The following is a 144,179-nucleotide window of genomic DNA, read 5'->3' as shown; positions in this document are numbered from 1 at the left end:
ACTGCCGTATCTATTTCTTCATCTTCTCCAGATACTCAAATGTTTCTGAACTCAATAAATACTTGATTTGAATTAACCCTAAATAAGCTTTTCTGAAGTGATGGTTTAAAGAACAAATTTAAACACTGTTATTCTTCCCTTTAAAATGGAAAGCCTTGGGGCAGGAGTAGCGACTCATCAGTTAAAAGCAATTGGTGCCATTTCAGAGGACCAGTGTTCAGTATCCAACAAGCACATGATGTCCCATAACCATCTGTAACTCAATCTCCAGGGTATCTGAAACCATTTTCTGGACTCCCAAGGCAACAGTCATGCATATGGTACATATATGGTGCAGGTAAAATATTCATACACACAAACAGGTTTTTTTTTTTTTAAATAAAAAAGATGGCTCTCAGACATAAACAACACTTTGGGTTTTAAATATTCTATCATCCAGGACAGGTATACTAGGAGCAAAGAGTGTAGGGACATTTAAATGAGGCCAGAGACAGGACAGCAGCCCCTGTGTGAGACACTGACTGAAAAAAATCTGCACTGAAAAGGACAATGGGGGGAATTGGTTTAGACATTAGACTTTCAGGACATTCTGTGATTGGCTTTAAATTCTTGCTCAATGTTTAGTGTGTCTGAGTAAAGCCACCATTCTCTGGACCTGTTTCCTCACCCAGCACACATAGGTTATAAGTTTTTATAGCTGTCCTCCTATTAAAAATAAAAACCTGTCTTAAATGCTTATCATATTACCTAGTGTATATTGAAAACTAAATAAATAGAGATTTTTGATGCTGCCTTAAATTGAGACATCTTAGCAGTTGGCTTATCTTATATTTCCCCATTGAACGTTGCCAGACCTTTGCCCTTCCAGCATTGTGTTTGGATCAGAAAAGAAAATATCAGACAAAGGCCATTTATCTTACATTGTTGAGCCAATGCAGAAGAGAAGAGTTAAGAAAATGACCTAAGGAAACCTCTCCACAGGAGATTCCCAACACAGTTTGAGGGTCTTGTGGATGTTCAGAACACACCTCAAAGTTTAAGTTGTGAAGATTTGCCTTCCTTGAATCAAAGCCACATTCTGAAACTGTTTAGCATTCAGAAACCAGCTCCAGCTGTTTCCTCTTGGAGCAAGTTATTCACCTTCTCCTTCTGTTATCATGGTGCCCTTTGGCCCTCTTTGAAGGTGTATCTATGAGCCTGGGTCATGGCTCCCTTGCATTCTCCACAATGCCTGAAAGATTTTAAATGCAATTCATTAAAAGTTGCAGCAATAGTGATTCCAGTTATTTGAAATAGCTAAAAGTTTGAATAACCTTATTTAACTTTCATTTAGTATTTAGTAAAGAAATAGTGCACATTCATTTATTAATTCTTCATTTATTGCAATGGATCTCAAATGGAACAATGATTCCTTACAATATCATGGCTTGACATAACTGGAGATTGAAACTAGTGCATATTCATCCATTCACTCATTCACTCACTCACTCCTTCGTTTATTCATGAGCCTCAGATAGAACCAAGCTCCCTGATATTTGTACAGCATAGCAGATTTTCACAAATGCTTCATAGATGTAAACTAAAGTCACTGACCACAGTTCTTCCTCATATTCCCAACTGTGCCCAGCACTGATGGGGGAATTTCTTTTTGTATACTGTGAAAATATGTTGTTCTGATTGGTTGATAAATAAAGCTGTTTGGCAAATGGTGAGCCAGAATATGGTTAGGTGTGACATTCTAACTAGAGAGGAGGAAGGAGAAAGGCAGAACTGAGAGGAAGCTGCCAGCAGCCACCATGAGAAGCAAGTTGTAAAGATACAGGTAAGCCACAAGCTACGTGGCAAAGTATGGAATTATAGAAATGGGTTACTATAAGATGTAAGGTCTAGCTAGTGAGAAGCCTGAGCCATTAGACCATAGAGTTTGTAATTAATATGAGCCTCTGTGTGTTCATTTGGGTCTGAGTGACTGCAGGACTGCAAGGCCACAGGAACCGGGTAGACACAGGAAATCTTTCAGCTACACAGCACACAGTAAATGTTTCTTATACATCTGTCAACTAACAGTGGAAAAATCATGTAAACTCTCTAGACTATATTTTTTATGGCTATAATATGAAAATAATGGCAACATCAAATTCTCAAAATAATTTTGATGATTCAATGAGAAGTTACTGGATGTTCTAAGAACTGTGAGTTACTTACAATCAAATTTTAACCTGACCACCCAAACTGAAATGGAAACATTGAATGGAGGTTAAGTAATTTATTAATATATTAGTCATTAAGTAGATAATTTATCTGAACTGGAAAATGCTCAGGTACCTTAAAAATATGAAGTTATTCTGATTAAGTTCAGTACTCCACAGGAAAGTAGAAATCTAACTACAGAAAGGACACTTAAAAAGTAGGTTGGAAGTATCCTCAAGTGGAAGTACAGAGCAGTCATTAGACTTATTCTGCCTTATAAAGAACATTCATATCCTAAAAATATCAACTATCTGTTTCTGATTTCTGAAGTATTCCTATTCTGGAGATGGTCAAGTCAAGGTCTATTAACTTGAAGTAATACGTGTTTCTGTGGTAGAAACTCACTTGACTTGTTCCTGGACTTGTTCCTATCCTGTCCTGGTCAGGCATGCCTTCTGCTCATTTATCTTTCCACAGAACTGGTCTAGGCTGACATAAAACTCAGTCTACATTGACTTTATACTTTTGGGTATAAATTACCACAGTGTTCTGGTTCCATTACCCAATCTTTTGTGAACTTCCTTAGTATGAATTTGGTAAACTCACAAACATTTTTAAACAATTGATATATAAGACAATCAGTCAGTACAAGGTCAGTCTTGGCCTTAGATCAAGCAAGATAGTCATACCCAAGGAGAGGATGGAAATAACTGAACTTTGCCCACTAAACTCTTCCTGTGGTTTAGTTTTAAACACCACAGCACCAATATCTTCTTTATAGTTACTTCTATTTTATGTGTATGGATGTTTTCCCCAAATATACGTGTATATACCACATATGTGCTGTAATCACAGAGCACAGAAGGGAGTATTGAACCCTTAGAACTAGAATGATAGATAATTATGAGCTGCCATATGTATGTCAACTATGAAACCTAGGTCCTCTAGAAAGGCAGCCAGTGCCCTTGACCATTGTGATATCTTTCCAGCTGAACATACATATTTTCTATGGCTATATTATATTGTCCTGTCACTTTGCACATTAATTCAATAAAAATAAAATCATTAGAGCTAGAGAGTTTTCTCTGAAAAGGAAATACAAGAAACATGGCTAGCTTTCAGGGATTCAGAAGTAGAAGAAAAAGGTCATGAACATGCTACACTTTTCCTTGATTGAATTTTAAGATATGGAGATGTCAGATTACTTATAAAAGGGAAGAAATAATAAAATTTATGTCCATCTACTATTGTTATTTTTTCCATTGTTATCCAATGTAGCATAAAATGAAAGAGTAAATACAATTACAAAATAAAAAGAAGCTGAACTCAGATCTTGACCCAAATAACCTTAAGTTCTACTTGCTATTTTTTCAATGTGTTCAGTGAAGCATTTCTGTTGAGGCCACAGATTTCATTTCATCACATGGAATGACCATAGACATATGATGTACTTATTTACATAGACATTCTCAGAGTTGGAAAAAAATAGCCAGTAGAAACAAGTATGTGAAATTTACAAGATTCAGGATAAAACTAATAATATAAATTTTATAAAATAGCTACAAAAAGGAAATTAAAATAAACAATTACAATTTAAAAATAAGAATTTTATAAAATTAATAAGAGAAAATTAAAGAACAGATTAACTGCCGGACGGTGGTGGCGCACGCCTTTAATCCCAGCACTCGGGAGGCAGAGCCAGGCGGATCTCTGTGAGTTCGAGGCCAGCCTGGGCTACCAAGTGAGTTCCAGGACAGGCGCAAAGCTACACAGAGAAACCCTGTCTCAAAAAACCAAAAAAAAAAAAAAAAAAAAAAAAAAGAACAGATTAACTAAATGAAATCTTCAGAACGGAGGTTCCTGCCTGTCATCTTTCAGGGTTTAAAGAGTCAACTTTTACTGTTATTTTTTCTTTTGAGACATTTGATTTTTTTCCTCCTCAACACTCTTCTTGGATTTGTTTCATGTCTATGAATGAAGTCCATTCCTCTCCTTGTGTTACATGGCCTTTCGGTTCCAGTGCCAGCTGCCAAGATTGAGTCCCTTTACCCCATATCAGTGAATATGTACCCCATACCAGATGTCTTCATGATTTTTATGAGTTAGCTCCTTATGTTGGTCAGTTTTATTACAACTGTCTCTAAGTACTGTGCCTAAGAGGAAAGGTTCATTTCGATTCACATCTTTTGTGATTTCAGTGCTCTGTCCTTGGCTCCAGCAATTCCCATCCCATGGTGATGCAGAATACCATGACGGTACGTGAGTTTGAAGAAGAAACTGTTCACTTCATGGCAGAAAAGAAGAATAGATATAAGGGAGGAAATATGTAGACAGATAGAGATAGAAAGATAGATAGATAGATAGATAGATAGATAGATAGATAGATACATATGTACATACGTACATACATACATGCATACATACATTCATAGATGATTGATAGATACAGAGATAGATAGATAGATAGATAAATAGATAGATAGATGATAGATAGACAGACAGATAGATAGATAGATAGAGTGATAGATAGAGTGATAGATAAAGTGGTGGATAGAGAGACAGCAGACAGAACACAAACATATCAGGTGTAGAATTCTTAATGCATACATATTTCTACGTATATATAGAACTTACTTCCTAAAAGTTCACAAATGTAACGAAGTAGCATCACCAACTAGAAACCAGTTGTTGAATGTGTGTCTCTTGGGAAGTTTGGATACTCAAACATTGACATTTCCTTTCCTGGAACACAATTATCTCTATTTCTTCCTTCTATAATCCTTTACTTGTTGGATAAAATCTCCCTTTAGCAGTTCAGGCTACACAACTGTCTCGTGGAAGGCCTTGCCTTGGAGGAGGTGGCAATAGGGGGTAGGTTGGAGGGAGGGCTGGGGGGCAGGAGGAGGGAGGAGAAGGCAATCCGTGGTTGGTATGTAAAATGAATAGAAAATTTCTTAATAACAAAAAAAATTAAAAAAGAGGAGATGTTATCCCCATCCTTTAAGAAAATATAATCTTCCTTATGTACAGGATCTTTTTGAACTTTGACCTTGGTTCAAGGACTATAATTGTGTTAGCAATTTTTTGGTCACTTTACTGCAAGGGACTGGAATTTATGGGGAAAATGATTTGTGAAATAAGAATATAGCTATTTTAATTGTACCTCATTAGAAGCAAGGCAGTGAGACTGACTTCAATGCCATCAACTCACATATGTGCTGGACTCTTTCATACCTATTGTTTCTGGTTTTAATCTTTCACTGTCCCATTGTGTCTCAGTTCAGCCTCTCTTGTGTAACTCTCCTTGGGTCAATCATTTTAAGGTATCTGAGAGGAAATCCAAGTTGTTCACTTTATCTTTGGTTTTCCTGTTGTTTTTGAACAAATCTTCAATGGGAATGTATGTCTTATAGTATTATAGCTTGTAAGTACATCATTTTCATTTTAATTTTCATAGTGACTCACAGCTAAATTGGTTTTAGTCTCGAAGAGAATTTTTGACATAAACATTTGAACTAAACAATTGTAGAGCAAAACTATAATTAAAACTTAGGGATATATTAAATGCACGTTTCAACATGAGATCATAATAGGCTTCTGGAGACCAGAAACAGAAAGTTATAGCTTATATCTCAGATACTGTTCAAAGTCCTATATGTTACACACTAAGTTTTCATGTTGTGTATTTGAGAGGTAGAGGAAACTTTAAGAAATGAGAAGTGGTAGAAATTTCTCTTTTCACTGGGACCATGTTCTTGAAAGGATAGTGAGATCATACCCTAATGTTAATTCCCAGGCCCTTCCTCTCTCAGGTTGTGCATCACAGTGTTAAGGATGTGGAAGATTTTGCTCTGCCATGGCCTTCTGCCATGATGGACTATACCTCCAACCACCTAAAGTAGGAATCTAAGAACAATTGATTTCCTCAATCATAGTGTGATTCTTCTAAACTATGAAACAAAAATAGCCTTTTTCTCCTTTTTAATTGATTTCAAGAAATTTCTATATAAGTAGAAAACTGACTAATAAAAAAAATGCCAAAACTTAAAGCTGAAGACCTGGTATCTCCAGATGAGGTCATGAGAAATAATATATTTTGAGGTTGGTCAGTATAACTCTGATACATCATGAGAGTATGTACATATTTCCATAATAGAACTAAAACCTTTAATTCCATTCTCATCTTTCTGCCCTATATGATTGACAGCTTAAATGCATTAATCAATTTTCTTTGTGATTATGCATCCACTTAGCCAACTTCTTTGTTCTGTAATTAAACAGACTTCCATCATCTCATTGTCTAAAGAAACAAACTTCTAAACTCTGTCTATGTCTCTCTATTAACAATTATATGTACACATCTCATGTAAAATGCTCATTTCAGATGGTTAAAAAGAGCTCAGAGTCAACCTGTATGGTTACACCTCTTCTCTTTACCAGGTCTGAGCACAAAGACAGCCAACAGCATGAAATCAATTTCCATCAGACAAAGATAAACGCTTTTTCATGTTGTCATGTATAATTACTATTTGGAATGTTTTTATCAGTAAAATTGTACAAATTACATCTGGCTAAATGGATTTTATTTGTGTTTTCTCTCTACACATCAGTTTTTACTGAGCCAACAAATTATTTTTCCTATGCTATAAGAATTTTAAAAAATCATAAGATATACAGCCAAACTGTACCCAATGAGTTGCATTGCACAGTTTTGAGATTAATGTAATATTTTACACCAAAGTTGAACATGTATCAGTGACTTACCTTCTGCCTGAAGATATTTCTGTTATTCTTAAGAATAAGCTAATGGGAATACATAAAAAGGAAGCATAAAGACTACATGTACCTTAGTAACTTTGAATGCATAAACTCTAATAATACCTATAAAATGCTTAGAGCTGCATAAATTATTAAAAGGGTTAATATGTACCTGTCTATTCTTCCAACATAACTCTAGAGAGAAGACATACAAAGTTATCACTTTTCTTAGTAAAAGTTCCCAGTATCAATTTTATTGTAGCTCCAATAATAACAATATCCTTGGATTACTAAAATCTGTCCTTGAATATATCTTGCCATTATACATCTTTTCATTTGTATTTTAGAATACTTTTTAACATACCCTTGTCACATCTAGTTATTGGTATTCTCATTTTTATTATAGTCATCTTAATAATTTGAGCGTGGACTACGATAGTATATGTGTTAGTCACATTCACATGTCACATTTTTGTCTTAAAGTTTTTTTCCTAGAAATCACAATTGTTTTTTCTTAATTCACTGTAAATAGCAGTGCTACCCCAGAGCCTTTCATAGTCTTTCAAAGCCACATGGCTATATTATATCAACTACTGCATGAATTTTCAAAATCTATTCACATGTTGGTCTTCAACATACATAATTTTAACATACATAATTACCACACCCACTAAACTATGAGGCGCTTTTAAAAGTTTATTTTATTAAAGCTTCTATGCAGGCCTGGATGAATAATGTCAAACACTTTATTTTAAAAAGGTATAGTGGTTATTCAAATTATGGTCTAATAGCTAATCCAGGAAAAAATAGGGAAGAGGGATGAGATGAACTTAAACATCCCAGAAGTCCAGAAAGTTTTTGTAGTTCTTGAAAAAATCATAAAATGTCTTTAAACTAAAATTCAGTCATGTCAATAGCTGTTCACGGTTTACAAAAAAACAAATAAGCTTTCTAGTAAGTTAAAATAAAAAGGAACCACACAAATATGATAAAGAAAAAGCACCTCCAGAAACTCCTCAATGAACCTCATAAACAGTAATAAAAGTCTGAGTGCTTTTTCTTTGAAGCACACTCTTACCAGCAGAGCATTGAAAGCTCCCAATACTGAGCTTTTTTAGTACCAATGAGGCCCAGAGAAGAAGTGAAAGGCATGCACATTTGAAAGGAAAACAATCCTTATTTGCAGAAGGCTATGTAAGTTGGAGAGTTAATGGAGTACATACATCTCCAGGAACTAAAATTCCCCAAGCAAAGTCACACGATGGATACAAATAAATCACAATAAGTCTTATTTGTATACACTAACAGTGAACTGATGCAAAGAATTAAAAACACAGTATTTACCTAGGGTTACCAAATCTGTATGTGTTTATATTGAGATACAGCTATTCAACTGGCATTGTACTCATAATCTGTCTGCAAAATCTATAAAGTATCAATGAAAGATATTAGAGAAACCAAAATGAATAGTAATGCATACTATCTCTACAGATTGAATTGAAATACAAAATAATATGATATTTTTTGAATTTATAATCAACTTCTTATTTCTAATTTAATATAATTATCACCAAAATCTCAACAAGTATTTTGGTAAGCATTGAAGAATTTATATAAAATTTTAAATGTAAATTTAAAAAGATGCTTCAAAGGATATGTTCTCCACCTGATTTTAGGAACCAACACACAGCTATAATAATCACAATAGCAAATTTTTTTTTTTTTTTTGGTTTTTTCGAGACAGGGTTTCTCCGTGTAGCATTGCGCCTTTCCTGGTTCTCGTTCTGTAGACCAGGCTGGCCTCGAACTCACAAAGACCCGCCTGGCTCTACCTCCTGAGTGTTGGGATTAAAGGTGTGCACCACCACTGCGCGGCAACATAATATTTTTATTAAGAAATTTTTTTAATGGTAACCATTTCATCCTAAGGGAAACTGAATAGTGAGTCATGACTTCCCACTTCAGCAGACCCAAGTCCATGCACATATATGATGGAAACACAACCTCAATGCACACTTCATCTTTACCCATCCACTTGTGCTGCCCAACAGAAAAAGAGGGGTCAGCATTCCTGGACACCATTACTGATAAGTTCCTGTAGCATCAAGGAGCTGTGTCTCATTGTGTGGCTGGTGCCTCAGTTTCTCCATCTGTATAATAGCAATTTGTTGGTTAATTTTTGTCAACTTGATACGAACTAGAGGTACCTGGGAAGAAACAACCTCAAGTGAGGAATTGCCTCCAACATATTGACTTGTAAACGTGTGTCTGATGGACATTTTCTTGTGTAATCATTGATATAGGAGGGCCCTGCCCAATATAGGTAGTGCCGCCCCTGGGCAGGTAGGGTTGAGTTGTAAAAGAGAGAAGATTAGCAGAGCAAGGCATGGGGAACAGGCCACTCAGCAGTGTCCTCCATGGTCTCTGCTTCAGTTCCTGCCTTGAGTTCTTGCCCTGACTTCCAGCAATGAACTGTAACCTGTGAGCCAAATAAACCCATAGGGGCACATCAAAGGCTGCAAGAGCCAGCTCAGAGTAGCCATAGCCACAGTCTGTCTGAACCTCAAAATAAAAGGCAGCATCAATGGATTATAATCTACCAAATAACATAGGATGCTACACGTCCATTCTGATGTAAGTATACAAACAATAGAGCCAGCTCCTCCTTCCAGTAAATGCCAATAAATGTGAATGATAGAGTCAAAGGATGTTTTGCAGGCACCACGGTCATAACGGATTTAGGAAAAAAGCATCAATGAAAGTTAAAACAGTGGGTAAAAGTCTGATGAAGAACAAAATATTCATTTACTTAAAAAAAAAAATTCCTCACATGGCATTTACTAAGATCAGAGAGGACAAGAATTGCTGATGGTGAAGGAGTCCTAAGAATTTTGTTATTCATTTTACATACCAATCACAGATCTCCCTCTTCCCTCCTCCTGTCCCTCCAGCCTTCCCCCCAACCTACCCACCATTCCCTCCTACAAGAAGGTAAGACCTCCCATAGAGAGTCAGCAGAGCCTGTTACATTCAGGAGAGGCACGTCCACCCCCGCCCATGCCTCAAGGATGTGTGAGGTGTTCCACCACAGGCAGTAGGCTCAAAAAAGCCAGATCATAAAGCAGGGGTGGATCCTGATTCTAGTGCCAGGGGGCCCCTTAAGGAGATCAAGCTACACAATTGTCTCACTTATGTAGAGGGCCTAGTCTAGTCCCATGGAGGGTCCACAGATGTTGGCCTTAATTTCCTGAGTTTCCACTGGTTTGGGATGGTTGTCTCTGTAGGTTTCCCCATCATGATCTTGGTGCTCCTTGCTCATAGAATCCCTCTTCTTTCTCTTCGGATGGACTCTTGGAGCTCGGCCTGGTGTTTGACTGTTGATCTCTGCATCTGCTTCCATCAGTTACTGGAGAAAGGCTCTATGATGACAGTTAGGATATTCACCGATCTGATTACTGGGATAAGCCAGTTCAGGCACCCTCTTCACTATTGCTAGTAGTCTAAGCTGGGGTCATCCTTGTGGATTCCTGTGAACTTTCCTAGCATCTGGTTTCTCCCTATCCCCATGATGTCTCCTGTCATGGTATCTCTTTCATTGCTCTCCCACTTCATTCCTGTTCTAGCTTGACCACCCTATTTCCTTATGTTCTCATGCCCCATCCCCTACCCTCCATTGCCCTCCCATCCCCAGTTTACTCATGGAAATCTCGTCTATTTCCTCTTCGCAGTGTGATCCATCATCCCTCTTTGGGTCTTCCTTGTTAGCTATCTTCTCTGGAGCTGTGGGTTGTAGTCTGGTTATCTTTTGCTTTACATAAGTATCCACTTATGAAGGAGTACATACTATGTTTTTCCTTCTGAGTTTGGGTTACCTCATTCAGGATGATATTTTCTACTTTCCTCCATTTGTCTACAAATTTCATTATGTCATTGTTTTGCTGAGTAATACTCCATTGTGTATATGTATCACATTTTCTCAATCCATTCTTTGGTTGAAGGCAATCTAGATTGTTTCCAGGTTCTGGCTATTATGAATAATGCTGCTATGAACATAGTTGAGCAAGTGTCCTTATGGAATGATTGAGCATTCCTTGGGTATATGCCCAAAAGTTGTATATCTGGGTCTTGAGGTACATTGATTCCCAATTTTCTGAGAAACTGCCATACTGATTTCCAAAGTAGCTGTACAAGTTTGCACTCCCACAAACAATGGAGTAGTATTCCCCTTTCTACATACCCAAACTTATGAGATACTATGAAAGTAGTGCTAATAGAAAAAAATCATAGCACTAAATGCCCACATAAAGAAGTTGGAGAAAGCTCACACTAGTGACCGCCAACTAAGTTCACTTAAATTTCCAACATAGTATTTCATTTGACTGTCTTTTCTCTGGGCCTCAGATGGACAGATATGGCAATAGATTTGTGGACAGAAATAAAGTAAATAGAGCTGAGGAAGATTTGTATTGGCACTAAGAGGAACAGGATATTCCATTAGTTAAATATGGTTGGAAATAAACTGGTTAGGTTATTCAATGTGATTAAAATATCTAGAAAATAATTTGTTTGTATTTTATTCAGTGAGTCTATAGTTTGGTTTATTCTTAGTGGCAAAAGGAAGGAAATCTTGCTAATCTAATTAAAATAGAATTATGGGAAATTTATCAAGATGCCATGAATATCTGGATGTCCAGGATGATATAGCCTGTGGTAGATTGCTAGCAAAAACATACTACCAGGTTTACTCTCAGGAATAGGATGGTGTGACTGTTTGGTGTGTAATTCCTGGGTTTCAGGTTTCCCTACCATACTGAAGTCATGTTCTCAAGTGCAGATACAGAAGAGAGAATTCTATGATTTTGGGTTCTATACTCACAGATCCTTTTATGGGTGTGGAGAAAGTGCACCTATCCTGTTTAGTTTATGTGAAAGAAGGTAGTCTTCCTGGAATACTCTCTAAAGTCATTTTCTATTGTTATATAACAATTAAAATTACTTCATGATCAACAATGAGAACATATACTTATTAGCTATGTTGGTCAGAGTTCTCAACAAGCTTATTTGGATATTCTACTTAAAGTTTCCAAAGGCCAAAATCAGACTTTGCCTTCATTGAACTATCATCTGGAATCTCTGGGCAAGAACTTCTTCCCAACTCATCAGATTGTTTACAAAGTCCTGATCTTGAAACTCAGCAGTCTGAGCTCACCATTTTCTGGGTGGCTTTGACTCAGGGGTCACTTTATGCTCCTGGAGAATCTGTACTTCTTATATTTTAGCTTTACAATTTGTAGGCACAACCTTTCAATACCACACTCATGGTCAGTCTCTGTGACTTTTTTTTTCCACTAGCAATTAAGAGAGGAGCTTTTAAAAATCACTGTATGTTCAAGGTACAAAGTGTGGATTTCATAAGGACATTTATTCTCAAGTGCATTCTGAGCTTTGATCATATTTGCTCCACATCATGCTGTCATACACATCCTCTCCTCTCACTGTTAAATTCTCTTACCAAACAACTATTTTATGTCATATGTATGAGCATATAAAACTATGTTCCACATGAGAGAAGTCATAAGGCTTAATGTTATGACTTCCAATTGTATTCTTTTTTTTTTTTTTTTTTTACAAATGATCTATTCCAGTCTACTTTTGGTTGAATATAGTTCCATTGTTTCTACACATGACATTTCCTTCCTTCATTGGGATGCTGAAGAACATACAGGCTGATATTATAACTTGACTGTGGTGAGTAGCACCAAAGTAAATATGGTTGAGTACTTGTCCCTGTGGTATGACAGCTTAAATTCCTTTTGATGTATTCCCAGTAATCAGACAGCTGGATACTACCCTGTTTCTATTTTCAGATTTTTGAGGAAAACTCTCCCACTGCTTTCAAGAATTGACATACCTGTTTATTTTTCAACTATCAAAATAAACATAATCTTTTTCCTCTACATCCTTAAAAATTATTTGTGTGTATGTTTGTGTGTGTGTGTGTGTTTGTGTGTGTGTGTGCATACATGCATATGTGTGCATGCACATGTACATGCATGAGCACGCTTATTCATAATCACTGTCATTGGCAGGAGTGAAATTTAATATCAGTATACTCTCAGCTTTCATTTTCCTGAAGATTGAAGATGCTGAGCATATTTTATGTACCCTATCTCCACATGGTTTTTCCAGAAGTTTCTTTATATTATACTTTCCTTTTATTAATAGCATTTTTCTTATGCCTTTAATTTTTGGTTAATTTTAGACTATAAATAGAAATGTGTTCTGTCTGTATCTGGCAAAGATTTTCTATTCTGTGTGCTCTCACTTTAGTGTTGATTATTTCCTTTCTGCTACAGAATTTGTCCAAGTTAATGTGGTCCAATTTGCCAAAACTTCTTTTCTGAGCTATTGGAGTCCTTCACAAACTCCATACCCATGTGAATTGTTCTACTTTCCTTTCCTAATATGATAAACCACTTTCATCAAACCAACTTGTGGAAGAAAAGGTTTATTTGGCTTATACTCTAAGGTCACAGTCCATCACTGAAGGAGGTCAGAGCTGGAACCCAAGTAGGAATTTGAAGTAGAAGAAGAATCATGAAGAAATGCTTTTGGCTGTCTCCCTTACAGACTCACTCTAAGCTAGCTTTCTTATTCTCCTCAAGTCCATCTGCCCAGTAGGTTCTGTCATCTAACAGTAGTTTGCAATCAAGACAAGCCCAAGGATCAAATGTGATCTGGTCAATCCTTCAACTGAGATTCCATTTTCAAATAATGAAGTTATGTCAAATTGACAATGCTAGCTATATCACAACGTATTTTGAAATAATGTCAAAATGTAGCTTTTTAAGGACTGGTATAGTTGAAATAACTCGAAGTACATAATGTACCTGACTCAAACCAGTGTATTAATTCCTTAATTATATCTGCAAAAACCTCACCACCATGTAAGTTCTATATATCTTCAGGAAGCCATTTAGAATTCTGCCTAAAATATTCTCTACAACAAAGAAATATGGTGATGAAGAAATAATGATATCAAAGAATATAGAGGTCTTAGGGGTAGGCTCCTTAACACCACAAACAAAGTTCTTTAGAACATCTCAAGTGTATAAATCTTATTTTTAAAAATGACAATACATGCTTGACATAAATATATACATGCAGACATTGATTTTATAATACTAACAATAAAATATTTATAACTAATATTTTCAGTTATACTCATCCTTGTGGATATGAAGCTCCAGGGACTCTGAGGTGATGTAATGAAACACTGAATGTGTTGGAAGGTCAAAACTCAATTATCTGCTTCAACACAATGTACTTAAATCATCTTGAATAAATCATTGACTTTCTCTAGGTCTCAGTTTCTTGAGTTGTAAAATAAGTGAGTTGAGCCTGGCTGTGAAATATTTTTTATAGTGAATCCTAAACTATAAAATCATTGTAGTAAACTACTAGAAATATCCTTTTTGTTTATAACCAAATAAAAGGGTTAACTACTTATATTCTTCATTTTCTAAACCATGTGCATAGTATAGATTTTTTATGATAGAGTTATAGGAAAATGTTGTCAATGAATATCTTCTAAAAGTATAGGGTTGAATAACATATAAAATATTAAAAATGAATTTATTTTTGTTATATGTTTTCACAAAATTTCTGATCTACATAGATAAGAAGTTTTTATTGGTCCTCAGAAATTATGTCTAACTAAAACAATAAATCTCTTCTAGCAGCTATTTTCTGTCATTCACCCACCCTCACTAGAACAAGCTAGAAAAAAACAATCATTATAAGTTAAGCATTCTAAGATAATATCTGTTTCTTATAGATGAATGGAGACACAAATTTACCTAATTAGTACCTTACATCTTTAAAGGAAGTTTTTCTGGTAACAATTTAAGATCTTATCTTCATTCATGTCCACAGCTGTCACTCAGTTTCTGCCATGGACAGATGGTCCCTTAAATAAACATACTATGGTACCTGTTTCTACTCGCCTCCTTCCAATTATAGGTCTTAAACACCAAAGTTCTTTCAATATGCACCTATATCCTGACTACATAAGTAGGACTGCTTTATTTATTTAAAAAATAAATTGTTTATTTTTTCCATATTACAGACTGTTACTAGTATGGTATTACCAGATCATCAGATTTAGGGTCTAGACTTCAGATATAAAGGTAAATAGAATAAATTAAGTAACATCTGCCAAGACTACAAGGTTAATAGGAGTATGAGTTAGTTTGTTTGAAAAATGTCCACAAGTTGCTTTTGGTTATTTATTTTATGACAGCAACAATAAGCAATTAATACAGAGGAAGGTAAAAAGTAGCCAAGAGTCCAGTGCTGGGAATGAAACCAAGGAAAGAAAGGAATAGAGAGCTTAGGCTAACACATTGCTTTGGTGGTACCCTCTTAATAGCTGACACTTCTGATGAGCAATATATAGCAAATATATATGAGAGAGAGAGAGAGAGAGAGAGAGAGAGAGAGAGAGAGAGAGAGAGAGAGAGAGACTGTTAAGAGAACTCAAAACAGGTGAATGAGTCCATTGAAGTAAAGTACAGAACCCTGGGAAGTAAATTCTCTGCAAATACCCCCAAAAACATATAAACACCTCAAATGTTAGTACATCTGAATTCCAGTAATTTTCATGACTAAACACAATCACCCACTAAATACTTGTATCCCAAATTCATTCTCCAGCAAACAAAACCTACCAGATTGAAAATTTATTGGCACCTGTTGTGTTGTGATTATGGCTTTTAAATTGATTCATATATGACATGTAAAATGCACAAATATATTTCACTATTGCAGCATGCATAGCATTTTAGTCATATATAATGACAGATTTTTATCTAACATGAGATGCTGCCTTTTTTATTACTCCCTACAGAGAAAATGCTTGGAATGTTATTATTGGTTTAATATAATAATAAAATGAAATTGCACCCAACACGGAAGCCAGAAGGACATTCATGTTGAAGAAAGCAGATTAATTGATTTCTCTGAGGACATAAACTGTCTTTGTAAAGTTAAGAATAAGGGTTGTTTGAATAATTGTGTTTTTAGGTGTCTATTCTCCAAATGCAGTTTCTGATGTAAATGAAAAATATTTTACTCAACAAATGGAAAGGTTTTATGTGTTTATGTGAACCCCTGTGATTTCCAAGGTGACCCACTCTTAGTAGATGAGGCTGTAAAAACTGTGAATTGAAAATTCTCAGAGAATAGTCTTGGATTACACTAATATTTGAGTTTCATAAAGACTGATTCCCATTTGTTCATCAGCAAATAAATCAATAGAAGATGTGAATCTGTAGTGATTTAGATTACTCAGTGCTTTGTGTCTCTCTTAGAAGATTATAACTGAAGGATACAATGAGTTTCACTGAAATAAAATAATAATATGTTTTTTATGAAATTCAAATGAATAAGAAATGAAGGAAGAGATCCAAGTGGTATTACAACACATCTCAAGCTTTCAGTAAATGATTGATACATGGATGAATGAATCACTGAATGTGTGTTTACCATTTGGTAAGAACAAAGTGAGGATTTACATTGGTGCACCCACAAGACAGATATTTTAATCCTGAAATAATGTACCAAGATAGCATAATGACATTATGTATAGTTTATGCATGAACATGGAAGAATAGAAATCACCATTTCTTCAGCACATTAAGTCTCTACCTGTAGACAGGATATTTAACCTTACTATGCTTCTCCTCTTTTACTGAAAAAGAGTGATAGAGATTAATAATAGCTACTGTCTACACTGTGTTGGTGATTATGAGTCAGTATACCTTAGGTACTGTGACTGTCAATACATAATAAGTAAGATTCTGGCCAACTATATATATATTATTTTTATATAAAATCATTGCAATATAACCTGAGTTTTGATATGTTTCTTAATTCTCTTTCTTCTGTCCCATCATCTGAACATAATAAGACACATTAAGTAACTACTCAAATTATTCCTGAAAATTCCAATATATGGGGATTTGAAATGGGGATTTTACATAGAGGTATAGAGAGGATGCATGGAATTTTCCATTTAAATGACTTTCAAAATTCTAAGCATCAGTAATAAATTTTAGAGGCTCTAAAGAGAAACTAACATCTTAAATATAAACCTGAACTTCTCAACTTTAAAAAGAAACAAAGCACTAAAGATTCCACTTTAGTTTCAACTTTGTTTCTTTGAATAATCCCAGGTATCTTTCACAGAAATTTCTATTAAAAAAGTACAGAAACATAATGAATCCCTCCAGTTAGGAACTGAATGTAAAAATGATATCTTTCACCAGAGCAAGAACTATAAAACAAAAATGCTGTGGGATAATGCTTTTGTACACTGGTTTAATAAAATGCTGATTAGCCAGTAGCCAGACAGGAAGTATAGGTGGGATAAACAGACTATGAGAATTCTGAGAAGAGGAAAGCTGAGTCAGGAAATGCTACCCTGTCATCCAGGGAGCAGCATGTAATGACACACAGGTAAAGTCACACAAAATGTGGCGACATATAGATTAACAAAAATGGGCTGAGTTTAAGTTTAAGAGCTAGTCAGTAGGAAGTCTGAGCCATTGCCTAAGCAGTTTTAATTGACATAAGCCTCTGTGTGTTTACTTGCTGGACTGTCAGGTGAGACAGATTTGTCCTGACTGCAGGCCAAGCAGGACACAAGAAAACTTTCAGCTACATAAAAACATTATATATATATATATATATATATATATATATATATATATATATATATATATATATATATATATAAACTTGACAATTCAACTCCATTGGACCTATATTTCAAATGTCAATGATGTTCATTTTATTTTAAATAGTGGTTTATTTCAGGAATCAGAATTTTTTATGGTTTTTCGAGACAGGGTTTCTCTGTGTAGTTTTGTGCCTTTCCTGGAACTCCAGGCTGGCCTCGAACTCACAGAGATCCGCCTGCCTCTGCCTCCCAAGTGCTGGGATTAAAGGCGTGTGCCACCAATGCCTGGCAGGAATCAGCAATATTTTTTCCCTAGACACAGGGCTTCTCTATGTAGCTTTAGCTGGCATGAAACTCACAATGTACAGAAGCTTCGTCTTGAACTCATAGAGATCCATCTACCTCTGCCTCCTAAGTACAGGTTTAAAAGAGAGCACAACCATGCATGGGCAGCACTAGAAATATTCTTAGTGATGAATTTCTTCCTGGGTTTATGGAAATACTATGTTTATATAAAAAGAAAAAAAAAAACCTGAGACCTAGTACAACTGTGTACTGTAAGGTGATTTTGTTAGCAAAAAAGACTGCAACATATTTTAAAATATTTACTGAAAGTATTATTAATAAATTTACCTTAAAGAAATGATACATGTTTTAGGAGATAGATTCATTTAACCTCATATAAGCATTATATGATATATGTGTACATGTAGAGAAGTATCATGTTTGTATTATATGCATAATTATATTTTTAAAGATACAATTAAAATTTTCAAAAGAATAATAAAAAATGAAAAAGAAATAATAAATAAAGACAGACCTAGTGACTTGTGACTGAGTTATCATAGTATCTTCTTAAAGAACTAGCACCCTGTCTGTCTCTTGTAAGTTCCCATGCCTCCTGTGACCAAAACTCCAGGTCTTTGTGGATTTTATTATCTGCTATTTTGTCACAACACTCTAGAGTGCATGGTCAGTTCTGTGGATTTTCCCTATTTGAGATCCCTTTCCTGTGCTCTGTTGACATGTGGGACCCCCTCCAGTGGATATAGAATTAGACTTGTGTTTGTCAGGAAAGTAACATATTTTGTTCATGTCCCTCCTAGACATTTCTTTCAGCAGACAGATTGTCTTCTGGATGTTCTGTAGAGCTAGGTTTATTCTTCCTTTGACAGTCTTCAACATCCCAAGGTCAGAATATTTTCTCTGCTGAGTCTATATATTCTAGCCATACATATATCATGGACCAAGTTACATCTGAGGTGTTACAAGATGATACAAGCAGCGACCATGTCCTGAGTATTTCCTTATTGTCTTTTACACAACAAAGCTCATTCAATAGTTTACCCATGAGTTTGATTACATATTATACATTGGTTAGTTATCTTGCTGAGTTCATAGGGTGTCACTCCTGAATCACTGTTTTCTTTCCCATCACTAGAACAGCCTAAGTGAACTCAGGAAAACACAATCATATTTACACACACACAGACACAGACACATACACAAACACACAGACACACAGACAGACAGACAGACAGACACACACACACACACACACACACACACACACACACACACACTTAAATAAGATATACTGTGCATTTTACCTCTACTAAGTTCAGGAATTTATAGAATGAAGACAGCAGAGGACTCCCGACACTTATAGACTGAACAAAATGGCTTCATTGCACCTCACTGTGGCTCAATTAGCACTATAGTGCTTATTATGTGCTTTCAGTCTGTGATGCCATCATTTGCTGAGAAGGTGTGATGTCCCAAGAGAACAGCAAGAGTTTCTGTCAACACTGTCCAAATAAAGCATCATATAAAAGAAAAACACAATCCCTAACTCTCATACTTTTAGTCCATTTCAATTAAAAAGTTCAGAGTGAAGACAGTTCCAAATTATCAGCTATGAACTGTTACAACTATGCTGTTCACCCATCATTATTGTTTATGGAGACCTAAAGGGTACTGAAGAGCAGAATGGTTCAGGCTAGGACACTGAAGCTGACATCTAATCCTTTGACTTTCTACTTAATGTTGTCTTTTCAAAGTCAATATATGAATATTTGCATGCTTTCAGTATCTTGAAACTTATGATTGCATGTACTGTAATTGGGACACATAATGAAGGATAAAGGGGTCATTTCATCCCTATGAGGCTCATAATGTATGAAGTCCATAAGTGATTCCTCTGTGGCCAGTATCTATGGAAGCCTTTCAAACATGGAAGTAGACACCACTATTTGAGGTTTTTACAAGGCCAGAATTAAGAGGTATCATCAACTCTACTATAGTACATTTCAATTTAACAAGTACCATAGGTAGAAATATATGTCTCTCTAAAAGGCATACTTGATTTTCGGTGTTAGCCTCATGATTACAATGATGTATTTCATTGCATGATTACATTCTACATTGCAAGTTCCATGCTTTTGTAAGAGACTGAGTTTTTCTCATTCATCAATATACCACATCTGTCTAACAAAGTATATGATATAAAATAAAATATGAATAAATTTTACTTGTCCTAGTAAAATTACTGAAATTACTGAAAGCATAATGAAGATATTTTCTTGGGAAGCATGACCTAAGAATCAGTAAGTAAATGACATGAACAGAAAAGCAAATAATAATGATCTCTACTTTTCAATTCATATATAAACTTGAGGTATCAGTTTGAGAAAACTATATATCAATAATCATAAAGGGAAACTTTTATTTATGTATGGGTCACCAATGAAACAAAAATTATAATTTGATGATTTCATGGAACATTATTTGTTCATTCATGTACTTAAAAGACAAGTTCAGACTGAAGTTTAGAGCCTGGAGAGATAGGTCAGAAGTTACGGGTACTTGCTCCTCTTGCAGAAGTCTGACACATGTATGTTCATAACTATCTATATCTTTACTTTTAAGTAATCCAATGCTCTCATTGGCTTCCATGGGCACAAAACGTGCATGTGTTACACAGACATTCATGCAGATACATATATATATAATAAAAATAAATCTTTAAAAATATCCAATATTCTTATATTCTTAATTTTAAATTCATAATGTTTTATTAATATTATAAATATTTCAGAGCCATATTACAGTGACATGATTTAAAAGACTAAACCTGAATATAAATAATATAGGACTTGTAAATGATGTAATATTTAGATACAAATGAAAAAAACTAACAGAAAATTATACATTAGATAAATAATTTTGTCAGAAGTACCATAAATCAGTGTGATGCATAGGTTATATCTGTACACAAGACTGAAGAAAATAGATAGTTGATTAATTAACTGAGAACAGCTATTAGTATATTCTCTTAAAACATGTTTAGAACACCACTGGATTATTACACTAACCCTGGGGATCCCATTTATAATGGAAATGTATCCAAGTACAGTATGTTCGTCTAGGGTAAAAAGACCACCATTGAGAAAGAATGACTTGTCTATAAAGAATAAAAAGGTTTATCATGAGGTATAGTGGGCACAGCTGGAATGGTTTGGTCACACCCTTACAATGACTGGTGAGACATTGTGAGAATGTAATACAATACAACTTTATTCAATCTTAAGAATAATATGTTGACTAATATTTTAAATTGAGAAGAATCTTCAAAATGGGGGTTTTATTTAAAATAGGATACTGCCATGAATATGTGGTCTATGCTATCTTGGATATATATAGAGGGATCACCAAATATGAGGCATGCCCTGTCAGCTCGGTAAAGGTATCTGTTAACAGTCTCAGTATTTTCCATGATGCCCACTAAGAATTTGTGAGTACAGAACAGCAAGAATCCATTTCTAGTAGATCACAGTTGGCATGAGTAGTGACAGCATTGTTCTGCTCACTGTAAATGTGGATGTCACAAAACAGATTCCATAGCTTCATTGCACAATAAAATCAGCTCTTGAATTTCAGAACCATTCAAATATCCAGATTTCCAGACATCAACCAAGGTCTACTGAAAAATACCTTAGTCCAGAAATCTCTTTATGAAAACTTAGCTCAAATGACTCAATATGGCCAAGTTAATACAGACTTGAAGCTACTATTTATCAGCAAATGACCCACTATAAATATTTGCATCTGTGACTTTAGAAAGCTAGATGATTAGGAATAAACATGCATATACGCCCTTGAATATATGGGCTCATTTTGCTTTTGTTTATGTATGCATGTTTATCCATGCATGCAACAGTCATGAGTGCCACATGAGTGAAATTATCTGTGCATCTCATCCCACTGTGCAGATTTATGTATGTTTCAGACTCCTGACTTGTATGGACTGGATGAATCATGCTACCTGTTAGAGTATGAAAGAGCAAACATTAGTAAAACTGATAATACGCCTTGTGGTGGTAACTCAACCAAAGCCAGCACATCTGTCACAGAGAAGCAACCTGCCAGCTTTTCACCAGGGGAAATGCAATTGAATGATAATGTACCATACATAAAGACACTTCAATAATGCTTTCCACCTATTGAAATTCTCCTGGTTGGAAACATGCGCACAGATGGGACAAATGCAAAGTCACATAATATAAACAGGCCTAAAAGCAAGTGTCAGGCATAGAATTCAGAACTAAGGGGACAAGATTGAATACAACATAGTCCCTACACTCTTGGTCTTCCCAGTACAGTAGGAAACATATGGAGTGTTGTATTTGGAAGTGTGTTGGTCTGAATAAAAATATCCTCCAAAGACCCATAGGGAATGACACTATCAGGAGGTGTTCCCTTGCTGGAGTAGGTGTGGACTTGTTGGAGTAAGTGTGTGACTGGGGATTGATTTTAAGGTTTCAGAAGCTCAAGCTAGATCTAGTTGTTCTCTGTCACTTCCTGCTGCCTGTGGATCCAGATGTAGAACTCTCAGCTACCTCTCCAGTACCATGTCTGCCTGCATGCAACCATGCTTCCTGCCATAGTGATAATGGACTAAATCTTGAAACCATGAGCCAGCTCCAATTAAGTTTTCTCCTTTATAAATGTTTCCATGGTCATGATGTCTCTTCATAACAATAGAAACCCTAAGGCAGGAAATAACAAATGAAGCTGAAGCAGAAACAGAGCTAACTTCATAGAGTCTTCTCCAATGAGATATATTAAGAAGTTTAACCTTTACATGGCAATTGGGAGGAGTGGCGAGTGTAGAAACTTTTCAGAACAATTAGTGTAGTTTGCATCTTACACAGAACACTTGAAGTGCAAAGGATATAGCCTGTATTGCACAGACAAAGTCCTGGGTTTAATCCTTTGCCCTGCATAAACTGAATTTCTTGAGCACTGTAAAGGGAAGTTTCTGTCCTGCCTGGTCCTGTAGCCGTTCAGTCCCAAATAAACACACAGAGACTTATATTAATTATATAAACTGTTTGGCCTGTTGCTAAGGTTTATGACTAACTAACTCTTATGCTTAAATTAACCCATAATTCTTGTCTATGTTTAGCCACATGGCTTGATACATTTTCTCAGTCCAGCATTCACATCTTACTTCCTCTGTTTCTAACTGGTGACTCCATCTCTGCCTTTCCTCTTCCCAGTCTTCTCCCAGTCTTGTCACCCTGCCCACACTTCCTGCCTGGCTACTGGACAACCAGTGTTTTATTAAACCAATAGGAATGACAAATCTTTACAGTGTAAAGAGTATTACCCCACAGCAGAGCACACTTGTAACACCAGCACTCTAAAAAGAAGGAGACTTGGAAGTTCAAGATCATTTTAGACTAAGCTATATTATGAGAAACACCTATATTTAAAAAGAAAGATAAGAAAACATCTTAACAACAAGAGAAAATGCACTGGGCTATGCTTTAGAAACAGAAGACCAGCCATGATGTATGAAATAACATGATTAAGAAATAGATGTCTTTGTTCCCTTGACTACATGGGCTATGTTTATGTGTCATCTATGCATACTATAGATATGTTCCCAAGTAAAGATGGTGCATTAGGCCACTTCTGGATTAACAGATAGTATCTCACCATTTATATTCAATCTGAATTCAGTGACTTCACCTTGGTGATTTAAAATTTGTGTGTCACAAGATATTTGCCAATGCTACAGAATCTGCTTCAAAAAGATACAGGATAAAGTCTTATCTGCATACTTATTGATGTCAAATATATTTTTGTGCTTCCCATAGTATAAAATAAAACACTTACAAAAGCCTAACTCCAAGGACTAATTCATTGGGAAAGGATATCTCATGAAGAAAGAGCTTTACTGATCAAAACCATTATTGTTCATAAATATATTTGCTTACAAAATAATTTCATATTGTTCTTCTATTTACATTTCTTCTTTTGTAAAAGAAATATAATTATGTTTTAGAGACAAAGAAGGAAAGTTTAGCAGAGAAATTGAAATTTTGAGAAAAGTGAATGAGACATCCATATAAGACATTACATAAAATATCAGGAAACCCTGTCCTGAAAAACCAAAACCAAAGGGAAAAAAAAAAAGGTCAAGTTACATAGTAAGTACCAATAAAATTTAGCTATTATTAAAAAAATATTTTATTGTGAAAACTCTTCTGTACTCAGGTCTAAGAGGCTTAACTGTATTTCCTGGGTAATGGATACTGAGCTCAAAAAGCTGAAAGGAAGTGACTGAGCCCTGGCACAAATGATAGGATACTGATTAACAGATAGAATTGGTTTTTACTTCTCTCCCAAGAGATGTCCACATTGCATGCTCAAGCTTACTATTTATTAATACATCTGGAAATATATACAGTACACCCGATACTGGTTCTGAAATGGAGAAACAAAAGCAAAACAATTACCTTTGTTTCCATGAGAAAATATGAAAGTAAACCATTAAGTACATAATAAGTTTAGGTGACTATAAGAGCTGTCAAGTAGAAAATATCTATCTGAAATAAGGACTGACAAGGGTGCTGTTGTCTTAGGTAAGATGTTCCTCAGAGGCTTTTCAACCGTCTCAAGGAAGAGTGAGTGTATTGGAGAGAACACTCTGAAAAAAGAAGACAGTTACTGCAAAGGTTCTGAGCTACCAGATGATTTAGTATCTTAAAAAAATTTATGGAAAGCACAGTAAGTGCAGTAAAATGAGCATGGGTGAATGAGTGGACAAAGGAAAAAAACCAGAAAGCACATGTCAGAAGCTAGATTACAGAAGCATAATCAGGTCAAGTTGTAGCATCCACTATTGAAATGTGTGCACGGCAGTAATAAGCATGGACTGATTTGAGTAATGGGGGGTTCTCCTCTAACGTTGTCAATGTTTTCCTGGTAAGCTAATAGAATTTTTCCACTACAATTCAGAGGTTGGTTAATCTACATGACTTACATTAATCTCTCAGTTCTGTTTTGTATTGAGTGTATGTGTGTGTGTGTGTGTGTGTGTGTGTGTGTGTGTGTGTGTGTGTAGGTCTATGTGTGAAGATGTCTTTCTGTATGCTGTGAATGTGTTTCTCTGACTGATTGATAAATAAAATGCTGATTGGTCAGTAGCTGGGCAGGAAGTATAGTATAGGCAGGATAAGCAGAGAGGAGAATACTGGGAAGTGGAAGGCTGAGTTGAAAGACATTGCCAGCCACCACCATGAGAAGCTTGATGTACAGATACCCATAAGCCATGAGCCACGTGGCAAGATAAAGATTTATAGAAAAGTGTTAATTTAAGATGTAAGTCTAGCTAGCAAGAAACCTGCCATGGCCATACAGTTTATAAGTACTATAAGTCTCTGTGTGTTTACTTGGATCTGAGTGGCTGTGGGCCCAAGCAGGACTGGAGAAAACTCCAGCAACAGAACTTCCATGCATATATGCTATCATGTTTTTTTTTTTTTTTTTTTTTTTTTTTTTTTTTTTTTTTTTTTTTTTTTTTTTTGTGGAGGTCAAAGAATAACTTTCAGGAGTTGGTTATCTCCTACCAATGGGTTCTGAGGATTGAACTCAGGTTATCAAGATAGTGACAGTGCCTTTATTACATCTTACTGGCTGGAGTAAACAGTTTTAGCTAATGAATTAACTTTTATTTAGAATGTTACTACTATGTTCAAGTCATTGGGTTAAACTCTGAAAGAAATCAGTGATCTAGACAAGAAAAATTGATGTTTTGAGGCACTGACAACTCAATAGTAAATGCATGTATTATCATAAAAATACAGTCCAGAGTGAAAAGTGCTATATGTACAAAACATTCAGAGAACACTTGCATGATTCTGTGGCCATTCTTGCTCATAACTACCCTGGTGCTGGCCATTTTAAAATGCAGTTCTGTGGTACACAGGGTGACAGACATCTGTGAGTGAATACAGAATGCAGCATTTTTTATTTTGCCAAGTCTGGAGAAAATAGCAATAAAGACAGGAAAACATTATTTTGTTGTTGTCTTTAACTAAACTCAATAATTTGAATAATATTCCCCTAAATGAGGCTGGGGAACTTCCTCTGAGAAGTCTAAAGCCCTTTGCTGATGCTTTTCCATTAATTCTCCCTGTATCTGGAACTTGGCACCTGAAGCACAATGCATTATGCATAACCAAAGTACACTTTGCACAGAGAAAGAATTGCGTTTCAATGTCTCCCTAGTGCTTAACTTCAAAATACCAGCAGGTCTGACATCAGGACTGTGCCTTTACCCATGCTCTTGATATTGAAGTCATCCTAAGTGGCACATATAATCAAGATTTTTTATATGCAATATAAATATAAATACAGGCACACTTACAAAGAGAGAGAACAAGACAGAGATAGACAGATGGAAACAAGATTTTACTTGGCACCCATGGGCAAAAGATTATATCTCCAATCTTATATTACATTAAAGGATAGAACTGTAGGCAGTATCTAACCTAACAGCACTGTTTGTGAAGTTCTGTGAAAACCCTGAGTGCTTAAAAGCTAAGTTTATATCTGAGATGACTCTGTTTACAAAACAAGCATGAGGATCTGAGTTCAGATCCCATCCACATAAAAAACCTTCAGTTTCATGTTTGTAATCCCATTACTGGGAGAAGGGAGCCAGGAAGATTCTAGTAGATTACAAGTCGGACAGTCTGAATTAGTTGATAAGCTCTGCATTCAATGAGACTTTCTTTCACAAAGTAAGATTGAGAGTGATTGAGAAAGACACCCAATATCAACCTCTTGCCTGAATAGTAAACATACATGTCTATGTGTGCATGTCAACTATGTACACAGACATGTATACAAGCACAGGAACATATATACACACAATTATACCACACATATACACAAAAAGCATAGGGATGGAATATATGAGCAAGTAAATTTTGATACAAATATCATGTGCTTAGATAGTTGATATTTTAAAGACCGAAAATAAGATTAAGAGAAGCTGTATATTTCAAATTAGAAGAAATAAATGCTTTTCAAAATGGAAGTACTTCACAATGTAAAATAGAAAAGGCTAGAATGGATGATTTAGTCTCTAAGTGCTTCTTGGAATTCAAAGACAGTAGAGATCAATGTCATCTGAAACGATGAGAAGATATTTATGATGAACAATAGATTTGAACTGATCTTTGAAGATTGCAAAAGGTTCAAAGGGGCTGTTGCAATACCTTTCCAGGGAGAGAGATGTTGTCTGAAATGTAGACAATCTTAAATCTGAGAGTAGTCATAAGACATCCATTCTCTGTGATGATAGAGGACGATTCAACAACATGCAAATTATTTCCTGTTCCTAAGAAGTCCCTAAACAGTGGTGTCAGTTCACTGATCTTGTAGGCTCCTTGCCTACTTCTCATGTACACTCCTTTTTGGTACTTTTTCTTCCCACATTGAATTTTCTTTGTCCCATATATGGTGGTATTTTTTTTTTTTGTACTGAAATGTGATTTTAATTGTATGTTAATAAATAAAGTTGCCGGGGGTCAGAGCTATTAGAGCCATAGCAAGAGCATGGCGGTGGTGGTGCACACCTTTAATCCCAGCACTTGGTAGGCAGAGCTAGGTAGATCTCTGTGTGTTCAGGGATACAGCCAGCATTGGAGACACACGCCTTTAATCTCAATACCAACTATAGAAGACCTGGAAGTCTCTACAGACAAGCAGTGACGAGACAGTCATGTGTTTGGGTTTACCACTAATGAGAAGGCAGAACAGAAAGACTATGTAAAGACAAACATATAGGAAGTAGCTCTCTTTCAGAGATGTCTCTTGGCTGAAGAGGCTAGCTGTAGGGTAAGGCTCTTAGCTCTGATCTCTTGGCTTTCTTCTTTGCATTGGTTCTGTTTTTCTTATTTAATAAGATGGTTGGTTACATCTACACCCATACTTCTTCACACACACTCTGCCCCTTTTGTCATCATACCTGTGTCTTCTTCCTGTTTCTTCACCTTAATGATTCACTTAAGTCCACAGATACATGATGTAATCTTCAGTGCTTCACTTCCCAAACACCTGTAGCCTCTATTCCTCATACTGTGTTGCCTTACCCAGCCTTAATATAAGGCTGTAGCAGCGTCCTTGCTGTTGTTCCCTTTGGGGGTGGAGGCCAAGTAGATGCAGAGTCAAACCACACAGACACCGGGAGAATGTGGAAACAACAAGCTCAGTTTATTCAGGAAGAGGCAAGCCTTATATAGCCTCCACCCCACCCTGGGGGGAGGTCTGATGAATATGCATCAGCTGGTGTGACATGGCTGCCTCTCATTGGTCCAGGTCATCTCCAGATCGTGTTTCAGCAGCTGTTGCTAAGACCATCAGGCAGACCCAGACTGGCTCTCAGAAAAGTATCTTTTATACTGGTTTGAGCGTCTGGCCCTCAAGCCCGTTAGGGATGAGTCATCCCACACAAGGCAAGGTGCAAAGCCTTACACAATTCAATATGCCATATTTTGTCAAAGGGAGTCATGTCAATGTCAATGTCCATGGGGGCGTGCCCTATTCTGAATAGAAATGGAGGAAGAGTGGATGGGAGGGAGTAGGATGGAAAGAGGTTCAGTTAACTTGGATTGGGATGTAAAATAAATACAATTTTTTAAAAAGACATAATAAAAACAAATTTCTTGCAAACTGAAACAAAAAGTATTATATATATATGTATGAATATAGTATAAGAAACCATCACAACTTAAGACAATGAGCATCTCATTTCCTAGCCCCTCCACAAGCGTGTCTTATTATATACTTTCAATTCACTGTTAGACAAAATACTTAAGGCTGCATGTCAGTAACTTCACATTAGTGTTGTGAGAACGTGAGCAGTTCCATCTCATGTAAGACAGAAAAAAACAATACTTATACATGGAATTATTCTAGGGACTGAACAGTTTGTATAAAGCACCAATGCTTAGGCAGTTTCGAGACTATCTAATAAGTATTAGCTATGAACATTATAATGACTCCCTGCAAGCGAATAGTACTTAATATGTATATGTGTGTATGTTTATTTCCCAAGAGACCAAAGAGGAACATGTAATCTGTTATTTGAAGACTCATAAGAATTAGGCTTCCTGTATGTTATTCCCTCTTGTTATGTGATATTCATCCCTCCTTTTGACAGTATTTCCTATTATCCGTTTAAGAATCTTCCAAAGGGAAGAGATTGTGTCCCTAAAATCAGCTATCTTCTTTAAGTATAATTTTTTCCCTTACAAGAGTTGTGAAGAATCATATAATCATAGAAAAACTAGAGATCTGAAATGGTCCTTAGGGATTCATAGAGACCAACTGCTTCATTTTTCAGATGAAACTGATACTCAAAACATAAATACAAGTTTTCAAGATTACTTTCCCAATTAATATCAAACAAAATTGATGCTCTGATTTCTTCCGTCTCTCTTCATATATCTATATATCTTCCTGGGGATGCATCACTGTCAAACTCTTTTCATGAATGAAAATACATCTGCTCAATTTGAAAACAAAGCAGGTTATATTCAAACTATGATCAATCCAAACATTTGATTATTTTTTAATTTTTGAAGACCACCAATCAAATTCACCTTAATCTTTCCCTTATCTTAAATTTAGACAAGTTTTCCCCTGACTATAAAGTCTTGACTTTACTTTTCTTAGAACGTTAATTTGGAGGAGTTATAACTTTAAATTATTTCCCTGATCCTTTGAAAAACAAACTTCTTGGAGAATCTGAGAGCACGTGATCATTAAAATATATCCCATTCCCATCTCTCATTTTTTGTGGGAGGATAGGAGTCCTTATTAAGGAAAAATTAGCAAATACAGATGGCCTCACTTTGACCCAACTCCCCACCAATTTTCTGAAGCAATTTTCCACTCTCTTTTTACAATGTTAAAGAAAGACCAAGCCTTTAATTTTTTCTTCAGTAGAGCTGACCTTAATTTCCTGAAGATCTCTTTCTTCTGTCACAGTAGCCTGAGCAAGAACAACAAAATATGTATTGCCATTTTTAACAAGTGGCCATGCAATTTTATTTTGAAACCACATAGTTTAGGACAAAAGGTTGCTCTAGTATAGTTTGCCCTGTCTTTTGGGAAAGTGTATGCAAGTTAACTGGAAGCAGACCAAATATTGCCAATTCATTTGCATTTAAATTGTCCAAATGGCATTTGGTAGGAGCTATTTGATGTCCAAAGAGGCTTTGGAGGCTTTTAAACTTCAAAACAGAAGGTCAGAATTGATTAGCAGGAAAAGAGCCTCTGTACTCAGTGCAGAGTTGATTCCAAGCTCCTGAGCTCAGGGGCTAGGATCAGACTGAGCCCTCCAGAGAGGTGACTCACAGCAGCTCACTCCAGGAAGCAAAGCCATGCAGGATTGGAGAAGGAGGGTGGGCACTGTCTTGAACTATTACTTTTTCAGATGCCTTGCTGTAGCTACCCCTCCTTTTCCATGATTTCCTGAGGACATAGTGGAAAGGGATTAGCATACAGCTAATACTCCACTTTCCTCTTACGCAATATTTACATATGCTGAAACATCATTTTTAAACCCACTGACATGTCCAATATCCATGAAAACTGGAATTAAAAACAGTCATGCAACTGTGGTAACCCTTTCTTGTTAAAGTATCCTGCATTTAAAGTTGCAGTTCACCATGTTCTGATAGTTTTCTGAGCTCTGCATAATATGGAGGATTCCCTTTGCAACATGACTCCCTACCCACAGCTTATTTGGATAGTGTCTCTAGGCCTGGATGCCTGACCTCATTAGGAAGCTGTCCCTGAGCTTGGATGTCTAACATATCTGAAGTGTGACTCTGACACAATTCCTTGCAAATGCTCTCCCCCTGGTGCCCATATGATAATTTGCCAAACATAACTTAGGTGATGTGCCCGCTGCTGTCCCTATCCTACATATTTCCCTTACCGTGAAATAAAGTTGAGTTATTTCACTGAAGCTAACTCCTGGAAGGCTGTTTCTGCCATACTCACAGGCTGTACAAAGCCCTGCATGCTGCCTCTGTTCCCTTTGTCCTGGAGAACTGGAGGCCAATGGACTACAAGAAAAAAGGAGACCCCACACCTTCTTATAATTCCATTATTTGTGAGGCTAAAGGAAGGAGAATTGCTAGGAAAATGTCAATCTAGGTTATGTAACAAGGTCAAGGCTAGTCTGGGCTACAAACAACACTAGAAAGCATGCCTGATGTACTGTAGCTCAAATTACAGAATTAAAAAATGCTACATTAAGGAGAGTGAGAAATCTGAAAATGTTAGAGGAAATAGGAAATGGATAACATATTTATGCTTCATGTTTGGTAAGTGATATGTTACAGATGAAAAGCATGACAAAAGTGTGGGGATAGGAGATTATCAAACAGAACTCAGACATAAGGATACTGTTCTTGGGGGCATCAACATTAGCAACCATGGCAATAGGTAAGAAAGGATGCATAAAGTAGAATTTGTAAGTCAGACATTATGGGATTCTCTTCATACCAGATTAAAAACAGGACAGAGTCACACCTTGCTTTCTCAAACACGTTATCCAAATGACCACCACAGGCAGAGGAGGAGAGGCCAAATACACAGGTTCAAACTTAACCTTCCCATCATCAAAATCCTCTAAATTTCTTTAAGGTAGGGTGTATTTACCTGCTACCTACCCAGGTGTATGCATTTACTTTATCTGATCTTGCTTTATAGGCCAACAGTGATAAAATGGGTCTTGGGAATAATCTTGTTCAATTTCTTTGTTTTACTACTAAACACAATTTTGTTTAAAGATGAAAAATGAAGAGGTTTACCAATGTCACACAGCTATCTAATGACAAATATGGAATAGAATTAGGATTAAGACCTTTTAAGAAAGGGAATTAAGAACATGCTGAAATTAAGTACACTACATTTTAGAAAAGTGCTTTAACTTTCTTAATTAAATCATGAGTCAAAAATTGTAAATGCACATTATTAAAGGATTTTTTCCAAGATGCATTCAAGAGGTGCAAATAAATTGAATATAGACATCATTATTTACATTAACTCATCTAAAAGCCATAATGGGAGAAGAAATTTAAGAAGCAAATACACTAATATAAAATAAATAACATCTCCTTAAGTGAATAGTTTTTTCACTCCAGTGACTAGGAAGGAACATCAATATCTTATAAATAAATAGTACAGTGATAGTAGAAATGACATGAACAAAACATAGAATAGGAAAGAACTGGGCAAGGGGGAAGAGCACAGGTGGTAGAAGCAAGGATGAAGACACTTGTAAATGTTGCAGTTCATTGCAAATGACTCTATTTCATTCCCTTGTTTCATCATCTGGGTTGCTGGATTCAAACCCAACACAAACTCACCATTTGTGACACCACTCCTGACTGGCTGGTGTCACAGGAAATGAATGAACTATTTGGATTATCTGACTTCTTCAATAGTACCACAAAACACAAAGGAAAGATGAATCTGGAAAGAAATTATCATAACTCTTCATATGAGGACACACGCTCAATCTTCTTCCTACTCCTGTATCTCTTTCTTTCTACAGACACACAGACACACTCACACACTCACACACACACCACATCTCTTTGTACTTAGAGATATCATTTAGAGCATGTGGAAGAGAAAACATTTTCTTGGGTTTAGTCAGGGTACAGGTATAATAATCAAGTTATATACATGCAAACGAAGATGCCGAAAGATGGTAGAAGGTAGCATCAAACTTTGTGAATTATTATTAAAAACTAAAAATGGTGATAGAGGAAGTTAGGCTTGAGCTTCCACTCTATGTTGTTTTTTGTTTATATTAATTTATTCACTCAGGAAATTAAATCTAGAATCTTCACTTCATATCATTGAATTCTGTTCTACTGCTTCTTTGAGCAATACTAAATCAGCAATGGAAAGCATTATTTTGTCCAGAGATTAGACAAAGCACGTACTTAAGACAAACTTATAACAGGACTGAAGAATTGCTCTGTGGTTAAGGACACTTGCTGCTCTTTCAGAGGAAGACTCAAATTTTAGCATCCATGAAGAGATGCTCCCAACTGTCTATAGCTGCAGCTCCAAGGAATTCAGCTCTTCATGCACTCAAGTGCTTATACCCACATGGAAGCACATAAGCCTATCCTTAAATAAAAATATTATTTTTTAAAAAAATCATATATATTCTATAATAGATAAACAATGTCAAAAGAAATATTGTCGATTTTGCTCTAGGTAGGTCTTCTTGCTTCGTGTTTTAACAGAATTTTTTGAGTGTGTGTTTGTGCATGTCTATGTCTGTATGTAGGCCTCTGTATGTATTTTTTGGCTGTTGTGAGTTGCTGATGTGGGTAATGGGAACCAAAGTCAGGTACTCTATAACAGCAACACATTTGCAACTTTTGAGGCATCTCTTTTGCCCTCTTGGACATATTTTACAGAAAAAACAAACAAACAAACAAATGGAAACTCTGAGGAAGGTAAGCAAATTGCACAGCATATACTAGTACCTCATAAATAAAGGACTTGGAACTGAATTTGTCTATATCCCAAGTTTATTTGTTGATGTGTGCCTATTTCCAACATTAAACACCTTAAGTTATTGAAATACCCTTTGCTGTTGTTTACGGTTTCCATTATGCTTGAAGTATTTTCCCTCATACCCACAACCTATTACCTATTCTAAATTCAAAACTATCCTTTGAGACTTCTTCCTATGTCTGTTTTAGCTGTAAAACTTTATCTGAATCTATATAAAGTGGAATACTATTTTTTCTCTTATTCCTTTTCTTTCTTTCTTTTTCTTTCTTTCTTCTTTCCTTCCTTCTTCCTTCCTTCCTTCTTTTCTTTTTTTCCTCCCTTTCCTTCCTTCCTTCCTTCTGTCTTTCCTTCCTTCATTCCTTCCTTCCTTCTGTCTTTCCTTCTTTCCTTGTTTCCTTCCTTCCTTCCTTCCTTCCTCCCTTCCTTCCTTTCTTCCTTCCTTTCTCTTTCCCTCTTCCTTTCATTTTTTGTTTATGAGCCAGTCTAATTATGTAGCCCTAACAGGCCTGGAACTCACTATGGATATCAGTCTATCAGGCTGTCCTTGAGCTCCCAGAGATCCACCTGCCTCTGCCTCTGTCTCCAAAGTACTAGATTTAAATGAGTGGACCACCTTGCCCAGACTAGGAAAAGTGTTTCTTGCCTTTGGAACTTTATAGTATTTTATATCTACATTTCTTATCTTATCTCATATTAAACCCAATACCATAACTCTTTACATAATTATACAATTCATATAATTTCAGGCTTCCTTTCAGACTGAGAACACTTACTTTTCTCCACTACAATATATTCTGAAATTTATATAAAGTAGCACTTGTTTAGACTATAGATAAAGCCTATGGGTTAGGTGCCATAGGCACTGTAAATTCCACTTCTATTACCTATGTGAAATCAACTGATGTGCTTCACTTTCTTAATACTTATAACAAGATATACAAATTTGACTTTTCTGGTCTTGGTTAGGCAGTCATATTTTTTGTGGTATAATGTGTATAAGACATTGGAAGGGTACAAGTGATTAAAGGAAGGGGAATGGTATGATTATATTTAAATTAGAAATTTCTAATTTAAAAAAGGTAGAGAAGGGTTTTCATCCCATTATCTGCTTGAGAATCAATTCAGTTGAATGGGGAAAACATATTTTATAACATATTAAGTGAGTGAGTAAAACAAATATTTGGTGTTAAGGAAGATACTCCAAAATAAAAAAGTTCCAATATAAATGAAGGTTTATTATCTTACACAAAACATTATCAAGAAAGTATTTCTTGTTGGGTGTTTTATCTCTAGTAAATGAAGTCATATAGGAATATGGGTTTCTCTGGCTTGTTTCTTCTTTCCTGTTCATTTTTTCCCTTTTAAATTGGTTCTTAGAATCAAACATGTTTCTGCTAGCAGGAAGAAGAAAATGTATAGTCAAGATTCACTGCTTTCGTCTAAGAGAGATGATGCCCCAGGCACATGCAGAATTTCTTCTAATTTCAGTGAAAATAATTTTTTTTTGTTTTTGTTTTTTGTTTTTGTTTTTCGAGACAGGGTTTCTCTGTGTAGCTTTGCGCCTTTTCCTGGAACTCACTTGGTAGCCCAGGCTGGACTCGAACTCATAGAGATCCGCCAGGCTCTGCCTCCCAAGTGCTGGGATTAAAGGTGTGCACCACCACCGCCTGGCTGGTGAAAATAATTTAATCTCCTCATTCAAACTCATATATGATGTTCTAAAAAAAAGAGAGCTAACAGTAGGAGGGCCAAGAGTCAACTTAAACTCTAGTACTGTAAAGAAAGAGTTAATGAATCTTCATGAAAAATGTGTAATTTCTAAGCATCAGTAACCACTAAGGCATGAAAACTCAGAGTACATCTGATAGATAGGTTTTGTGTAGGCAGAATGATCTAGATCAGTGCAGCTCAATAAGCATAATGAGGTTAATTGGCTTGGAGAAATGATAGGGTTATTTGTATATGCTAATTGTGGGTATCAGTGAATTTATGTATGATTTTGAGAGCAAGTGCAGCTGGAGAATACTGTACCATCAAAGCAGGTGATGTCATGCTCCTTTAATAGCAACTTCAAAAAATTCTTTCAGTCATCTACAGTAGAAAGGCTCATTGTTTATTGGTTTGTATTTCCTCTCTTAGCTGCATGGTACCTGATAACACAGGTTATTAATAGATTGGTTATTCACATGACACTTATTTTGAGGGAGGTGGGAGAAAGATTAAGAATGCTTGGGTTAAGTACTAATGAGAGGTCCCTTATTAAGGAGTGGTAAGTGATACTAACACTTCCACTAGAAAAGTATAGCATATCTCACATGCAGACAAAGGAGTAGTCAAGACTACATCAGTAGGACCTCACACGTAGCCAATTTTGAAACAAACAGGAATATGGGACTGATATGATGCAGATGCCCTTTCCAAATGAATGTCAGATGTTTGGTAAGATAAACACAGGCAGCTAAGAGCAACTCTACATTCCACAGTGCTAAATGTAACTTGTTATTTCTTCTTTATTTCCAGTGAAGGAATATTTTTAGAAACTGCTTGGTAAATTTTAATTATTAATGAATGTAACAAAAATATTTATAAGAAAATAGTGATGAAGTAAATGAAAGAGCATTTAATTACTAGACATTGCAAGAGGCAGATAAACACAGTGAGGCTCTTAACAAGTAGATGGAGACAGAGTCTCAAACCTGAGTGTCAGATCTGCTGAGGACACACATTAGCCACACGGGGCTACTTCAATATTATTGTCACATGTAACTAGGGGGAAGGTGCTGTTTGTGTTAATTTTTACACCAATAGTGTTCTGTTTTTACAGTTCAGTTTAAAAACTATAGTTGAGACAACTTATCTACTGGAAATACTTTATGCCATAATGAGTTTCTCATGTTTAAGAATCATATATTAACAGTGAATCATAAATCATGTGGCAGATGGGGGTAGAAAGTTTTTAACATGTTATATCTTCTTTTATGATATTAATTCATCAACTTATATTTGGGAAAATATAGGCTTTTAACTGGAAAACTCCCTCTGACTGTGGCTCAAAAAAGAGGCTCTCATGGAATTCTCTAAAATGTGCATACAGATGGGGAGGAGATTTATCAATGGTACAGAGTGCTTACTACTATTGCAGAAGACCTGGGTTCCATTCCCAGCATCCTCATCAGGCAAGTCACAACCATCTGTAATTCAGTTTCAGGGAATCCCATGCTTACTTTTGGCATCCTCTAGTATCTACTCACACATGGTACACATAAACTCATATAGGCACATATATGAAGAAAATATATACATATATATATATATATATATATATATATCTGTGTGTGTATTCAAAATAATTAAAGTTTACTTATATAATGGAGTCTTTGAGACCATGGCACAGGTCATAAAACACTGCTTTATGCAATATGAAGTGATTCCTTCCAGTGTTATGATTCTCTTCCCAGTTCACAGCCACCACAACACCTCTGGAAACTGATCATTTTTCCACCACCCCATGAAGATAAACAATTAATATTTAAACATCTGTGGCTTACCACTTACAATCCCAACATGTATTTGTCTGTAGGACAGAATACCTATGACAAAATAATTCCAACAGTTGTCACTGGCATATGGAATTAGGACTGGACTGGACATCACTTTGTGATAGATTCTATGTTTTGAAAGGCTGAGATCTGAGTTTGGCAATACTTTCAAAATTTTAGCCAAATGCAAATGTGTCTTTGTATAGAAAAAGATAAAAATCAAAGTCAGTGATAACAAAGAAATAATGTTGAAGTCTTGCAGGTGCTTCTTCTAGTCTAATGATTTCTAAATCTGTCCAATATTGTCATCTGGGGATGTTCAAAGTTTTTAAAGCCTAAACCACTCCCAAGATCTACTAAAACCCAATGTCAGAGTATAGGATTTGGTACCAGAATTTTAAATCTCTCTTACTCTAATGTTCTGTGGGATGGCATTCTGTATGCTGTGAATATGTTGCTCTGATTGGTTGATAAGTAAAATGCTGATTGGCCAATAGCCAGGCAGGAAGTATATGTGGGATAAGCAGACAAGGAGAATTCTGAGAAGAGGAAGAGCTGAATCAGGAGTCATCAGCCAGACACAAAGGAAGCAAGATGACAAGGCAGAACTGAGAAAAGGTACCAAGCCACATGGCTAAACATAAATATGAATTATGGGTTAATTTAAATGTAAGAGCTAGTCAGTAATAAGTCTGAGCTAATGGCTGAGCAGTTATAAATAATATTAAGCCTCTGTGTGATTATATTATAAGCAGGCCACAGGACTGCAAGGGACTGTTGAGACCAGAGAACCTTTCAGGCTACATTTGGTGCCCATTGTGGGGCCTGAACACCAGCCAGCCGGGACATAGAAAAATTTCCAACTATGTTTGGCATACCAATGTGAGGCTCTCGAATTTTCATAAAGCCTAAAAAAGTTTAAAAAGGGCTTATAAACATACACAGTAATGGAACCAAAAATAGCTTTCTACTTCATGACACATGTGGGTTGAGATACAGAGATGCCAAGGTACAGAGATGCCATAGCATGAGAATTTGAGCTACAGTATGGAGGGTCCACAGCATATGGGCTTGATTACAGCATGGCAGATTCCTATCACTGCAAGCTGTGCAGCATTGTGAGTGGTGGATATAGCATTTGTTAGTACAGAAAAAAAGAAAGAAAAAGGTTTTGGGTTATATGCTGCTGGATGAAAGCACAGACCCACTGCTTCACAGAGTCAGCAATGAACATGGTTACCCCATAGCTGGCAGTAAACGTAGTTCTTCCATGTTGGAAAGCTGAAGTGGGTGGTTCCAGCAGCCAAAGCTGCCATTTCAATCCTGGTAATACTGCAGTTTAAATCAATAGATTCACAATAAAACAGATTCAGATTAAATAAACCTCTAAATGGTTTACAATATGTATAAAAATATACATAGGCTTGGAAGACAGAGGAAAAGAAATATAGACGGTTATATAAAGAAATTGAAAGTTTTAAAAAAAAGAAGTCTTTAAAGAGAAAATAAAAGTAATATAAAAATTAAGCCATGTAAAGATGGAAATCACACAGAGAGTCTGGATTATATTATCTTTAGAATTTTTAACTACAGAGAGACATTTAATTGTAAAGGTTGCTCAATTAAACCAATATGCATATTTTAAAAGTATCTTGACTTCAAAATTTGGATCTAAGGATATGTTGCTTTGGAAAGTAGGCTCTGTTTTTGTTTCCATAGGAGACAAAAGGCTATGGATTTGTTCCAGGTTAAGATGACTCAGATTTGATCAAGCCAGACCTACTGAACCTTAACAGATGGTACTGATCAACAAAGATTATAGCTGATCTTCCAAGGACTTGACCATTATCTTGAATTTTCTCAAGATCCTCATAAGATAACCAAAGCCTACTATCAGCAGTAAGTAGCCTAGAACACTACACCCACATTCCCAAAAAAAATAAATTATGAATGTTTGTCTTTGCTTAGGTTGTTGGTTACAAATTATTACTGGTCATAGTCAATATCCTTCTAAAAGAAAAAATGGGGATATAATATAAAAATATAGGATGTTGACATGATAAAATAAAAGGGTGGATTATTAAAGCTACTTTTAAAGAGCAACAACTTGTTTAAAATATTTTACATTGGTATGGATTTTGGTATATTGATACAAATTTAAAGTTAATTTTGTTATATTATATCTATATCTCTATTCTTCTTTAAGGTATTATGTAACTCGTTTAAATTGTAGTGGATAATGAAGGAACAGATTAATAATTGGTCATCTATGATAATCACACTTGTAGTCATGTTAGTTAAGTTTTCTGGATATACATAGATATAATTTTAGGTAGGTAGGTGATCTTCAAACACTTCAAAGACCTACAGAATATGGCATTTAAAGTGTTTTAAGAACTTAGACTTTTCTGGACAATGAGACATGTCTGCACCTGCCAACACCAAATACTTCAAGGAAGATGATGGGCATTGAAGAAACTCATTACAGAGTTTGCTTTCTTTGGGGCAAAGTTTGACACTGGGGGGGAAAATTGCCCTTGCATCTACTGATGGCAGTATGTTGTATAAATTGGAAATGCGGGACTCATAGGAAGGTGACCACTGAACTTTGCAAGGAAAGATGGTCCTTCAGGTTCCTGCTTTGCAGAGGATACTGCCAGACACTCTACAGGACACAGGAAAAATGACTGAGAGACTCTAGACCTATAGGCTGAAGATGGATGCCTCAATGTTGCAGAGGAACTTTGGATGACTATCCAGGTAGCTAGCTGTCTCTGTCATTCTAGATTTTTGGAAGTTGCTTATAATGCTCTTCCTGTTTACTTAGGTAATATTATGTCCTTCTGAGGTCTTTGATGTAGGTGAAGACTAGATAGTTATAATTTTCATTAGTTATGATAAAAGATAAATTAGATATGACACTTTAGACTCACGAATATAGGATACATAGAATATTTTCTTTAATTTTGCCAAATACAAATAGACTAGATATTATAACTGTAATTCTTGCTTGGTAACTGTTTTGTTATATGTAATTTAACTATGTTAAAGTTAAAATCTTCCTTTTTGATTAGACAAAAAAGGGGAAATGTTGTGGGATGCTGTTTTTTATGCTGTGAATATGTGTTGCTCTGATTGGTTGATAAATAAAACACTGATTGGCTAGTAGCCAGGCAAGAAGTATAGGCAGGATAAGCAGACAAGGAGACAAGGAGAGCTGAGTCAGGAGTCATCAGCCAGGCAGATAGGAAGCAAGATGACAAGGCAGAACTGAGATAAGGTACCAAGCCACATGCCTAAACATAAATAAGAATTATAGGTTAATTTAAATATAAGAGCTAGTCAGTATAAGTCTGAGTTAATGGCTGAGCAGTTATAAGTAACACTAAGCCTTGGTGTGATTATTTTATAAGCAGGCTTGGTGGGACTGGAGAAAATTTCTGGCTAAAATAATGAGTAGAAAATTTGAAACCATTGTTCCTGTTAGTTTGTAATTGGGTTTTCAATATAACCCATCCATGTATTGTTATAATAAGATAACTTTACATTTGCAGTTCATTAAAATCAAGCAGTGTGTGCCTTATGCTGATATAGTTTATATCGAATAAAACATTGGTTTTTTGTTTTTTGTTTTTTTGTTTTTGTTTTTGTATGACCTGTGCTATGCTCTCAAGGACTCCATGACATAAGTAACCTTTAATTATTTTGGAAACAAATGAAGAAACAAGAGACCTTTGTCCATTACAGAATACAGGACAGCATCTCTTTACTAAAACTTATAAAATCAGAAGTTATTAGTAGAAGGAGAAATGTGTTCATCCTATAGATTTATCAAAATAAATTGGAACTGAAGGAGCATAAGAACATACTAAAATCATATTGATAAAAACAGGTCTGAAAAGTTACCAAGACGCAAGACTGAGAAGGGTACAAAACCCTCATGTGGGACTTCAAAAAGAAAATACTTAACATTGCACAGTGATGGCCTCATTGACTTGCTATCTAACTATTTCATGTGTACATCAAGGACCAACAGGCAGAGAACTCCTCAAGACGCTTCATCCCATGTTAGTTTCTGCTGTTTACTCTGCCTACTTAAATTGCTGTTCCTCTGTCTGTCTTTTTACTTCTGGACCTAGTCTTGCTATTCATGTAAACTCCTTCCACAGTACCTCATCTCTGATGTTCATCTCTGACACTGTGAGGTGATTCTATGGACATCTCAGCGGTAGCAGTAGCAGCAGCAGCAGCAGCAGTGTCTCCCTCAGATCACTACCCTGGATTCATTATCATATTCCTACAGAGACCATCTTTCATCTTTATCTCTTTGCCAGCTTTGCATATTGGGGGAGGAGAGTCATTTTAATATAGGAGTGTGCACACTGACAGGTACCTCATTCTCTATTGGGTGAGCTTACACCTATATGTTTATGTGTCAAACAGTTTGATTCAGTAATTTAAAAACAAATCAATGTTTTAAATATGAGTACATAAATTTGGGATGGAGATATATAGTATGATGCTGTGGGGTGTAATGGATGCATATGACCAGTATATTTTCTGAAATATGCAAAAATAAATATTAAAATGATTATGACCCCTGGTAGGTAGAACATGTTCCAGTATACAGCCCTACAACTATGCATATAAGCCAGCACAAATTAGTCCCAATGCATAACTTACAAAAAAAAGACATGAAATTAGGAGAGATTAGAAGGATTAGACTTGGACTGGGGGAAAGTTGGAGGAAGGAGCTGGGATAATATGATCAAAATGCATTGTGTCCATATGTGAAATTTCAAATAATTAATCAAATTATATTAAAAATTAAACTTCAGCAGATAGAATTTAGTTAAGTATTCAAAAAATTCTATGTTAGAAAATCCTCAAATGTACCTTTATTATTTTCCCACTCTTTATTTTTATCTTCAGGCTCTATTTACTGGACATTTATTAGATCTATGCACCATCTTTCTCATAAATCTTGTTAAATATGTCTTTTAAAAAAGTTTTTAGGTTAAATTTTGTTTCCATTATTTCTAAGGAAAAAAATTGAAAATTTGGGGACTACATTGAGTGTTTCAAGATTACCAATGCACAGATATTATAAAGAGAAAATGAGACATTCTTTTTTAAAATAAGACATTAAAAATATGTTATTTTGTCATACAGGAATTTGTTTACCTTAGAGTGTGAATAACAAAGAATCATATAAGAAAGTCAGTGCAGCTCATGACTCAGTTTCTTCAGTGCCAAATTAAGGATAACAGTGATTTTAAATGAAGTTAGAAGACTTTAGAGGAACCATGGCTTCCAGGTGCAAAATAAGATTAGCATGACAAGAAGCATAACAAATTGATCAAGCTGCTGGTTAGACACCAGAGTTCTCACAAAACATCATCTAGTAGCACTAAATGCCAATCAATGAGGATTAAATGGATTGAATTTTCCTTGGAGAAACGTGAGTTTTTAAAATGAAAAGGAAAGAATCTTGGATTAATGGCTACTTAAGCTTTTTCAGACACAATACTGAAGAAACCAGGCATTTGATAAACTGACTTTTAGAAGTACATGCATAGAGCTCAGAATCATGGAAACATAAAGTATAAAGAAGTGTAAAAGGAACTATGTGAAAAAATGTTAGTATTATGAAACTAAATTGTGAGTGTATCCAGAATACAAGGAAGAGAACCATTATTCAAGTTGTATTTTAGAGTTCAGATTTTATATAAAGGATTTTCAAAGGGATATACAGAAAAGGCATAATACTATAAAAAAAATGCCTACAGATATTTCCAGGGAGAATAGTGTATATGGGACAGATGTTTTATCTCTATATATCATATACTTAATGTAATTGTAATGACTTGTGTATACTTAGTGTGGTGGTATGAATGAGAAATATCCACTATATTCTCAGGCATTTGGACATTTGAATTCCAGTTAATGGTGATTTATAAGGGAGGTTATAAAACATTTAGGATGTGGGGCCTTGTTGGAGGATGTATATCATTGGAGGTTTACATTGTGGGTTCAGAGAGTCTTCCCACTTCCAGGTTGATGTCTCTGTTTCCTGGCTGTAGTTAAAGATATGAACTCTCAGATTCCTGTTCCTGCATCCTGCTGCGATGCCTCCCCTGTACTATGGGCTCTCCCTCTGAAACCATAAACCAAAATAAACTCTTTATTCCATATATCAACTTTGCGGTACTTTTTATCCCAGGAACTGGCAGCTGAACTTGGTAATGTAAGTGTCACCTATTAGTACTGATTTTGAAGTCATGTAGGGGTCGTGGAGGGCAGCTGAAGCTTAATACTGTAAAAGACCAGGAGTATCCATTGGTGGAGGTGCTTGGCAAGGGTAGAGAAAATACAGAATGGGTAGTACAGGAAAGTAGTTATAAATATCAGCTAAGGACATGTGATCAGTTGCAGAAAAGAGGATTACAATTGAGACGAGTGTTTCTGTAGTATTTTGTTAAGAATGCATTTGTACAGATGTTTGTATTTTCTTTCCTCAATTTCCTTATCATGTGATGTAATTTCAATTAAGAAAATATTAATGTTTGTCACATTTAACTTTGAGATGCTAAAAGAATATCCCTCAAGGGTCATTGTCCTTATAAATGTATAATGGATTTGCAATTGTATGAAGGATAGTTATAACATGTTGGGTGTAATTGTGACCTAATTAAATATAGAATGCTTTTGCAATTTTATTTGGGATAGCTGCATCATGTTTAGGTGTTATTATGACCTGGTTGTTTTCATTTGGAAATTAACACAATACATAGAAGATATGATTATGTCTCAAGTTCACAAGGAATGGACTTGTGATGGCTATTCTTAGTTGCTAACTTGACTACATCTGAAACTAAAACACAAAATGCTGGAAACACCTGTGTGGAATTTTTGCTTAAATTGAAGCAGAAAGATCTACTTCTAATTCAGATATTTTAGGTAGATAGATAGATCTTTAATCCAGATGTTTTGAGCTGGGAAAAGATACACCTTTAATCCTGATTTTGAGGTGGGAAGACATACCTTTATTCTAGCTCTTTAATCCGAATCTAATCTGGGCCTTGCCCTCTGCTAGAATCCTATATAAGGACATAGAAGAAGGAAACTTTTGCTTCTTGCCTGCTTTCCCTTCTCTGGCTAGCAAGTTAATTCCTTCACTGGCTTTAGAGCCTTCTTTGGACTCCAGTGTATACTGTAGAGCAGCTGAGACATCTGGCTTTGTGGACAAAGCAAATACTGTATTCTTGGATTTTCTGTTCATAGCTAGCCATTGTTGGATTACCTGGACCACAGCTGGTAAGTCATTCTAATAAATTCCCTTTCTATATATATTTAAGGAATCATTCTATAAGTTCTGTAACTCTAGAGCAATGGTTCTCTGTAGATGAAATTCTAAACGGTCTTATTAAATAAGAAACACAGAGCCAAATGCAGAGTTAAAAGCCCCGAGATCAGAGCAGTATCCAAGAGCTAAGACCACCTTATCTTATGACTTCCTGCCATCCTTCCCCTGGGAGAGAGACCTTCTTCCTGTTTCTTGTCTTTTTATTGCTTTTCTGTTCTGCCTTCTCATTGGCTCTAAACCAAATCACATGACTTTCTCATCACTGCCTGTCTATACAGACCTCCAGGTCTCTATGGTTGGTACTGGAATTAAAGGTGTGCGTTACCATGCTGGCTGTGTTCTTGAACACACAAAGACTCTGCCTGCCATGTGATCGGATTAAGGTCATGTGCTACCACTGCTAGACTTCTGCTAAATGGATTGCTATTAGCTCTGATCCCCAGGCAACTTTATTTATTAACATACAAATAAAATCACATTTCAGCACCAATAAAGTATCACCATAGTTCTCAACCTTCCTAATGCTGTGGCCCTTTAATAGAGTTCCTCAGGTTGCGGTGATCCCAATCATAAAATAAATGTGTTACTTCATAACTGTAATATTGCTACTGTTATGAATTATAATGTTAATATGCGTTTTCCGATGGTCTCAGTCAACTCCTGTTAAAGGGTCCTGTAGGTTGAGAACCCCTGCTCTAGAAAATCCTGACTAATGCAGTAATCAATATATTTACATACATATAATGGCCTATCATAAAGAAAAGGGAGCCACAATGCTTATACAGACCCATTACTGTTACCTAGTGTTTAATCAAACTCAAAACACTATGCCTAATGTGGACCACAAAAGAATAGAATAATTTCAGTTGGTAAATTCACTGATTACATTTATTACACATTCCTTAACTAAAGATCTTTGTGTTTTACCAAGTATTTGAGGGGTCTTTAAGATGCCTTAGTAAGCAGTGATCTTATATTGGTTAATAAAGATAACAGAGGTACAGTGAGGTAGATGTATCTGTATACTTTCTTCAACTGTTTAGTGGGGGTGCTTGACCCCGTAGATACAATGTCAACCCAGATTTTCAACATGGGGCTCTCTTTACCTTTGTTATTTCTTCTCTGAATTGTTGACTTCTCTTCCTTTTGAGCTGACAGCATCACCAGGCTGTCAGCACCTGGTTCTTACATTAGTGATCTATAGCCACCATCTAAAAGTTTCTTCTTGCTCTTAACCTTGCATGTCCCTGCCTTAACTTTAGTCTTCATTCTCAATATCGAATTAATTCATTCTGAAAAATGTGTGCATTTATTGACTCTTGTGGGATGTTAGAAGGGGCACTCTGGAGATACCACATCAGCAAGATTAGCATATTTTCTGCCCCCTTGAAACTGAAAGTTTAAAAGGAAAGACAGATGATGAAACAATCCATTCCCATTAGTGTATTAAGCAATCTTGTGGGAAGGATAACAGAAGGGCTCCTGACATGTTATATTGGAGTCACAGAAGAGATTCTGATGCAGGTGGCAGTTAATATAAATGGGAAGAAAGATGAAAGTAAAGACAGCACAATTGGTGTTCAAGTAGAGAGAACAGCACATGCATGTGCTTAGAGGGGAAGGGAGTCAAGTGTCTTCAAGGGAAAGAAGGAAAGGATGTGAAGCAGGGTAAATCATTCAGCTAGAGCCTTTACTAAGAAAGAAGTTAGAGGGGTGGACAACTAGCCTATCTGTAAGAGCCTTGAAATCTGGGCTAAGACGTTCATAATCTGTTTCTAGTATAAGGAAAGCCCATTAAAGGGACTTAAGGGCCAGATAGGTGATGAGAAAAATCATTAGAAAAAATTATACTAATGGGTTAAGATAAAAAGAGCTGTCCCCCTTTCCTGCCCTGATAGTGGCAGCAATGAAGTGAGTCTTAACAAATCTGTGTGGATTGAGTTGTTGATCTATTATGGATGCTGGCAGAGTTGGCTACCTCTTTGGGTACCATTAATAGACAATTAATATGAGCCTGGCAGAGCGTTTCCATATCTGTTCTAGTGATAAGACTTGGAAGTCCAGGTAAGTGGCATCTCTGAACAATAATAATGCCCAAGTAAGGCCCACTATTCCTTGTATAAGCAAGCAAGCAATGACTCAGACAGTAACTGAAAACCAGACATTTTATATATCATTCCAAAGACCACTGAGGGTAAATACAATTCTAAAAAATGCCATCCATCATCCATCCAGGCAATTGTCTGCTTTGACAGCTTACAGAGGAACCAAGGACATATTGCTGGGAAACTTGTGGCTGCAGGGGTGGATTTTGTGCTCTGTGGCCTTACAGGTGGGTTTTAGATTGGGACTATCAATCAATTTCTCATCTGCAAAAGTACATTTGTCTAATAATCATTGAAGAGTCTTCCTAACTGGTTAACATTTCTAATGTATATGGAAAAGATTCTAAAAGCCATCATGAATTAGCTCCAGAGATTTCAAAATTAGTATTTGCAGATCTTATGATTCAAGGAGTGTGCTTTAATGCCAGCAACCCACCACCTGCTTTAATGAGAACAGCTCCATTATCTCAGCTAATGTATTGAGATACACTGATATATTGGATTAAGTAAGCAGTTTCCTTATTGGGGGAAGGATACTAAGAATTAGTCTGGTGAGAAACTAAGTGAAAGACCCAACTTTAACTACTTGTTTGATGTTTAATAAGTACCTTCTACTCTCTGAGACACTATCTCCTGGACTGAACATGAATAAACACTAGGGTTGCTTTCAAACTCAAGATTCTAATATATGTTTTAATAGCTAAATGAATGTAATCCAAATGTATACTAACTTCTCTTATGAAGTATCCTTTGGTGGGAGAAAATTTGGTCACATGTTTTATTTATGAAACACCCGTTTGTATTAAGATTTATTTAATCAATCGAACCTACATTTCCTTCATTATATCATTCTTGTCATTTCAAGCTAATTATAATAAACACGCTTAAATTTTTAGTCACTTGTTCTTTTTTTTGCATTAATCTTTTTTTTAAGTTTTATTTTGCAATACAATTCAGTTCTACATATCAGCCACGGATTCCCTTGTTCTCCCCCCCCCCCGCCCCCCTCACCTTTGTGAACATGTTTCCAAGGACTGGTCACGTATACATTTAGATTTCCATAAAACTTTAGACTCCAGTCCACCCCTTTATGAGTATGTTAAAATTAGTGTATTTTTAACCAAGTATTTACTCTATCATTTATTGCCTCACATTTTACTTGCAAGAAACTATAAAACAGACACAATTATTCATGTAGGGTTGTCTTTTATTATTGCAGAGGCCCACAATCAACAGAAATAGGCAGATATGCAAACAAAGCAATGGCCCAATAGTGGCAGTGACTGTGATGTCAGGTCAGAGTGGGGAGCTGGCAACCACAGCCACACAAGTAATAAACAGTAGAGGGAGAGGGGTTCCAGTCTTGTTGGATCATTGCCAAATGATTTTTTGTATATAAGATCACAATAGTAGATAGAATTTATTCGTTTTTTGTTCTGTGAAGGACATCAAATGCTATAAGAAGACATTAGATGGTCCTTGACTAGAGTCATTAAAAAACTAAATTACAGTGAAATAGTCCATAAATCAGCAAATGAGTGTGACTCACCATAGTGGCAAATGTGAAAAGAACTTATCATGAATGACAGACACCAGAACCAGGTTGAAATTTTACAGAATACCTATAGGGCTCATGCTAAGCATGCAAGGTACTTCCTTTTGGCATGTATGTTTTCCAGGAAAATAATGGAAGAGATTTCATTTCTAATCTCTAAAATCACTAGATTATCTGTGAGATCAGATGACTTGGTTTCAAATTCAGGATTTTCAGTACATTATGTGACCTTGGAGAGTCTATACCATCTTTGAAAGATATTTTACTAACTCCATATTAATGTTCTTTGTTTATGAAATTTTCATTCAACTATATAAAAAGACATGAATCATACCCTTCCATTCTTTGCCCCTCCAATTTTTTCCAACCCTCCCTGACATAATCTCTTCTTAACTTAGTGTATTTTTTTAATAACCCACTCAGTTCAATTAGTACTGCTTATGTATGTTTGATGTACAAGTTAACAACTGGAGAATGGCAATTATATCAGTATCTATACATTTTAAAAAAGAACAAGAACAAAAACTATCCCTCTGCTTGTCAGTTATCAACTTCCATTAGCTTCCCAGTCAGAAAGGGACCTAGAAAACTCCCCCAATCATATATGACAGAATTTTGGCTGGGTTGATCTTGTTCAGATCTCACATTAGTAATTACAACTCATGTGAGTCCATGAGTAAGATAGTTATGAAGTCCAGAAGTTTCCATTGTACAACATTTGTCCACATCCTCCAACTATTAAACTCTTTTCTCCTCCTCTTCTGTGACATTCCTGCGGTTTGGTGGGGGCAGTAACATTACCTTTCAGACTAAGTAAACAATCTATTATTCTCATCACTTTGCATAATTATGCATCTTAACATTGACTGCTACCCACTGAAGAGGAGAGGCACTTCACTGAGCAAGTCGGAATGCACTCAAATATATGGGTATAAATATAAATATTTATAATGTAATTTGAACATCTAGAAAAATAACAATAGCAGACTAATCTATGGACTCTGTTTTCTCCACGTAAGTTTTTTGCCAGTATGACTTGACTCCGTACCCCAGTAATGTAGTGTCAATTCTGTATTTGCAGTATGCACTTCATAGCTCTTTCTTTTTAGATATCCTTGGAAGCTTGGTATATATAAATGTGATAGGAATGCTATAATAATATACCACATTGAAGCCATGAAAGTATGTTTTCTCACTGTTTTGTAGGCCTTGTGTTTAAGATCAACATGGTAGAATGATTTATGCTATAAAGACTCTATTTAGAGGATAGGTGGTCTTTGCCTATCTTGGTTACTTTTCTATTTGTGTGATAAAACATCATCACCAAGGCAACTTACAGAAGAAATAGTTTAAGTTTATGGTTTCAGAGGGTCAGGGTCCATAATAACCAATAAGAGACATGGCTCAGGAACAGCTTTGAGCTCATACCTCATCCACAAACTGAAATCAGAAAATGAAACACAAAATTCCATAAACATTTTTAAAACCCAAAGCCCAATTCAGTGACATCCTTCCTTTGGTAAGGACAAAACTATTAAGCTTCCCAAACGTCTACCAACTAGAGGTCAAATATTCAAATATACTCAATTCATGGAGGACATCTCAGTGAAACTACCACAATGGCCTTCTCCTAAGGACTACGTTTTGATTGTGCCCATACCTACAACCAATTATTCTTCTAAAGATTTCTGGCATGTAGGGTAGGTGCCCGTTTTGATGACTGTAAACTTTATTACCTTTTTAAAGGCAGTGTCTGCCTCCAAATAAAGTTGCATTCTGTTGCTGTGGGATGTTCTGTATGGCAAATGTGTTGCTGATTGGTCAATAAATAAAACACTGATTGGCCATTAGCTAGGCAGGAAGTATAAGCGGGACAAGGAGGAGAATAAAGCTGGGAAGTGGAAGGCTGAGTCAGAGAGACACTGCCAGCCACCACGATGAGAAACAGCTTGTGAAGATGCCGGTAAGCCACGAGCCATGTGGCAAAGTATAGATTAAAGGAAATGGATTAATTTAAGCTGTAAGAACAGTTAGCAAGAAGCCTGCCACGGCCATACAGTTTGTAACCAATATAAGTCTCCGTGTTTACTTGATTGGGTCTGAGGCTGTGGGACTGGCAGGTGAGAGAGATTTGCCCTGACCATGGGCTAGGCTGGAATACTCAAGCTACATTCTGTAGTAATGGATGTTAAGATTTTGACATGCAATGTTCTGGGGGAGAACCATGATTTATCTCACAAGATAAGAACACAGCTTTGTACTGCATTCTGGTTATCACTATTTTTATGCCAAAAAAGGTTTCATTTAATGCAAAGGACAATGGTTTAGAAAAATGTGTTTTTTCTGACCACAGACGAAGAACAATGATAATGCCAAACCTCATCAAAGAAGTAATGATTTTGAGTAAACGTGATTTCAAGATTATTGATTAAGAAGTGAATCTATAGTATAAAATTACCTATACCTATAGTCATTGTCATGAGTGATTTTATGGACGATATGTTTAACCTCTTATAGAAAAGGTATGAAACAATTAATGTTTTAGTGTACAGAATAGGAGTAAAACTGCCTTATCATAATCTATATTGAATTGTTTGCATTTGGTGAAAGATGATACTTGAATTATTAAGTGTTTCATAGGCACATATGATGGATACATCATATACTATGCTACATACAGAAGTGGCTGTAAAGTTATGAATCTAAAATTTTGAATTTGAAGAAGAATTCAGATCAAGCTTGTCAAAGCAGAGTAGGGAAAAAAGGCAGAAATGTGCAATACATCATTACCTTCATAATCCTGTATAATTTTTATAGTAACTATCCTTTTTTCTGTTGTGTCTCTTGGCATTTGGGAAAAGATGTAATAGAACTCATTGTTCTCCAATCCTGTCTTCTATAACATTGTCCTATTTGACTGCTTTAATTCAAGCTACAGTCATAACTGTACAGGCTCCAACTTAACTGTGATGAGATAAGGCTGGTGTTAGGATCCCATCTTTCTCATCTCTATGCAATTGTTGAGACTGATTGCCATTTATGCTTGTAGATGGTGACAGAGTTGAGATAAGGGTGATTCAACAGGATTTGCCTGACAGAGACGAAAAATTGAAGTCCGTATTATGACAGAAAAGTCATTTCAGTTAGCAGATGAGGCCATGTCCATATGGTGGAGGTCAGGGAGTCAGTGAGAGAATAATGAACAGGTTTTGGAATTGTGGTTCTTGGATGAAAATGGTTCACTCAATGTTTATTTAGAGTTGGTATCTTTCTAAAGAAACTTGATATCATGCATCATGCTTAATCAAAAATGTAAGTCAATGGCACCACAATTTGACAGAGACTTTTATGTATTAAACATGTGTTAAACTTGAAGAATATTGGCATTCCCTCTTTGCTTTTTTTTTTTTTTAACACATCCTTAAGTAGCTTGTTTACATACAGAGTTCAACCTTGTTTCTTTTATTTTGAAGGACTGTGGTACTGGTATTTACTTTAAACTCATAATTTTCTTTTCCTCTATTGATATTTTGTGTAGTAACTATGTTTACATACCATGGAATTTGGAAAGATCTGTAGGTGAATCAGCAAAGAGTATTCTGAGATTTTCCTTGTTGTTAAGTTTTTTTTTTATTTAATTACAAATTTGTCTTTCAAATTGTTCAAAGTTGCTTGCAGTTTTAAAATATCTTCCCAAGACTAAATCAGTTTTCTGCATTCTCAATTTTGTAATTCTGTATTTTAAAACAACAGTAGAGCAAGTTTAATTAAGAACGGGATGAATTGATGCTAGCTGAGGAGGTGAGTCTGTGCTGTGGGAAGGATAAATTTATGATCTGCCATATGGTGAACATTCTAGTCAGTGCTGGTGATGGGAGACACTTGTTGGGTATAATTTACAATTACTTGTACTCAGTAGTTCAATAATAATTTACATAGAAACAGAAATAAAATAACTAAATAAAATACATATAAATAAAAACCTAGTTTATCTGTTCTTTTATCTATCAACAACTAACCAAAAGCCAGGCTTCATTTTGAGGAATTGTGCTGTTGTTCATTTGTTTTAAATTTGTCTCTTCTTCTCCAATGTTAGCTTTGTTCCTCCATCCTTAACTTTTAATACATACATTTCACTCTTCCTGAGCCGCTCTCTTTTTAATCACTCTCTGAATATTCCCCCACTACCTACTCTCTTCCTTCATCTCACAGGCCAGAGAGCTGTTTCTGACTGAAATTTCCTCCCTCTAGAATGGCAGGCAGCCCAAAGATTGCAGTCAGAACTTATGTCGGAGTGAGATAACAAGGAGTTGGAAGTATGCAGCTATTTTCTGCCATCATCAACAGAAAATACAAACAAGTACAATTACCTGCTTAATGATAATTCTCCTTGTATTCCTTTACTGAATGTGTCCTATGAGAAGGTAGGGAGTAGCTGAAAAGGGAGAGGGTTCTTGCTGATTTTCCTAAAGGGTGATAGACAACCAACAGACATCCTTTACTCTGTCTATAATCTGCCGTGAGGGCAAGAGCAGATTCAGCAGTTTTTGCAAAATTACCAGCACAGCAAGAAAGGCAGGCAAACAGATTGCTCAGACGTATAGACTTTTAATAACTGGATCTATCAAATCCCAGATTCACTGCTTGCTGGGAGACTTCAAAGTGGGGCTGTTTTTAAACAGGGGATTTCTCCAAATCAGAGAAAGTCCTCTACAATGTGGAGCAGTATGAGCCCCACTTTAGAAAACTCAGAAGGGCTGGCTTCGATGTCATCTCTAGGACTTCACTCCTCAATTTCTCTAAAGACTTGTGTAGATACCCTTTTCTTTGTCTTATCTATGAAGGAACCAACTGTATATATTAACTGACCATTTCCCTACACTTCCCATGCTTGTTCTGTGCCCAGAAGACTGGTTGTTATTTCTCACGTAGATGTGTCTCATGGTGGGTTTAGGCAATAGGTGGCATTGATAAGGAAATGTGATCCAGTAATACCTATCTGTCAGGTCTCTTCCTTTTAGATTATTGTGGTTCAACTATATAACACTATGGAAACCACTGGGACTATTAAGTGGACTGTTAACTTTGTTAATTATAATTTAAGAATCCAGATTCCTAAAACTGTTATTCAAGTTAATCACAGAATGCCTTGAGACTAAGGACATCAGTAGCATCATGTTTCTGGGAGGACTATAGTACTTCTCAGTTTCTCTGAACCATATTATTAAAAGTCATTACATTAAGTTCTTAACCTATTTTTAGTTTGGTATTTTGTATTTGGCCAATGAAACATAAAGGTACTTACTACTTGCCACTGAAGGCACAGATACAATGTATAAATAAATTTAAGTTTACATATCCATATAGAGACTTGAGGTGGTTATGTGCTTTACTCAAGGTCACAAGAAATCTGTTAGTTGAAGGAAAAATTAATCTTCTGCATCTGTGTATCTAACATAAAGTTCCAAGTGTATTCCATGGATCATAGCCCCATGGGTTAATATGTTTCTAAAGATAGAAATACATATACTTAGTACAAGTATCTCAGGGAGTCACAAAACACATTATTACTTTATAGGCTTTGAAAAATCCTGTAGTAGGGAAACTGGTTAAATGCAATTTTATTTAAACTAGAATTTGCTACACATATACTACAGAGCTTTTTCTCTTTCTTTCTTCTAACACCCAATTGCATCTCATAGATGTAATGGTCTGTGAAATCCTGATTGGATTTCTCTGCTCCCCTAAGCATACTTGAAAAACAGCCCCATTCTAATACTTGAAATTTTGTGTTCCTTCTTTCAACCCTCTGGAATGTGGTGGGTAGAATATCTCAGCCCACACTCAGTAATGGGATGTAATGTGATAGGGATTTTGATGCAATTTTGCTGGTGTTGGTTCCAATACTGAGTGTCCATATTGGTGAACACATATAGTTGAAACAACATTGATGAAAAGGGGTCTGTTTTGGGTATGTCTAAGGCATGCCTAAAAAAAAAATTTCTTCTGAAATCCACCTTCTTCTCCCATTTTGTGCATAGATGTCTTTCTGAACATGCCTGTGTGCACATGCTCTCATACACACAATGCACACTGCTCTTTTATAGTACTCTCTATTTCCTGTTTCTTTTTGTGCCACTTAGTCTTACTAATACAGCTTCTGCTATTAAGACAAGGGGAATGGAAAGGAAAGTTAGAAGTATTGAAAACATATATACGTCAACTTGTTCATATCTTGATATTCTATTTATTCTTCAACCTACATAAGGGAACTGAGGCTTATCACAGATTTTTTTATTTTATTTTATTATTTTTTTTAGTAGCTCAATGCTATAAGGCTAACATGTGTTCTAACAACTGACTGCCTTACTTATATTCACTTATTTAATTCTGATGTTATTTAGTAATGCCTGTTAGCTATGCAATTGCTACAGATACTGAGGGTAAAAAGGTTGTGTAAAAATGATCAATTTGCAGCAATTAAAATATGTCCATAAAACAAGGAGTCTAAACATCAGACAGTAGCTAATGTAGAGATGGCATATAAATAAAGGTAAATTTCATAGCAGGTCATTTAAAAATATCTACGTGTATGAAGTGGTTTGTGGGTGTGTATATGCATATATAGCGCATTGTTGTCTGTGAATGAGGGCATGTACTATAGTTTGTGTATAGAGGTCAGAGGAAAACATCAACTGTCTTCACATTTTCCCTTGGAGTCAGTAGCTAATGTTTCCTGCTGTGTATGTCTGGCCAGCTGGCCTGCAAGTTTCTGAGAACTCTTCTGTCTCCAGTTCTCATCTCCTTGTAGTAGTGTTTAGATTAGTTGTGGGATACCCACCTGTGTCTCCAAGGCTTCTGGGAATTTAAACCCAGTTCCAGATCCATGGATTGCAAGTGGTTTTTCACACTGAGCCATCTCCACAGTTCCCACAGCCTTTTTTTTTTTAATAAAAGAGTATTGACTGGGTATGTTAAGGTATGAGTCCTAGGCAATGGGGAAGAGTAGAAGCAAATGAAATTAGCAAGACTTGGCAAATGTGTTCAGGAAAAGATGATCTCTTTAATTTTTTTTTTTTTTTTAGCTCATTTAGGCTTTACCCAGCAGGTCTGCACAAAGAGGATGATTGGACACCACAGGCCCAAGTGTCTGAGATGGTTTGCATGTGGCTGTGCTGGGGGGAGGTCTTTTGCTCCACCCCTTTGCATTCTGATAAAAACCCTAGAGCTCACTGTGCACAAAACTTAAGTCCAAGTGGATCAAGGACCTCAATATAAATCCAGCTACTCTGAACCTGCTAGAAGAGAAAGTAGGAAGTAGTCTTGAACGCATTGGCATAGGAGATCACTTCCTAAATAGAACACCAGTAGCACAGACACTGAGAGAAAAAAATCAATCAATGGGACCTCTTGAAACTGAGAAGATTTTGTAGAGCAAAGGATATGGTCAACAAGGCAAAGTGACAGCCTACAGAATGGGAAAGATCTTCACCAACCACACATCTGACAGAGGACTGATATCCAGAAAATGTAAGGAACTCAAGAAATTAGACATCAAAATGCCCAATAGTCTAATTAAGAAATGGGCTATAGAACTAAACAGAGAATTCTCAACAGAGGAAACTTAAATGGCTCAAAGACATTTAAGGAATTGCTCAACATCCCTAATCATCAGGGAAATGCAAATCAAAACAACTCTGAGATACCACCTTATGCCTGTCAGAATGGCTAAGATCAAAAACACTGAAGACACCTTATGCTGGAGAGGATGTGGAGCTAGGGGAACTCTCCTCCACTGCTGGTGGGAATGCAAGCTTGTACAACCACTTTGGAAGTCAATATGGTGCTTTCTTAGAAAATTGGGAATCCATCTCCCCCAAGATCCAGCTATACCACTCTTGGGCATAAATCCAAGGAATGCTCAATCATACCACAAGAGCACTTGCTCAGCTATGTTCATATCAGCATTGTTTGTAATAGCCAAAACCTGGGAACAACCTAGATGCCATTCAACTGAAGAATGGATAAATAAAATGTGGTACATATACACAAGGGAATACTACTCAGCAGACAAAATCAATGACATCATGAGGTTTGCAGGCAAATTGATGGATCTAGAAAAAATCCTGAGAGAGGTAACCCAGACTCAGAAAGACAAACATGGTATGTACTCACTCATAGGAGGATACTAGATGTGGAACAAGGATGACTGGACTGCTACTCACATCACCAGGGAGGCTACCTGGAATACAGGACCCCAAGAAAGACACGGGGATCGCCCAATGACAGAGAAATGGAATGAGATTTACATGAACAACCTGGATGTGAGTGGGTGTAATGAAGGGCGAGGGTCGAGGGAAAAAGAGCTTGGGGGAGCGGGAGATCCTAGCTGGATCAACAACAGAGAGGGAGAACAAGGAACAGGAGACCATGGTAAATGAAGACCACATGAGAATAGGAAGAAGCAAAGTGCTAGAGAGGCCCACAGAAATCCACAAAGATACCCCCACAATAGACTGCTGGCAATGGTCTAGAGACAGCCCGAACTGACCTACTCTGGTGATGGGATGGCCAAACACCCTAATTGTCATGTTAGAAACCCCATCCAACGACTGAGGGAACTGGATGCAGAGATCCATGGCTAGTCCCTGGGTGGAGCTCCTGGAGTCTAATTAGTGAGAAAGAGGAGGGTTTATATGAGTGAGAATTGTTGAAACCAAGTTGGATAAAGCACAGGGACAAATAGTCAAACAAATGGAAACACATGAACTATGAACCAATGGCTGAGGGGCCCCCAACTGGATCAGGCCCTTTGAATGGGTGAGACAGTTGATTGGCTTGATCTGTTTGGGAGGCACCCAGGCAGTGGGACCGGGTCCTGTGTTCATTGCATGAGTCAGCTGTTTGAAACCTGGGGCTTATGCAGGGTCGCTTGGCTCGGCCTGGGAGGAGGGGACTGGACCTGCCTGGACTGAGTCTACCAGGTTGATCTCAGTCCTTGTGGGAGGCTTTGCCCTAGAGGAGGTGGAAATGGGGGGGTGGGCTGGGGGAAAGGGAGAGGGGCGGGAGGGGGGAGAACAAGGGAATCCATGGCTAATATGTAGAACCGAATTGTATTGTAAAGTAAAAAAAAAAAAAAAAAAAAGAATACTAAAGAAAAAAACCCTAGGGCAGATACAGTCAGATCCAGATGGATTAGGATCCAGGCCCTCTCAAGGCTATCCTATATTTTCTATCTTTTTCTCTCCCCTCTATCCTTCTAACTAATATTTCTTGCTGTTTCTACTCAAGAGTACCTTGGGGAAAATGTGGGGGTGAGGGATGGCCCCCACATTTTTTGAAAATAGAAAACAAAAAATCAAGAGAAGCAAGGAAGAAAATGAAGCTGTTATTGTAGACGTTGTTCTAGTAACACAGAGGCACAAATACCATTTCAAAGCTAGCAACTATTATACAAAATGCATTAAGGCAATCCAGCAAAGCAGGTTGCATGACAACTGTAGCGATCTGAGGTGTAATAAAGAGGACAGAGAATTCAAAACTTGGCCTGATATTAAAAGTAGAACAATAGAGGTGGTAGATATATACTTCTCTCATTAGCTTGGTCTCTTTGGTTGAAAGACCAAACATAGGAGCCTGAATTACATAAGCATTTGTCTTAAAACAATGAAAGCCTACTGGCTTTTTTTGAGACTTCAGCATGAACTTCAAACAAAAGGCCTGTCTCAGTGAATATTTTCTCATTGCTCTATATATCAACCTATAGAATTTTTGGTGTATGAAAAATGTCAGCAACACCCATATAACTGTCCACATCTCTCCCTGAAACTGTGTTGTTGGACAACTAAGTTTACAGGGAATAATACTAGTTTACTTTAACACCCCTAACAGGAAGTTTATGTCCTCTACTCCAGTTCCCCACGGGGGCTGTAAATTTGCTGGTTTAGCACTATTTCTCCCTATAGGTTGTGCAAGTCTCCCAGGAGTTCTTATCCAGAAAACTATCCCAAATTCTCCTCTGTATGCTAATTGATAATATACTTTTTAAAGGTAATGTTTCCATCTTGTGCTACTTGAATTGGATTCAGTGTAAGTTAAAATAAGGAATGGATACTGCTGAATATTTGCAGTTGACACAATACTAAAATAGGTGACATTCTCCAAAGTTCCTCAGAGAACTAAACCTTTGACCTCGAGATTCTATTACAAACCAAACAGAGTGTATTATGAAACTAACTAACTCATGAACTTCTAAAAATGGAATTTAGGGGAACAAAACAAATGTTTTGGAAAATCTATTGCATTTGTTCTTGTAATTACTCAGTTCAGATGCGTCCATTCATTCAACATTTAATTAGATTTCTTGTTTATAACACATTGAACTGGGTGCTATTGAAAGACAATGTGGCAGTACTGTTGTAACAGTATCATTAGAATGTCAGTTCTCTAAATGTAGACGTCAGGAGGAGTTAAGTGGCTACATCCTGCAACACACTGGAAGTTAGAAACTGAGATGGATTTGGTGATCCATCTCTCATTTATCGTTCAGTAGAGACAGTATCAACATTTATTTATAGTCCCATCTGATGCGGTATTATAGTAAGAAAATATAGCTGATGTCTCATATAGTGGGTTTTGATTAATGTTCTAGAAAATATTATATTATGCCAAATATAATGCTCTGAAAAAAATAATTGGGAGAATTCAAATTCTACTTCTTTATGTAAGGTGGTCTCTATTGTGAGTCTATTTTGCCTATCCATTGCAGGTATTAGAATTGAAATAAGTGAGTCTAAAAGTAATGGACAAATCCTCATTTTCCAAGCCTCTGCATGATAATTTGCAATGCCAGTTTCACAGAAACAAAGAGTGCTTGAGGGATTAAAGACATCCATAAATATTATACCAAAATTTCCCTACATCATGAGAGCAGGGTTATCAGGTGCTTATATTTACACACAAATCTTTGAAATCGCAGAAGTTCTGCATACAGTTACATGAGGACATAATAAATGTCTCAGTATTACCTCTTCGAATACATTCTTCTTGAAGGGCCTTGACTATGAGGCTTAGAAATTTGAACTTCATCCTGCAGGCAAATGTGAGCTTCCAGTGTGGCAGCAAAAAAGGAGGAGTAGCTTGGAGCAGTTACTTTGTAATGCCTGAGCAGTAGTAGATGCCTCTTTATTAAAATGGTAGCACTGTGTATCTATACATGGGATTTAATCACATTAGAAGCACATGAAGAAACACAGACATACATGCATGCACACACACACACACATACATACACACACACAAGCACAGACACACAGACACACGCAGAGAGATCAGACATAAATAAGAACTGAATATTTACAGGTGTCCTGGCATTAATATGATAGTGTTGGTGTTCTGGTTGGGACATAGCACTAGAGTTTCACAGCATGTCACCATTGTCAGCAAGAAATTAGAACAATCCTTGAGATCTTTATACTATAGTCACTCGTTGAAAATTTATTTCATAAAATATTTTTGACAAAGTTTAGATGGGGATATATCAGAGAAAGGGGCCATAGAGGAGATGGGAGGAAGAGATAGAGAGAGGGCAGATTCCTATTTCTACTTCACTTGTAGAATTTCTGAGTTTTGGCAGCAGAGTGAGTTGACATGAAGAAAGGGCAGAGGCAAAGTCTTTCTGTGGAAACTCATTCCTCTGTCTCTTCCATTATTACGTTAGCAAACATCCATTTTCTAACCCAAAACTTTTGACTTTGAGAAAAATTAAAAAAATGTATCACAGACACATAAAATATTTAAAAAAAATAAGTATTTTTATCATGTGTTCAAGTTTAGTACATCCACTGTGGGAGAACAGCCTAAAGTCAGAAGAAATGTGTAAATGCTAGATAGGGATAGGCTGTCTTTAGAAAACAGAGTATGAGTTCTTCTGACATTGAAGCTTTAGTGAGTCTTCACTAAGCTTTAATAGCATGTCAACATTAGTTAAAATTTCCAGATCCAGAACAAAATATAACCCAAGGCAGAGCGTGCAGCACAGAAGTATAACATATTTAAGCAAAGGAATTTCTAACACCTACATTTTTAAACCTATTTCTGGGATTGTAATAATTATTTAAGAGAATTTCTGATTAGTTCTTTAATTATCTTTATATATGTAATAATAAACTGGTTCTTTATTAACTCTATTTTACTCAGAGGAAATTGAGACATGGGGTGATTAAATGAGTGCCACTTACATCAGCCCTTAAGAAGATCAAATGAAAACTGAAACAACTCTGACCTCTGGAAGAAATGCCACGTTGGCCATTGTCTCAGTTAGGTTTCTGTCACTGTAGTAAACACCATGGCCCAAAGCAACTCAGGTAGTAAGTGTCTTATTTCACCATACAACTTACAGTCCATAATGAAAAGAAGTCAGGGCAGGAACTAAAGGCAGAAACAGACACAGAACTGAAAAAGAGAATGTACAGGGATGCTGCTTTCCTGCTTATTCTCCATAGCTCCTTCCTTATACACACCAGGACTACCTGCAGAGGGCTAGAGCTGTCTACAGTGGGCTGGACCTTCCATATCAATCATTAATTAAGAATATGCCCCCAAAGACTTGCATATAGTACAATCTGATGAAATTTTTTTTTCTCAGCTGAGAGTCATGCTTCCCAGATGACAAACCCTGCAGTTACTTTGATAAAAAAAAAAAAAAGCACAGTCGTGAGTCTTTGTGACTATACTCAATGGTTGCTATCAGAACAAACACCTTATACTGAATTATACATGAGAAAAAGACAAAGCTATATGTTCTCAGGAAACAAAGCGAATATATTTTTCTCAGTTTTGCAAATGGAGTTGTAACCAGTTGCATGAGGCTTTCATTTAGATGACAATCCAAGAATGTTAAAGTAACAGAAGTTTAACTATCAATAATTGCTAAACTTGAGGCTTATTGAAATCTGTAGTGTAGCACGAATCTTAACAGATCTTATTAACAAAATCAAACCTGGTGCCAGGTAATGGAGTGAATGCTGGAAGATCAGAGAAGCAGAACAAGCCACAGCTTCCTCACCTTGCCAGTTCCTCAGCTGATCCTATTTCCTCAGACTGGAAACCTCTGTGTCCTCACCCAAATGGGTCTCAGCTGAACTGCTTCTCGAAAGCCTGAAAGCTTAACCAGCTTTCCTGGTCTTCACGTCTTATATATCTTCCTGATTTCTGCCATCACTTCCAGGCTCACTTTTTGGGATTACAGATGTGAGTCACCATGCCTGGCTATTTCCAGTGTAGCTTTAAACTCACAGAGATCCCAATGGATTTCTGCCTCTCAAGTGATAGGATTAAAGATGTGTGTGACACCATTTTCTGGCCTCTATATCTAGTGGCTGTTCTGTTTTCTGACCCCAGATATGTTTATTAGGGTATACAATATTTGGGGGAACACAATATCACCACATTTTCCCTTTTTGTCTAAAATTTAAAAAAAACTTAAAACTAATACAAGAAAAACTATATCCAATAAGTATATACAATATATACAGTCAAGAATTACATTAACAATATCTAGTCCATTAATATTTGACAGATTCGGACAAAAATCCATATATATATACAATGTCCAGTCCAGTAACGTTTGATAAACTCAGACAAAAAAAATTTCATTACTTATCCTATATAAAATAAGTTCTTTTTTAAAAGTACATTCAATAATTGACATTTTTATCTTACTATATCCATATTCTCTCTTTTTTCTTTTCATAATAAATTCAATTATGTACCTTTTGTCATTTTTATATCTTCCCCTTTTTCTTTTTAGAGTATATTCAATGATCTACCCATTTATTCTATTATTTCTTTATCTTTTTTCCCAGACTAGATTCAATGATCTACCTCATATCTATATTCTCTTTTATCTTTATCTTTTTTTTAAACAAAAAACTCTGAATCTAATCCCCTTGTTCAGCTTTTTTCCTGGCCACTAACAATTAACAAGTTGTAACCAACCATCATAAACAATGACAATTATCCATAAGCCATTGAACAACCAAAAAGCACCCACCTCACCTCTTGGGTATATGGGCATAGTTTTCTTAACATTACTTCCTGCTTTCTAGGGGTGAAAACAGCTTTAGGGAATCCTGAAAAGAAAAATTTTTTGGTTAATTGTCAAGTCCTGGGAGAGGTAACTGTATCATTTGTTGTCCAGTCTCTGCATAATGGGAAAATGTAGGGCTTATCTGAAGTCCTTGCTTGAGTAGTCTATGAATCTGGATCATTTCAGCTAGCCATCTCGAAACTGTCCTGAACAGTTTGTAGTCTAAAGTTGATCTTTCCGTGGTGTTAATCAGCTTAATGGCTTTATGATAGTCCATGCAGAATCAACTTTGTGGGGTCCCGTTATCCTTTTGAAGATTTTTTTGTGTGTGTGCCTCCTCTATGGTTTGGAGCAATCACAGTCTGATAAATGTCTCTCGGAACCATGAATGTTCTTCCCTCGAAGAAAATATCTTCACAGCAATTTCTTCCTACAATTTGTCTTGCCAAACTTTTCCAAACTGACCTTTGCCGATGCTTTCTTGTAACATGATGGTCCTGGCAATTCTTCTCTGAACAAGCAGCAGTAAACCCTTCGTCCCAAGTAGCAGCATCAACACAGTCACCAACAGGATGAGAAGCAGCCAGCAAATTGGAGCAGCAGCCGCTGCCTCCATAGTCCCACAGATGCCACCATTTGTGGCTAGGCCCGGGCCACAGCTTCTCCTTAGCAAGGCTCCCAGGCTGGCCTCAAACTCGGGATCTTCCTGCCTCTGCCTCCTTCAGTAAATCCAACCATTGTGACACCACAACTGGCAAAGTATTGCTTGGGTTTGAACTGGGGCCCACAAGGCCACAGGCAAGCAGCTTTTGTGTGAATTCATACCACAAACGCTGGGCATCAGATGTAGTATGAATCTTAACAGGTTTTATTAATAAAATCAAACCTGGAGCCAGGTAATGGGGTGAAAGCTGGAAGATCAGAGAAGCAGAACAAGCCACAGCTTTCTCACCTTGCCAGTTCCTCAGCTGATCCTATTTCCTCAGACTGGATGCCTCTCAGGTGAACTGTGCTGCCCAAAAACCTAAAAGCTTAACCAGGCTCTAAGTTCCTGGTCCTCATGCCTTATATACCTTTCTGCTTTCTGCCATCACTTCCAGGGATTAAAGGCTAACTTTATGGGATTAAAGGTGTGAGTCACCATGCCTGGTTGTTTCCAGTGTGGCTTTAAACTCACAGAGATCCTGATGAATTTCTGCCTCCCAAGGGATAGGATTAAAGGTGTGTGTGCCACCATTTTCTGGCCTCTATATCTAGTGGCTGTTCTGTTTTCTGACCCCAGATACACAATATCACCACACTGTAGATTTTACTATAGATATCAAGCATATCCCTTTCCAAAAGATTCTCATTCCTCAGACATACAACACAGTATTAATTTTCCTATATTTTGACAAACAGTAGAGAATATGATTCCTGAAGATTTGCTACCTAGTTCACTGTTTGGATGTAGTTACAGTGTCAGGGGAAATGTTGTTTTCTTAATTGGGACTAAAGGGTTCAAAACAAAACAACAACAAAAAAACTGTGTTAAGTTCTGGATGGATTTGAAACTGGTTTGTAGTACTCATCAGTTTAACTCCATCAGTTAAAGACTTAAAAGTCATGAAGAAAATGAAGTCACAAAGAAAATGAAGCTAATTTGCAAGTTTTATAGACTTCTTGGATAGATCATGAGCACCCAGAACTCTGGGATAACCACCACCTTTAAGGGGGTTTGTGTTTTCCTTTGCATTAAGGTGTCCTATCAGGTATTCCTATTCCATCTCTTTTGCTATTGGTGTAAAGATGTCTATATGCACTTTCTGTAGTAGGAGTTGGATCTCTGTCCCTGTTCACAGTAATGGAAATAAATGAAGTATTGACTGTAAAAATGGTCACCCCAACTTCCTCTGCTCTTTGATGTATAGCAGATTCAGAGATCGACCATCAGGCAAGCAAAACAGGCTACATTGCAGAGATATTGAAACTTACTGCTATGGATAAAATCCATAAAGAAATGAAAATGTGCCTTCTGTTGCTGGGGATACAGAGACACTAAAGAAAACAACATTAAATCTGTGCTTTTATGCTCCTTTGTTTCTCATCCTATGGCTTCAAAACCACAGATTATTGTCCTAAATGTAAAGAAAAAAGAAAAAGATAAAGACTTAAAGAAAATCACAAGAGAGCACTGAGAATAGGCAAAGAATTTTAAACAACCAGAGAAATATCAAAGGAAAAATATAGATGGAATTGTGATTAAAATCAAGTGTTTTATTCACCAAAAGATGTTTTTTTAAAGTGTGTGTGTGTGTGTGTGTGTGTGTGTGTGTGTGTATGTGTGTGTGTAGACATCTTCAACTGCTTAAAAGGAATAGAAAGAGATCAGCCAATTTATAAATAATGACTTTTTTGATATTTGTCAAAGTAAGATATCAAGAAATAATCAGGAAATAATAGGAAAAATTGATATATTTTATTCTTAGTAAGAAATATAAAGTGACTAATGAACAAAAGAAAGCCAAATATCCATGCTGATATTATGGTGGTACAGTTAAAATACTCATGCACTGTTAGTGGGATAATTAAATAGACCAGACACTTTTTAGGTCAGTGATGGTGTCTACTAAAGACAAATATGTGAGTCACTGAGTGTACGATTCACATATAAGCCAGCAATTAGATACATATGTGTTTATGAAAACATATCTACCTATCTACTATCTGTTGGGAGCTGTGCAGCATATATCAGCTTATGGCTACCTGTCCAATGGGTTTTCTGGTAGCAAGGCACCTGTGGAAATGGACTCTCACTTGGCAAAGACCAGTAGTCCATGGGACAGTGTAGGAATTTGCAAAATTCGTGCAGCTTGCAGGCTCTTTTCTCTCTTATTACATTTGTGATTCTTTAGGCAGGTTTTAGTTTTAATTTATCAATCACACTTGCAATAGCTGTAATTTTCCCTGGAATTTCTGTTCTTTGCTGCGGGATGTCTTTCTGTATGCTGTGAATATGTGTTGCTCTAATTGGTTGCTCTGCATTAGCCTACTGCAAGGCAGCTTAGAGGCAGGCAGAAATCCAAGCAGATAGAAAGGAAGAGAAAGGAGAGGCAGAGAGACACCAGCCTATGGCCCAAGGAACAACTTGCCAGCAGAGCAGTAAGCCACAGAATATGTGGCAAAACACAGATTAATAGAAATGGGTTAATTTAAGTTATAAGAGCTAGCTAGCCATATATCATGCAATTGGTAATTAATATAAGCCTCTGAGTAATTATTTCATAGGCGGCTGTGGAACTGTGGGCTGGGTGGGACTGGGAAAAAACTGACTACAGTAATTCTTTTTTTTTCTTTTCAAATATGTTCCCTTAAGATTCAACAGGGGTCAAGGGCTTCTGAAATCTCTTGTATGGAATAATTAAGTACAACAACTAATCCTGGGAACTTTTCTGACTCAGTAGAGACAGTTAGGTACACATGACAAAACAGCACTTGGAACATTAACTATGTCTCACAGTTCTGGAAGGAAGAGTAAGGCATGCATACACAGAATAAGGAAAAAGCCTCAGGAATACACATAGTTGTAGATGAATTTCTAAATGACCTTGTTAAATAAGAAACACAGAGCCAAATATACAGGGTGAAAGCCTGAGAGATCAGGGAAATAGTGATAGCCAACAACCTTACGTCTCCAAGCCCTGCAGCTACCAAAAGTGAGATACTTCCAGTCTTATCCATGTCTTTATTGCCTTGATGTTCTACCCTCTCATTGACTCTTAGCCCAACTACTTCATTTCCTTGTCACTGCCTGTCTGTACAGACCTCCAGTTCTCTATGGTTGGTACTGGGATTAAAGGCGTGTGTCACCATGCTTGGCTGTTCCCTAGTTTGTCCTTCAACACACAGAGACTCTGCCTGCCACGTGATCTCAGATTAAGGGTGTGTGCTACCACTGCCTGACTTCTATGTTTACTTAAAAATGACTGACCTTTTCCCCCTTGATCTTCAAGCATGCTTTATTTATTAACATACCAATAAAATATCACCAAATTTCAGCACAAATGAAATATCACCACACATAGTATCAATTGTTGAAAGTAAGTTCCCTTACACCAAGCATATAGAATCAATGATAGTATCTAGTACATTCCAATGGGAAAAATGCAATGTAAAATATGGGATGGAAAGATCTGTGTTTTACCATACCCAGGAGCTTTTATTGGTGGAAGAAGTATGGTACAGTGGGATAGGAAAAAAGAGTGCCTTATCAAAACCTGCATTTTACAGAGAGGTTGAGACATGGGACCCTCCTTTAGAAAAGGGAACTTTACAAAAGCATATCTTGCAGATAGGAAAGAATTATTTGCGTTTAAATATTGTTGTCCTTGAAGCACTATACCCATGTCTACTACTTTTTAACTTTGTAACCACAAGTAGCTGCCAGCTGACATAAGTCCTGCAAGAGTAGGAAGTGTCTGATTCAATATTTAGTCAAGCCTACAAAAATGCTGAACTCTATGTCTAGAATAAGGTTATGCAGAGGGTGAGAAAGTATGACCACAATGTATTTCTTAAAATATAATGTATTTCTTTTTTTTTTTTTTTTTTTTTTTTTTTTTTTTTTTTTTTTTTTTTTTTTTTGGTTTTTCGAGACAGGGTTTCTCTGTGTAGCTTTGCGCCTTTCCTGGAACTCACTTGGTAGTCCAGGCTGGCCTCGAACTCACAGAGATCCGCCTGGCTCTGCCTCCTAAGTGCTGGGATTAAAGGCGTGAGCCACCACCGCCCAGCATAATGTATTTCTTAAAAATCAAAAATAAGAGCCAATAATAAAGTTGTTCCTGTAACTCTGGTAAGAAAAATTCTGTTTAAGTAAAGATGGCTCAAACCATTTGAGGCCACTTGAGTGCAGTCAACTTGGTGCTCAAATTTTTCCTTGCACCAACATTCCTTGCCCACATCAGGATGTGAACCAGAGCTGGGGCTGGACCCCAGCAACTATCCTAGCATATTCACCCAGTTGTTGTTAGTCATAGCACTAAATAGAATACTACCCATATTCCCATCATCAAAGTTAATAAATAAATTAATAGAAACACACATACTGAAACAATGAGAATAAAAGATCTATCATTTTAAACAAAAGATAATGGCTTCTGTGTCGAATACAGAACAACTGAATTAAAATGGAAATAAATGAGTTCACAGTTGATGTCTTAGTTTATACAAAAAGTTATAAAACAGTTGGGCAGTGGTGGCGCATGCCTTTAATCCCAGCACTCGGGAGGCAGAGCCAGGCGGATCTCTGTGAGTTCGAGGCCAGCCTGGGCTACCAAGTGAGTCCCAGGAAAGGAGCAAAGCTACACAGAGAAACCCTGTCTCGAAACCCCCCCGCAAAAAAAAAGTTATAAAACAAAAAGCAAACAGCAATAAGAAAACTAAGCACATGTGTCTGTTGTTAGGATTCAGGACCATACTTTCTCTGTAGAGTAAGGGTGGCAGCAAGAACACAGAAGACAGGTTGAAAGGTTAGATGGAATTTTCTGCTCCTTAGCTCTCAGAGGAGGTTGCCAGGATTTTTAAACATTTTGATAATTCATGGAATATTATACTTATAATGCTTGATTATCTCTGAGTACATATATTCTAAATTAAGTGTTTTCTTTGAACATTTTTGAGTTTTTTCCCTCAATCAATTTTCTATCTATCTATCCATCCATCCATCCATCCACCCATCCATCCAGGGAATAAGTCTTCAGAAAGCCTCTTCTCTGTATTACTAGGCAAATGGGTGATTGCTGTAATATATCTCTGATGTACTTGTTTACAAGACCCTTTCTCTAGTCCACATTTTAAGTTATCTTTTTTGACTGTTGAAAGTTTCCAAACACCCTTCAAATGCATTTCCTATAATATGGATAAAATGATGTTTCTATTATTTAGTCTTCCCTATGTCTCCTGGCAAACAAGATTGAATGTTATTTCCTTCATAATAAAAATTATAAAGCAAGTGATGACCTATCTGTAATTCATGTAATTATTATTAGGTGCCAAAAACGTATTTGTTTTCAACATTTACATTTACAAGCTGTCCCTTGGTTCTGTCTGCTTGTGTTCTGATAACTCTATGGCCAACAAGTATTCATCTTGTCTCTTTTTCTGAAACTCTTCCCATTGCTAGAGTCACCTTTAGAAAAATATCTCACAAAAACCTCTCGAAAGCCCCAGTTGCCCTTTTGGACAATAGTTTGCAGGTTGCAATATGACATTGAAGTATATTGGGCCTTGATCTTCTGTCATAAACCTTCTTCTCTACACACATTCTTAATTACTCCTGGATATTTTTTATCCACTACTTTCAAATTCACTTTATTTTAATATTTTGCATTTTCTCATGCCTTTAAAATTCCAATTTCTTATTTTGGACCATTTTAATTCTACTTCAGTGTCTATATATTGATTCTTTTAAGACCCACTGAAATACGGTTGTTATATGGTTTAGACATAAAATGTCTCACAAGTATGATTTATAGGTTCTGTCCCCAGTTAGTGTTGGTATTGAAAAGTGATAAGAACATTAAGGTTTTGACATAATCAACAGACTAATCCACTCATAGAATCAAACTTTGATGCATATTGGACATTGGTAAAAAGTCAAGGTAGAGCCTATTTGAAGAAAAAAGGTCACTGGAGAAGTAAATCTTTGAAAGGCTACACTGTGTTAGTGTCAAATTCCCATATCGGGTGTATTCAGTTTAATTGACCACTGTATACAAAAAGGTATACACTGAGCATGAACAGGTTGGTGTTAGTGATAATTTCTAAGTTTCCTTCCCATTATATGGGGAAGGGGAATCATAGTATTGGTTTTGCTCAGGGTTAAAACAAAACAAAACAACAACAACAACAACAAAAACAGACAGGGTTTGAAAAAGACATTGGAAACCAATCATACTTTATTTGTCTGATTAAAAAATTATTCTGATGAGGAAGAGTAACGTTCTACTTACAGAAGCCTAAAGCAGGCTGGGCGACTACAGGCATGATTTCAAAGAGGATTTCAAACAGAATTCCCTGATCCCTCATATCCGGGGTCACTTCTTACTTGGAGTGGATGAGACCTCACTTAATGGTCTGCATTGCAAGCTGCTCATTCCTGGTTGAGCTATAAACACAAGCCCTCCTATTAATTTCAAATGATGCATTTCTATCTCTGGCTATGAATAAAACAGATCAATGCCACCCGCATGTTTTATTGGGCCTCCAGTGAAATGAATCTGTAGGGAGACAGCCAGCAGGATGGAGTTGACATGCAGATGAGATTTGTAAGTGAGGACATATTGATTATTTCCATCGCAGCTCAGGCAGTAATTCCACCCAATGCCGCTTCCCCCGTTTGAGCTCATTATTTATGCCATAAAAACACTATCTCAATGATAATAACAGGCTTCATTTACAAGCCAGAACATAAAGCATCAGCGCTTAAGATTTCAGGAGTAAGAGAAGAAGGAGAGAGAAATTTAACAAGTCCAAGAGAGATTGAAAGTGCCAAGACTTATCTTACAGCTTTTTATTCCTCCAACAGGCAAGAATGAGAACTGGTGCTAGACTGCCAGGCTCTTTATTCATGACTCCAGATTTGTGCAAGTGTTGGATTGATGGATCCCTCAGAACTTTCTCCAGGTTGAACACATTTTATTGGCCTATGAATTTAATATGTATATACTTGATGCAGGGTTTTAATGTTCATCCAGGACTGACCTGGAACCTCCTAGTTAGACTTGGGTGCCCTGTAACTCATAACCCTTCTTTTTCCAGCTCCTCAGTGCTAAGATTTCCTGTGCACCTCTGTTCCCATCTTTACACCTCTGAATTTTAATATGCACAACACCATCTCCGTTCAAAATGATCTGATCTGCTTGGGATGTGCTGTCTTATTCTGAAAATTGACTACTCTCATTTATCTACCCATATGTCTACTCAGGTAGAATTAGGTCATGAACTAAGTAATTCTTCAAGGTAAAGTTTAAATGATATATTCAGTGTCTAGCATAACCTACACATATGATTTTCTTATAAAAAATTTAAAAGAGTCCTCTTTGTTTATTTCATTATATTTTACTTATTTATCTATGTATTTATTTGTGTCTGGGGTGGGAAGGGAACCTACTATGACATGGGCTTGGTAGCCAGAGTCCAACTTGTAGAATCGGTTCTCTCCATTCACCATGCAGATTCCAGAAATCAAACTCAGGCCATTAGGTTTGGAAGCAAGCACCTTTACCTGCTGAGCCATCTCAGTGGCCCTAAAATCCCTTTGTTGGTCAATAGAGGTAATTCCATTCAAGTCAACAATTAATGGGCCTAGAAATCCCTTTTTTTCCTGCTATTTTTGGTAGTGAGGATGATGTCTTAGTTGATAAGACATGTGTCCTGCCATGAGAGGATTTAAGCCTTAGGCTGGAGTCAAAAATACAATACAATCAATAAATGTAATACAAAAACCACAATATAGTATGATAGTCTAAATACATATAGTATGACACTCTGGGAAGGTAAGAAATAATGGAAACAGTGAAACATGATTTCATTGGGTAGAAACCTCCTCAGCTCTATGTGAAAATTACTAAGATTCTTCTGCTCTGTATTTTCACATTAAATTGTTTAATTTGGCCTAGTACCAAAGCAATATTTATTGGGTACATTTAAGACAATAAAGTTGTATTAGAAAATAAAAATAATGAAAATCCAGCCATCAGCTGATATAATAACTGCTACTAATGTTACAGTGTGTGTTGTAGGTCTTTTCCTATTTTTATGTTAATTACTAAAATAGATACATAATTTACATATTATTTTGTTCCTGTGGGTTTTCACCTAGAGATTTATCAGGAACCTCATTTTATTGTCATAGTACATTTTTTCTCTATTAGTCTAATGACTAAAATATTTCCACTATAGGGATATCTTATGCCTTATATTATCAATTTCCTAACATTAACACAGCATTAACAATGGCCTTTTGAGTAAAAATTATTCTAACGAGCACACTGACAGGTAACTATCTACTCATTTGTATGATGACTGCTTTACAATAAATTGCTAAAGCTGAAATAATCAATTTCATAGAGTTTTTTTAAGTTGTAGAGAGATATCAAACTGTCATATTTGAGAAATGGCCCATCAGTCTCTTTGCCTAGCACTGGCATAGGAATATGATTTCATAGACAGCTTATTCACAAACAAAGTTAATGAGGAGTCTCTACTCTATGACTAGCTATACTTAGTTGTAATTCTGCTATTTGGAGAATTCAGGCTTCATGTTGGGTGTTGGTTAGGCACAGAAGTGAAAAGGAGAGTTGGAACAAATGAGAAAAAAAAACATAAGCCTCTTTTTAAAAGTCAACACCAATTATATATAAATGTTTTAAATTGTTTTTATTTCATTATCATTATTAAAATACTGATGTACATAAAAAATTTGAATTTATAGGATTATTCAGGAATAGCAACAGTTGCATCAACATCTGGTCTGATTCTCCACACAAATCTAATCAATTCATGGAAGTTGTTTCATCATTCCAAAGGAATTTAGTTATTCAATTATGATCTGTGAACTAATGACATATAATAAAATAGGAACACATAAGGAATTCTACTTGTAATTTGTATTTAATAATAATTCTTGGAGTTCTACTATTTTGTACATATGTGGAGTGATCTGTGTGTTATGGGGGAGGAACACCTATGATTCACGTTCTGAATTTTCTACCTTACATAGAGATAAGAAATAACAACAGTAGCCTTACTTTCTTTCCTACTGGCCTATGCAAGTCCTCCTGAATGGGCTGATTTTAAGACTGAAAACTTAGGGAAACTTGCCCAAGCATGTATTTCTAACCTTATTGCTTTGAGCTTTTTCTAATATATTAGCCCAAGAAGTATACAGTGTATCCTGTAGCTGGGGTTATCTCCTGGTCCTGCCTGGCCCAAGGTCAGGACAAATCTCTCTCACCCACAAGTTTCGCAGCCAAGTAAACACACAGAGATGCTTATATTATTTAAACTGTTTGGCCTAATGGTTCAGGCTTCTTGATATCTAGTTTTTATATCTTAAGTTAACACATTTCTATTAATCTATACCTTGCCATATGCCTCGTGGCTTATCGGTACTTTACACCCTGCTCCTCAGGGCAGCATCTCCTGACTCAGTCTTCTTCCACCCAGCCTTCTCCTCCCTCTTTGTCCTGCCTATACTTCCTGCCTGGCTATTGGCCAATCAGTGTTTTATTTATCAATCAACCATCCACAGCAGTATCCTGTCCTTGAAAGAGCAAGATCTGCCTTGTAAAGGATTAAAGCTTTGCAGTGGCTACTCAAGGAACCCAATTTCCTGCAGTTAACAGGTATGCTATCAGTAAGTGTCCTTACTGATATTTGGAAGTGCATTTGCTTACTACATATGCCTTTTCCCATTTCTTCAATTAGTGTTAACATAGAAAGGGAGATGATAGGCTGTTTTAAGTGTTTTCTCAAATAACCCTATGCACACTGGGGTGGGTAATATAAACAGCAGCAGTCTGTTCAATATACATATATACATACATATATACCTCTACATATTTATGTGTGAATATGTACATATAACTATCATCTGTCACACACAAAATTAAAAATGCAGTTACAAAAATGTGAGTATATAGCAAGCATATAGAATGATCATTTCAAACATGTACATTCTTGTAAGCTGTGAGAGAACAACATTGACCTCTTGGGATTTTTTTCTGCTTTCACAAAACTTTAATCTCATAAATAGTTAAGCCAGACCTGTTTCTCTTAACCACTCCATCACCCACTATTCTAAAATTCTGATTTTTTTCTGACAAGTGACAAACAACAACCTATTAAGCATAATTTGCATTTTCTTTTTTTTAACACTCATTTTTTTAATGAAAAAAAAAAAGTTGTTGCTGAATTTACAACTACCCATGAATTACTGTGTCTTTTTACACGGGTGGTTCTTAAGCTTAAGTGATTCAATCACGTAAGAAATAGTCTGAAATCACCTATAAGGTACTATTTTTCATGTTTATTGACCATTTGCATGATTCTTTTAGCAGAAAGATTGTTCAGCTTTTCCCCATTTTTATATTAGGTCATTTGTCTTTTCTCTTATTGATTTTCAAAAGCTCTTTGCATATTAATTAAGCATTTGGTTTTCTCTGTATTATGTACTGTGAAAAATTTCTCCATTTATTACTAATCTTTTGATTACTTTTAGAAAGTTTTGTCTGTTTGTTAAGAGACACATGAAAAATGTCCAATTATCTTCAAGACATATTTATGTATAGACAATTATTGGCAACCAAATGATCCTTAAGTGAAGATAAGAATTAAAATACAAAATTATCAAAACAAATATAATCAGAGTATTATGAGGACTTTGATAAATGAGCAAGACTGTTTTAAAGAAACAGAAATGAGAAGGAATTGTGTATACTATTTTATAGAAAATGACGTTGTTCAGGAAAAGCAGAATGTGACTGGAAATTGTGAAGGATAAAATCCTAATGCTAACAGAGCTATGAAACTAGGGAGCTGTGCATGCAAAAAGTAAAAAAGCATTGGCGTTGGTGGCGCACGCCTTTAATCCCAGCACTCGGGAGGCAGAGCCAGGCGGATCTCTGTGAGTTCGAGGCCAGCTTGGGCTACCAAGTGAGTTCCAGGAAAAGGCGCAAAGCTATACAGAGAAACCCTGTCTCGAAAAACCAAAAAAAAAAAAAAAGTAAAAAAGAAAGAAAAAAGATTGTTTTCCACTTTTCCACAAACCAAGCCCTTATACATGTTAAGCAATGATTCTACAATTAAACTATAGCCCAAACTTGGGACTTATGTGTTTGATTGCTTCTCTCTTAGCAACAATATTTTGCCTAGTAGGTGTTCCAGTAAGTTCTTTTGAAATGACTGCCATCCTCCCTTCATATACTATCCCTTCATGTTCGAATAAATTTTAGTAATTATAAAATATATCTCACAAAATATTTTGTTTGAATGTTGAATGTCACAATAACTCTATACATTAGGTTTTATATATTAAGTAGAAAACTTGGGCTCCAATCTGTGATGTGACATTTCCAAAACCATAGAAGAGAATAAAATAATTACTACAGCCTACAGTTTCCTCAGTGTTGTTTCCACATTGTCATTCCTCAAGTTTAGAGTCCTATAAACATCAATATGAAAAGGTTAAAAATGTTCTAAATGCTTCCAGGCTTGGTAGTTCACAAGACTAAAAGGAAGTTGTAAACAAATAATGAAATAATGATACATTTTCATAGGATGGTCTATTCCAATTGCTGTGGTGACTTTTCTGTTCAGAGTCCAAAGTATTATTAAGAGAGACACTGGATTTCTCCCCCCACAACTGGTTTCAGTATGAAAATAAATATGTAGCTGCGATGTTGGGCGAAGAATAACTCTGATTAATAAGCAAGATGATGATAGATGTTTTAAACACCACTGTGACTAGATGTGGTTCTAACTCCATTTTGAATATTTTTATTTAATTTTGCTCAATTTTATACATAAGCGTTACATGTTTTTATTATAACTCCGCCACACTACCTCTTGAATTCTTCTTTCATTTAAGACCCTGGCATAGTTTCATGTCTTTAAAACAATCACCCACTGTGTTTAATTAAATTTGTTATATGTACATGGATAGGTTATTTATTACACCTTTGGCAACTTACTAGTGCACAAAACACCTAGGAAATATCTCACCCCTTCCTCAGCAATCACTGTCAATAGATTCTCATCTAGGGCTAAGGTTTTATGCTCCTTCATCCATGCTATTCTGATGATAGGACTCTTATCTAGGTTTTGTTCAGCTAACCACAGCTCTGTGCATCTGTAAGTATAATACCCATGTCATGGTCAGGCACTGTTTTCAACCCTGATTGCATGCCCCAAGTGTTACATGCTTTTGACTCTTTTTCTCTTCTACAATATTCCTTGAACCTATGAGGTGTGTGTGTGTGTGTGTGTGTATGTGTGTGTGTGTGTGTGTGTGTGTGTGTGTGTGTGTGTGTGTTAGATGACCTGTTTAGGGATGGGTCCTAAACAGTCACTTATTCTCAGTGCTTTAACAAGTTATGAATCTGTATTTATCAATGCCAAGTGCAGAAATATAGCTGAGAGTTTTCCTGTGCCCACCTGGCTCCCATGGCCTTGAGGTCCTGCAGCCACTCAGACCCAAATGAAAACACAGAGGCTTATATTAATTAAAACTGCTCAGCCTTTAGCTCAAGCTTGCTACTCACTAGCTCTTACACTTAAACTCAGCCCATTTCTGTTAAATCTGTATGTCACCACATTTGTCTGTGGCTTTACCTGTGTGCAATTACATGCTGCTGCTGGACTGAAGGCTGGAGTCTCCTGACTCATCCTTCTCTTCCTAGAATTCTCCTTGTCTGCTTATCCAGCCTATACTTCCTGCCTGGCTACTGACCAATCAGCATTTTATTATAGCAGTGTATAAAAAGCATTATTCCACATCACAGAAAGTAATTTCTATGACCAAGTGAGAGTCCAGCATTAATTTATGAATATAAATATAAATATTTAAAAAGCATTTTAGCAATGCATCCATTTAGCAAAATGACCATAGTAGGTTCCATCTTGAGTAGCAGGTCAGTATTATGAAATACAGGGTCCATCACTGGTAAAACCTCTATGACTTTTCTTCTCTAGAAGGTTTGTGTACCTCCTAGCACTATGAAAGCTAATCAGAGGGAGGAAGCTTATAGGCCAGTTTCAACTTGCTCTCTTTATGTGTTTAGTGTCTTCAGTAATAGGGTCTTACTTTCTAGTTGGAATAGGCAATCAGGAGCAACACCAATAGCCTGTACTGTTTGAGGGGACTGTGTGGCCTCCCAGATAACAAAGTAGAGGAAACTTCCACACTGAACACTAGGATTTTGTTGTTATTTTTAATTGTAACCTTAAAATTTATATTACTTTTTTGGGATTTCTATCATCATATGATATGTTTTAGTCAAATCCTCCATCTTTCCTCTTACTCCTACCACCATTTTTTCCTTCCAAATTCACATGCTCTTTTAAAATATTCACTGAATCACTTAGTCCTGCCAGTACATGAATGGCTATAGTCCAATCTACTAGACAACAGGTCCTCTTGGGGGTCCCATCTCTGAAGAAAACTGACTCTCCTTTCTACAACCAGCCATCAACTACAAATGGCCCTTTAACTAAGACAGGTATTTCTTGGGTCATTTCTCCATCCATGTTGATTTTGGCTGTCTTGATCATGTACATGTCCTTTACATACAATCACAGCATATGCGAATTCTGAATATATAGGACCTGTCATGTCCTGCAAATACTCTTGCTGTAGGCATCCACTAACTTATCTTTGTCAGTCACTAGTGTTTTGCCTATTACCTTGGAGTTTTATGAATGTTATCCACCCATTCAGTGTACCACAATTCATACTCATTTCTAAAATAATAATAATAATAATAATAATAATAATAATAATAATAATAATTCACTTACACAGGCTTACAAAGTGGCAGCTTTCAATAAGGCAAATCTAATTCAGATGGCAAAATAGAGCAGGTTTTTTTAATATATATTATAGAGTGGCCAACTGTCTGCTTCTGATTTAAACTGAGAATGCCCATTGAAAAATACGCAGTACTAAGTTACTCTTCTAACAAATACATATAGCTTGCTAGTGCCAGCCTCTTTACTAAGAGTCTAGGATTCTACCATTGACAAGTGGTACAACTGCATGCCTTAAGGAAAGACATGTTTAGTTAGATAGCAGAACATAGACAATGGAGGCTTAACAAATCACAGCAGCTTCCAACTCCTCCTGCAAAAATAAATGAATAGGCAAATGAATAAATGGGCATGCAGATGAAATGGCTACTATGTTTCACTGCAATATTTGGTGGAAGTTTATTATGAAGCAATATACATGGAAACAAACTGCTTATAATGTTTTGGCTGGGGATGGGATACAAATTAAAGTAGTGATTTCCAACCTAGGACAATAGTAGGAGACATTTGGGAGGCTTTGTGAAGATTAAATCTTCTAAGTCCCACTTGTCTGGTTCCTAACGGATGTATCAGTAGGACTTTGTGCCCAAGGAATCTGTATTTTTATAGATCTCCATTAGATATTGATATTCAGCCAGGTCTGAGAACCACTGAATTTAATAAGCTTGCCAAGACCCATTCAGCCCATTGAGTCTGTAAATTATCAAACTGCAGTAGAACCAACATGAGACTGTAGCTTGATGGAGCTAATATGGATTGCCAAATGTTTTATTTTAAATCTCATTTGAGGAGAAAGCCAGATGATATTAGCAAATAAAAAAAAATGATTAGTGCAAATTCCCCCAGCTGCTAGGCACTGAAAACACAAACTATTAAATATAGATTTCAGCTATCATAAGAAGTAAGCATGTCTTGACTTATGTCTGAGGAATATTTAGCCACAGGGAGAAGATGTGTATGTCATGAAATACTGATTTTGAATATTCAAGAATGATTTTACAACAGGTTTTATTTTTCTGAGGTGAATATCATATATTTTATTCCCACACATTAGTTTTTAAACCAAGCAGCCTAGACTTAATTAAATGATCAGCTAATGAAAGCAAAAAGCACAGGTAGAGGTCAGCTACTGTCACTGTACTTTGACTGAATAATAATAATAATAATAATAATAATAGCAACTACCACTGATTAAATTTTTACTCTTTATTGGTTATTGTGGTACGGAACTGATTAGTTAACTCATCAATGGCTTCGTTTTTTAAATGGTCATGAAATGTTCTTCATGTTTCTTAAGCTCATTTTACAGATTACAGGACAGAGATTACAGAGAGTGTTTGTCTTGGCAGCCATGTTTCTATGATCTTGCCTCAAGCATTTTAAAAAATGCCTTACCCCTTCAACTACAGCTCACATAAAAGTCTCCAATAATTTATTCTCATTTTCTTCTCTTTCTTCCCCACCATTCATTCAGCTTTAACATCTGAATAGTGGTATTTAGAGAAAGAACAAGATCATAGACAAGGGGAAAGGTGAGAGGTGGTCTGACAGAAAGCAGTAGAACAGTTGTATCCAAGGATCTTGAGTTTTGTTCATCTTGTTTCATATCTTAGTTTCCTTAATTTTCAGCTCATGATCTAGGTCAATTTATTTCCCAAATCTAATTCTCCTCATTTTACAAAAGAAGTTAATAAGGATTGTTGGATAAACAAATGAAATGCACATATTAACTATTGGCAGTGTACACAGCTCATGCCAAGCATTAGTCATTGTTACTAATGGTCATCACAGAAGCAGTGGTACGACTAATAACAATAATAGCATTAGCATCAGGCTGGGGATGAGAGTGTATATGCAAATTGTGCTTTTCTTCTGGGCTGTAAAATCTTTCTCCTTTATCTGTATTTCTCTGTCATGGATTTTTTTTATTGTATTTGAGCCATTGAGTGTTTTGCTTTGTTTTCTAATAATATAACTGAAATATTATAATTGTGATACTTTAAAGTTCTAAAAGGGAGGAACTTCAAAATACCAACCATATGCCAGGCACTTTTCATGTATTAAATGGCTACATTCTAAATTAAAATTTAAATTCTTAACACTACTTGATAAATGTAAAATTTCTAAAATGATAGCTTTAAGGAAATGGAAATATCCCTCTGCTGCTAATGGTGCTTGCTGATTCAAAGGACCAGAACTTGATTCCTAGTACCTACATCGAAAGGCTCATAAACACCTTTATCTTCAGGTTCATGTATACTGATGCCATTCTATTGTCTCCACAACCTATGTGCTCTCACATGCATACACACACACACACACACACACACACACACACACACACACACACAAATAAAAGTCAAATAATCTTTAAAATATTTTAATATGGTACAAAAATAAATTGAACAGGATGCTAGAAGATGGAGAGATCTTCTATATACATGGATTAGTAGAATTAACACTATAGAAATGGCTATTTCAAAACAAACAAACAAAAATCTATGTACAGATTGAATCTAATTTCCATTAAAAGACCAATGTCACTCCTTACAGAACTAGAAGAAATCAAACTCAAAATTCATTTTATATGGAAACATAAAAGGTCCTCAAATAGCAAATGCAATGATGAACACAAAGAATTTTGCTGGAGGAATCAAAATAGCTCATTTTAAACTTCACTAGAGCATCTGAGTAACAAAGATAGCATGATTCTGCAAATATATAAATTAATGGAATGGAGGAGGATCAAAATATATATACATACGGCTCTAGGTACCTATGTTTTGACAAATGTCACAGAGGAATGAGTTGGTGGGAAAAAAGTCAACCTCTTTAACAAAAGTTTTAGGGAAACTAGACATTCATGTGTAGAGAAATGAAATTCAATCTATATCTCTCTTATCCTGTCCAAAAATCAAGTATATCAGGTTTTAATATAAAACTTTGAAACTTCGAAGCTGTCAGGAGAAAACGTGGAACACACGCTAAAGCTAAAGGCAATAACTTTCTGAAAAGAACTTTAAGAGTATAAAAAAGAAGTCTGATAATTGGTGAATGGGATCCTGTGAAACATGAAAGCTGCTGTAGAGTAAAGGAAGGCTGAACAAAAAAAAGAAAGAAAGAAAATAGACAGCCTGCACTGAAATGGAAAGAACAAATACCACAGCTTTTTATTTGTAAATAGCATATATTCATTTTTATATAATATGTATTCATATTATATATTATATTATATTATATATGAAAATAAATGTCTTTCTGTTGGTGTGTATGTATGTATGTATGTATAGGGGAGGAAACCATGAAAGTAGTGGGGCCAGGTGAAAGAGGAAATTCTCAAAAGGAGGAAGAATTAAAGGAGAAGACAATAGAGTATATGTGCCATGAACACAGATTGTGTATTCTGTGCTACTGGGAGCATGTAAAAGGGCCACAGGTGTTAAATTTCAAATGGCTGAGGTTCATACTTAATATAATAAAGTATTGGACCTGGCCATCAGATTCTCCCTGCATCCCTCAGTCCCTACCCAGAGGCTGGGTTGCCCTTCCCAGATGCCCTTTCCTATAGAATTCAACCATTTTGTTTACCTGGTCCTTTTTTGTCTGTTCTCTTTTAGTCCTCCTGGCTGTTGTACCTGGTTCCTCTCTCTCTCTTCTCTCTCCTTTTCTCTCTCTGCTCTCTCACATGGCTCAGAGTCATGTCTACTCTGGACTCTCCCAGATGTCCTAGCCTCTGACTATGCTCCCTGACATTCTATAATAAAAGTTCTCTTCCACTATACCTCAGAGCAGTCATGTTCTTTCCTTTTTCTTTCTTTCTTTTGTTTTCCATTCAAATAAGAGTCTAGGAGAGCAGAAACAGGAGATAGGAGAAGGGATAAATAAAAACAACTCATGAAGAACCTAGTCCCACATGTGGGCTACTGAATTTCAGACATTCATCTTTCCATGTACATTCACTCACCCTCACACATAAAATAAATAAGTATAATTAAAAAGTTGAAAGAACCAACAAGTCTATTTTTCATATCTTTTACTGTATTTAATATTTGTTATTTTTTAGTGAAGTATATCTTTCTTTCTCAATCTATCAGAAATTAATTATGTTGGAAAAATAAAATGAAATCAAAAGTTATACAAAACTTAGATTCTTTTATTCCCATGCTGAGATCAAGCTACTAGAACTATCTATGTGATAAAGGATGATCACAGGGCAATGACTGGAAGTAGAAATAATGAAATATAATACAACTGTGAATATATTTTGTAAGTTAATCTGTTTTTATTTGTGGCTAGATAAACCATAGGACTTAAAAGAAACAGAAATACTTTGAATGGCTCATGGGAACCTATTCCTCATACTGGATTGCCTTGTCCAAACTGTATATGAGGGGGGGATGCTTAGTCTTAAGCCAAGTTGATATGCCATGTTTTTTTGATACCCATAGGAGGCCTGCCCCTTTCTTAACAGAAACAGAGGAGGAGTAGATGGGGAGGGGTATAGAGAAGGGGTATAAGGGAGGGAGTAGGTAATGGGAGGAGAGGAGGGAGGAAAAATTATGGCCAGGATGCAAAAATCAAACAGTAAATTTAATAAATGAAAAATAGAAAGAAAGAGAAACAAAACAAAAAAGAACAACTCATGAACATGCACTCATGAAGTCAATCATATTGCATACTCAAAAATCTAATTAAATATATATATATATATGTGTGTGTGTGTGTGTGTGTGTGTGTGTGTGTGTGTGTACTTCTCACCACTCGTAAAATACAATGTAAGAGTGAATAAGAAAGTGTTAAATGTGCCATATTAAGTATGGAAGTGCTGAATGTCTAAAGAAAGATTTTAAGGAAATATGGAAGGTGAAAAAAGTAGATATGATGATATAGGGGTAAAAGGGGGTGATTCTTTTCTCGTTATAATAAAAAGCAGTTAGCACCTGAAAAGCGTGTTATATGCATTTTAATTGTTTTACATTATATGGAAACATTCAGTTTGAAGGCCAAAAGTGTAAGGGACAAAGTTAACCTGTAAACTCTACTAGCCCAGGGACAGATAACTTTCTGGAATGCTGGGGGCTGTGGATCTTGGAAAATAACAAGAAATATGTTTTACTCCTCTTAACAAGTCTATGTGGCTCAGCTGAACCGGATGTGCTGGATTGGATGTAGGCTGGAGGTGCACAGGCAGGAAGTACATCAGGATATATGCTTGCCCTGATTGGACCTGATTAGAAATATGTAGCCTTATGGTTTTGCCTTTTTAGGCCTCTGCAAAATAACTCTTCCATATTTTCTGGGAACTCCGTAATAGTCCTTGTCAGAGCGTATCCTCCTGGACAGTGTTTAGTTAAAGCTTACATCAAATTTGCCTCAAAATTGTGGTATTGTTCTTTCTCTCATGATTCTCAGGTTTCACAAAAGAATCAGGGTAGATTATCCATTTTTGCTTGAAGAACCGTGGACAAATATTTAATGTGACCGAGAGGGTGCGGTCAAACAGCGACACACCAGGTAACAGAGCGCAGAGAGCTCTCTGCACGGGTTATTTTTGGCCCTTCACTTACAGTATTCATTTTCTCCCTTGGGTGATGAATAATTCTTTATCACATAGGGTTCTTATGACTTATAATCAAACAAAATAGGTCAGATCATTTATTATGACCACTTCCAATGAAAGAAGGATGAGGAAATGCAGTTATGTACTAGGGCTTTTTATCTGACATTAGGGAAAAGAGGTGCTTTCTGTGACTCACATTGAAAAGAATAATTCTAGTCTCTCACCTCTATTGCTTATGTACACAAAGAAAGATAGATGAGTGACAGAGAGACTGAAGGTCTAAGAGTATCTTTGTTTCTAAGGTTGTTTCTAAGGCCTTCATTTTGGGATATTATTTTTTTACCTCTCCAAATACTCAAGTTCTCTCTTGGTATCTAACGGAACATAGGCTAATCCAATTCAGCAGAAGGTTACAAAAGGATAGCAGAGCGTACATCTGTTAGGTTGATTTTAAGCACCTCTATTCCCCATTCAAGAAGCTGATGGTGTAGTGAAGTAGGGAGAAACTCTCAAAACCTTATCACCATTCATTAATTACAAGCAGTCATTGGAGATAGAGAGGAGCTATTGTGTTTTTCTTCCCTGGGGCCTGGGCTAGGATGATTCCCCACTGGGGCATTTCTATTTTGCTTGAGTTAATGATTCCAGTGTAATCAACTTCAGCCAAAGAGAGTACAAAATAAAGAACAAACAAATGAAAATTGTAGGGATTACACAAAAACTCTCTTTGGACATATGTAGGCTTGCGCAGCTAATGAGCTCCCCATTCAGGCTCTCCAGTGGCAGCCTATTGTAATGGCCCTGAACATTCTGAGAAAAGTGCTGTGGAAGTTGGAGAGGGGTGCCTATTATGGATGGATGCTGAGGATGGCACTTTGATTAGAGAGGAAAGCCTTCATCAGGCTGGCTGCCTTTTATAGATAGGAAAGTGTAGGGCCCAGGAAAGGCACAACAGATGCTTGGCAAGATCTATTTTTCCATTGTATAAAATCACAAAGGAGATGGGAAAAGGAGTGGGGGGGGAATAGTAGGACAGACCTGTTGTGTTCTTGGAGGACCTAGACCTTCCTGGGGTTTGAATAGAACATTTTCAGAATGATTCAACTGCATCCAAGGAAGGACAGTAAACAGAAAACTCATTACATTCAGCAAATAGAAATGGGGTGGAAAAGAGATGAATTTGGTGACTAATAACACCATTGTTTGTAAAGGGAAAGGAAAGATATTTTAGATACATGAAATGTTATTCTTCTGGTTGAATTTAGCTATATGGAAAAATATTCTACACATTAAAAAAAAAATACGAGACCAAGTATCTGTGCAATCTTGCCTGGAACTTCAACCAATAAAACACTAATTTAGAAAGGTTTTTGAGTTTCAGAAAGATGAGGCTCTGAGACCTCTTGCCCTCTAAGACCGTATAGTTACCTTGTGACACCTGAGATGTCCCAGAAAGAGTCCAGCTTGGTTTTCACATGGGTGTTGACATTACCAATGGAGAACTACTGTTTGAACTTGCAGAGCTTCTTTTCTGTTATCTCCAAAACCACAAAATGAAACCCTTGACAACGGTGGGAGCCTTAATGAGACAGGCAGTCCAGCACTCAGAAAGAAGAAATCTCTCAGCCTATGCCAATTTTAATTTTGCCAGCAAAACTCAACATTTTCTGCAATTTTTCTTAACATTTCAACAAGTGCAAACCTATCTATTCTATAACTGTTGTTGTCTTTTCAGTAGTAAATCTCTACTACGTGACCATCTGCAAGTGTTATTATTAAAATGATAAAGGTTTTACTATTATTAATTATGTGTTCTATACATACTTCACAAGCTGTCAGAATAATTATTTTTTCCTTCATAAACATACAGAATACATGAATTAAATAAGTCAAGTGGGAGATTTAACAATTGCCTCAACGTGTACTGTGCCTGTGGTAAAGGAAGAGATAGCCTTGTAGTATAAAAGCATGCCAACCTGGTTAGTTCAGAGTGGATCTGTGTCTGAGTGACAGCAATTGAAATAAGTCAAATGTATAATTGGGGATACCAACAGAGAGTTAAAAGTGAGCCTTTACCTTTTTAGGGCTCCCTATCCCAAAGCCATTCTCAGCTAGCATTCTGCCTATAAATCACAAGCCACAAAATGACTAGAATAATAATTGCCTAAGTTATTACCAGCCTGATATGTACTTAGGGCATAGAAGGTTCATAAGAGAGAAGTTAGTCCATCACATAATAAGGACTCTTGGGTCTTAAGCATGTAGTACTATTATTTTCCAAAGTATGTTTGATAATGGCTTTAGTAGAGAAAATATTTCCCATGATACTGGGTTCAAAGGGTTTAATGATATTCATTCTACAGGATTTCATATTAGTTCAAGAAGACAGCCAGCTTCATACTACTGGATCAGAGAGAGAAAAAGGGGTTTTTAGACTCATGCATCCAAATCAGAAAATGGGTAAAGCACACAGAACTTTCCATACATGTATTTCAGATTAGTATTCCAAAGGAAGTATCTTTGTCTTCTTTAACTTCTTAGAATGTGAAATACTCCACCTGTTCTAAATTAAACCATGGAGTAGCTTTCCCACATTTAAATATGTGAATGTTTTCCTGTCCACACACAGATTCCTCAGAACTCATTGTTAAACTTCCTGGTTGTGTAATGACTTTGTATGGATGAGCTCAAAGACACTAATGGTCAAATGATGTTAGTAATATGTGCAAGATGCTTGATCCATAGACCTTCAGGAATTAAACTGTCTCCTAAGTTCTTACCTGCTTGGAGAATTCTAAAGATTCCCATAAACTGTAAAGTAAAATATATTTTTAACAGGTAGTAAAAAAAAAAAAAAAAACATACTAAGAGCCCAGAGATCTTATTGTTATTTTTCATATAGTGTTTAGGACACTTTCAATATTCACTGTTCATATGAATGAAGAAGCCAATATGATATTTTGGACATAGATCTGTTAGAAGAGAGAAGATATGTAGACTCCAGTTTACAAATACTTATGAGATGTCATGTGTGTTACATTTAGCACATATGTACTTAACCTAATTGAACTTTATTGGATGTGACATAGAAGGATTTGTTAGCACAATATTTGCTAAAAATTTCACACTTACTTGTATATGTTTCTGTTGTCTATTGGTCTCTTCCACTAAAAAAATTTCCTCACTGTGTATTCAAAATTTAAGTTGATAGTTTAATTTACTATAGTATTCCCATTATTTAGGATATCTGACCTCTACTTGGCGATCAATATATGTTTGTTAGATGAATGCATGACTTTTCCTTGAGCTTTTTGAAATATCTCAGGCACTAATCTCAGCAAATTTCATCTATATAATGACAATTGACCAAATGTGTCTCCAACATTCTTGAAATGTTGTACCTTCCGAAACACAGATCTGTGGAAGAAGCTGAGATGGGGTTCTGAAGAGATTTTTTGATTCTCAGAAGTTTCTAGGTTCATAATAACCTGATGGTTCATGACTGCATTTGCACCAAAGAGAAAAATATGCATGTTATTACATTATTTATGTATTATTTGTGTTTTATTGTATAGAGAAGTATTCAGGATTCTGTATATTGAACATTACTAAAAGTCACATAGCAGGAAATAGGAACAGGAAAGTTATCTTTCCACTGCTCCCTGCATCAACTCCATGTGATCAACCTGTTTTCTGTCTCTAAGAATGTACCGATTAGGCTATGTCTCAGAATGGAATGATATTTCATGATCTATAGTGTTGACCTCTTTCACTCAGCAGTAGGTCTCAAGGCTCTCTAAATTATTCCAGGTGTCTGTACTTTCTTTCCATGCCAGAATAACATTGTATTGTATAGATTACTTCATTCTCTTTTATTTATCAGTTGGAAAAGACTGTGTCTAGCATCAGGCTATTATGAATTGTCCTTCTACAAGCAGCTTGTGTACTATTTTAGTTTTGAATTTTTTAAAAAAAATCTAATTTTAACTTTTTGAAATACATATCTTTTATCTTTCCTGTTGCTATAATAAAATACACTGACAAAGTAATTTAAGGGTATAAAGGGTTATATTTTGGCTCACAGTTCAAGGATATAATCCAATGTGATCTAGAAGTCAGTTGCAGGAGCTTGAGGCAGGTGATCACATTGTGTTCACTGTCAAAAAGCTGACAGTGATGAAGGTTTATGATTACCTCACTTTATCTTCTTTATACATTCCAGGAATCTAGTTAGGGAATGATGCTACCTACAGTGGACAATCTTCCTACCTCAATTAACATAATCAAGGCAATCCCCAACAGGCATACCCAGAGGCCTATCTCCCATGTAATCTTATCTCAAGCAAGTTGAAAATTAAAAATCACACATATCTTTCAAGTGGAACTAATGAGTCATATTGGGGTATTATTTTTATTTATTGGAGACATGATAAACTTCTTTCCACGGAGGCTGAATGAGTTTAGATTATAAGCCAAAGCATGAGGGTCTCATTTTTTTCTACCACCTTCAACCTTACCTATTTTTCAATCAAAGCCATTTCAATAGGGAAGAAATGTTTTTCTTGGTGGATATGATTTTAATTTTTCTAATGACTAATGGCTATAGAAAATATCCTAAATATAAATGTAAATTTTACTTCCTTTTGGATGTTCTTCTCCCCAGTGTAAGTCTTAGTCTTTCTTCCTTTAAGCTTAAATCACAAAAGTGTACCAAAGCTGTAGGTATCTTTTGTGTTTTGATATCCTACATTTGTTTTCTCTTTCTCAGGAGATTCCCTCTGTCTATTGAATATTACAAATTCATTTCCAGCTCAAATTAGATGCTTTGTTTCTCTAAGTGGCCCCTCACATAGGATGTACAGACATTCATCCCAGCTTGCTCACTCTGGTCTAGTGAAGGCAGTTCTACATCTTTGTCTTTATCAACTCAGGTATATGTTGCACTCACTGTAAGTCTTTGTTATGGTGTCCAAAACATTACCAGACTCCTTCTTGAGTTATCTTTGGCAGGCATTTCAGACCACAGAGTCTATCTATCAGAAGTCACATATATTAATCTATATGTGTAAATCAAAAATATCCCATACTCTCTGGGAGTTGAGTGTAGGAGTTTTTCCCATCCACATCTTCAAGAATGAGGAGATAATGGGGTCTCCTAGTGCTGTGAGGTCTCAGTTAAAGGCATCTCTTTTTTTAATCTCTTTACTCTTCATAATTTCTGAGGATTCCTTCTGTTCTCGGGACATAAGTATTATGAAACACATCTGATGATATGATTTTTATAAATTCTACTTATGGTTATAATTGAGCATAATTAGGAATTATTTGTTCCTCATTTTTAACTTTTGTTTTATTGATGCTTTGTGTCTTTCACATCGTGAATCTCAATCCCATTTGTCTCCCCATCCCTTCATATCTGCCCTCTGCCCTTGCAACCTCTCCCTCAAAATAAGATTTAAGAGAAAAGAAAAAGGAGAGATAGAGAAGAAAAGAAAAAAAGAAAAAAATCTCATCATGGATGCTGTAGTATGGCAAAGTGAGTCACAGAGTATATCCTTTTTCCACACATCTTTACTTACAAGTATTCAATTACAAAGAGTTATTGGTCTGGTCACAAGTCCTTTGGTTTCTAGACACCATCAATATTGGACTCTCATTGCGGCTCCTCTTGGATATCCTGTTGTTGCTCTGTGTGGTGTAGATCCTGTAGATTTGGATCTGCAGGACGTGCCCCTTCACATGCTCTACCATAGCATAGATCGGGTGAATGTTGGGGTTTGTCACCTGATAACTCTAGTTCTGGGCCTCAGTAGTTGAAGGTTAGTCAGCCCACCAGTTCTTCCCTGTCCTCACCACTACAGTGATCTCCAGCATTGTCCCAGCTAGTTTACCCTATGAGTAAGGGGCAGGGCCAGTTCTCCTGCTTTCGTACCCTCTGGGTAAGTTCACCCATACCTACACCAGCAGGGCCATTTCTACTGTGTTGCCCAGGTAGGATGCAGAGGCCACTCTTCTGAGTAGTTCAGTTGGTGAGGGGCAGGGACAACTCTTCTAACTGTAATAGTCAGCGAGGGATGGAGGGAAGGGAGAATGCTCTTGCCCTTGTCCATGCCACATTTGGCAGATAAGCTGGGCGGGTTCAGATTGCCCAAGCTCACATGTGACGTGTTCACCCTCTTCCCAGTTAACAAGGTCAGCTCTACTGTGGTGCCCAGGTGAGGAACCTGGCCCATTTTTCTGAGTGCTACAGCTGATAACAGGGGTGGTCAGCTCTCTTGTCTGTAACAGGTGGGAAGAAACGAGTGGCAACCGAGGGATCATCTCTCCCCTCGCCTACACTGCCACCTGACAGGCTAGAAGTGGGGCCAGCTCTCCCACATTCTCACATTTGGGGCCTGTTCACCTGCACCCCTGACAACAGGGTCAGCTCTTTGGTGCTGCCCAGGCAAGGTGCAAGACCTGTTCTCAAGAGTGCTGCAGCCAGTGAGGGATTGGATCAGCTTCCTGCCTGACACAGGTGGTGAGAGGCAAGGAGAAGACATCTTTCCCTCACCTGTGCCACCATATGGCAGAGGAGGGGGATAGGACCCACTCTCCCATTCTCATGCTCTTAGGGTCAGCTCAGCCATGCCACCAAGAACAGGGTCGGTTCTATTGTGCTACACAGGTGAGGTATAGAACCCGCCCTCATGAGTCCTGCAAACAGGGTTATAGTGAGCAAACATATGGTGGAGTATAGGAGAGAGAGAGAGAGAGAGAGAGAGAGAGAGAGAGAGAGAGAGAGAGAGAGAGAGACTGAGACTCATGTCCTGTGGACAGAGGCAGATCTGAAGAGGTGAAAGCTGCGAGGATAGGGCTGAGGAGGGTGGCTTGATTGCCACCCAGGACTATGATGATGTCTGGACCTGGAATGCTGCCAGGGCCTACGTGTGGGTTCATGGTCCTGTTGCAGCAGCAGTCTGTTTTGGGGCTTCTGATACCACTCAGGCTGATAGGATAGGGATGTACAGAGTAGCCCCTGCCCCTCACTGGCTGCAGCACTAGGGAGTACTTGCTTTTTCATTAGTAGCTCCAGTGACAGGCTGGATTGCATCTCCTTCAAAATTGATGTGCTAGGGATGCTGGAGAGATGACTTAGTAGGTAAGAACACTTGCTACTCTTGGTAAAGAACTTTTGCTTGGTTTCCAGCACCCATACAACAGTATATAACTAAATGTAATTTCAGTTCTAGGGAATCTGATACTCTCTTCTGGCTTCCACATGCACCAGATATGCACATGGTCTACATATATACATGTAGGCAAATTGCTCAATCATAAAATATGCACAAGTATATCTTGATAACAACAAACTTCAAAACTATTTTGGATCCTAAGCCACTGTGTCTCAAATGTGATGATATTTGGATTACTATAAATTAATCATTAAGTTAAAATATAGGTATTAAGATAGTCTTTAAATAAAGTCCTGCTTATGTAATGATAAGAAAAATTTTTATATCAAACAAAATAAAATCTAGAGTATGTATACACAGAATGGCCATGTACATGACAATAAGCTGAACATTAAGTCAGTCTTTACAAAGATCCCACCACAAGTGAAAATAAATTTCTGTTGTTGAAACCACCCAGTCTGTGATACTCTATTATATCAACTCTGGAAAACTAACACATCCCTGTCAATGGAAACCTAGACAGAAAGCTGCCTACTTGAACACCCTAAAGCATACAATTAGCTAGGTGATCACTGGTACCATGGACTTAATTTTTTCCCCTGGATTCATACACTGTTGTGATCTTTGGAGGTAATTAGGCTATAAATGACCCTCATGGATGGAATTAATGCCTTTGCAGGATAGTTGTGTTCTCCACCATATGAGTATGCCATCAGAAGGAGACAGCTGTCTGCAAACGAGGAACCATGCTCTCACTAGACATGTTGATTTATTTACACTAGTTCTTATATACTTCAGCAGCCAGAACTATGAGTGGATAAAGTCACATTTGTAAGCTGCTTGGCAGCAGTATATATCCGAGAACAGCCTGAACTACAACTGGCTCTAGAATTCCAGCTTTTTGATATAGGACGGCCTTTAACCTTTACTTGGTGAGAGCCCTTGGCCAACTGACATGTATTTTAGAATAGCCAGCCCCTTATATAAAATAAGGACACTAATCGGCAAATGTTATTGTTCTGCTATTACAGAGGATTTTAAATTAATATACAACTACTTATTCACCCCCATGAATCTCATTCCAGCATTTGAAGGAGATAATCTGTGAGAAGATGCTTTATATATTCTAAAGTGTTATAAAATGCTCACTAATAAAATTACCACATCTACAAAACTGCTAATGAGAGGCAGACAAAATCAATTGGTGTGTTACTTTGTTTTGAGTTTAAGGTCAAGGTGTAAAGTAGTGTACACACCCCTTTGCCCATCAGCAGCCAAAAATTAATCAGCCTCAGAGTATTTTTAAGCATAGAGAATCATATATTTTCCATCCTCCAGCTGGAAGACTGCCATCCAAAATAGCCAACATCAGCTACAAGTTGAGTTAATACTTGCTGCTACCAAGAATTCAATTCCTGCACCTTTTTTTTCTCTTTTAGCCCATGCAAAACAGCCACTATACAGCTCTCTAGAGTTGGAGTCAGGCATAAATCTGAATCCATAATCTTCATATCTATATTCATGGGATCACAGACCCATCATCTGGTGAGCGTCCATATGGGCTGGGAAACGTGCTAGACATTTTACATATATTTTCCCACTTACCACTCATGACAGCCCATTATGGTGAGGGTTAATAACTTGATCTTCAGTTAAGTAAATTGAAGTTAAGCAAGATCAGTGATTTTCCATGCACTCAGATGACGTGCTACTAATTGGGCACTTTCTCTTTGCTAAGTATAGTTTATGCTAGAGATTGCAATACAAAACTTGCAACTTTGATGGGAAAACAGACCATGACAAAATAAAGGATGAAATGTAAATAGATGCTAATTTGACAAAGGTGATTAATGGTATAGATAAAAGCTGGCCTTCCAAAATTCAGAAGGAAGAACTTGACAGAGGGAGTGGTAAAATTTAGATCTAGATAGGGAATTACATCACTTCTTTAACAAAACTATGAGAAGTAGGCATTGGTCTCAAAGGTTCCTGTGGGGGCAAAACCCAAGTGCAGTAGTTAAGCATTCACATCCAATCACAAGGAGACTCTTTGATTCTTTGGTTCTTGATATAGCTACCTTTTAATAAAAAAAAATTTTTCATTCATACTCAAAGACAGAACAACCAAGTGAGAAGACACATTTAAAAATACATATGTGATATATTTATTTAATGTCTTATTTTCTGCAGTATTAATTTTGAAAATATTTCTATGAAAGTTTCCTGTTTATTTTTTTTCTTTTTGTGATGCCAATTTTGCCTTTCTTAGATTCAGATATTTAAAGAGTCTTACAAATTGCTGTTAGGATAACAGCAAATAATTTAGAAGAGGAGCACTTCAATATGCTGCAAAAATGTAAAATATTACCTAAAAAAAATACATCCTCTAGGAAAGCAGTTAAGATCCCAGTATACCACTTGGGCTGATGGTACCTGAATAGTAAACAAATTCCAAGAGAGCTGATAAATCCATCAAAGAAGCTGATGATAATAATACATACATATAACATGAGTATGGATAAAGCCAATTTTTAGATACTACTATGATAATAGATTGCTTGATCACCCCCTTGCTTAGGTCCCCATTGCTTCCAGATGAAGAATGTGACACCTGTTCACTCCATCGGTCTGTTACCCTCATAATACTGGTGCTGTTGTCTCTACAGTAGAAGTACCACAGTCATCTTCAGGAGTCCATCCAGAAGTGATAAATATCCAGATTTCAGAGTTTATTTTCAGACCAGCTAAATTTTAAGCCACATAAATCTGTGAGTGTTCAATAAACAATATGGGTTGATTCCAGTAACTAATTTACTCAGAGAAATGCTACAAGGAATTGGATCCTCAACATATATGTAAATAAGCTTAGCCTAGGGAAATTATGAGAAAAAAACACTGGAAATAACTTTCAATAAAATTTCTATTTCTGTTTGTCTTGGGAATGAAATAAGGGTTACATTTTTAATATACTTTTTCTGTTTTCTGTGGTCAGTTGCTTGAGCAGAAGAAACAGTGGTCTAGAAGAACATAAGTCACCATACTCTGCACCCTTGGAAGGCCTGCCGTCCAACCTCTTTTTTTTTTTTTTGTTTTTTGTTTTTTCGAGACAGGGTTTCTCTGTGTAGCATTGCGCCTTTCCTGGGACTCACTTGGTAGTCCAGGCTGGCCTCGAACTCACAGAGATCCGCCTGGCTCTGCCTCCCGAGTGCTGGGATTAAAGGCGTGCGCCACCACCGCCCGGCCCTGCCATCCAACCTCTTACTCCACTGTCTTCTGGCAAATTGAATTACATTAATTTAAATATATATTATGCCCTCCTATATTCTACATTTCTTAATATATTGGAAGACAGCATATGAAGACTCAGATGATTCTCTGTGATATGGCCTGAACTATTACCACTAGATATTGGAGAGAAGACAAGGGAAGATTGGAGAACAGAGGAAGGAAAAGAATGGAGGGGGAAGAAGAGAAAGGGAAAAGGGAGCAAGGAAGGATGGAAGGAAGAAAGGGAGGGAGGGAGGGAAATATTTCTTAAATTTACAGTTAGAAATGTTAATGGATTACAAAACACTCCAGAATTAGGAAGCCCAATTGAAACATGTCTCTTCCATGTTTATGTGGAGAACAAATAATAGTGTTATTCTTTTTAGTGATAGTGTAACAGATCTATGTCCAACTTAAGAAGTGGCTGTCTTCTTAGAATAGGAGGGATATGATTTTGATAATTTTGAAATGTTCTCTAACACTAAATTTAGACTAATCCATGTTTTAACTCTTGGGAATATATCATTCTTTTGCCAAAATGGAACTTGAATAACAATGAACAAGAGAATATAGTGTGTGGAAATGCTGTGGGATGTTCTGTATGGCAAATGTGTTGCTGATTAGTCAATAAATAAAACACTGATTGGCCATTGACTAGGCAGGAAGTGTAGGCGGGACAAGGAGCAGAATAAAGCTGGGAAGTGGAAGGCTGAGTCAGAGAGACACTGCCAGCCGCCATGATGACAAACAGCATGTGAAGATGCCGGTAAGCCACGAGCCACGTGGCAAGGTATAGATTAATGGAAATGGATTAATTTAAGCTGTAAGAACAGTTAGCAAGAAGCCTGCCATGGCCATACAGTTTGTAAAGCAATATAAGTCTCTGTGTTTACTTGGTTGGGTCTGAGGCTGTGGGACTGGCAGGTGATAGAGATTTGCCCTGACTGTGGGCCAGGCAGGAAAACTCTAGCTACATGGAAAAAATAAATATCACTATTCAGAACATCTTTATATTTTATTATTACATACATAACATTTCTGAATCATTAAGACTCACGGGGATTGCATTGAATCTGTAGATTGCTTTGGTAAGATTTCGATTTTTACTATGTTAATCCTACCTCTATCCATGAGCTTGGGAGGGACCTGCCTCAACTCAATGTACCATTCTCTGCTGACTACCCATGGGAAACCTTGCCGGAGGAGGTGGGGATTGGGGGTGGGTTGGGGAGGAAGGCTTGGGGGTGGGAGGAGGGAGGACAGGGGAATCTGTAGTTGATATGTAAAATGAATGGAAGATCTCTTAGTGAAATAAAAATGAGGACTCACAGTTGCCCATGGCTTTCCAGATTTTCTGTAATAATGAGAGAGAACAATGTCAGAAAATCTGCTTTAAAATCAGGGTAGAAAGCTAGCACTGCAGGAATTTTAGGGTGGGAGAAGCAGAAAATACACAAATGAGGAATTACAGACACCTGTCTACAGAATCTGCTTTACTGATGGCATTCCATTTACTAGAGGGGGGCCTCAGACTTTTTCTCCACTCCACACCATAACTGCTGATATAACCATATGCCCCAGTCAGGTTTTTCTTCCTGGAAATTCTCTTGTATGTCATGGCCTCTAACGATTCTTCTTGGTTCATTCTCTTTCTCTTTCTATGTGTCTTCTGACACTGGGGGAAACAGATACTGAAACTGAGTGCTCAATTTGACTCCTTTCTCTTTAGACAGAAATTAAAATTGGTCCTGATTGCCACCAAAAGAATGTAGAGGTCTTTGTGACTCAGGTGACCACAATGATTAGTCTTTTTGAGAAAGAAAAACAACTTGTGTATTCCTCATACCATTTGACTCACTTTTTCTCTGACTGCTGAAGAGCTCACAATTTTGAGGGGATTCAAAAGATCTTTGAACTGAACTACCAAGTTTTTCCAGCCTTTGGACAATGAGGCATATTTAGTTGTTGAAACATTCTCACCTCCCTCAATCAGTTGAATATCTTCATAGATGCCCTGTATATTTCCCAGACTACCACTGTCCATACAAAAGGAATACTGAGACTCACAGTTACTCCTCAAGAAGAACTGGACAGACAAACTTCTCATATAGAAGTCAAATACAACACCTCTGCCCCCAGAGAAAGGCAAAGCTGCTTTGGAGGCATAAAGAAAAGAACTTGAAAAAAGTGACAAGGAGAGATGTATTATGGAATTGATTATAAAATTATATAAATGTAAACAAACCTGATATTTAAATAAATATAAATGAAAATATGATTACTTCATTTCTCCTCTTTCCTTTCCTTCCTCCCACCTCATCCATATACCACTATCCTCTCAAAACCCTGGCCTCTATTTCTTTGATTGCTAATGTTGTATATATGCATAGCTGCTTATATATACAAGAACAACATGCTGAGCCCATTTAATGCTGCTTCTATGTATGTGATTTCAGGGCTGACCTCTTGAAATCCCATAACCAATTAGGGAGCACATCATTCAAGATGACTAATTCTCCCTCTCAGCAGTCCTTGTTTACCTGTAATTCTTTGTTTAGAGGTAGGGCTCTGTGAGATTTCCCTCTTCCATTATGGTGTGCTTATTGGTGTTTAGGCAACCGTAATGCTGGGGTATTTTACACCATAGTCTAGTCCAGAGTGAGACTAAATTTTAATTTCTCAGAAAGTTATCCTCAGGACAGTTTAGTTAGGTGTGGGATGCTAATTCTCTGTATTTTTCCTTTATGTCACACACTACAATTATAAGTAAAATAACACTCAAGGATTGAGTCTAATGATTATTAAGTTCTCTAGTTGTACACACACACAAACTCCATAAAGGCAAGGAGAATAATAGGTTTAATGTCCTAAGACCTTCCTACTATTGAGGGAACCAATATTTTTTTTGAGAGAATTTTAAATATGAATGAAGTGTGAATGTAACACAAGTCTGAGTGCTGGTTCTGCTCATTTTTTTAAAATAAAATAGGGTCTTGTCTCATAAATTACTTATATTAAAAATAATTATTTCAAGGTTATAAAATATATTGAAATCACATATAACACTATGAGATAAAGACGGGAAAATCTAAGCTAAAATCTCATTAAATCACCAGCCTTTGTGGCTGCAGGTAAGTTATTTAAAATTTGCACCTTCCCATTTATCTATCTGTGAAATGAAAATACAAACACTTCTAGATTTTTGAGGTTTATAAAATGATAAATCACTTTATTGTTTATGTCAGTTTATAACGGTTTGTTCCTTGGTTGCCATCAAAAGCTTGATAAATAGTCCAGTGTTATTAACTTGTTTATTAATATAGAGATTTCCCTATTTCAGCCCCAACTTCACAGTTCACTTCATCTATATTTCTATATTTGCTTACAACCATGGCTTGGATTTAAATACAGTAGGAGCCACTATAAGGATTGACATACTGAAGGTAATCATTATTTTATATTTAAATATGCATCATATAATAATCAAACACAGTTCTGATTATAAAACTCCGTTTCCTTCTTTAACTAAATTATAACCAAATGCTAAAATATATTTATACATATATGTGTATGTGCACCAGTACTTCAGTGCATATATATGTTCAGTTGAAACTTGCTTTCTTCATTGCTTATCCAAACTTCTTTTCATCTCTCCATACTACAGCATTTTCCTTTGGAAGTCAGGCTGTCATATTGTATAGCAACAGAGCAGAAATAAACTGCTGTAAATTCTAACCCCGTGTAAAGTATGTGTTGTGGTGATGTAGTGTGTCCCCCAATATACATTGTCTCCCAATAAAATTTACCTGAGGATCAGAGGAAAAAGTCAGTCACTATATAGAAGTCAGGCAATGGTAGCACATGCCATTCATCCTATCACTTGGCAGGCAGGGATCTGTCTGGATGTCTGTGAGTTCAAGACCACACTGGGGACAGAGCCAGGTGTGGTGGCACAAGCCTTAAATTCCAGCACTAGTTAACCATGGAGGTCTGGAAGTCTGTACAGAAAGACAGGAGGTGACAGAGCTGGGCAGGAAGAGGAAGTGATATAGTGGACAGAGAGAGCAAATCAGATGGCAGAACAACAAGATATATTGGTGTGGCTAGACAGGAAGTAGCTCGCCTTTGGAAGCTGCAGATTTGGTGAGGTGAGGTTAGCTGTGGCTTTCCCCATTTCTTTGATCTCTCAGGTTTTCACACCTATATCTGTCTCGTGTTTTTATTTAGTAAAACAGTTTAGAAATTTGTCTACACTGTGTTATCTCTTTGTCATAATGTTTGCTCCAGATGGATAGGATCCTTTGTTTGTTCATGGTGAAATCTACCTGGTTTACTGCCTTCCTACAAATACCAAAACAACCACCACACAACCAACAAAGAGACCATCCTACAATAAGGAAAACTGTGTAGAATGTGGAACCAGAAGAACTGTATGGAAGTGGAAATGGAAACTTTGGGTAAACCATCCCTGAACCAAGCCCTCCAAATGCTTTAACTGTGTGTTGTAATCACACTCACTTTATGATTGGGGTTAATGACAAATGATCATAAGAACAGACAAACAAAACTGTGTTGGTGAATCTATTATTGGTACTTCTATGATAATTTTTCCATCCAGGTTTATTGCTGTATGCTTTCATATTTTCAAAATATTATTATTTTTATTTGATAAGATTGAAACTACTTCCAATTTTTTTTCTTTCATTAACCATTGGACCTTTCAACTATTTCCATTTCTAAATGAATATAAAATCATTTAGTTGACTTTCAAAGATAAAACCATTAAGATTTTAACTTGAATTAAATTAAATACTCTAAATAAACCATGAGGTTAATAGAAAATTCCTAATATTTTTTCTTGTCATTTAGGATGTGCTCTCTCCAATCGTTTAATCAAATCTTCTTTTAAATTCTCTGTAATATGATTTTACAGTTTTATTTATGACTGCATATTGCAACTTCAATTTATGTTTCAATATTTCACATCCTATTGCTCTTGTGAAAGGATTTTAAATATGTTTTCCAAATAGTATTGTCATTATGCTAATATTCTTCTTGGAATCAGATTATAGCTCAGTTTCCAATTACCTTGTGTCCTTGGGAAATATACCTAACTCTACATACCTCAGACAGAACATTTATTAAATGAGACATACACCACAGGGATGTTATAAATAGGACATGAGTTAGTGCATGGAATGCAAGGTCGTATCTAACACACAGTGAACCTTATAAAGACTTAGCTGATTTTCTTGGTTATCATGCTTGCTGCTGTGACCAATCCATTACTTTTATCTGTAGTAGAATTGGATTGATATCAGCAAATACCTCTCTAGGTGTATATATCTATGTGTGTTCTCTACTCCATGGAGTATCTTATTTCAATGCATTTGTGAATGTGCATGAAGTTAGGACAGGAGTGGTAAGTTTAGTGGGATTCATATATAAAAAAAAAAGTTCGATATAATTTCTTCACTGAAGTCACATCCATGACAAGTGATTTTAGAGTGCCTTTCTGGTATATTAGCAATAAATTCCTCTTCTTTTCCTCTTTTCATTTTTTTTCCTCTTTTACTTCTCAACAGGTGATATTTTTGTGTGAAAAAGAAACAAGTGTTAAATAAAGTTGAAACTTAGTCTTCAACATTGACTCCAGCATTTATTCCTTCACCCAAATTTCCCAGTGAAGAACCCCCTGTGTATTGTTAAAGGGTTTAGTTGAATATTTGTTTATGTATGTATATAGATGCTAATACAATTTAAAGACTTTGGCTTACCTTATTAGTAGTTGCTCAAATTATCCATTTATATACAAATTAATCTATATGTTCATTATAATTGCTGTATGTATATTACTCCATAGTAACTACATAGTAATCAAAAGTAGTACACTGTACTTTATTCAAAAACTAACATTTTAATATCATATTGGTTGAAAGAGAAATCATTTATGCACTTCTCGTTATTATATGAAATAAAAAGTCATGTAGGAGAAAACGCAAAGCTTTCTAATAGATGAAACAATGACAGATTCATTTTTGTTTGACATATACTGATAAGTTCTGTTTAAAAATATTTTTAAGTTCACATTCTTCTTTTCAAACTTATTTCAATTAAGGGATAGATTATCATTTAAGAGTAGATACTACCCTTACAGAGGACTGGAGTTCAATTCCCAGAACACGTATTGGGTGGTGCATGATCACCTGTAACTCCAGTGCCAGGGGTTCCAATGCCAATGGCTTCTGTGAGCATCTACACTCATAGGAATCTACACAACACACACATATACACCACACACACACACACACACACACACTCAGAGAGAGAGAGAGAGAGAGAGAGAGAGAGAGAGAGAAAGAAACACAATTTACTTAGATAAATAAAATTTAAATTTATATAAATAAAATAAATAAATTGAAATAAATTTTTAAAAAACCTTAGGTGCTAGAGTTGTGTTGCAGATGTACCCACTCAGACTGGGCTACACAGCAATGCATTTTAGTTGGTTGTAGTTATCTGTATTGGTCTCTGTCTGTTACAAAGGAAAGTTTCCTTGCTGAAGATGAGGACTACACCTATCTGCGGGTATAAAAACAAATATTTATAATGTAGCTAGGAATTCTGCTGGTTAGTCATTTGTACATATGAGTAACAAAATTTTATTAAAAAATGAGACCATGAAGAGAGAGAGGAACGGCATATGGGAGAGTTTGAAGGAAGAAAAGGGAAAAGTAAAAGAGATAATTTCAAAAAGAATAATTTTTAGTTACTCTTAAAAATCCACTGTTAAAAAGTATGTCAAGTGACAAATTGCACACACACAAATATAGAATAAAACATGTAATTTTGAAATATCTATGCAATGTTTTACATTTATGATGTTCAAGTCAGTGTTAAGAAGAAATTCTGTTTGATTTCATTTCTGGCCTCAGGCATACATCTGTTTAAGTATTTGCATTTACTTGTTCCCTATTTTCTTAGTTTATATGTCATTGTGATTCTTAATTTCAATCATTAGTGTATTCCTGTTCACAAATATATGCGTTTTGAAAGATAAGAAAATTATAATTACAATGAGGTAATTAGGAAATATTAATTAAACAATTATTTATGAAGATATAGTAAGTAGGAAAAATTGCTTTATTTCTGACAAAAATAATAACTGTTTGAAAATAGAAGATTCTGTCACTATGAATTATACTAATTAGTTGTAGAACTGTAAAAAAAGAAGATAAAGTTACCAAATTTTAAACCATAAATTGATAGACTGGGTTTATGTGATGTTAAGTATGTTTTTCAATAATCTTAATAATGATGAATAATTCTAAAATTGGACTTTTATTTTCTGAATCATCCTGGAATATAAAACATGCAAAAATCTATACATCCAGAGGTACTAAAACGATAAATATAAAATAAAAGTGGTTTTAGGCCAATAAAAATTGTGATTGTCAATATATTGTTACAATGATCTACACAGTCGGAGTTCACCCATCAAAGCTGTAATGGGCACAACAGCTCTTAGTAAAAGATTCAATAAATCTTTTCTGAAGAGGAATATTTCTAAAGCAAGGTGTTACAATAATGATGGTTGTAAACACAGGCAGACTCATAAACTTAAAGCAAAATTATTGAGGGAATTGTCCAGGGTCCATCTTAGACATTCTTGTCAGTCACACCTCAAAGTCACAGGAGTGGGTGGATCAGAGCTCATCACAGTAAATAGACTGTTTTTTGCTTGGGGTTCTGATGACTTACGCATATGTGCTAGGCTAGTCAAGGGAAAGAAGTGCAAACAAGGAGAGTTGTGATGGAATCCTGGACTGTACTGAACCGTAGTCCAAAAACAAGGGGTCTGGACTGTGGCATCCCATGGAGATTGGGCCAGAAATAAAGAGGTAGTCTGGTTCCACTTCTTTCATAGAATGAAAAGCTATGCTAATTTCTGCCCCTGTCCTAGCTAATGTGGTCTACATACAAGCCTAGATCTAACATTCTATAAAGATGTCTGTTGTACCATAATGAAAGGGGTACTTGAGCACAAATGTGATATCGATAATCATAGAAATATGAAATAAAATGCTTAGTACATAAAGAAACAACTTTCAAAACACAATAAGTTGTCAGACCCAACATCATCACAGAAAGCAGGCAATACCCACATGTAAAATCACTGAGAGTCTTCTGGATGTAGACTTGTTTCCTAGCTAAATATACTCTTGCTTTAGGCAAGACATTTTCATCATTCTTCCCTCTTCTATGTACTGAACTCTGGGTTTATGTGGAACAGTCACAGACTCTCCTACTAGGGAAAATTTGTTAGGTCTTCTTATTGCGGGGAAAATAGGTAAAAACTAACAGAAATTTGCTTGTTTTTAAAATGTGAAAATAAAATAAAACGCACCAGTTAAATAAAGGTCCTTCTATAAGTTACTCAAGTTCTTTGTTCTGTAAATAGTGCTTAGATAAAGACAATGGAAACTGTACTAATTATATTGCAGACTTACATGTACTTCAAACTCTAGGACAAGTTCTTATGACTTAGAAATTAAAACAAGGAAGAACATTTGAAAGCAATTTTGTAACTTCAACACCAAACTAGCAGGCAAAAGATGAGTTGAGGAAAAGAAAAGATAAGAAATTTTAAATATAGGAATAGTTTAAAATCTTTGTTTCTTAAATGCTCAAAGTTTTATCAAAAACAATTTCAAAGTTTTGAAAATCAAGTTTGCTTCTTTATATTTATTTATAATTGATATAATGTAATTGATATATTCATTATTTTATATTTTATGATGCTGAATGACCAGGAATTGATTAAAAAAAGTCAGACAAAACTCAATCATTTCACAAAAAGTGATACAACAGGCAAAGAGGCAACAAGTGGATTCATACTGCAAGTCTAGGAGGAAGCCTCGGCTTAAACTTCTAGTTCTCAGAAAACTGAAGTGAATAAGATTTCATGGTACTATGAATGAAGCATCATTAGTCCCAAACTCTCCCAGTTAACGCACTGGAAGCAGCCAACACACTGCTTCTGCATATGGAAATGACATTACTTAGTGAAATTGAAGTGAAGGGGGCTGAAGGAAAGTAGATGTTATCTGACAGAGCAGGAAGCAGCGTATGAAAGAAAGTGCTGCTTATATGGAAATGCACATAATAAATAAGGAGACCCCGCAGCTACTTTCCTCCTCCAACTTTCTTTGACAGGTAGTGATCAGAAATTTTTCCAAATTGGAGATTTGAGATTCTTCTTAAAGGAAATCATCTAGTTTCTACATGAGGAAATAAGAATTCTTCAAACTTAAATTCCCATCATTTTTTAAATAAAAAAAACTATTTTTTGAGAGTTCATCCATCATAGAAGGATATGATGGAACAGATCATCCCATGACATGGCAGTCCAGGGATCAAAGGAAGGAGAATGATTAAGCTCACAGGCTTTCTCCTTCCTTCTCCTTTATTCAGTTCAGGCCCATACCCCAGAGAATGGTGTTCCCCACCTTCAGGGTGGGACTTTTCCACTCAGTTTATACTCTCTGAATGTTCCCTGACAGACACAAACATCAATTTCCCTTAGTCTCCTAAGCAATTCTAAATCCATTCAAGTTGAACATTTGAGAAAGATAAGATACTAAGATAAAGATAAAATGGAAGAAAAGGCAGAGCTGCATTGTAGAATAATCAAATCTGTCCATATCATGTAAGAAAAAATAGAGGATATGGAATATAGAACTATTAGGACATCAATATTTTCAGCAATAAAGAGTGTGCTGATATGAATTAATAACTAATCACACTCAGAACAACAAAAGCATCCTCTATATGCTTTGTCTCAATATGTATTTGTCTTCACATCTCACACCATCACTTATAAACAATTATTAACAACATAAAAATTCAAGGAATTCATCCATGACTCTCTTTCATTATCTCTTCAGTTTCTTACAAATTAACATTAAGCCTCAAGAGTCTAAGTATAACATGATCCTCTTTTTTTGTATGAATCTACATTCCCCTGCTGGCTATAGCTCTGTGTAAATACAATTGAAAGAATTGTGGACATTCAAGATGTATGACATATATTAATATGTTTTTCAGACTGATGTAGTTATGGTATACAGCATTATACCTCACTGCATATATATAATAAAATGATTATCAAAATTAAGCCAGCAATTATTGTTAAATATTCCAAAGAAAGGCTTAATTACTATGTTAGTCGAATCTAAAACACAGAGATGGTTCAATATATGCAAAACAATAAGCATTTATATCTCTTTCATCATTGATATTGGAGTAATTTATCATTTTCAATGTTTTCATCTGACTTTGGTATCAGAGTAATGGTTAGTTCATCAAGCAGCTTGTCAATGTTCTTTATTTCTTGTATTTGGGTGGCTAAAATATCAAAATATTCCTTATTGGGTAGAAAAATAAAGGAAGTTTAGTTAAGTAATTAAATACCAGAATAACAGGTTCAGTAAGAGATAATGAATGTGTACCACATTTTCTTAATCCGTTCTTCAGTTGATGGGCATCTAGGGTGTTTCTAGGTTCTGGGTATTACGAATAGTGCTGCTATGAACATAGTTGAGCATGTATCTTTGTGGTATGATTGAGCATTCCTTGGGTATATACCCAAAAATGGTATGGCTAGGTCTTGACGTAGATCGATTCCCAATTTTCTGAGAAAATGTCATACTGATTTCCACAGTGATTGTACAAGTTTGCATTCCCACCAACAATGGAGGAGTGTTCCCTTTGCTCCGTATCCTCTCCAACATAAACTGTTACTAGTGTTTTTGACCATAGCCATTCTGACAGGTGTAAGGTGGTATCTCAGAGTCATTTTGATTTGCATTTCTCTGATGACTAAGGATGTTGAGCATTTCTTTAAATGTCTTTCAGCAATTGGAGATTCTTCTTTTAAGAATTCTCTGTTTAACTCTTAGCTCATTTTTAAAATTGGATTGTTCAGTATTTTGATGTCTAGTTTCTTGAGTTCTGTATATACTTTGGAGATCAGTCCTCTGTCAGATGTGGGATTGGTAAAGGTCTTTTCCCATTCTGTAGGCTGTGTTTTTGTCTTATTGACCGTGTATATTTTGACCTACAAAAGCTTCTCAGTTTCAAGAGGTCCCATTTATTAATTGTTCTCAGTGTCTTTGCTGCTGGTGTTATATTTAGGAAGTGATCTCCTGTGCCAATGTGTTCAAGAGTACTTCCTACTTTCTCTTCTATCAAGTTTAGTGTGACTGGATTTATGTTGAGGTCTTTTTTCCACTTGGACTTGAGTTTTGTGGATGGTGACAGATATGGATCTATTTGTAATCTTTTACATAATGACATCCAGGTATGTCAGCAACATTTATTGAAGATACTTTCTTTTTTTCCATTGTATAGTTTCGGCTTCTTTGTCAAATATCAGGTGTTCATATGTGTGTGGAATAATGATGTCAGGGCATACTACTCAGCAGAGAAAAACAATGACAGCATGACATTTGCGGGCAAATGGATGGAACTAAAAAATATCATCCTGAGTGAAGTATTTCAAACCCAGAAGTACAAACATTGTATGTACTCACTCATAAGTGGATACTAGATATAAAGCAAAGAACAATCATACTGCAACCCACAGAACCAGGGAGGCTACATAGCACGGGTGACCCTAGGATGACTGTGGCTTATAATGAGTTTTGGTTTTACTCAATTACTGGGCAAGCCTCAATGAAACATTTCACTATTAGGATGCAAATTTGTATTGTATAAAACTGATAATACAAAAATAAATAGATAAATAAAAATGAAAAAAAGAGAGATAGTGGATAAATGAATTCAACTCACTGAAGCAAAATGACAAACCCAGAATGACAAAACCAGTCAAACTGTTAATTAAAATAGAAATTAAACAGAATTCCTGTAACATATGCTTCAAAATTTTTTGAAGATCCTTGGATCCCAAACTTACTATGGAATGTTTTATATAAGAGAAAAGATTAAACAAATATTTCATTAAATATGAGAAAAAAATAAAGACTACCATCAAGGAAAGCCAGGAGGGAGTTTTCTGGTTTATGATGAAACATAACCAGTGATAGCAGATAGGAACTAAAGAGGAAAAAATATTCTAAGGAAATAAATGGGATTCAGGTGTAAACAAATCTAAAGTTCTTCCAAGAACAGCTGAATGAATATGAAAGCTAAACAACTTGAAATATAGTTGGCTAATAGTTTAAAGAATAATTCTTTGAAATGGAAGACATCTTATGATATATTTTGTTGTTCATCTTTGCAAAGTATTAATGCATTTATTTTAGCACAATGGATGAACTGTACTGATATCTATAAAGGTAATTTAATTCTAGAGCAGGGTATAAGCATGTAAAACTTGTAAATAAGGGAAACAGGGCTTAATTTTCACATGTTCAGATGGAAACCATCAGAAGGGAAAATTACACCTAGTTAAGAAATGATATATGTTGTTTGAAATCAAAGAACTGAATGTGTGGACAGCTGAATCATGGGGAGAGCTATTGCTGGAGAATGCTGGATTTAAAACACTGAAAGCTTTGAACATTCATAAAAATAAAAATGAGTGTAGAAAGCATAGCGTGTGCACAGAGTATACACAGAAGAACAGAACCCAATGTCCTTGAGAACTCAATACAGAAACAAGCCTTCCTGAGGTCGAGGCATGCATAGGTCAAAAGGTCAAGGGAGGGAAGGAATTCCAGCATGTTGAGTATATTGTGTCTGTTAAAAAAATGTACTTTCGATTATTTTTATAAATGAGCAATGTATTAGTTAGCATAGCAAATTCTGTTTCAAAAGATAAGCTGTTTATATATGCCTTGAAAAATACTGATGTATTTTTGTCAAATAAACTGTTACAGTAATTACGTATGGATAATGCTGTGCTTTGGCACCCAGATCTATGACCATGAAGAGTGAAATCAGCATGAGATTTATGTTATAAAGACTCTTCACCCCAGAATAATACACAAAAATATGTGTGTTGAACACCTTTACTGTACTGTGTGTGTGAACATGGTAGGGTATTGGAGAGAGACAGAGAGGCAGAGAGACAGAAACAGACAGATGAGAAAGAGAGAGAGAAAGAGAGAGAGAGAGAGAGAGAGAGAGAGAGAGAGAGAGAGAGAGAGAGAGAGAGAGAGATTAGAAAGAGACTAAGGGAACTAAAATGTCCTAAGAGCCTCATGGAATTATGAATATGAGAAACTTTGCTGTCTTTCTTGCCTGTTTTTTCTTTTTTAATTTGTTACAGAGAAGGCTCTCTGAAAGTAAGACATAACTTGACCAACATAGAGAGGAGAAGAGAGGCACAGTTTTGCTCCTTATATTAGGGAATAGTCTAGGGTCCTCCTGGGCTATCAGTTCACTCACTGTTCTTTATTTTTATTACTTGTTAGTTTCATTCTCTTTGTTAAAAACACTTGTGCAGAAGATTTACTATAAAAAAATTAGGAATAGGTATAATACATGATCACTTGCCACAGTTAGGTTGGGCAGCAATGTGTTCAAAGAAGACATCCCTTTGCCTAAGAGGGCACTCTCAGCCTCTCCCTTCCCATTTTTGCTTTCTCTGGGTCACAATTACCTTTGTGGGTACCATGTTTGATTTAATTCAACAGCACAATTTCTCTACAAGGTACGTATTTTTTCTGCCATTGTATTCCAGCATTTCCTCTTTTCTTTATTGTCACCCTTTTACACTATTAATATTTTTTTCAAATTTCTATACATGTGAAAAATCCCTGAGGGCAAAAAATGCCTACCATGTTCTAGTCTATATCTAAAGGATGCTAGTATCAATGTTCCATATTAAACTTGGGCAAAACACAACCATAGTAAATCAGTTTCTTGCACTGATATTTTTGAACTGTTATACCTTAGGCAAAGTTTGCTAACCACTAACCAGATAGGATAGCTCACACCTATAACCTCAGTGCTTAAGAGGCTGTATTGGGAAGATTGCTGTAATTTGTAGGGAACGTCATGCTACATACCATTTTCTAAGATAGTTTGGGTAGAGAATAAGACTATCTCAGAAGGAACAAAAGAAAAGAAGAAAAGGAAGGAGGAAAGAACAAAGAAAGGAAAGAATGGTTACTAGTGAAAATACTATTATCCATTATTCATCCATTCATTGATCCGTTCATTAACAAAGAATGAGTTTTAAAAATATATATAAATCAGTTACCAAGCTCCTGTTCCATATCCAAATACTTCAATAATTGCTGTGCCAAACCATGAGTAAAGCAGGCAGCAACACGCCTTTCAGGGAACTTACACTATACCTGCAGGAAGGAGAGCAACTGGAGTGTATTTGTTCACCACCACTTAGTTGTGCTGCCAGTAAACATTATCCAGAGGAATACTAAAGCCTAAATATAGATGCGAGCTTGTTTTAATGTTGAATCCTACCTCCAGTAACTGTGAAGAACTGCTTTCTGCCTAGCAGGTGTCAATAACATCAGCTAGAAGACTGGGTAGGAAAGCATCTCTAAGCACCTTTGGGTCTGGCAGGCGTCCTGTCTTCATCACTGCTGAAGAACTCCTGTCTACTCTAGGCTTTCTGCTGCCACACAGTGAGTTAACTGTTCTTTTAAATATTGATAACCAGGCTCATATATCACAGAGCTGAGAGAATGACAGTTTCAGTGCATAATGGCTAAAGCTTTCTACAATAATCAGATACTCAATAATTCATGAAAATATATCCCCCCAAATCAAATTGGAAACTATTTTGTGTAATATATTATTTAAAATTCAATATTATCATGCACACAACTTCTCTTCAGCCAGAAGAGCACCGTTTCAAAATGTGATTATGTGGGGACTCTATTTAAAAGTGACAATTTTGCTTTTCATTTGTTTAAGGGCTTAAGCAGAGGATTTCAACTGGAACTAAGTCATCTGACAATGAAACCAGAGAGGTCTCAAGCAACCTCACAAAAGTGACATTAAGGTCTGTAAAATGCCTGAATATTTGGATGGGAGAAACACGCGTGTTGTTGGGTAAAAATCTTAATTTGATCAGTTCTCTGTCAACTTGCTCCCAAATAGTCTTCTCTAAATTAACTGCAATTTATCATCACTCTAAGATGGATTGTGACCTCCAAAATCTGACAGTTAGGATGCCTTCATCTTTCCCTAGTGCTGCAGCAGCATTGGCACATTGAATGGCAAGGGGTGGCTGCCCCATAAGCACAAGATTAGTTTGTATTCCGGGTTGTTACTATTTTCTCATTGTAAACACTTCTATTCCCTTTATGTCTTACCTGAAAATGTATTTAAGGGAATATGATTCTCTATGAAGCTTTACCTGGCTTTCTAAGAAATTACATATCTACCTCTTGAATAATTATGGTGTAAAGAGCTTTATATATAAAGATATATATCCCTTATGGTATTGTAATACACATGACTTGCAAGCCAAGAGCTATGATAAGCCTGCGACCAATATTATAAGCTAAAAATGCTTCTTTAGACACTGGGTCACCATTTGCTAGCCCTGTTTTATTTCAAAGAAAACTATATCATCACAGCATTCAAATAATTATATAAAAACATAAATTGATTTAACAATTTCCTGGTGCCCAGAATGAATTTTAATGTTTCATTATGACTATCTATATGGTAATGGAATGAGCCTTTAACAAATCCTTCACCATTCAATGATGTACATATTCTTTCTTATCCTATAGGCAGCTTGGTTGGTAGAGGCCAGCACCATTATATAAAGTGAAAAGAATGATTTCTTCTGTGTTAGAATAAGCAATGGATTTTAGAGATCAAAGTTTGTATTTCAATACATATTTGTCTAACTGTGCACAAGGATACTACCCTTTATACATCTCACTAAGCTCCTTTGCAGTAGCTTCACTCTATCTACAAGAGGAAGGCTTCCTTGAAGACATACAGAGTTATTGCTAAGAATGTAATCTCTTGAGCCAAATGTCTCAGGTATATATATTATCTGTGATTTACAGAGCAAGAGGCAAATTACTTGTCTCTGGGTCTCAATTTTCTCATGTTGAACATGGTATGAGTAGTAGCATAAAGGCATTGTGAGTTTGACATGCTTTCCTATATGTGAATCCTAAGAATAATTTTTACTACATAAAAGGCTCATGATACATTCCCTCGTTATTATGTATATAAAATTAGCGTAAAAACATACACACAGTAGGACCTCTGGGAATGATTTTTCTCAGCATCTTTGAAAACTCACTTAATTGCTCTCATTTAATTTTGTCTCATTTATTAAACATTGTTATGGAAATTGACCTTTCTCCAACTAGAAGGTTAACAGCTATCTTAATAACACTTGAAAGTCTAAGATGCCAATAGCATACATTTGCTTCAGAATCTGTTGGCTAGAAATAGCATCACCATTAAAGAGTGTTAGAATAGAAGGCATGGGAGCTAAGAGTGGTGCCACATGCCTGCAATCCCAGCACTTGGAGTCAGAGGCAGAAAGACAGCAATATTAGTCACTATGAACAACTTAGTGATACCATGTCTCAAAATCAACAATAGAAGAATAGAAAGCACAAACTCAGATACATGGAAAATTGGAGAAGAAAATAAAAGTCAGATATTTTATTTGAATATTGTACAAATTGATGAGAACAGCAATTATTAAAAGAACTAAAAATGCCTGAAAAGGGAACTGTTTCATACTGCTTTTCTGTAACAGTTTCACAAATAGTGATCAGCTTAGATAATTTAAATGTTGCAATGCATTCCTTGTTGTAGTGTGAATAATGAAGGAAAACCTAAACATGAAGACCATCTTTGATCATGAAGGGATTTTCTTTTAAAGCTCACAAGCTGTGTTTTATATAAACTTTTCTGCAGATATTAGGGAAAGGAGTTCTGCAGGGTCAAGCCATTGGATCACGTACATTCTTATGGCTATGGCTCCTTTTGGGGATAGGGCACATCCATGAATTCAGCTCATAGTGATCCCTTATGTTCTCTCTCTTCAGAGTTTTTGGCTGTGTTGTTCCAAACAATAATGAGTTTAATGAATTAGAATATTTTAAAACAAGTCCTTCCCTTCTCTGTAAGACTCCATTAGCATAATGAAATATGCAAATCATTCATTTTATATCATCTACATTATAGCAATCACATTCTCTCCCCCTTCCTAAAAATACCTCTTAAAGAGATTGAGCTGGCCCAGTTAAATATATTCATAAAAACAGAGAAAGAAACCAGCATCCATCAAACCATAATTAGCCAAAGTGCAAAGAACAAGTGAAGGTGTAGGGCTCAACTCTCCATAGGAGAGCTTTATCATTCCTCTAAGGTTTAGGAAGCACCACAGAATAGAGGACAGTAAGAATATGAGAGCTAGTGGATGGGAGGATATGCCACACACACAAAAAGAAAGTATGGCTCAATCATTGTAAAGAACAATTGTAAAATTCCTCTTAAGACTTTCATAAGTTTGAATCCATCAACATTTTATCATGGATTAGGGATCCCAATGAGGCTTCACCAATCCCTGTGGGACTAGGGGCAGTTAATGGTTTTGGAGAGTGAGTATCATTTTCTTTCATTATTTGGTCACTGAAAAGTTACCCTGGTTCAGTTAATAACCTTGTAATCACACTGGAGCAAGAAACTCCAATTAAATGCAACAGACCACACACAAAAAAGAGGTGAACTAATTGAAAAGAAGGGCTGTAGTAGCAGTGGGAAGAAACTGAGAGGGAGGTGTGATTGGTGAAAGAACTAAGATTTATTATGTGGATATAAGAAACTGTCAATCAGTAAAAGTATTGAAAAGCAAAAGAGCAACCAAGATATAACAGGGTTCTGGTGGTCCTACCTCTAGATTTAGAAAGGCACAGACCACAGAATATCCATAAAAAATCATGGATATTTCAGCCTTGCATACTACCATCAAATCTACTCAAATATAGACTTTTTTTGTTAGTTTAGTACAAAACATAAAATTCTTAGTAATTTGTTTCTTTGGGTTCATTATTTCACCATTTCTGCCCTCTTTCTCAGAGTATTACCTGAATTCCTACTATATGTCCAACCCTGTGTTGAGACAAAGCATTAACTGATCATGAAGAAAGACAAAAATTCTGGCTTCATTGAACTAATGGTATGCTATGGGATGGTCTGTATGTCAAGTGTGTTGCTGATTGGTCAATAAATAAATCACTGATTGGCCAGTGGCCAGGCAGGAAGGATAGGCGAGACAAGGAGGAGAATAAAGCTGGGAAGTGGAAGGCTGAGAGAGAGACACTACCAGCCGCCATGATGAGAAACAGAATGTGAAGATGCCAGTAAGCCACGAGCCATGTGACAAGGTATAGATTAATAGAAATGGATTAATTTGAGCTGTAAGAACAGTTAGCAAGAAGCCTGCCACGGCCATACAGTTTGTAACCAATATAAGTCTCTGTGCTTATCTGGTTGGGTCTGAGAGACTGTGGGACTGGTAGGTAAGAGAGATTTGCCCTGACTGTGAGCCAGGCAGGAAAACTCTAGCTACAATGGTATGCTTATGATAAAGGCTATTACATGTGCCTTTTTTATATTAAAAAATGTGCATGAATATTACCTAAAAGATACTGTAGACATGGCAGATGAATAAAATCTAAAGTAAATGTGTGTGCTCTCCTTGCCTCTGCCAGGAAGTGTCTGTTTTGAGATGATATGAGCTATAGTCACATGTTCTAGACAAATAATAATAATAATAATAATAATAATAATAATAATAATAAAATGACAACATCAAATATAAAATTTGGTAATAAGAGAAAACTAGGTGGGAATTGTTCTAAAATGTACATAAGCTTGAGCAAGTATCAGGTGTGGCAATTCTATAAATGATGGTAGAGAGGCAAGAAAACAGAAACAGAATAGTCTTCAGTAGGAGTTTTTACTTAATTCATAAGATAATAAGAGACTATGGAACACTGGATATGAAGGAGAGGGAGATAAAAGTATTTGTTGGTGAGAACTATCTCTGTAGCTATAGGTAGAGGAAGATGAAAAGTGTCATAGAAGTAGACCTGGACTAGGCAACTGAGAGACTTTGTCTAAATGGAAGGAGTACTTGCTACTTTTCACAAATTCTTTCCCTGAGGGGATGAAGGTAACAAAACACAGAAAAGCACTATCACAGGAAGTCACTAAGGCTGTCTTCCTGAAATTGTGATGCTGTCTCTATGTGAGTGATTACGGGACTCCTGCTGACCTCGAGAAGTAAAACTAGGGTCAGTGGGACAAAATCACCAGATAGTTTAATCTAAGAAAAATCTTTTTGTTGATCAAAGTAATGAATTCTCACTGGCCACCATCTGGCTGTAATCTTTGTAACTCTGCATTTTTGCCTGTCATTGTTACATGTGGTCAAAAAAATCTTTCCAACAAAAGATACTCTATTGTCTTTACTTGTTGAAGATTTTGAGAGTATAACTAATCATACCAGTGCACTGAGTTTTGGAACTGGAAGAATTGAGTTTTCAGTCAATGGAAAATAGAGATAAACACCCATTGTCCCCTGTGCATGTCCAAGATGTCCAATAGGCCTACTTAACAGAGACAGCAGACACACAGTATGTTCTCCAGAAAACCAACTCACTCACTTTTTCAGAATGACATGCTTAAAGACTCTCATCTTAACCATAGGCAAACATTTTCTCTGATTTTAAGACTAATGATATTTCTGGGATATCTGGTAAAACATGGATACTTTAACTAGTAACTACTAGCTAGTCTAACTTTCCTGAAGATTCTCTGGCAAATATCAGCATAAAGGTGGCTGAAATGGCATGCATGTATTCTGTGGATTGGAAGTGTGAAATATAGTTGATTCCTGATTCAGTTTCTGGTAATAGATTTGTTCCTAGCTTGTACATAACTGCTTTCCCATGAGCAGACTTCTTTTTTGCTTGGGTAGACGGGTAGCAGGAGGACGAAGAGGGAGAAGTGCCTTATAAGGATATTAATCAACTCATATAGGAGGCTCAATCTTGGGAATTTTTTATCCTTAATTACTCCCATTCTTAGAACACAGCCATAGTGGGAGTTATGGTGTTGAATGTACATATACATTAGAGTCCACCATGTGTATTTTACTGAGGAGTTCTTAAGGTCAAATTCCAGTGTACTGTTGTTCTGTGGATTAACCATCAGAAGTACGAACTTGTCTGTGTTATTGATTAGTTTCTGTTCTGCTGTTCACTAATCTTACTCACTTCCTATTTCATTCCACTTCCCTTTATGCTTATAAGCAGATTTCCTTTACTCTCTGATCTCTGCTTGAAAGGTATTTTCATCATCTTTTCTAAATGATACTTGGTTCAACCATTTTCCCTTAAGCATAGTTTGTTCCTCCACTAGTATTTCAGAGCAAGATTGGATACGGATAATTTTCCTTCTGTTTCCCTATGGCAACACTGGAAAACCCTTTTCTTGCTATTTCCAAATTTAATCGTTTGAAAAAAATCACAATGAACTGTGGAGATGGCTCAGTGATAGTGTTTGCTATCACTATCGAAACTAAACACAAGGCTCTGAATTCAATTCCTAGTTCCCACCTGAAAACTGGACATAGCAACATGCACCAGCACCTGAAATGTTGAGGGAAAAAATGAAATCCTACAATCTCTCTGTGATGGCTGGTTAGGCATTATGACAAAACTGCAGACTTCTAGGTTCAATGGGAGAGCCTAACTCAATAAATGAGGTAGAGATTCACTGAAGAAGGGTTCCAACATTGACTTAGGATTTCAACATGCATGTGCATACATGTTCATGTATCCCAGACTACCTGTACCCATAAACAAACAAATACACACAGAGACATAAACACACACAAGCAAATAAGTAGAAACATTATCAGCCATCACTACGCATTTCAGCCAAAATCTCCTTCATGGGTTTGTCAGTTGTATAGTCACAGGGGCCTGGTGGTTAGGAGGCCCATGCTTTTTTAAACATCCCATTTATTATCCTCTTGAATTTTTAGTGCTATTTGTGCAAAAAGGTGTTTCCCCTGTACTGAAATCCACAAATGGTGGGAATGCTCAGTGTGATTCTGTCATTGATTGCCATTAAACTTTCCAAGTCACTGCTTTATAGGTAATGCATATTATTACATTATGTTCTAGAACCTTCAGAATTTACAGGGCTCTGGCTGCAATTCTTAACTTCCTTGGATGTCTCAAACTTTCCTGTAACTCTAGCTTAACCCCAAGCAAGGATTTACCTGACACCTTGGCATCCATATTCTTTCCATAACTCCAGATTTTAAGTGTAGAAATTAAGTGATCCAAATCTTAACTCTCATTATTCAAATTCTACTTAATACTAGTAATTTTCAGACCTCAATGTTCCTAATCCAGTCATGGAACCATTTTTTTCCCATTTTTCACCTATGTAGAACTTTATTTTTTATTTTATTTTATTTTATTTTACAATACAATTCAGTTCTACATATCAGCCACGAATTCCTTTGTTCTCCCCCCTCCCGCCCCCCTCACCTTCCCCCCAGCCTATCCCTCATTCCTACCTCCTCCAGGGCAAAGCCTCCCCCAAGGACTGAGATCAACCTGGTAGACTCAGTCCAGGCAGGTCCAGTCCCCTCCTCCCAGGCCGAGCCAAGCGACCCTGTATAAACCCCTTGGTTTCAAACAGCCAACTCATGCAATGAGCACAGGACCTGGTCCCACTGACTGGATGCCTCCCAAACAGATCAAGCCAATCAACTGTCTCACCCATTCAGAGGGTCTGATCCAGCTGGGGGCCCCTCAGCCATTGGTTCATAGTTCATGTGTTTCCATTTGTTTGGCTATTTGTCCCTGTGCTTTATCCAACCTTGATCTCAACAATTTTTGCTCATATAAACCCTCCTCTTTCTCAATAATTGGACTCCAAGAGATCCACCCGGGGCCTAGCCGTGGATCTCTGCATCCAGATCCCTCAGTCATTGGATGGGGTTTCTAGCTAGACAATTAGGATGTTTGGCCATCCCATCAACAGAGTAGGTCAGTTTGGGCTGTCTCTCAACCATTGCCAGCAGTCTATTGTGGGGGTATCTTTGTGGATTTCTGTGGGCCTCTCTAGCACTTTGCTTCTTCCTATTCTCATGTGGTCTTCATTTACCATGGTCTCCTATTCCTTGTTCTCCCTCTCTGTTCTTGATCCAGCTGGGATCTCCTGCTCCCCCAAGCTCTCTTTCCCTCGACCCTTGCCCTAGAACTTTATAAGTACAAAAGATTATGTATATAGGGTTGAGAATATGACTCAGTAAATAAAGGTACTTGTCTTCATTCAGACAACCTAAGTATGATCCCTGAATCCTTCATGGAGGTAGAAGAGAACCCACTAGTTTCCCTCTGACTTCCATATATATGTAGTGCTGTGAACAAGCCCCCACCCACCCAAAAGTTTACATACAAGTTTAACATTTATGTATAATAAAGTTTCAATACACAATAAAAACAGAATTCAGGAACAACTTCATGGCTTAAAATGTATCACTTTTAAAATCACTGGACTACACACTATGTTTCTTCTTTATCCCAGTCCCTTACTATAAAGCAATAAATTTTGTTTTTAATTACAGGTACATAATCAGTTATTTCATTTCTACACTTTTACTGTGTACACACGTATTGATCACAGACTCATTATTTAATAAATTTTTCATAGTATATTTTTCCCATTCAAAGTGATGTTTCCAAAATCCACTTATGCAATGACTAGCTATATTAACAAGACTTAATCTTAAATCCACATATGAGGACTGAATGACAGGATGATAGAAATTGTAGTAGTTCCAATTAATGGCAAAGCCTAATTATTTCCTAAGCCACTTATGAAAACACATTTTTCTATTTAAAGTTACATGAAGATTGGTCTACATTCTTACCAATAATGTATGTAAAATTATCTCATGACTTGACAATCCACCATTGTGAAGGATGAACGTTTTTATATAATTATTTTGCATCATTTTATGTCTTTTAAAAATGCTTTCTTGAGCTTTTGTCAATAATAATAGTACATTTTGTCTCATTTTGCAATGATTTATGAAATACTTTATGCAGTCCTTTAGCATATATCTTCCAGTTGTTAGCTTGCCACTTAATGTTGTGATCTGTTTTGACAAATAGGAATCTTAATATTAATGCAACTGAATGATCAGTCTTGTTGATGGGATCTTGTTGAATATGATGCTCTCTAAGCAATACCCTTAAAATATTCATGATGTTTTCTAACAGATTTAGAGTTTTGCCTTTCCTATTCATTTATCTGGGATCAATATTTGCAAAGTTAGATATATTTAAATGTTATTGGAGTAAAACAAAATGAAAATAACAGGTGTTCAAAGTGCACAGTTAGGTGAGCTTTGAAAAACTGTGACAGTCTTACCACTTCTGCCACAGATGATAAAGAACTTTTACCTGATGAATATTTGTTTTTTTTTCTAGCTTGAGATAATGATGAGTAAAACCATTAATAACATTTGTACACACCTCTTTGTTGGTGTTCTGTGAACACGTGTTTTCATTTACTTGGGATGGTTACATTACTGGTTTATATGATAAGGTTACACTCATAAACTGATATTTCTCTAGAGTAATCTATACCTATCAGCAGTGCTTGGTAGATCCACTCACTCCTCTTTTCTGGTGCCTGCAATGACCAATTTTTATTGTAGACACTTTAATATATATATATATATATATATATATATATATATATATATATTAATATATATATTATATATATATATAATATTTAGGGAATAGAAAGAGAAATCAGTGGTTTTGAGCGCCTACAGCTCTTGCAGAGGACCATAGTTTAGTGTCCAGCAACTACATGGTAGCTAACAAACACCTATAACTCCAGTTTCAGGGTAACCAATGTCATCTTCTGGGGTCTACATACTCCTACATGCACAAAGTGCACATTAACTGTCACAGGGAAACATACACAGAAAGCCAACAAATCAATTAATTAATTAAAAATAAATGTTTATTTTCTAACATACTGATTGAATTCAAGATGTCTGTGTGTGTGTGTGTGTGTGTGTGTGTGTGTGTGTGTGTGCAGATCACACACACATTATGGTGCAAATGAGGAAGTGAGGCAGCAAATTTTGGAAGTTGGTTCTCTCCTTCTACCTTGTTAATCCTTGCAGTACAGTGTTGGTGGTGAACATAGCTGCCTTATAATACCTTGTTAGTCCAATTTCTCTTACTGTATCTGTTGCTATGATTTGTATCCATGAATTCCTGCCTAGCTATGGTTTAAGTTCCTAGAAGAGTCTCCTATCTAAATATCCTACTTTGTCATAGGAGTGCTTGGATCACAAATATGTCCCCTGAATCTGGCTCTTTATTTGGGTTTTCAGATATCAATCTTAGGTAGTCAAGCTTGCCAGACAAATATTTTTACCCACTGAATCATTTGTCCAATACCCATTTTATCCATTTTAATAACCATATAGTACTAGGGCCTTGTACTTTATAATGGTATTTATGACAATTGATGATAATTACCCTATTTCCACGTGCCTCTTCTTTAGCAAAATAACAGTTCAAAGTATATGCTGTCTTCTCTCTGCTTGGGTTACTTATTTATCATTGAGCTGAAAGAAATTTTTAATACTACAATAATGTTTTCCTATTAGATATTTTTATTAAAGATATATATATATATATATATATATATATATATATATATATATATATATATATATATATATAATTAGCTAGCATCTCTGGAGCTGTGGATTATAGTCTGGTTATCATTTGCTTTACATCTAGTATCCACTTATGAGGGAGTATATACCATGTTTGTCTTTCTGAGTCTGAGTTAACTCACTCAGGATATTTTCCTCTTCTATCCATTTGCCTGCAAATTTAATAATGTCATTGTTTTATACTGCTGAGTAATACTCCATGGTATATATGTACCACATTCTCTTTATCCATTTGTAGCATGAATCTTAAAAGGTCTTATTAATAAAAAATAATAAAAAAATAAAAAATAAAACAAAACCTGGAGCCAGGTATTGGGGTGAACGCTGAAAGATCAGAGAAGCAGAACAAGCCACAGCCTCCTCACCTTGCCATTTTCTTAGCTGATCCTGTTTCCTCAGACTGGATGCCTCTCAGCTGAACTGTGCTGCTCAAAAGGCTAAAAGCTTAACCAGCCTAGTTCCTGGTTTTTACACCTTATATACCTTTCTGCTTTCTACCATCCCTTCCTGGGATTAAAGGCCTGGCTGTTTCCAATGTGGCTTTGAATTCACAGATATCTGAATGGATCTCTGCCTCCAGAACGCTAGGATTAAAGGTGTGAGTGCCACCATTTTCTGGCCTCTATGTCTATCTAGTGGCTGTTCTGTTCTCTGACCCCAGATAAGTTTATTAAGGTGCACAATATATTGGGGGGACACAATATATCACCACTTCCATTCTTCAGTTGAGGGGCATCTAGGTTGTTTCCAGGTTCTGGCTATTATGAATAATGTTGTTGCTGCTGCTGCTGCTGCTGCTGCTGTGTGTGTGTGTGTGTGTGTGTGTGTGTGTGTGTGTACATATATATCACATATGTACATGTACATATACTGAGTTTGTTTTTCTGGTTTGTTTATGCATGATTTCAAGGGGAAAAGGAAATCCACTCTGCAATGGATTACCACCTAGTTTGTCAGTCACTCCCAGATGTGAATTTTCTTTTCCTTAATTGTGTCTTTGGGTGTTTCCTTTATATCCTCTGGGTTTTGTTGCTTGTTCTTTGCTTATTGTGGACCAACGATTTTATTGGGGCTTGCTTACCAGAAGTATTTCTAAGGCCTTATAAAGGAGCAAAACTACTCAAAGACATTTGCACTGCCCAAAGCCCACTCCAGCATAGGTGATAGCTTATGAAAGCTAGAAACCTGGATCACAGTGCACAACTTGCAAGAAACTCAGTAGCTTGGAGAATGACTCTTCCAGTCAGCTCACTAGGCCTGAGTACCTGCCAGCTGATCTGAAGGTATCTCTTAGCAGTTCTCTCTGCTTTAATATTTTAGAGAGGAGCCTAGTGAATCTGGAAAGTTTCAGGGATTTCCTGGAGGTATTAAGTTGTTCACTTTCTGAGGTTTTAGTAGGCTGGAATATACCATCTCCTTTTATTACTTTTTTAAAAAATATTTTTAATAGGAGAAAATAAATAAACATAAGGAAAAGAGCCCAAGAAAAAGGCACAATAAACAAATATAAACACAGAAATACACTTGGTTAAACATTCAAGAACTTCAAAAAAACACAAAACAGGAATCCATGATATACGTATACACAAAAACTCGATTAAATTAAAATAAAAGTAGCAGTAGCAATTAGACAACAGAAGGAGATCAAGGGCTACAATTTGGAAAGGAAGAAGTCAAATATCTCAATTTGTAGATGATATGGTACCATATATCAGAAACCCTAAAATTTCTATTGGGAATTACTTACATTTGATAAACACTTCAACAAAGTAGTGATTTACAAAATTAACTAACAAAATCAGTAGCTCTCCTAAATACAAATGACAAATCCATTGAGAAAAAAGTCTGGGGAACAACTTTTATAATAGCCTCTCAAAAGTATCTTGGGGTAACTGTAATCAAGTGCATGAAAGACTTGTATGAGAAAAACTTAAACACATTGAAAAACACTGTATAAAATATCAGAATATGAAAAGATCTTACATAGCCATGGACCATTAGGATTAATATGGTAAGAATGGCAATCCTACCAAAAACAATCTACAGATCCTGATTAAATCTTCAAAACTCCAACATTTTTTCATAGATCATGAAAGAACAACGTTCGTCTTCATATGGAAAAATAAAAAAAACAAAATTCCTAAAATAATCCTGAATAAACAAGGAATGGCTGGCAGTCTTATCATCTCTGACCTCAAAATGTATAACAAAGCTGTAGTAATAAAGACAATATAGTATCGGTGCATAGGGTTTTGCAGAAAATCCCACTAATAAGTCTTTTCCTAACCTGAGGTAATGAAGATGTTGTCTTTTAGATTTCTATTGAAGATTACAGTTCTAAGTTGTATGTTCCATGTCAAATGTTAATTAAGCACATGATCAAATTTTGTTATTTTAAAAATATGCTTAAAGTTTATGATCATTTTACAGTTAATTTTATTTTAATATTAGTAAATATTATAAAATTTGTGAGATGTTATATGTTTACTCAATTAAATTGTCTTTGGACACTTGCTGAAAATAAGTACACTGAAATGTGGAGCTCCATTTCTAAATTTTCAAATTCTGTACCACAGACTCATCTGTTTGTTTCTGTCCCAAAAACAAATTTGGAAGAAATCCAAGTCTTAAAATTAGATAAATATATTAATCATATATGGAAAGTCCACTGTGGTGGAATATTATTTTAAGGTGTGTTACATTTGTTTTTGCTGTGGAATATTGGTTGGATGATGCAAAGATGTTTTGATTCTTTCATGATGCATTTGTTTAACTCTGTGAAGCTCTGTTACTTTGTCTGTCTAAAATGCCCAGTTGGTCTAATAAAAAGCTGAACAGCCCATACCTAGGCAGGAGGAAGGGTAGGTGGGGATGGCAGGCAGAGAGAATGACTAGGAGGAGAAATGTAGGAAGAGAGATCAAGGAGCTAAAGGAGAAAGGGTGGAGAACATGAGGGGCCAGCCACCCAGCTGCACAGCCAGCCATGGAATAAGAAGAGAGGTATATAGAATAAAGATAAAAGACCAGAAGCAAAAGGTGGGCAGGATAGTTAAGAAAAACTGGCTATGAACAAGTCAAGGTAAGGTCAGGAATTTATAAGTAATAGTAAGACTTATAAATGTGGTCACATGTTTTCAGTCCTATCTCTAACCCTGTATTTCCCTCCTCCCTCCCACCCCAAATGAAAACAAGAAACACTCAATTTTTTTTAAAAAAGAAAGAATTCTCTTTAAATTTTTACTGTGATAACATTAAATCTAAATTCCAATTTTGAAAAAAAAAATGTTTCCTCTTCTAATCCATGAGTCCTCTGTTTCTTTCTTCTTTTTTATCTGGTATTTTGTTTCCTTGCTTCATATACATTTAGGAAGCCAGTTAATCAGGGTTCAATCAGAGATGCAGAATCAACTACATGCAGAGAATAGAATGAGGTGGATAGGCTGGTCAACTAGTATAACAGTATAGGAAGCATCCCTTCTGATTTCGGGTTCTTCATAGCTCAAATTGATGAATAAAGCTTAAAGTAACACATTATGCAACAAAAATAGTTTTAAAAATTATTTTAATATGATCACAATAAAGAATGACAAAATTTACATTCACATGCTAATAACTGTGACTTGGCCCCTGTTTAACACATGAAAATGTGTAAAGCATAAAATCACTAAAGGTAAAATGATGCTAACTTTAATGAATCCATTTACATGATAGTAGTGATTTGCTAGAAAACCTCACCATATGTCAGGCAGGCCTCTTGGAAGGCTGAAGCCATCATGAGTTACAGGAAAAAGCCCTTAAACAGCAGCTGAAACTCTGGTCTTTGGGAAGAAATTCTCCCCCAGAAAAGCCTTAGCTTTGCTCAAAATACATTTCTGCTGAGTAACTCATTCCCACATAGATTATTATTTACAAGTTTTGATTTAAATTGAGAACTTAGAATTCAGAGATCTATCCATGTCCTAAAGCATACACATTTGTCACCCAGTGTACTTCCATCAGCAAAAATCAGATTTTAAGTGATGCCTAAATGTTTTTATATGCTCAACTGTGTCCATTCTTTCAAAACATACATTTCACATATAATTAATTGAGTTAGACAGAGTCTAGTCACAAGATCTAGAAGTTAAAAGAATAATATACACAAATAAGTATACAAGTATAAAGATTACATGGTTGTTGCCATAAACATATACCTACATATGAGGCATAGATTCTGAGACTACCTTAGAGTTGTTGTTTTTTGTCTTTCTGTATTTTGTTGTGAAAGAAACCAAGTATGACTTTATTAGACAGCATTTTCTCAAACTCAGAAGCTATAAACATGTGGAGAGATGAAGGAACTAGTTAAAACTTTAAAAAATTCAAGGACATGCTCTTGAACATTTAATTCATACATGACCATAGAGAACATTCAAAAGAGGAAGGCTCATTCATAAGGTAGAGAGTCATATCATGTAGAAGACATTGGACAAATAAACTGTCAGAGAGCAAAAGCAAAATCCAAAGCAAAACACTACTTTGCTGCCTGGGGAGGGCATATTTGTCATTTCTGACAAGCATGATTTTATTGCTGCTAGAAGATAATGGCTATGCTTTATACCTTCCTATATTGTTTACATTGTGGTACCAGAGATTCATTCTTACTACATGTTTATGTACGTGGTATTTGGTGGTAATATAGATATGTATGTATTCATTCATAAGTTCTTAGACTCTCAGAAGCTACACTAAAAGAGGAGGAAATGATTCTACATGGACATGCATTTATCTGAAATATTATTCCATGGGCAGATGGTAAATGTGTGGATTATATGTGGATACCTGGATGACAGGAAAAGTAGGCTCTGGCAAAGTATATATGGCCCTACTCAACAATTTCCACCTCTCCTTGCCATTTTTTAGCATGGTTCATGTTCATCATTCAGGAAATTACATTTTCTAATCTTACCTATTGCTATGTATTTGGGACAACACAGTGCAGTTGAAATTAGTTAGCAAAGAATTATCAGTTCCTCAGTTAACCATATGGAACTTATTTCCTATGATAATGTATATTTCTATAAAATTACCTCAGAGAATTATTAGTAGAATTCCCCTTAACTTCAATTGCAACAGTGAGTTTATAACAAACATATTTATTGAACATGTACACTGCAATGTACAATATCTTTTAAGGTTTTGAAAAACAAACAATTTTTTTAAAGTAATTGTATCATGTTATCATACCACAAAGATAAAATCTGGAGGTCAGAAAATTTTATTTTTGGTTGGATAAGTATAAGTTTATTTCTTCTGGTTCTACTTATTTTCTAAGGAACTAAAAATAGTAAATACAAATCCAAACACTACAGGGATCTTTGAATAATACTGCAAAAATGTTCATGAAATATTCTTCCACAGCTGAAAAACATCTTCTGCAAAGTCAATATATATTCAATGATATATCCCTGTGTCTCCATTTGAGCAATCTAGAATTAGCTATACCAAGAGCAACTGAGGTCTAATTCCTTTACTACAGACACTTACCTTTGAAGTAACTATTATTTATCTGGAGAAAGTTTTTGTTAGGCCAACTTGCTCAAGAAAATAAGCATTATTTAAGATGATCTAACTATAATTTATCAAATTCTTCTGCTTAAACACTTTCTGAACATATTACAGATACTATCTTACTTTCCCCGACAAAACGGCTTATGATATATAGCATAGTTTGTATCTATTTTTATTTTTATTAGTTTCTGTGTTCATGAATTGTGCCTCATAGCTATTCAGTAATATGACAGAGATTGTCTAGTTATTAAGCAATAAGTAGCAACCAGAATTTAAATTTGAGTTCCTTCTTCAAGGTCTCATACCTTCTTACTTTCTTAAAGGGAACTCCATTTCTTTTTGAGGAGTAGATACCTAAGACAAGTGTTATGGCTGGATTCCCTTCTATTAAAATACTGATTTGATCAGGGATAGGATGCATTTCCTTGACATTTTCTTTCTTTATTTTTGTTTCTTTTTTTATTAAGAATTTTTTTATTCATTTTACATACCAATCACAGATCTCCCTCTTCCCCCCAAAAGCCCCTTCAGCCTTTCCTCCCCAATCACTCTCATTCCCTTCTACAAGAAGGTAAGGCCTCCCATGGGGAGTCAGCAGAGCCTGGTACATTCAGTAGAAGCAGGTCCAAGCCAACGCCCCCCTCCCCCAACTCAAGGCTGTGCTAGGTGTCCCAACCATAGTGGGCTCCAAAAAGCCAGCTCATGCACCAGGGATGGATCCTGATTCTACTGCCAAGGGATCAAGCTACACAACTGTCTTGCTTATGCATAGGGCCTAGTCCAGTCCATAGAGGATCAACAGGTGTTCTAAATTTCATGAATTCCACTACTTGAGTTTGGTTGTCTATGTAGTTTCTATGAGTATGGGGCATCAAGATCATGATGGGGAAGCCTACAGAGAAATTTTTTTTTAAACTTTACCAGAGAAGAAGGTCACAAAAATATAAAGTAGAAATCAAGGACCGCTGCAGATCATGAGACAGGACAGGTAAAGGAAATCTTATTGTGTCATATGATATCTTTAATACAAACACTATAAGGTGAGGGCATGAAGTTGAGAAGGAGATATGATGCAGGGTCTGGGAGCATACTGGGGGGAGGGGGGAAGTGATCAAGACACAACATATACATATATGAAGTTTCCAAAGATTAAAGATAATTTTTGGAGCTCAAATCTTTCATCTGCAGGTCAAATTTCTGAACATTCGATAGTCAACAAGTGTCCTGGGAGGTCTGTCTTCAGAATTATGGTCTCATATGGCTTTTTTTCTGCTAAGACACATATTTATGCTGGGAGTAAAATGAAGCATATTGCAAAATAATAAATCATTTGATGACTATCAGTAGAATGCTCATTTTAATCTTCCATATAAAAACTATTGCATTCATTTCTGAAGGACTACTCAGGCCTGGGACATTTTGGGAGGGAATCAAAATCAGTGAATCATGTTGGGATACTGACTTTCCAAATTCTCTTCTAAATGTGCATCCATTTTCTACCAAAGAACAAGGTTTCTGAATGAAAGAACAACTAATAGAAGTTTTCAAAAAGGACAAACTGTGTTTTGACCAGACACAGGAGAATCAAATACCAATGTTAACACAAAACCCTTTCTAAAGGTGCAGATTCCTATGGTGGTCAAATTAGGCATAGGGCAAATCAAGTAGTTAGACTTAGGAGAAATTTTAAGAGTATGAAAACCTCCAACTCTAAGAACTAATTTTCCATATGACTCAGTATGTGGACATAGTGCATCAAAGCCTACAGAAGTGAAGAAAAAGCATTAGCTGTCAGATTGTCAATAAACATTGGAGGTATGGCTTATCAATCTCAGTAGTTGAGGTCTCTATATCTTTTGCTATGTTTTTACACCTTTACTCAGCACTTCTAAACACTTTTTAAAATTTTTTTGTTGTTTCAATGAGCTTTTTTAATTTCTAAGGGTAGAATATGACTGGTTCTATGGCCTGTGGTAAAGGTCATTACTGAGAATTTGGGTGCCCAAATATGGATGATAATAATTTTTCTAGGTCATTTCTTGACTTCACTATTGAAGACATAGAAAGTTTATTTTATTTTTCTTAGTGCCACCAACTTGTCCTTTCATTCGTGTACATTCCCAATTGGAGGCAGATTTTATGTTCCATCCCACTGCTTTACCTGCCTATCCAATGTGACACCATGCTCAAGCACTGAGTTGCTTCAAGTAACTCCTTACACTGTAAGCACCAAGCTCACTCATGCCTGTAAGACGAATTGCTAAATGGTCTTATTAATAAAAAACCCGGAGCCAAATATTGACATGAAAACCGAGAGATTAGAAGAACAGGACAAGCCACAGCAAACCTCACATACCAACACTTCGCCTCCACTTAGCCACTTTCTGTATCCTCAGGCCTACATCCTTTCTGTCCCTGCCATCTCACTTTCTCTCTCTACCCGGTTATGTCACTTCCTCTTTCTGCCTAGCTCTGTCACTTTCTGTCGGTCTATACAGACCTCTAGACCTTTATGGTTAACTAGTGTTGGAAATGAAAGGCGTGTACCTCCACACCTGGCTCCGTTTCCAGTGTGGCCTTGAACTCACAGAGATCCGGATGAATCTCAGCTTCCTGAGTGCTAGGATTAAAGATGTGTGCTACCATTGCCTGACTTCTATGTTTAATATAGTGGCTGGCTTTTTCCTCTGATCTTCAAGTAAGCTTTATTTATTAGAGCACAACTAAAATATCACCACACATGCCATTTTTTTTATATAAAGAAAATGACTACTAAAGAGTTGAGATGAAATGCCAGAGACAATAAAATAAATTAAATGTAGATATTAGTCTACTGTCCATTGTTCTTTAATATATGAATGTAAAGTTAAGACATTTGCTTCAGCCAGTAGTCAATTGTTTGGTGTCAATTATTTTCTTTCATTCACTTTCAATGTGCTTTTAGACAAACAAATTAGGTTTATGTAGTTTTCATTTCCTCTTTTGTAAAATAGGCTCTGAATATTAATCTCAAAGAGACAGTAGTGGAAACTGAATGAGATCATATGTAGAACCTATTTATCATAATGCTTGGCCTACATTGAGAGTTTAATAAGTTTGGGCAAAAATTCAAGAAATAGCAATGCTGATAAACAATGTGTCAAGGAATTGAATGCACGAGATGGACTTTGTCCTAAGTTTAGAGACAGCAGCAATCTCTGGAAGTCCAGAGGATGTATGCAAGTATTTGAAGAGGGGTCTGAACAATTTCTCTAGCCAAGCATACTTGCTTAGTAACATTAAAAAAAGAAAAAAAAGAAAAAAAAGGAACCTGCTGTCTAAGCTGCTGGCTGGAATTGAAAGATACAGTGATGGTTAGAGGAACTATTTAGTATGAGCAGAAAAAATGCATTGAGAGTGAATCATTTGTCTGGACACAGAAAGCTGAGTCAGGGAGAACAGACTGTCACATAGGCAGGTTAAACTAAAGCCAAAACATTGTTCACTGACTGCTCTGAGGAGGAGCACTTTCAAGCCAGGCATTAGTACAACCTCTGTGTCCCCAAGTGCCCTCAAGTTGAGTTGGTGCCCCAATTAGCTTTGCAGGAATGTAGGCAAAGACTGGAAAGAGAAAAAAAAAAGAGTGACCTCTACCTAATTATTGATGGTACCTGGGTATCTTGTACAAGGAGCCTCCTAAGACAGAGAAAACTATCTTGACTCAATGTGGGGAAACAACATGTAAAAACAATTGGCTCTTCGGTAACTCAAAACTCTGTTCTGGAAACTTCTCGCCAAATTTCAGACTTTCTATCAGACACTAAATTGTAGCCCCTGGAGACAGCATGCTCAACAAGAAAAGGTCTGCCTTGATGACTTTGAACCCTGTCACCATCTTGACGTCAATTCAGAACGAATCAAACATTTGTTTTCCTGACTGAACAATGAAAAGACTATGACTGAATTAAAGAAAAATAATGATTATTATAATATGTAAATAAATAGTTAGTCATTAAAAAATCCTAGTTTCTAAGAGATAATTCTTGAGGTATTATGAAGAATAGAGAATTCATTGGATATAGTTTTCACTGTCTTCTAACCTGAGAGAGAGGGTGAGTATTTTACATTATTGAAGTTATTCTTTCTTTCTAGCAGAAGGTAAAATTATCCCTTATTGAAAATATTTTTCAGGTTCTCTTCTAGGCCCCCTGTATGTGACCACAAACTTGCACAATATTCTTCAAGTGAAGGGACACCTAATGTGTGTGTGTGAGATGGAGCTGCTTAGGTTTGTCAACTAGACATAAGCTAGAGTCTTTGGGGAAGTGGGAACCTCATTTAGATAGTTGTCTCTATCAGACAAGCTTTTAGGCATTTTCTTGATTAATGATTGGTGCAGGAGGGCTCATTCGACTCTGGGTGGGGACACCCCTGAGCAGGTGAGCCTGGGTTATGTGAGAAAGCAATTTGACTTATACTAATTTAATGCATTTTTACGTAGATAGTTAATAGGATGTGTCCTTATGACTTTTTCACACAGCCTTATTCTTGTTTTTTTCCCATTCCTCCGTCTATATTTATTTCTGTTTCTATCCCTAATTAGAGTCTTTTCATACTCACTTTAGATCGTTCCTTTTTACTTTCATAGTTTCTGTGCTTATTATAGGTATATATATACTCACATCTGAAGACTGGGAACTCAGAACCTCAAATAAAAGATAACACTTGGCTTATATCTTTCTGGATATGGAGTACCTCACTCAGTAGTACCTTTTCTCTTATTATTTATTTATCTGAAATTTTAGTTTTTTAATAGTTGAATTGTATACTATTTCCATCTGGGCTGACAGCACTTTATCCAAGAGAAATAGGATATTTAACGAAAATAAACAAACAAAAAAAAAAAACAAAAAAAACAAAAAACCAAAAAACAAAAAACACCAAGTATGAGAAGCCCACTTTTGACTTGGTCAGGGTTGTCCAAGAAATGCCCAAAGATTTATGGGCCATTCCTGAGTCAATCTGTGGTCTGTTTTTTGTCAATGAAGTTTCGAATGTTTATTAATAAACACTTTTACTTCAACATGTGATGTTTTCTATCTTTTAATTATTTAACTGAGAGACAGAGAGAGAGAGAGAGAGAGAGAGAGAGAGAGAGAGAGAGAGAGAGAGAGAAACAGAGAGAGAAAGCCCACTTGCCAGTTATCTCTACAAGATTCATTCTCTACATGCTTCCAATCCTTCCTAGCAACTGAGGCTCATGAAAAATGATGATTATGTTTATGAGGTCACCTGTCCACTATTCATTGAATGTATAATTTGTCAGTGACCCAGAGATCCTCCTTCTGCCCATATCAGAAGTCACAGATGGAGGAGCATTAGATCACCTACTATCAGTTGATCTGGATATGAGCAGTGACTTGCAACAATAGAAACCTTGGTTGAATTCCTCTGAGATGCGCTTTCTGGTGGTAAATAGATAGGCTTTCTTGCAAAATGTCAGGAGACAATGAGGGGACTAAAAGACTCAAAGCTTCAGTGCTTTACTGGAGGAGAAATGGGACTGATACCCAAGCAAGAGGCTTTGTTGTTAAGTATATGGTTCATTTTCTCATCCCTCTCAGTTCTAAGTATGGATTCCTAGGTACTGACACTTGGTGGATGGTCAATACTTATAAGCCTCTAGATCATCCACTAACACTTGAGGATGGCTTGACTGGCATCCAATCATTATTCTAGTTATTCCCACAATATCCTCTTTTTTTCCCCTGCAAACAGCTCTTGGTTTTTGTGTTATTGCTGTTGGCAGTTGCCTTCAGACTTATCCCAGAAGAGCTACCCACAGAAAGGCACAAATGGGTCATGTAATGCTTAAGAACATGGCAATGATAATTCAGGGAATACACATTACAGTGGGTTTCATTACAGAGTAATTAACAGGTAGGCCTTGCTCCATAATATAAGCATTTGGAGTTACTGAGACCTCAAGATGGCTACAATTTTTAGTGTGTTTGGCACCATGCACATATTGGAACCTGTAAAAGTGAGAGACCTTATTGAAACACTTGTCACAAGTGATACATAAAATAGAGTGGCCCAACTTGGGGTGCTTAATGTGCATTTCTTCTTTTCATGAACCCAGCTAAAATTGAGAATAGATTCTGGCCCCACCCTTTGCTAGCAGGGGAAGCCTTCTTATCATTGCTAGTCCTCTTATCTCTGTGTCTGATCTGATTTTTGCCATCTGTCTTTCTTTCAGTCCTAAAGGTAGGATAGGTATCTGGTCTTTTCTGTCCTTCTTATTCCTGCTTAGATTTACTGACCAGATCACCCACGGTATTTTCTGTATCTACAGGACCTCCAGGTGTCAATATGACTGATATAGAGAGTGGAAATACTCCTTTATATATAAGTTTGCCCAAAGGTAAGAAACTTCAGGATGACCTGACTTCATGGCATCCTGTGCAACTAATTAATTGTACTGGATGAACAAATGACATAACTCTTTTGATATAATTTACCTGAATATAAAATAAGAGGTTAAGCCAGGTTATTGAGGATGCAACTCCTTGAATTTCTGGTGAAGATTTTTAATGACTCCTCAAAACCTAGGATTTTATGCATTGAACTTGAGTCTTATGCTCTGCAGAAGTTTCCTTGACCTTAAAAATCATTCCTCTGGGGCTTGCCTTCCACTGAAACTTCTTGTAAAGTAAGTGTGCATTCCCCCTACGTATAGAATTTGGTGATGGGCAGGTTGCCTGAAAAGATATTTCACTGCAATTAGTTTTCTTTGCTCCCTGTCAGAGGGTTTCAGAGCCCAGAGGCAACTTCCACCAGGATAAAAATACTCTGCAGTGTCAGTAAAAGATATTCTTATATAACACACGCTGATTTCTTTCCCCTATTTTGCAAGTACTCAGAATGGTAAGGTTTGCTGACATCCTTAAGCAGGTCAACACGAATTAATGCTTTACTCCCTTGCCTGATGTAAGCAGAACATTGCTGATTTCAACTGTTCTCTGGATAAGTTACTGAGTGAGTCCCAGGTCAAGGATAAAAATTACTTTCATTTTTATCCATGGGTGTTTTTTCTTTAAAAAAATAATATTTGGAAAATAATAAAAATATACTCATTAAAATATAGATACACATTTTGGGGTGTTTATACCCGCTGATATTTGGCAATGTATAAGTGAAGTTTGTCAAAGCTTGGAAATTATATTTAGAAAAGTGCAGATTAGGCACATGGCTAATGATTGTATCAAGAGAATGAAAAATCTCACCCCACAAAAGAAATAACCAGACCCTATATTTATGGTTGTACAAAATACTCAAAAATAACACATATATGTGTCCATGCATATATATTGATTTTAGCATGGCATCTGATTTAATTTTCCTGTTATTCTTTTCTTATCTTCCTTTCTAGTAATTACAAATGTTATGACATATAATGAAAATTTACATATAATTTCTGACTCTATTGCTTATATTGTTAACACATTCTAAAATCCAAACTTACAGTTATATGTTTCTGTTTATCATTTTAATGATGAACTTACAAACCAGTGTGCTGCCCTGCTTAATAGCCAATATCATTCTATTACTATTGATCATTGAAGCTATTTGTAACATTATCTTTCTTATTCAATAAATTATTCTGGCTGATTTTTTAAGGGTGCCCTGGCATCCATATGATTGAAATGCAGGGTTCAGCCTTCCAAATGCTTTTCACAGTTGATTTGGAAATCTGATGTATCTTTTCAGAGATTTGACCAATACTATTTTTTTAAGAAAGCAGCAATGCAATGATTTCTATGATAGTACTTTCCTCATGTGTGTCAGAGTTAACATGACCTTAAAAAAGAATGAAGCCAAAACCTTGTGTCAATTTCTATGTTGAATATTTTATGTCATGCTTATTACTCACACAAAAGAAAAGGTAACACATGTCTCTAATTTTCCATGAATACATAAATTACAAGTTCAAGAAAAAAATCAGACCAGTTTGCAATAGTTCATATGCCATTTTAAAGACGCCAAATGTATAGTTCCAAGTTAAAAAAAAAAGATAAAAGAAACAAAAAAAGAAAGAGAAGATAATTGAAATCACCTTAATATTCTTATTAGAACTAAAGAGGTAATCTATGGATAGAAGTTACTTTTCCCAGAAATGCTTCTTTTATTTCAACAAATAACTTTTTAGTACTCTTACCTACTATTGTCTTGTCTCCTCATCTTACCTTCATCACCTAGGTTACTAGAGCCCTAAAATGAAACATAGTGCACTGATCCTTTCATCATGAGTTGCATTTATCTACTTGATTAATGGACAAGACAAATAGGTGATCTAAGAAATGTTTTAGTTACTTAAAGAGAGTGGGGATTAAGGGCAAATTAACAAAAACAACAGTCATCTATCTAGAAGAATGATAGATGGTAAGTCATGAGAAGTGGAATTTTGGTTAGGCCTTGAATGCAGAGCAGGTGTTCATTACAAAGCAGTGTAATGAAGACAGGTTCTTGAATCAAAGGATGTGCAGAGGGCAATGAATGAACATGCAAAAATCTTGCGAAACCTTCAACTTGTTACCCAACGTCCTTCAAGTACAAAGTGCTGCCTGAAAGCCATCTCTCCCTGTTCTTAACAAATGAAGTCAGGTGAATCTTCCCCTTGAGGGCTGCTTAATTTTCCAGGTTTTGTGTTTACTCCATACACCTCTGATGCCAGTTTTCAAAACACTGATTTATTCTGAATGACTTATTCCAATAGATTCTAGGGATGTAAATCATTGTGTCATCAACACAATTGTTTTTTAAAGTTTCAAATAGTAAAATGTATGCTTAGTTAATTTTGAAAACTGAGGTGATTTTTAAGTGATTTGAGTAACAAATTGTAATGTGATGAAGAGATGGTCCTGTCCACATGATTCCAGAAACAATATATTAAAGCCAGTTGTTCTCCATTAACTGGTTTGAACAAAATGATCAGTGAATGTGTATTTATCACAGGGATAATTAAAGGAAAACCAAATATACTGGGCTTCTTCCTGTTGTGCAAATTTTGTTTATACATTCATATATGGTTTGGAGATTAGGGAGCGATGCCTGTGGCTTACAATATCACAAAGAAATTAGAAGATTTTCTTAAGAACAAGTTAATTTCAAACAAGACTGTAGATAAATTTCTAGTCTTATTAAAGAAGAAACACAGAGCTAAATAAATAGGTAATAGCTGAAGAGATCAGAACAATAACCATGACTGGCCTTAGCTTACCACCAGCAGTAGCTTCCATACAGTTTCTTCCTGCCTGACCTGTGCTTTTATTGGCTTCCTTTTCTACCTTCTCATTGGCTCTAAGCCCAACCACATAACTTCCTCATTGCTGCCTGTCTATACAGACTTCCAGGTCTCTATGATTGGTACTGGGATTAAAGGTTCATGTCACCACACTTGGCTATGTCTTTGATCACACAGAGACTCTATCTGACATGTGATTGGATTAAGGGCATGGGCTACCACTGCCTGACTTCTGTTTATGGCTGACTGTGTGACCTCACTATGTGACCTCTGATCTCCAGGCAAACTTTATTTATTAACATACAAATAAAATATCACATTTCAGCACAAATAAAGTATCACCACACAAGATGTCAATAAAGAAGAAGACACAAAAGACTGGGTTGCATCAGTTATCTATTGTTGTATAACATGACACACAGTTTTCAGTGGCCTGAAATAATAAACGCCATCTCATGGTTTCTGTGGATTAAGAATCTGAGAAAGCTTGTTTGAATCCTCTGTCAAGTCTGTCAACCTGATATCTTCCAATACAAGGCTGAAATGAAAAAGGGTCCTTCACCCTTCCATCCTTAAATGTCATCTTTTAATGGGTGTTTTAAGGTCTCATATACTTGATGGTTGGTGTCCTGAGACATGTTTCCTTTGTCATGCAGGACTCCCCTTCAATAAAGGAAAGGTTTCTGAGCAATGCAAACCTTATAACATTTATGACCTCCATCATGATAGACATCTTAGACATGAATGCCATCACATTCTGCCTCTGAAAAACAAGTTGGGAGGTCTGATGTGCAATCAATGAGAGAGACTGGGACAGCACACACACTCGAGGTTGGAGCCCCTAAGAGTAAGTTGAGAGAACAGTATTTGCATATGTTAACAAAAAAAATAAAATTCTAAAGAGAAGAATGGTCACAAAATTTAAGAAAAAGATACCAAAAATGATAGATAAAAGAAACAACCACAAGAAAAGGATAATAGAAAGATGAGTGTAAAATAAAACAAGAAAATAAATGAAGGCATGAGCTTCATATCTCTGTACTCATACTCTTTCTGTTTTATGTCAAACTAAGTTTTATTCCCAAAGTCAACCCAGTGAGAATAGACTTGGGAGTATTTGGCATCAGAATTAACATCCCAAGAGGAGAATGTGCAACTGCAAAGAACACTCCTTACTGTTTATGTTCTATATCATATCTGACTGTCTCATTGGGCCTGGAACAACCTTTTTAAAAAGAAGTTTTGATCCTGTAGCCTGGAGAAAACGTTCTGCAAAATTCTTGACCTTTTCCAGTGTTCCTAGGGGCCAAAAGTGTTTACAGAAGTGAAAAATTCAATTTCCTTGCTTGACTTGTCATTCAGACCTAGAAAAAAACAGAGAGACAGATAGACCATCAAAAATATCCTCATAGCTTTGTTTCAAGTCCAGAAAAGAGAGAAGAATGGGAAAACTGAACACACTCTGATGCCCCCTGCTCATCCATCATACATAACAAAGTATTCTCTAGACTTAGTTCGGTGTTTCCCACTAAAAAGTGTTTGAAAATCTACTCTTCCTCATCCAGTGATTGATGGAAGCAGATGCAGAAATCCACAACCAGGTCCCAGGAGTCTAATCAATGAGAGAGAGGAGGGATTCTATGAGCAAGAGATATCAAGACCATGATTGGAAAAAGTACAGAGACAACTAGCCAAACTATTGCAGACACATGAACTGTGGACCAATAGCTGAGGAGCCCCCATGGTACTAGACTAGGCCCTCTGGATAAGTGAGACAGTTGTTTAGATTGAACTGTTTAGGGAGCCCCCAGGCAGTGGGAATGGGACCCATCCCTAGTGCATGAGCCAGCTTTTTGGAGCCTAGTGCCTATGGTAGGACACTTTGCTCAGCCTTGGTACAGGGAGGAGGAGCTTGGACCTGCTTCAACTGAGTGTATCAGGCTCTGCTGACTCCCCATGGGAGACCTTGCCTTGAAGGAGGTGGGAATGGGGGGGTAGGTTGGGGGGGTCTTGGGGGTGGGAGGAGGGAGGACAGGGGAATCTGTGATTGGTATGTAAAATAAATAGAAAATCTCTTAAGAACAACAACAAAAAAAAAGAAAATCTACCCTTTATGTTGCTGACCTTAAATTAAACATGTACATAATTTTACATTTAAGATTTACGATTTTAAGTAATTTTGTATGTTTTAATAAAATAAAAAGAAATAGATGAATCCGAAGCCCTCATTGTCATGTGGTAATTCCTCCCCTATTCTTGGATAGCGTATGTAAAAGGGGTGGAGCTACTGTGCTGCCCACTCATGGTTTTAAGAAGAAAGCTAAGACTAATGCTTCAGTGTTACAAAGACAGGTGCTACACTCTGTTTCAAAGTTTTCTATTCTTACCAGCTTAGGCCACAGCAGATGCTTTGTAGATCAGGCTGGCCTTGAACTCACAGAGATCCACCCGCCTCTGCCTCCCAAGGGCTGGGATTAAAGACACGCACCTGGCAATTATGCATATATTTAAAAATCATCCATTAATAGCATCCACAAATACTTCCTCCTTTGTCTGAAATTTCTTCCTGTGAGCTCTCTCTGTGTCTGTACTTTACCATCTTTTCACTTGAGGATTAGCTTAGTATTCATGTCTTAAATAAAATCTTTCTTGCCCTGGTCAAATTTTGAGTTTCTTTTATGATTCCTATTTAAAACTTAGACATGACTAAGGAAATCTTATCATAGTACATTCTATTTGTGTACTAAAATTAGAATCTGTAAATTGTCATTTAGCTTACTGGATTACTCATTTACTTACTATATATTTGTTAAGAAATAAATGAAAAAAACATATATAACTATGTTTTAAAACATACATTAGAAAATTTCCCATTTTTCATTTATATTTTCTGTGTGCCTCCCCCCAAACTAAATCTTCCCCTACAGTTCCTACTAAAGTGGCAATGGTCTTGTAGATTTTGATACCTAGCCATTGGATGTATTAGAAGCAAAAGATTAAAAATGGCTTACTCTGTTAGAGAAGGGATTATGCAAGAGTATAAATATCATTGGTCTGGGAATGGAGACCAGATCATACCTGAGCCAATTAAAATATTTCCCATGGGAACTGAAACTGCAATGTCAGAGATCCTACCTAACTTCTCTAGAATATTTAAGCTGAACATTCATGAGCAAGAAGAGACAGCCCTTGTCACACTGCCTATGAGTTTAATGTGGCTGCATTCCCTATACAGGGAGCAGTGAGAAACAGTTCAACAGTAGAAAGCTCTGATACAGCCAATTCCTGAGACTGAAGCTTCAGTGTATTCCATCTGCTTCGAATCAGTCATTTCTGGAGATCAGAGAAGGCACCCCTTCATCTTCAGAGTTAAAAGTGATTCCACTTTGTTTGCTCATGAACATAGACTAAGTTGTCTGAAATATGGTAAATCTGAAACCAAGGTGGAGAAAGAGCATTTTTCCCCTTTAAAAAAAATACATTTATTTAATTTGTGGATTTAGAAACTCAAGAGCCTCGAATTAGAGGTTTTGTCAACAAATTGCCTACAGCCTCTCAGTCTTGAGAAAGGGCTCAAGGAAAGAGGGTTACAAGATTGCAAGGTAGTGGGCAGTAGAGGGTAGTAAGAAAACCCTTGTCTTGTTGACCTAATTCTATACTCAGCATATTGTCAGTGGGTTATGTACCTTTCTATTTTAAGTGTAGACTATAAAACAAAAAATTGCCAGAGCCTGTGCACAAATTTGAATAATAATATTTAAATAAATTGAAAGACAGCATGTACCTTAGTCTTCAAAGCAACAGCTGTTGTCATGGAAACTTTTTTAAAGACCAAATGTATGAGCTTAGTGTTCTGCTAATCTAATGGGTCTTACTCGATTTCTAAGATTCTAGTAGGTCTGAAAACTATCTGCTATAAGGACCTTCTCTCTCAGTTAATTTTGCTCTTAAGTATAGTGAAAACTCAATTATACCAGAGTTGCCTTCTCAAATTTATTCATTGTATCATCTTATCGTTTTTTCTTTGTACACTCCATGTTGTTGGTCATGCCACTAAATTCATTCTTTTCAGATTCATGTTTTGTTTTGTTTTTAACAAAAAAAAAGCGATAAGATGAAATAAACGAACATACTAAAAAAACCCATCACATCAATGTTGGACAAGCCAAGCCAACATAAAAATAAAAGGACTTCAAGCCCCAAGAGAAGGCACAAGAATCAGAGACCTACTGGTTTAAGCATTCAGGAGTCCCACAAAAATACTGAACTGAAAGCTATAGTGTATCTACAGAGGACCCAATGAAGACCCATGTAGGCAATGTGCTTGCTGCTTCAGTGTCTGTGGCTTCATATGAACTTTGCTCAGTATTTTAGTGGACCTTGCTCTCCTAGTGGCCCATGTCACCTCTGTCTCCACCACCCCCTCAACCTACTCTTCCACAGAGTTCCCTAAGCTCTTAGAGGAGGGATTTGAAGGAGACATATGTTCCAAGGTCTTTCTCTCTCTGCATAATGTCTGCCTCTGGGTATCCATATTTGTTTTCACCTTCTTCAAGAGGAATTTTCTCTGATGGTAGCTGAAAAGGGCACTGAACTATGAAAATAGCAGAATGTCACTTGGAGTCATTTTATTTTTTGTCTCTGTGTGTTTGTTTGTTTGTTTGTTTGTTTTGACCAATAGTATTTGGATTTATCCTATTTCAGGGCTGCTAGGTATGGGTTCCATCATCTCAAGGAGTATGTGTTAGGTCAAATGAGGCAATGATTGGTTACTCACACAAGGTTTGTGCCACCATTGTCCTAGCATATTTTGCAGGCAGGGCAGATTGTAGATGAAAGCTTTTGTGATTCGGTTGGTGTTTATATTTCTTTTTTGGTAACCTGCAGAGTAAATTTTAGTACAAAAGATACCAGAAGGTATCCATTAAGGTGCTTTATAAGCACCAGTTTGACCTCTCCATATTAAATGAGTTTTGTAGGTGTTGTCTTCAGCAGTGGGGACTGGCTGTCAGTTTATGGAGAGCAACCTATTGTCTGGATAATTGCCTGGACAGTTTGAGGATTTTCATTGGACCTTTTAACTACAACTCTATTAGCTGAAACAAAGTCCCAGTACTGTAAGCTTTGTTTGCTAACAAGAGATGGCCAGTTGGGGTTCTATCTCCCTCATTATGTGGGGACTTCATTAGGACTGCCTTTATATGCTAAGGGAAGTTTCCATTGTACTAGGTTTCCATACTGCCCTCAAACGCCTTTAATTGTAGCTGCCTTTCCCCTCATTCCCTCCTTCAACTACTTCTTCCCACCTGATCTCCCTGTTCTTGTCTTTTCCCCTCCCTAGCTCCAGTCCACCCATAAAATCTATTCTATTTCCCTGTTGCAAGGAGATCCATGGTTTCCCCCACTCCAATCCCTTCCTCTATGCCTAACCTCTTTGGTCTATGGATTATAGATTAGCTAATATTCACATATAAGTGAATACATACTATATTTATCTTACTGGGTCAGAATTCAAAAAGTCAGAATGATGTTCTCCTAGTTCCACCGATTTGCCTGTAAACATCATGATATCATTTTTTAACAGCTGAGTAATATTTCATTGTGTAAATGTACCACACTTTCTTTTTCCATTCTTCTTATAAGGGACATCTAGATTTTCTCCCATTCCAGGCTATTATGAATAGAGCAGCAATGAACATGGTTGAACAAGTGTCCCTGTGGTAAAATGAAGTATCCTTTGAATAGATGTCTAACAGTGGTATAGTTGGGTCTTGAGGTAGATCAATTCCCATCTTTATAAGGAACCTCCATACTGATATCCATAGAGACTGTAAAAGTTTGTACTTGCACCAGTGTTGGATGAATATTTCCCTTGCTCCAACTCCTCGACAGTATGAGCTATCACTTGTATTATTTATCTTAGCCATTCTGACTTATGCAGAATTGCCTATATAAATTCTTGTAATTTATCTCATATCACACACACACACACACACACACACACACACACACACACAAACACGCACGCACGCACACATACATACATACACACATGCACAAATGAATGAGATGAAGGAAGGAGAGACCAAGGAAAAGCAGGGACAGAGAGAGATGGAAGATAATCCTCCAATTTTCTGCATTTTGTTCGATGCCAATTTTTTTTAGAAAATGTAATATGTTTGAAAAATTTTAGCTCAAATGAATGATTTTACCTTTATTTATCTATTGAGAATTTTATGTAGGAGCATTTACACCATTTCTGCCTCCTTCTCCTTCCAACCTCTCCTGAGTCCCCCAAACCCTGATCAAATTCATTGATTTTTATTCTGTAAATATTATAAGTACGTACACACACACACATATACATATATATATATATACAAAAATTCTAAATTTTCTCAGCTAAATTTAAAAAATTCATTTAGTGTTGATCAAATCATATGTGTTTATAGTTGACTGCATGGGACTGGATAACCTATTAGAGTCCTGTCCCTAGAGAAGATGATTGTCACTTTTTCAGCAGTCCTTAATTGCTTGTAGCTCTGTGGTACTATAAGGAAAATCAAATACACAACTGGGAGAGTCTTTATACAAAAGATCAGGAGTGAAAAATACTCAAAAGATCATCAGTTCTTCAGTTCTTGAGATTTTTAGATGGAGATATAGACACTGCAATTGTATCCTTTGCAACCATGAAACTATTGTGTAGGATTTGGAAACCCCAGTTCTATCGCCCCAATATTATATTTGGAAATTGACTCTGTCATTTGCAAGCTTTTACATATTTAAAAACCAGCAATATATCTCTCTGTATCTCCACTTGATATCCTCTACCTGTAGGTTTACTGTGGTAATTACTATACATAAAGTACCGAAACAGATTCTGGCACACCATGGAATATCAATTAATGCAAGATATTGTTCTTTAACATTAATGTAATTATTGTTATAATTCCTTATGACAAATGACATGTGTAAGTATTTGATCAAAATAAGTTAATTCAATAAATGAATCACTGATATTACCTGTTCCATGTAGTTTTCCTGGGTTGCTTTACACAGTATTGTGTAAATGCAATTATAGCAGGAATAGTTGTCTCTTTACATGTCAACATAATCAGCAGAATGTATGCTACACAAGATAAGGATTGTATTTTCCTTTTTAACCACCATGAATCTAAGTAAGACAGTAACAGTTGTTCTTAGACTAGTTGCCTGGGACTATCTTCTGGTGTAATAGACAACATGTACATGTACACATGCACACAGATGGATGGAGAGAGAGTGACAGAGAGAAAAAGAGAGGAGAGTAAATTATTTAATGACATTTGAAATAATAGGACCTAGGAACTTCTAAATAGTAAATAGCTCCCTTTGTATAGTCATCTCCATTATCCCTGCCGTTAATATCATTGTTAATATTGAGAACTTACTCTATGAAAAATATTAGTGTCATATTAGAAAAATATTATTCTAAGTTAGGTGTTAATCATAATCCTTCCATTGAAAATGAGAAAAGGTATGTTCAGAGAGTTCCTCTAACTTAGCATTAATTTTCTTAGAATTGAAGGAGATCAAAAGTGCTGTGCTCCAAAATTTAAATTTTAAATATTATGTCATGTTGCTTCTGACCCCTTTTCTATTTATGCATCTTTGCAAAGTTCATAAGCTCTTAGTTTGAAGGGGGCTTTCCTGAAGTAATGTTTGGAAATATTCCATCTTTGAACATTTTTCATAAGATGTAGTCTGAGATAACCTCTGGTTCTCCTGGCCTACAAGTCCATATTTCACCCATAATCCTTTTCTGTGCTTCCAAGCAGCTCTCTTCCTACACACTCATCCTCCCATTTATGAATGGAAAGGGAAAAGAAACCCAATAGCCCTGTTAATTCTCTTAGTGACATAGCCACGTTTTCTTGACTCTGAAGGACTTGCCCTCCTGACTCAATCCACTGTGTACCAAAGGTAATTAGGGCAACTTATTTAAAACTTACGATCTAATTAGTGACTTTTAATGGTAGTTAATTACACAGAGAGCAACAAAGCAGCTATATTTGCAATAGAGCTTTTTCCCAGACTGAGGCAGGAATGGGTATTTATTCAGAGTCATAAAGGAGAGGGGACACTAGAGTTAACATCTAATTACACAGAATTGTCCCTGGTAATTATGAGCAATGTGATTTTATTTATCTGACAATTATAGGGGCTTTGCAAAAATCTTTGACCTGAGAGACTTGGAAAGGAGGCAGAGAGGAAATTAAATACCATACAGTGTCCAGGCATATTTTCAAAAATTACACAGGTTACTAGAAGTTGACATAGCCAGGTATGGAGAGGTAAATGACCTTATTTTTTATTAGAAATGTAATAGAAGATGCTCTGGAATATGAAATATAAATTATGTAAAATTAAATTAATTGATGAAAACTAATTCAAAGCCACTCTCTGGCTTGACAGAAAACTAATCACTCAGAACCTCGGTTTTCTAAAAATAATATTTTCCTTGAATGCATCATAAAGACATGAACTCATTTGTCTCTTAACTATTAACTGCATGAGCATTTACAGTAGCACCTGATTTAGAAGGAAATGTCATTCTCTTTGCCCTCAACAGTTTTCAAGGGAGATAATATGCAAATAAATTACATAAATAGAATAATTTCAGGTTCTCAAGAGTATTCCCAGACCATATGAAAATGATTTAACACTGCAATTATCAACATTGGTATCCTTCATATATTAGTATAATTTTTGTTTAGTCATAATTTTTTTTCTACTTCATTTTAATAAGTGTTAGCTCAGAGCAGAGTACACCTGTCAGAGGATAGTATTACATTCATGAAGACTTAGTACAAACTATGACCCCAGGCATGTTGTTGAGTGTGCTTTGATAATACCAGATCAGAAGAACTTGTATAGTTCTTCCACTTTCTGGTATGTGTTCTTGAAGGCAGTCCGTGCTCCTTTGTAGAAACTTGGGCACTGAATGGGTATACATGCAAATCTAGACCCACTCCTTTGTGCTTCTCAGAGCACTAGGAAGCCAAATTTCCCTCCTCTGAAAAATAGTTTTACAAAATTATAGAGTTTTGGGAATGAACAAAAGTTCCAATTTCTTTCACAATTTCTTAATTGCCTTCTCCAAATGTTTCTGGTTCAGCTAATACCAATAAACTAGCAATATCTATAGTGGTTACAAACTTTGTATTTAGAATCAAGAACAGTTTCTGGAAGCAAATAGCCACTGTATTAATGGCCTCTTTTCAAGTATGCACTCCCATGTTATCCTTATATAATTTCTGTTCTTTAACTTTGGTATCCATTTATATTACAAACACACACACACACACACACACACACACACGGTAATTTTCAATTCTTTGAATGTCACCAATAGTAATATTTTTAAAGTTAAATGCAGATTGGAACTGGGGAGTGGTTCCAAACTGAGAATCATATGACTTACAATGTTGTCCCTGTTTTCTCTGTAGGTGTGTGACAACTGGCAGTATCATTATCTCTTGCTTTTATGACTGGATTTGTAAAATGAAAGGCTAGGCTAGAGGGTCAGGATAGGCCAAATGCTTCCTATTATTAACAATCGATTGTAAAAAAAAATTTTACATTCATTGTTCCTGTCTTTGCTGCACATCTATAGAATATGAAGAAACAGTCTCATCCCTGACAATATTTTGTCTCATCTATAACTTTAAAGGGACAAGAAAAAAGCCACAAAAGTTCCTTTGTGTCTCCAACATGCTTGAGGGTTAGAAGCTCAGTATTAGGATCCCCTAGGTATCCACATGAAGTCATTGTGAGGTATTACTAACAAGGAAGGGGCATAAAATTCCCCTTACATCACCAAAAGCAAAGAATGAAAAATGTCATAGTGTCTTGCTTTAGTTGATATTTCATGCCCATAAATTTCTACACACTGATATCTACTTACATTTTAATTCTAAATACAAACTCATAAGGCGATGTAATTCTAGAATTCTGTGGAAGATGGTAACTAATTATTCACGGTATGTTTTTGTGCCTGTGCGGTTGCATGGACAGTATGGTAGTGACCAGTAAGAGCTGGATCTGAGCCAGGCTCTGCCACAAAATCACTCAATGACATCAAACAAGTCACTTAACTTCTGACTCCAGTGATATGGCCCTGTTTTAGCAGAGCACTGGACCAATAACTATTTCAATTTATGTTCCCAGGTAAAGCTTTCTCTTCTTCAAGTAATTTAAAGTGCCAGTTCCAGCAACTACCTACCATTTACTTTTCTTTGCTTCTGCTCCTTCCATTTTTCTTCCCGCTGATTCAGTTGTTCAAAATGTATCTTTCACCGGTTAGTCATTTCTCTAATGACTACAGCCACAGGAAAGTAAAACAACAAAACTCCAAGTTCTTACTGAGTATACTATTTGTTTTAATGGACTCTAAATAATCTATTATTTACACTGACATAACTAAGATAAAAAAATAATTGAGTAAAATGTATTTCACAATGCTTTGAGTGAGATGGGGGCGGGGGGTTAGACAGCAAAGCCTATGAGAAGCATAGAGAACAGATGAGTTGTAAGCTCATGGGGAGAGGAAGCTTTGGTAGGGTAAATAAAGACCCCCAAGGAGAACAGCAAGATATAAGGACATCTGGAAAAATAACATTCCTGGTAGAGCATGTATAAGTTGTCAAGTAGTGGCTAATGTGGGCTAGGGAGATAGCTCAGTGTGTAAAAAAACGCTTGCTGCACAAAGATGAGGAACTGAGTTGTGATCCCTAGAAACTGCATAAAACCTCACTGCCATACTTAACTCTTTTCATTTGTGGGATAAAGCAACATAAGGACAAAGCAGGGGTGTATTTTGGCATACAGTTCTAGCTTATAGTCTATCATGTGGGCAGAATCATACCAATAAAAACATGAGGCAGTTGGTCACATTTTATGCACTCAAGAAGGAGAGAATAAATGCTTGTACCCAGGTGTTTTTTTTTTTTCATACAGTCCACTATCCCAGCCCAAAGTATGGTGCATTCATAGTGGTTCTTCCCACCTCTAATAACTTAATCAATCAACCACCCAGAGACATACACAGGAAGCCATCTTACAGGTGAGTCTAGATTTCGTTATGTTGACAACTGAGATTAGCCACCCAGAACATGGTAGGATATACCTACAATTCTAGTGGTTGGACAGAGACAACTAGATCCAGGGAGTTTGTTGGCTTGCTAGTCTAGGCAAAGTGGTGAGTACTAGGTTCAGGGAGAGACTCTCAAAAAGCAAGGTATAGAAGTGATTGAAGAAGACATTCTAACATCAGCTTTTAACCTACCTAAGTGCTCTGAGATGAGTGAAAACACAAACACATACACATTACATACAAATACATGCTCATGATACCTTTGACAATAAGGATAGTGCCCGGTATCTTTGACAATAAGGATAATAAGACTCACTGCTTATACCGTGTAGGCATGCAGATAGATGTTGAAGACAAGTTCAGAAGATTTAATCAACAGCCAGCTCAAGGCTTAGATTGTTGAAGTTTCCGTACAGCAGAAAGCACAAACCTGGATGGGATTTGGAAAGAGTCCTTGCAGGATCATATCTGAACAGAAGCACCTATGCTACCAGGAAGCTCAGAAACTGTTTCAGAATTCCTGCAATGAATCAGAATAGAGATAGCTGTGAAATAGATGGTGGTCACAGTTGAATGATAGCAGGTAGGCAGATTTTTTTAAATATA

This window comes from Peromyscus eremicus, chromosome 2, assembly GCF_949786415.1.
Source record: "Peromyscus eremicus chromosome 2, PerEre_H2_v1, whole genome shotgun sequence".
Lineage (NCBI taxonomy): Eukaryota > Metazoa > Chordata > Mammalia > Rodentia > Cricetidae > Peromyscus > Peromyscus eremicus.
This window is presented reverse-complemented; position numbering follows the sequence as displayed.